Source organism: Diadema antillarum, unplaced genomic scaffold (genome assembly GCF_040938485.1).
Source record: "Diadema antillarum isolate AM-2024a unplaced genomic scaffold, OU_Dant_1.0 seq00001879_RagTag, whole genome shotgun sequence".
NCBI lineage: Eukaryota > Metazoa > Echinodermata > Echinoidea > Diadematoida > Diadematidae > Diadema > Diadema antillarum.
Window position 1 is genome coordinate 713 of NW_027272547.1, and position 128,687 is coordinate 129,399.

The window sequence follows — 128,687 nt, forward strand, 5'->3', positions numbered from 1 at the left end:
TTCCGAAAGAATTATTCTACAGATTTGACCAGTTGTATGATCAAATTACAAACGCAATGGCAAATAGAAAACATGTCAATAGGAGTTTTTATGGATTTATCTAAGGCTTTTGATACGTTACAACCTGATATTTTATTTAAAAAGTAACAGTTTTATGGTGTTCGCGGTGTTGCACTCTCGTGGTTTAGGGATTATCATGTAGACAGCAATACGTTGTACATAATGACATGTCGTCAAATCTTTTATAGATAAGATGTGGTGTGCCCCAGGGCTCAATATTAGGTCCCCTTCTCTTTTTGTTATATATATCAATGATATTGTTAATTCGTCGTCTATATTATCATTTATATTATATGCCGATGACACGAATATTTTTTACTCCCACGATAATATAGAAACGTTCGTATCCACGCTTAATGCAGAGTTACCAAATGTATCAAACTGGTTTAAGAATAATAAATTATCACTTAATATTGATAAAACAAATTATATTTATTTCAAGCATATGAAAACTCACACAGATGATTTCGTAAATAATATCAGGATTGATAATGTATACTTCTTGAACGTAAAAGTTCTACTAAGTTTTTAGGCATTTTTGTTGATGAAAACCTAACCTGGAATGATCATATACGTCAGGTTACAACCTGCATTTTTAAGAAATATAGGTGTTCTTTCAAAGATGAAAAGTTATCTTCCTGAACATACTCTTTTTATGCTTTACAATTCTTTAATCCTACCATATATTATGTATTGTAAACTAGTGTGGGCTACAAGTTCAAAAACTAAACTCAACTCTATTCATTTATTACAAAAGAAAGCCATTCGCATCTGTACTGGATCACAATACTTCGCCCACACCAGTCCACTTTTTTATCAGTTAAAAACACTGAATATGTTTTATATAAATACCTTTCATTCTTTGCTTTTTATGTTTAAGCATTTGAACAACTTACTTCCAAATATTTTTCACGATTTCTTTAAACTGAGTTATACTGTTCATTCATATCCCACTCGCAATTCGCAAAATTTTCATTTAGTAAATCCCAAATTATTCATTGCACAAAAATCTATAAGACATAATGGACCAAATCTTTGGAACACACTCCCAGATTATGTTAAATCATGTAAAACTTTATATTCTTTCAAGGCCAGATTGAAAACTACATTACTGTCCGATTACAATCTATGAACATAGCATCTGAATATAGATTTTGTTTTGTTTGATCACATTTCTTTTCCTGTAAATTGGAATTAAAACTATAACAAATACACGCAATGTTTCTGTCTATCATTTCATTTCATTCCCATTATATTCAGCATCACCACCATCACTTTCACCTTCATTATCACATTTTCCCTCTTCATTACCCTGTCATCATCATCATACATCATCATCATCATATTTCACTTTACTCTTATTCGTATCTATGCACTAGAATATAAAAACATAATGCATTTACAGTGTATTGTATTTTGTAGTATTTGCCCATTCCGCAAACAATATAATTTTTTTTTGTGTGTGTGTGTATTATGTAGATAGGTCCCTGGGCTGCCACGTGTTCAAGCTTTTGCTTATAGTGGCAGTCCTTCTTCCGCATAATTTCTAAGATAAGATTATTATTTGGAAATTTGGTAGGACGAGTTATATTTTGTTAATGAAATTAATTTACACATCGATTTTCCTTCTTTGAATCATGTGCAATGTAATCTGCTTACTGATATTCTATGTGATATTACTGAAAAGAATCTTGATTTATGTATGAAGTTGTGTTGGAAGAAAAATAAATCAAACAAACAAACAAACAAACAAACTTACCTGACATATTAACGCATATGTTTCAGAAAAACTATGCAATTTATTCTTATCCCACAAAGCAAAAAAAAAAAAAAAAAAATATGTAGGCCTACTCGCACACTTTTATCACAGAAAACAATTGCTTTCACCGGACCCAAATTTTAAAATGATTTTTCCAAATATATAGTACACTAATAAATTATTCTTTGCTCGTTTTCAGACAAAAACTCAAATTTATGCTATACTCATTGAATATAGATTGCCTGACTGTTAGTGTGGTGAATTGCATGGGCGTCACCAGGGGGGGTGCGTTGGGTGCGAACGCACCCCCCTTCAGATCCTTAAAAAAATAAAAAAAATAAAAAAAAATCAGTCTGCGAGCGACTATAACGCCGGACGCTAAGTAATTATTCTTTTCCATTTTTTTTTTATTTTGCACAAGGGACACACACACACACACACACACACACACACACACACACACACACAAATCGTCGGCAAAAACAATTCGCACCCCTGGTTCTGGCAGCACTGATTGCTGTATCTACTAGTATTCTACAGTGTTTACTATTTATCGACCGTACTGTACATCCGTACGATACGGAGCACTTATACACGTTTGCATGTACGTGTGCTACTTCGTAGGGTCTATGTACGTTACTTCTGACCAATCCATATTGCCAGCCCAAGAGCGAGCCTTACAGCCTCATTAAAAGAAAAGAAAAAAAAATGGAGGGGCAAGCATATTTTAGTTTTGCCCCCCCCCCCCCATAATTAGTAATTCCCGAAATGAGAAGATTTTCTTGCTTTTGAAAGAAAAGAAAAATAATGCCCCCATAAAAATATTGGAAGGCAATCGCACCATTTGCCCCACCCCACATAGGCCTAATCATAATTCCCGTGATGAAAAGATTTTCTTGCTTTTTTGTTAGAATTCAAGATATCTGTCCAATTATTTCACCCAAAAGCAGTGGCGTAACTCCGGAGGGGGGGGGGGGGGGGTGCGCCCCCTCCCAATCCGCTGGTAAAAAAAAAAAAAGATTTACCGAAATAGTAGCCGGGTTCACACGTACACCAATTAGCTGGATACAAATCTCGAGATTTGCATCGCGATCGTCATCCCGAGTTTTTTGTACGTGTGAACCCGGCTAGTAGTTCAAGTGTTAGTAGACTGCTTTTGAATTAAAGGGTGATCCAGAAATAAGATATTTTTCTATGATTTCTTTTAACCATAATTAAATAGGTATATAGTGTGAAACATTGTTCAAAAAGCCCGGACCCGACAAAAGATTGTGATTCCTGGTTGGCATTCTGCATATAAGCAGGATGTGCGCAATCTACTCAGTACATCCGAACGAAGAGTCGCTACAATGTTGCGCAATGTGATGTAGAATGTACACCTTTGTACTATCCGCTTCGTTATATCAAAGCTAGATCATTGATTTTGCGGTGTTGCTTTACATATTAGTCTATATAAAAATGTCTTGCATTGCCGAGAAAAAAGACTTGACCTGGGCTAATTCCTAACTTTTCCACAAACAAACACGCACAATTAGTTTAGGGGATGCTCGAAAGTGCAGATTTTGGACATCCTTTCCCCGCTTGGTCACTTCGACGCCACCTCGCTGGTCATACCTCCCCCAGTCCAATATAAACCCACACCCTTGACTACAGTGGCGGATCCAGGGGGAGGGGCGCAACGGGCGTCCCCCCCCCCCTTTAATTTCCAAAGTGAAAAAAAAAAATTAAATAGCTGCAAACGGCAGTTTTTGGACAGTAAAATGTCAAAATTTTCAAGCTCGCTCTCTCCTCTCGCTCGCATGTAATCGTAATACCATTCTCCTGAAGTTGCTGCCAGTAATTGCCGGCAGTTGCGCATGGTGCGCCCCCTTAATTTCCAAAGCGAAAAAATATAGCTACAAACGGCAGTTCGCTCGCATTTAATCTTTATGTCATTCTTCTGATGTTGCTGCCAGTAATTGCCTGCAGTTGCGCCCGGTGCGCGCCCCCTTAATTTCCAAAGCGAAAAAAATATGGCTAAGAACGGCAGTTTTTGGACTGTAAAATGTAAGATTTTCAAGCTCGCTCTCTTCGCTCGCTCGCATTTAATTGTTATGTAATTCACCTGATGTTGGTGCCAGTAATTGCCAGCAGTTCCGCCCGGTGACCCTCCCCCCTTAATTTCCAAAGCGAAAAAATATGGCTAAGAACGGCAGTTTTTTGACTGTAAAATGAAAAAATTTCAAACTCGCTCGTTCCGCTCGCTCGAATGTAATCATTATGCTCTCCTGATATTGCTGCCAGTATTTACCAGCAGTTGCGCCCGATGCGCCCCGTTAAATTCTAAAGCGAAGAAATACAGCTACAAACGGCAGTTTGTTTGTTTTTTACTGTAAAATGTCAAAATTTTCAAGCTCGCTCGCTCGCTCGCTCGCATTTAATTGTTACGCAATTTTCCTGATGTTGCTGCCAGTAATTGCCGGCAGTTGCGCCCGGTGCGCCCCACCCCCTTAATTTCCTAGGCTAAAAAAGTACAGCTACAAACGGCAGTTTTTGAACTGTAAAATGTCAAAATTTTCAAGCTCGCTCGCTTCGCTCGCTCGCATTTAATCGTCATGCCATTCTCCTGATGTTGCTGCCGGGTAATTACCAGCAATTGCGCCAGGTGCGCCCCCTTATTTTTCAAAGCGAAAAAGATATAGCTACAAACGGCAGTTTTGGACTGTAAAATGTTAAAATTTTCAAGCTCGCTCGCTCGCTCGCTCGCTCGCATTTAATTGTTATGCAATTCTCCTGATGTTGCTGCCAGTAATTACTGGCAGTTGCGCCCATTGCGCCCCACCCCTTCTTTATTTCCAAAGCGAAAAAATATGGCTCCAAATGGCAGTTTTTGCACTGTAAAATGTCAAAATTTTCAAGCTCGCTCGTTCCGCTGGCTCGAACGTAATCATTATGCTCTCCTGATATTGCTGCCAGTATTTACCAGCAGTTGCGCCCGATGCGCCCCTTAAATTCTAAAGCGAAGAAATATAGCTACAAACGGCAGTTTCTTTGTTTTTTACTGTAAAATGTCAAAATTTTCAAGCTCGCTCGCTCGCATTTAATTGTTACGCAATTCTCCTGATGTTGCTGCCAGCAATTGCCGGCTGTTGCGCCCGGTGCGCCCCCCCCCCCCCCCCCCCCCCGCCCTCCTTTATTTCCAAAGCGAAAAAGTATGGCTCCAAATGGCAGTTTTTGGACTGCAAAATGTCAAAATTTTCAAGCTCGCTCTCTTCGCTCGCTCGCATTTAATTGCTATGCCATTCACCTGATGTTGCTGCTAGTAATTGCCAGCAGTTGCGCCCCCCTCAATTTCCAAAGTAAATAAATATGGCTACAAACGGCTGTTTTTGGACTGCAAAATGTCAAATTTTTCAAGCTCGCTCGCTCGCATTGAATTGTTATACAATTCTCCTGATCTTGCTACCAGTAATTAGCAGTTGCGCCCGTTGCACAACCCACCCCTCCTTTATTTCCAAAGCGAAAAAATATGGCTCCAAATGGCAGTTTTGGGACTGTAAAATGTCAAAATTTTCAAGCTCTCTCGCTCCTCTCGCTCGCATGTAGTCGTTATGCCATTCTCCTGATATCGCTGCCAGTAATTTGTCGTTTCACACCGCATTCCATAATCCATTTAAAGGGGTACAATCCCCTCCGGCACTTCCACACCCTCCCCCCACCCTTGCTCGCTCCCTCGCATACTACCCCCCCCCCCCCCCCCAAGATGAAATCCTAGCTACGCCGGTGCCCTTTCCCCGCTTGGTTTCCCTATAAAAAAAAAACAGTAAAAGTCTAGGGATTGAGAGCTTCCTATATTCCAAATGTCTGTCCAAAAAATCTCGTAAACATTTAGTGTCAAAACGCACCCCCCTTGAAAAAAAGCTGGTGACGCCCCTGAATTGTTATCTATTTTGTCCTCTAAAAAGCTTCTCCTCTTCACCTCGCTCTCCTTCTCTATCGTTCATTTCTTTTTCTCTCTGTACCTTGCTATTCTAACTTCCAGAAATGTCCCCAGTTCTTTCTTTAAGTTCCATCTTTATGCATTACAAAACGTATTCACATTGCTATTTCTTCTCTGGAACCCGCAGATACAAGCTCTGCAATTTCTTCATATTCCACATCTTGTTAAAGTCAGCTTTTAGTATAGATCTCGTAAACAGACACAATTTCTAATTATAATCCACTGTACATTTTGTCTTTTCTATATTTTTTTCATTAGTTTGATATATGTTACCTCAATGCCAGGTGAAAAAGAAAAATAAATGCGCTAGAACTATCCACTGAGTCACGAGTGTTAAAGACCAATGCAGTTTCATTTATCAGCTGCAGTGTGACAGCACGTGGGGATGTACATTTTAGAGTGTGGGTGGGGCTTTTTTTCTTCCAAAACACTTCCATATTATCAGTTTTATCTATTTCTTTCATTTCATTCCAATCAATTTTCATATTCTTGTGAAGATGTTGACCATCGCGGTGAATACTATAACGATTGGGGAACAAATTAATCTTTTCTAATCTAATCGAAGAAAATCGTAGTAAGGTGTACGACATTTCGCTCGCTACTGCTGAGCTTCGTCGTATTTTCATATTTCTTAATAATTAGATATACACAATAGAATGATGCATGATATTCAACTTTGATCCACAATAAAACATTTCAAATGTTACAAACATACAGGACATTTTCTGCCTGTTTATCACGGTCATATGACATAGCGAAAATAAACAAATAGATATAGACTAACAGAAACAGACACGCACAACTGAAGGTAAATGGAAAACAAAACAGAATACAAAATGATCACATTATTTGGCCGTAAATAAAGAAAGCTTTTCCCCGGGAATTGAATGAAACCGCTACTTCCTGAGGCAATTGTTGCTGTTGTCATAATCGCTAAATAAAAGGTACCTTTTGTGAAGGACAGAACTCTTCCATATTAACAAGATAAATGACGCGCATGTTACTGGCCAAACTTTTACCGTTTGTATTTTTAGATTTGACCTAAACAAAGTAATGCGAATGCGTTTGTCGATTAAAGGTCTGTGTAATGCTTGTCAGAAGCAAGCTACTTTAACCAGCGCACAGTACGTCACATAGACTAAGTTGTAATCTGCGTATAAACCAGCTGAACACGTACGGTGGAGGCATTTAAGTGGTGGATCTCCGTTTAAGGGTCGTCACTTTCGAAAGCTGAGAGTTTCCACCTCTGATATCGTGGTTTCCAGCTACCAATGGGCATGGTGGGAGCTGAAGGATTTGGGCATCGGCCTGTCCGGCTGCTCGCGGTGCTGGTGGTGGTTGCTTGCCTGTTGGGTGCTTGTCACGGGGCACGAGGCGAGTCGTGGAGGAGGGAAGCGCTGAAGGGGAGCAATGGTCCTTCGAACCCACGGCCTCTAGGAAAGGGTGTCAATGGGGGTACCCCGTGTGCAGGTAATTCCCAGAAATCCATTCACTCTTATCCCTCGATCAACTGAAAAGAAAAGAAAGTTGGCAGATGGAAAATGGTACAGCTGCGGTATATTAGCACCTTATTATATACATGTAATTTACAGATATTCCGAGCGCTTTACACAAAATAATGATATCCTATATACAAGATCACTTTATGTGGGTGTATGTATCATAATGTATATAATTACTTACAGTCAATAGTAAGGAATGCATTAAGACAGATCAATATATAATATTATATCAATATATATGTACATGTATATAGCCGCAATGATTAGGCCTGCGGTATCATAAATAACACTGTCAATGACTATTATAACTTCATTCGAGATGACTCTGAGTCTTCATATTGATGTGCGTTTATTTGTGTGTAAAGTGAGTGCATTCGTGTGTCTGTCTGTCTGTCTGTTATTCTAGAAGAATGGCGGGCTGGCATGTAGGCTGTCATTGCGATGGTGTATGTATGTATAAATCCTTCGGTTCCTGTACTGATATATTGATGCTGGCAGAAAGCACATTTATACGCATTCAACAGTGCATTTCATACCGGATATTTTATATGCAATACTTCCTCTTAGAGACACAATGAAATGATTACGAGTTGCGATTATATTCCACCGTTATGACAGAAGTATTATTGATTGTATACGTGTATGTTACATAAATTTGTTTTCTGAATGTGCAACGCGATTTGATTTTAGCATTATCTCATGGTGAAAAAAAATGGCGAATTGGAACCCGTGTCTCTGTTGATTTTCATATTAGTACACTGTTTTCGTTCATGAACGGCTTGGCTTAAAATGCTGGACATAATGATGGTTTGGCTATAAAAACTCATGCAGTATTACAACCATTGAAGCCTACTCTGCCTTGTCCGAGGCATACTGGGTAGTTATTATTTGTTCAGCACATCTAGAATCACTACTCTGTGTTTGTTAAAGTAGATTAGCTTCACTTGAAGAGCCGATTTAACTGCTCAAAATGTCAACGGAGATAAAAGCTACAAGGTACTTTGGCCTCGAGTCATAGTTCGACAGAATTATTGCAGCTACGTTATGTTTACAATTTTCATTGTGACTATACAATATCAATTTGATTGTAGCTCGCTGTACTATAGTTCATAGCAACAAAATTGTATACCCATAGTTACTTAATTAGTATATTCTCACCGTGACCATAACATAATATGCCAATAAGTGCACCTAGAAATAGTTTTGGCTGTCATGCCCGCTATTGCTGATTATAGCTACAGTTTTTTGATGGAGATGGACCACAGTGGGCAAAGTTTGTAAACAGAAATTGGGTGCACGTCGCAAGTCCGACACCCAAGAGTCATACAACCCACGATTCATGCAGCCCACGAGACACACCCCACGAGCTATATAGACACTAAGGCCCGAATTCACGAAGGTGGTATCAATGAAACCATGGTTTAAACCATGGACAAAAACCACGGAGCGCCAAGTGTCGCATGGAATATTTCGTTACGAAATCAGTCATTTCGTCGATGAAATGATGATTTTGTAATGAAAATGATTACATTTTGTAACTAAACGAACAGTTCGTCCAAGAAATGATAATTTCGTTAACGAAATGGTCATTTTGTCGACGAAATGACCAATCATTTCGTAGCGAAATATTCCGTGCGACACTTGGCGCTCCATGGTTTTTGTCCATGGTTTAAACCATGGTTTCATTTGTACCACCTTCGTGAATTCGGGCCTAAATGAGCAAGGTCCCACGAGCTGCTCGGTCCACCAGCTCGACACTAAAGGCAAATAAGGCCCATGAGTCCGACACTGAGCAAACAATTCCAAGGCCAACAAGTCCGACAGTTGGCAAGGCCCACGAGACCGACACTGCGTACATTCAGTCCCTTGTGCTAATGTTGGTCTCATGGGCTTCTTTAGCCTGGTTTCAGATCGTGGGCCTTGTTCGCCTAGTGTCGAGCTGGTGGGCCTTTGTTTGCCTATTGTCGAGCTCATGAGCTGTATGACTCGTGGGCTGCATGACCCGGGAACCTTTTTATTTCTTAATGTCGGGCTCGTGGGCATTATGACTCGTGAGTGTCGGACTCGTGCAATGACCTCACAGACATCACCTGTTTGGGACCATTCTTTAACTTTACTTGCAGACAACCATGTGAAGACTAGTCTGCATAATGTAAATGGAGTATGATAGAAACTGGGGCCGCTTTATTGGCAAAGTTTTACTTTCCCTCTCCATAAAACTGACAGAGTCGAGACTATCAGAATGCTGTTTGTGTGTTGATAAATCGAATGGATGGCAGGGGGGGGGGCGTCCTATTTCTGAAGACTTTCAACAGCTCACTAGAGGAAAGGATGAACAATGTCTTCATATTGGTATACAAAAAAAAAACAACAACAACCTAATGGAGTGCACTCTCGTTTACGGAGATCGTAATGGAATCATTTCCAGGCTCATGCCAGACCCTATAAGAAGGCCTCACGAAATTTTCAGATTATCTCTTCCAGAGATTATTATTATCATCAGCTAAAAACTAATGACACCAAGCCTCACGAGACTTTGCCCTATACACGAGTGATAATTAGAGAGAGAGAGAACTGCGTAATCTTACAATTTATACTCAAAGAGTGACCTACATCTACTATGAATACTGATGAGGCACAATGAAACAGTACGTATAAACACTGACACGCACAAACACACAAACACATAAAATACACAGAGATGTATACAGGTATACATACAGTTATATATCATACACCGTATGTATATATATACGTTTGTGTGTGTGTGTATGTGTGCGTGTATGTGTGTTTGTGCGTGTGTGCATGTGTGTGTGTGTGTATGTGTGTGTGTGTGTGTGTGTGTGTGTGTGTGTATGTGTGCGTGTGTGCGTCTGAGTATTATCAGCTGATTTTATGTAACTAATTTCCCAGGCGTTATAAATTATGATAATGGGATGCTGAGAAGATCTTTACAGTGATAAAAATAAACGGCACATCATCGACAATTATGATATGGCAGCTTCCTGCTTTCACGAATTGCTCTTCAAACGAAGCTTATCCTACATAATGGTGAGTGCTTGAAGTGGTTAGTGAATAACAAATCTTTCTAATTTTAAGTCACTCTTGTTACCTATGACAAAATGTAGAAACGTAAGTGGTTATACACTTTAGAATATTATCTAATATATTCATATCTCATTCTCCAGAAAGAAAAGTACTTCGATATAACAAACTAAAGACATGGAGTTTACGTTAATTTACCAAAGGAAAAAAAAGGTAAGCCTATGCTCTGTAATGGGCCCAATGAAATAATGTTCAGATTAATGGAGAGCAAACGTATATGTATGCAACACAAACGATAAACAAGGAAAGTTAGATTATCTCTGAATACAATGTAAGACTGCTGCAGTACGCATACACAGGAAGACACACATGCAGTTTCAAACTATAGTTGAGCAACACGAGATATGCCATTAAAGATAAACTAACGGCTTGACCAACATGTACGTAACGTGACGTGTACATGCTTGATGTGTAGCCATTTTGTGTGTGAGTGGTATTCACATCCTTGTCAGGTAATAACTCTTTATAGTCAATAGTGCACCAGAGTACATCACGACATGTGATCACCAGAAATAATGTTTTGATTGCTTTCAATTTCGATTGTTGTTGGCGGACAATCACTAGATAAAGGAAATGGTGCTTTAATGAGCTGTTGCGTTATAGGGAGACACTACATGTTGCTATGGCAGAGACGCAAATTTATTACTACTTATGTAGGGCTTGCGAATGTCTTGTCATCAGGTCTGGATGCATGTTTATTTCCCTATAATTTGCATGAAAAGGGGCTTGATGGGTTTCCATCAAGCCCTTCGCAGAATTTGACGTTTGCATCATGATTCTACCTTTCTCTAATTCACTATACAAAGTTCGCGTCAACTGACACGGGGAAAACCCGGTTTTAAGACTTTGCCACTATCAGACTATACCTTAAAGTTCCTGAATCAAAGTTTGATAGGAGAGAAGAAAGAAAATTTGAGGGGGTGTGGAGTGTCAAAGTGATGACGTAGAAATGTTTGGGTGAGTTTTTTCCCCTCAATTGCGTGCCTAAGCAGACTAAGGGATATACTGTTTTGTCAAATTCTTCTGCATGTTTTACTACCCAGAAGTTCCCCCAACGAATGGCATTGCATGCACGAGAAGTACGCTGTCTTTATGATTTTAATGTTTTTTTTAAGTTGCATTTGATATTTTCCAGTTTATCTATTTCTATTTCAAGTATCCCATTGACCATCCCCTCTCCTTTAGCTGTACTATAAGCAAGTGGACAGATAGATTAGTTCGATGTAAAACGTCATGATTCAGGCCATTATTTGGATCATAAAGACATGGAGACATTTTGTGCTATTCAAAAAGTGTTTTGTGTTTGTTTGTTTGTTTGTTTGTTTGTTTTTTTATAACCGAGAGAATTGTATGAAGGAGCTACTTCCTTCTGCTCTCTTCGTGCAACTTACTGAACTCAGTATCTTTAATATCAGAAATGAGACGTTTGTTTGTTTGTTTGCTTGCTTTTATTTCTGCATTCAATCAGATGCAATTTGAATGCAAACTTCAAAAAGTACAAAGACAAAGAATAACAAGTGCAGTGAAATAAATCGATAACAGTACATAAATAGATACACATAGGTGATTGCATTGAGCGATGTAGATACACAGAAACAGAAAATAAAATATACAGTATTTTTCAGTAAACAACAGAGATAATTGAATGCAGGAGACCACCATCATAAGCGATTAAGCTTGAAATGGATGGAGGCCTCATAAAATGACTATCCAACGACATAACTCTCTTGGAGGAAGGTGATCAGGTGAGTGCAGTGCAGTTGCAGGTGAGAGTGCAAGATGCAGTTGAAGGAAGAAAATAGAAATTGACAATAAGATGACAATCTATACTATAAATATTTGTTAGCTCAATTGGTTTGGAGAATATAATTGTATCAAATATCGTTTAAGTGAAGCTTTCAAAGAATAAATACTTAAACAAGACTTTATGTTATCCGGGAGATTATTCCAAATATCCGGACCCGAATGTCTTATAGATTTATGTGTCACTAATAATTTAGGATTCAAAAGGTGGAAATTTCTACATATACGAGTAGGGTACGAATGGACAGAAGTATTAAACCTAAACATGTTATCAAACGATGATGGAAGTTGATGATGTATATATTTAAACATAATTACTGCTACTTGAATAATATTCAAATCAAAAACCTTCAATGTTTTAAGCTCATGAAATAAAGAATCAGTATGAGCCAGAAAATGCGATCCTGTACAAATACGTATAACTTTCTTTTGTAATTTAAATATAGAATTTATTTTGGTAGAGCCGCAAGTACCCCATACAACATTGCAATAACTTATATATGGGAGAATGACTTAGTTTGTAAAGGGTTTACTAATACAATCCCTAGATACCGAATTGTTTTTCTAGAGTATACAGTATCGCTGGGTACTGGTATGCAATCAAGAAAACTTCTTACCCACTCTTTGCTGAGGCCCAATTTTAATGACTTTTATTTTGTTCACACAGTTCTGTTTTATTTGCTTTGATGCAAACACATTTTATCAATTCATCGGAGGCCATAATGTCGATTTGACTGTGAGAATAACACTATAAACCTCAATCAGTGCTAAAAACGCTATAGCAGTGGCAAGAATATCAACTCTCTCTAAAAGTTGTAGTATGTAGCATGAAGCGGTATATACTTTGGGTTTTTTTGTTTTCCTATCCACGTTACTTCGCATTATTGTGCCTGTAAAACAGAGACCAACAGAAACTTTGTATGGTTCCCGTACATGCATATCTGCCCATTCCTGTGTGGTTTGCTCATTTTATACAAACCCTGAAAGAAAATCCTCCGACAACTATGTTTATTTAAACTTTCATCTCTCCTCTTTCATCTCGACTCCTCTTCTCAATCCAGTGTGCACTCTTCTCGTGTCTTTGGCCGAGCAGAAGGCAGAAATACACAACGAGTCGATTGCCCAAGGATTGGAAAGGATTTGCTCCTATCTCCCAGGTAACCATGGAAACGGTAGAGTTGATGCTGTCATCTGCGACGGGCAAAGATGGGGAAGATTGGCGAAAGAGATTTCATTTAGGGCGAAGGAGAGTAAATTATTTCGTACTATTTGAGAAAGCGAAACTCTAATGCTAAAGATAATCATTTAAAGACAACACTGATTTATGCTGTTGAACGCAACCATGTCTTTTTTTGAAAGTATATTAACGATCAACCTCAGATCCCAATATTATACCCCCTCACAAAACATGTGTTCCATAATAGATGATTTGCGCGTAGATTATGACTCTTATCTTCAGTATAACAGTTGTATAGTGACTTACAAAGTTTAGTCATGCAATGTAATATCTAAGCTTTGTACTCAGTTTCTCAGTGCCTGATTACATAAACATGATTACATTTTTATTCGTGCATATACTACACTTTGAGCACTTTTGTAATGTTGCATAATATTTTCTCCACAGATATACTTAGGCCAACATGCAAAACCTTCGTCGATCTGGCTGTCCCCGTGTTGATACAGATGTAAGTTCTGGGACAGCAAAAGAAATATGAATTATATGTATTCTCGTATGTTATAGAGAGAAGTCATACATCTGAAGATGGAGGGTGCTATATCTGGTGTCATGGAGCTATACAATTCCATACTTGTATATGAAGGAGAAATGCTCCTCGAAAGCTTGTACAGAGAAAGAGAAGGGCATACCGAGAATGAAAGTACATGATTGTATCCTTTTCAACGGGAAAAAAATCCTTTATACATTGGACAATAAAATGTAATCTGCATCTGCATCTGAATGACTGTGTACCATATTATATACACCTATTATATGAAAAAGAATATGAAAATAATCATACATGCTACATAACTTGATAAAGGCGGATCCGGTGATTCTTTTGATATACTTTAATAATCATAGCGACAAGATCCTTTCGTCTCCTTGAACATAACAATACAATATATGAAACTAGCATAAAGGCCAATGACAACTAGGTGTATTGCACGTACAATCGTACATCGTGTATCGTGATCACATGAAACTGCTCATCAGAATACTATACGGCGGCAACAATGCATCCTGCACTCACTTTCGTATAATCTTCAAAGGAACAATGACTCTACAAAGTGTCAGTGCACGTCAAATTAATTTTCTCTCTAAGTTAATAAATCCCGCATCTTGTAAAGAGACCTCTGACATAAGCATGCCACTTTATTCAAACCGTCCTTTGTTTTATGCCTTTCTCGGTAGAATCGATATAGATAAATTCCAGTGTAAGTGCGGAGCATGTGATTTAGAATGAAGAATGTCATCAATTAATGTCAAGATGTAATACTAATTGCAAAGAGTTTATAGTAGTCTGTTACTAGTATGTAACATTGTATTAATCAATACCTCTGCTCTCTCGAATCCAAGGCCCAAATATTCATGTGAATTAAGTGAAACAATCTATAGTAGTAGTTGATAAATCCTGCCACTTGTAAAGACACCTCTGACATAAATGCATGCCACTTTATTCAAGCCGTCCTTTGTTTTATGCCTTTCTCGGTAGAATCGATATAGATAAATTCCAGTACAAGTGCGGGGCATGTGATGTAGAATGAAGACTGTCATCAATTAGCATCAAGATGTTATACTAATTGCAAAATAGTTTGCTACTATATAGCATTGTATTAATCAATTCATCTGGTCTCTCGAATCCAAGGCCCAAATATCAATGTGGATTGACTGAAGCCAGCAATATTATAAGTACATATCATTAAAGGACAAGTTCACCTTCATATACATGTCGATTGAGTGAAGGCAACAACATTAGTAGAACACATCAGTGAAAGTTTGGGGAAAACCCGACAATCTGTTCAAAAGTTATGAATTTTTAAAATATCTGTGCAATCACTGCTGGAGGAGAAGACTACTACAGTGTATGATGTCACATGCGTACAACGATATAAGGAAAATAAAAAGAGAATTTCACAAAACTTGACTTTTTGAATAAAGTGCACATTTCTTCGACTTGTTACTGACTTATGTTAGGGGTAATATTATACCCCCTGACTTCTGAAGGAGAGAAGTCAAGTGTTCTTTTATTATGTGAGAAAAGTGAGAATATCTTGAATTTTCTTTATACTTTCTTTATATAGTTGTACTCATATGACATCACAAGCTATAGTAGTCTTCTCATCCAGCCGTGACTGGGCAGAAACTTTAAAAATTCATAACTTTTGAACGGATTGTCCGATTTTCCTCAAACTCTCAATGATGTGTTCTATTAATATTGCTGCATTCACTCAACCCACATGTCTATGAAGGTGCACTTGTCCTTTAAGAATTTGAGGAAAATCAGACAATCCGTTCAAAAGTTATGAATTCATGACATCTCGGTGCCATCATTGCTGGATATAAGAAGACTTCTACACTTCAAGACGTCATAATGGACAACAATATAAAGAAAATACAAAGAATTTTCAACATTTTTCACTTTTTCTAGCATAATGAAAGAGCACTTGACTAGAATTACTTGTAATTTCAGAGAGCAGGAGAAACAAGTTATATTTTGCTTTTATACTTTTGAATTGGTTGTCCGATTTCCCGAAAACTTTCACAGATTTGTTCTACTAATATTGCTCTTTTCACTAAATCTACATGTATTTGGGTTTGGTTTCCTTTAATGATATAGAGATGCATTGATAATGTCCTCATAAACAGAGTTTTGATGTCGGAGGTTAAACGAAACTAGCTTGATATAAAGTGCATACCTAACGATCCTGATTTCATCTAACAATGTTCATGCTGAAAAAGAGAAACCAAAAGAGAACACTATAGCAAGACTACACCTAAAATACATGACAACTTTTCGTTGTCTTTAAAATTATAAGGTTTGGGAAATTAGGTGATTTGTTGAAGTAGTGGTGTGGATAGCTGAGTAACGAACCCCAATTTTTAGAGTTACCTTCCCCTTCCAAGTTAATGAAATATTATTCTACAAACTTTGATAATCTGACTCTGATAGACATATCTAGTGTGGCTCATCTTTGCTGTCGAGATTATATACATGTCTGCATGTTCCATGATGTCTTTTGGTAATTTTGCGAAACTTACACCGCATATCATAATGATAATGGTATAGTAATAATAACAGTCATGTAAATGTCAGTAATAGAAGTAGTTATAGTACTAGTAGTTATAGTAGCAGCAACAGTAGTAGTATTAGTAGTAATGATAATGATAATAATGTAATAAACGTAACAATTTTTAACAATAATGATTATAATAATGGTCGAGTCTTCGTGAAGACACATCCAAGCAAAGAATCATTTACACTTATGTTACAATTTTTTCATTGCATTTCAGGGCATTCGATGATTACATCACACCTGACGTTGCCTGTAATCTCCTTGGTTTCTGCTTTACTGACCCCGATTGGCCTTCTTGTCATTTGTATCCTCTGCCGAGAGCTGGCTTGTCTATGGAGAGCATACTTCGAAAGGTCCGTCGGAGTCTACCGCCCTCACTGCTGCAGGTGAACAAGATAATATATGCGTGTAATGTATAGTGGAGTTGAAGGCTGTTGAGACAATATTGTATCTACAATATATTTCACCGGCGTAACAAGAACTTTGCATAGTGCGATGATATATTGACCTCACGTACAGAAACCGAACAGTTAATAGCCCTTTAGCACAGTCCTTCCTGCTTTTTATGAGCTTAGTTTGCTTCAAACTAATTTTGATCTTTTTGAGTAAAGAGACAATCGAAACAAAAGATGATAAAGATGTTACATCATTATTTACTTATATCGTAAATGTCAATGTTTTATAAATCGATAATTACTTGTGACCGAGAAATCTTTTATACGTCAAGCTTAATCACACCAGAAATTACATTTTGATTTGTTGTTCATAAATTTTCTCACAAAAATGGAATGAGATAATGAAGTAACTTCTTTTACTTTAGTCTATTAACATGTTTATTTATTGGAAAATTAACACCATTCTCTCACTTTCACATATTGATCATTTTATCTTTACTTTTGGTTGTAATTTTTGATGTTATTTTGATGTTATGTTTTTGATATTATTTTGTTTTAAACAGAGAGAGCATCTTGGGATAGATGTTGACTGCGCTAAACTTCCCGTTTTTAAGGAGTATTGTGAAATCATCAAAAAGTAAGAGTTGACATAAATCTTCATAAACATGTATTATGGCTTTGTGCTTCAAAGAAGTGTTTTGAGACTTTGATCATCTGATAATCAGAAAGTTGAAAATTATTTTTGTAAATTAATAAATTGTAACTTTATAGTAGATGTGTGTGTATTCATAAATAATCATATACTCTCTCTCTCTCTCTCTCTATAATATATATATATATATGTATATATATATATATATATATATATATATATATATAACGAAGAATAAACCAGTAATGCAATATTTCGCCAATATAGAGTTTATTGAGCAACTCAAAATTTTCGGTGGCTTCCATCCACCTTCTTCAGGAGTAATGTTCTTCGTTACATTGGAGCCAATACGTGAATTCGCAACATGTTTGGACCTAGACTATGTATATATATATATATATATATATATATATATATATATATATATATATAAACAATACGGTTATCGTCAGATTCATACACACCACCCTGCAATCTTTGCTATATCGACATTGGAAACACAGCAAAAAGCACTCAAAATCGGGGGGGGGGGGCATTACAAGTCCACAGAGATATACTAGTAACCAACCAAACCTTTTTAATCTGATGTACAGATATACTTTTCAGTAAAGCCCAAGGAGACCGATCTATGCTGAAATAACAATTTCAAATGAAACTATAAGGTTCTTGTGTTAAAAGGCAGCCTTTCACAAAAAAGAGGAAAAATCCATGAGTGATCATTGAACGGAGTAGATTCTTGTTGGAATTAGTCATGTGAGGTGGGGGCACGCATGAAGTAAGCAATATTTCCGTAAGAAAATTGGTTTTAGATCCACAAGGGTCATAAATCATCTCTCATACAGTGCTTGCAGAAAATGTTCGTCTGATTTGAAATGAAAAGTAACAAAAACGATATTTGCGTCTGAAGAAAGGTATGCTCCTCCGTCCTGCAGTCAATCTATGATTAATCCATTTCTTTATTATATGACAATCTGTTATTTTTTTTCTGTAAATAGGAAATTCGGTGATGAGCATTTGCCGTTACTTGACATCGATGCAGATTACTTCAGTGCCATGAAGGTAAAGCGATCGTTATCACTGTTGGCCGTTACAGTAAACGATATTCGCTAGCAAACAATGAGTTATTATACTGGCCTATACTCGCCTCCGCGCTTTGCAGAATATAACAATTTAGTTAGTGCACTCATTCCTTATATTTTGGGCTCATTAAGTTTTTTGGTAAACTTCTAGTGTGATCGAGAAACTATTGTCTTCATCACAAAATGATTTTTTTTTTCTGAAGGATTTTACTACTTTGTTTCTCTATGTGTCTGGATCCCGTTTTTTCAAACATGATAGCAGCAAGTGCCGCCAGATGAAGAAGAAAAAAAAAGAAATGAAGTGAAATTAAATCTCAGAGCAAATCGAGGGCAGCATTCATTTTATCTTATCAATTTCTCGTCCTTCTTTGATGTCCTATTACATTTCCATTTGCATTTCCATCTTTCAATAAATCGTCTAGACGTTACGTGGTTCATACTGGAGGGGCAAAGACTGTGACGATCTGCGATCGAACTTTCACCCAGGAACGAGGTGGATCTTAACAATAACTATAAAGAAGAGGATGATGATGACGATGATGACGATGATGATGATGATGATGACGATAATGATGGTGATGATGATGATGATGATGACGATAATGATGATGATGATGATGATGATGACGATAATGATGATGATGATGGTGATGACGATAATGATGGTGATGGTGATGGTGATGACGATAATGTTGATGATGATGATGATGATGACGATGATGATGATGATGGTGATGGTGATGCGGATGATGGCGGTGGTGGTGGGGGTAGTGGTGGTAGAGAATTCGAAACAAATTGATCACTCTGATTATGGCAGTGAAATTATTAGAATTTTTTCATAATATACATAATATAAGGGTAATAAACAGAAGACAAGGTAAAAGTGATAGTAGAGGCAGTAGTGACAGAGGTAGCCAATGCCATTTAGTCGACATGAATAGTCTATTCATGTGACAGCAATGGTGTAATAAGTTTTGATGTGATAACAAAGAATATCTGTTATGATAAATCGTTTAGAGAAGTGATGAAAGTGTGTTTCCTATATACGATAGGATACTCTTGTATTCTACAATATGGCAGAACAAAATCCAAATGACTGCAGTAATGACAATCACATAAAACAAGCTAATCAAGCTACATTAATGTGTAACAAAAATAAGCTAGTATCATCATGTCATATGGTATTTCGCAGGCCAGTTGAAAATGACGGGAGCCAGGATTCGAACTGTAATGGCATCTACGTAAGTTGGTTGACAGTTTTATGATACAAGAGATTTAAGAACACTATAGAAACACCAATATCTGTGATAATGTATACATATTCATAATACGTACATATAGACCCACATTTTGTGTTTGTATTAGTGCTCATGAAAATATTCGTATGATACAAAGTAACGAAAGTCAGGCCGCAGCATGAGGTAGCAAGCCTTAATTTTTTTTTTTGAAGGAAAAGTTCATCCAAGGAAAAGTCCTTGAAGAAAATGTCCATCATCTGTGTAGATTGAGTGAATGCAGCACTATTCGTAGAACACATTGGTAAAAGTTTGAGAAAAATCAGTTAGTCCGTTTAAAATTTATAAATTTTCAAACTTTTGTGCAACCATAACTGGATGAGATGATACTACAGTTTTTAGTGTCACATACGAAAAATTATATCTAAGAATATGTAAAAAAACAACAACATAATTTCACTTTTTACACATGGCTCTCCACTCAGAGAGCCATGTAACACATCGATGACTCTGATCAGGGAGTCACCTGCCTGCTCTGACTCTAAGCAGGCAATAGCGCCATCACGTGGGGATACTCGTTGATTGACTGGCAAACGATCGGAGTGCAGTGCTTATCCACTTTCTTTCACTCTTGGAATGAGATGCCAGCTTTAGTCTGTTTAGCATTCCTATTGATAGAAATATCTTGTCTTCACTTAATGTGATCTACTAGTTATCGTAGGTAGTCATCCCCCTCTTTTTTTCGTTTTTTTTTAAATTCCTCTATCTTTTGGCGTTAAAACCAGTAACACACACCACAAGGATGTACAATGCCTGTTGGAACTGACTATTGGTATCGAAATCTGTTTAGGGACAAAATACAAATTGAATTCAAATAAACTGGCATGAACTGTTCATCTGCAAGATATAAATTCACATTGGCTCTGCTGGAAGACACTATACCTTACTTTGATGCATTAGACCCATGTCAAATTATTTGGTGTCATAGCTAAATTTAATTAAACGATTAAGCTCAAACTGGGGGGAGCTCAGTAAGTGACATGCCATTTTGTGTTCCAGAGACGATTTTATTTCTTGCGGAAGCATAAGTTACATATAAACTATCTTGTATATAAGAATATTAACTTACATTAATATTCAGTAGTAACATTGCTTTATCCTTCCCCTCCCCTCCCCACCCCACACATGCAGGGCACGGATCCCAAATCCAACAAAACTTACGAAGAGACGCTCTGCTCCCAGACACCGCACATGGGAACCATTCTACTCGGCGACTCGGCGGGGGCGCACTTTCACATACCCAAAGAATGGGTGACAGCCACGGAATTTAACGCTGTAAGGCTTAAAAGGATTGTTATAGTTTTGATTGAGACCTAATTTCAGGTTTCTAACATTTTTTCTTTTTTGGTGAGACAATAAGAAACCTCTCATGAAATATGAAAGAGCATGTAATTCTATGAGGAATTCAACGTTTATTTGATAAAAATTGGGTTTGAAATGGCTGAGATATACAAAACCGAGCGATTCTAAGAAAGTGTAGGACCCACACTTTATTACGATCGCTTTGTTTACTATGTTTTTGGATGTTTCAGTCATTCCAAACCCAATTTTCATCAAATAAACTTTGAATTCCTCTTAAAATGGTATACTCTGTACTATTTCATAAGTGTTTTCTTGGTATCTGGCAAAAAGTTAAAAGTTAAAAGCCCAATTCTCATCTGCACCAATACTGTACTACACTGCCCTTTAATGAATGAAAACCTTTTTTCCTTCTGTTACTTTCTTTGAGTACTAAGATGTTTTTTAACATCTTGATAAACACTCCCTGTATCTAATCAGATATTGCTTAATTGGCAGCAAGATTATAGACGTGTATGATATTTGCTATTTTCAGCTGCACAGTGAGCAGACTGCCCCTCCGGCCATCGCCATTCTTCCCGCGGCCTCCTTGAGGTCCCAGGAATGTCGACTTTGTCGTACTTTATGAGACGTATACAGGACGGACTTTGTAAAAAAGAAAAAAGAAAAGAAAAATAAAAATAAAGAAAAAGAGGAGAAAATAATAATGATAACAATATAATGAACAAGAAGGTGAGATTGAATGTTTGTGTTGACACTATAATTCATTTAATAATCCATGATCAATTTATTTGTAATGGTGTGATTTTGCTGCCTGTAATAATATACTGCGTTATCCAACTCTCATTGTTGTTGTCATTTTGCTATTCTGTCCATTGCTCTTTAAGGAGGCTTTAAAAGACATCCTTATGATTGTAGAGAATGAAATTGACTGGCCAATGACATCAGCTGTTACGGGTAAGTGTGAGAAGGAGGAGAATTTGCATACTGGGAAAAGTCCATTCATGACAGGGGTGATCAGAATGTAACAAGTCCACACCGGAACCTAGTAGTTGGCAGATAATTTTGTCGACTGCAAATTGAGTTTGATATCGCAGACAAAAATTCAGCGACAAAGAGTGTATTCAGCACTTTTCACCACATATCAACCATTACTCAGAACGAAAGAATCATGTAAACTTTTATCTTTTTATAAGCTTGATATTATGTATTGTGGCCACTAACAAAGTCGTTTACGGATTTCTGATGTAATATACTGGTAGTAGAAGACCCGCAGGAATAAATCTAAATGGATTCATTGATACCCAGCTCTCGAGAAGGATTAAACTCAGTCCTAAATCATTAGACTACTCCTTCCACTGAATGAGGATTACGACGTGTCGGGACAATATCATGGCAAAGCACGTGTTCACTGAGGCAAGAATGTAATCCTCTCGTCAGCACAATAATCCCTGCTTCTTCTTGAATAAAACCGCCAAGCGTTTTGTGTAAAATAGAGGTGAGAGCACGTCTCCGCCCAGAAAGTGATCTGATGGGATACTGAAAATGTTACAACACGAAAGGAGACGTATCACAGACCCTTACGATGGAAAGAGGGGGATACTCTCCCCCCACCCCCATACTGCCACCCCTCACCCTTGTGTGTTCCCCCAAACGTTGAAAGCATACTGTACTTGCAGCAATGATTTAACCTTTCTATGTATATAGGGCCAACGGCCTTGAACTCGGTTAACGTATCCTCCACACCTTTACGTTCATTGCCAAGAAGTGTTCAACCCGAAAGAGGTGGCTGACATCTTCAACGATTAATTTTACTTACACCAGGGAGGTGGTCTCCCTACTTACACTCAGCGGGGTTCGGTCTGGAAGGGGTATACTGTATAAAGGTCCACTTTTTCCAATATTGAACCCCTCCCCTCCCCCATAAAAATCCTAGCCTGTATGTATCAAGGGCGGAGAGGATAGCGAAAGCCGCCAACCATGATCAAGCTTTCTTGATTAACCCTATATAGTTGAGACGGTAACAAAATAAGAGCAACAAAAACGCATGGGCAGGGAGGTGAGGTCACCTCCCTGGAATGGGTTGCAGAAGGAAGTGATGCGCTTTCTCGTTTTACACAATAGTTGGGGGACTCATCGCTTTTATGCAAAGTCGTAAACAATCTAAGGACGGTGTGAAGGGGTGCGTGGCCTGTTGTTATTTGATAGGCTCTTGACTAGCCTAAATTGGTACCTCTAGAACGTCAAGATATGCTTTTTAAAAAAAAGAAAAAAAGCTGTCTTTATTATCATTAGTTGTCAGGTACTTTAATCTGCTTTACAAGTTCATTAGTTTCCTCCTATCGTAAAAAGTGAACTTTCAAAAAATACTCTGTTCTCTTGGCATAAGACATGGAGAAGGCGAAGCAATATTGCTAATTTCGGTAAAACAGTAATATAGCGATCATTTTGAAAAAAAAAAATTGTTATGGTTTCACATATTTGAAATTCCCGATATTCTACATGTCAACGCTATACCAGTCAGAAATGTGAAAAGGTTTTTTTTTTTTTTTTTTTTTTTTTTTTGGATACCCACCATTTTAATTTGATCAAAGTCCTACCTTTGTAAACGTATATATTTTTGAAATATTTCTGTACTTCTCCCTGTAAGAACACAACAGGATAAAGTCATGTCGTAGTTTATGATATAGTCACCCAAAATGTGTGGTTTTTTTTTTTATTTTGTCTGTTCGTTTGATTTTCCTCGAATGAATAGGGACCTTATGTATACGATGTCACCGGCAATGATATCACCGGCAATGATTTAACGTTGTCTGTTCTTTGTCGCGAAAGCAGTATATGAATAAAAAAGAATAAAAAAGAAAGTTTTAAAGCTTTTTAAGCAGTCAGCGAAGCATTTAATATGAAATACAGGTTTATCATATTACGTAAATAAAAAAGTAGGCCCACATAATATATGTGAAGAGTTCATTTACAAAAGGTGTTAAATCCATTTTATTTGATGGAAGGAGAAAAACCTGTAGTTTATTTTTTAATTTCACATGCTTTCAAGTGTTTTCATGCAATGACTTTATGTCCCATAATTTTACATCAAAATGGCTTTAAGAAAATGTGCTTCGGAAATATCTATGTGACTGCACAGATCTCTCTATATTCTTTGGATTTTGTGGATATAGCACATTTTGGAACAAAAACAAAACAGCAGCTTGGTGATTTACAACGCGTAAATGTTGTTTTAGTGACTCTTTTCTGCGACTTAATGTATTTTTAGGGGATGATATAATGTTGTTATCTGTTCACATCTTCCTCCTGTTTCCTCCATCCCCCGTTAAAAAAAGTTTGTTTTGTTTGTTTGTGTTTCTTTAACAGGATACATGAACTCAACGTGGTCTGTTCTAACGTAAGTATTATGTGGTCGGATCAATGTTGTATCTCTCTTGCCTTTAACATTGAAGTTCTTCTTATTTTTTAACCATTAAAAACCCCACCTCTGATTAAAGAGGGACGTGGGACCCCTTTCTACACTTAACGTTACCCAAGGTCGCTTTCACCATTTCCATTTGGAGTATTTTCCCTGTCATTCTTTTTTCCTTTTCCTGGTTCCACTTCAAAGATTGTCAGAAAACAAGCGGCTATACGCATAGTGACCATTTTGAAAGAGTCATGTTTCTATTTAACCCTTTCTTTGCCAATGAGTGAAAATGTGTACAAATTTCTCACGCATACATATGGACAGTTAATCAATGTGGCATGTCAAGGGTTCGACAGAGCTTTGCATGTTATACGCTCGGATGCCCTGAGTGTCCGCCTCCAAAAGTCCTCCGCCAATGCTTACAAGAATCTAACAAAAAAGCTGTTCTGTTATGCATCTCGCTAAAGGCCAAATTTCATTGTGAAGCAATTCTACACCTTGTTGCAGAGGTAATCACCACTGTACATGCCTAGACAAACTGGTTACAGTTTCGATATTAATTGAGTCTTCTCATTTTAAATCCTTAGGGGGAAAAAATCCTTTATGCGAAAAGAGAAGATGTCAGCTTCTAGTATACTACCAGTCATGCGCCAGTATTAGAAGCAACGAACCCATGATATTATGGGTGATGTTCTTTATTGGGAAGGTTCATTAATTTGAAAATGCAATAATGGTTCATTATTTCAAAAGTTTGTTAATCCGCAAATGGAATAAGGTTCGTTAATCTGAAGGTTCGTTCATCCGAAAGTGGCATAAAAGGTGCGCACAAACAAACCTTTGAAATTACGAATACTATTTCATTATCAGATTAATGAGTCTTTCATCTAAAGGAAACAAATCCAGTCATACCCTCTACCCAACGAAAAAAAAAATCAGTCGACAATTTAAACTTTTCATAAAATGACATCTTTATACAAATATAACCACATTGTTGTTTTCACACCGTCATGACCTTTTTGAATTATTTGATTTACCGACAGAGGACCAACTGATTCATTGTACCTGCGTCTTCGTGAATTGAACCACTGCAACCATCGGGACTATCAAAACATCGGCGTGAATGGTAAGCGCAGGATTTCAGAAATAACCGGTATATTATTTATATAATAATATGCAAAAGTTTGTATAGGACCTATAGTATAGTACAAAATGCTTATAAGAGATGTGCAGATATCTCCAGCCAATGAACTTTGACAATAATTAACAAAAGAAACAAACATGCGATTTTTATACAAGTTTTAATCTATTGGTGTTGTTCTTCAAATAAGTGGACCTTGAGTTTCTTTTTCTGTTCCTTTTTTTTGTGGCTTCAATAGAAGTAGAATCCTGAATATATGGGTAGGGAGGTATTCCGTTAAGCAGAGAAGGGGCACAAAATTAACCTGCGATTACCATTAACCGTTGTGGGTATGAAAACCAAGTGCGAAGCTGTAATGCTCTGGGGACACTTGACAATCTGAGATTCAAAGGTTGTACCAGGTTTGGGGTTAGATATTCAGTTTAGTAGACCTACAAGGGTGCACGTATGAATGATGTTGTTAGTGATAAGAAGGATCTTTTTTTTAAAAAAAAGGTTTTCCCGAATTTGGCAATAAAATAGGGTAGGTAGTGAAAACAAGCGGCGATCTTGCAACCCTGCCGGTTGCGGCAGCTGGTATAGTTGAATGGCCACCATGGAAGACCAGCAGGCGCAGCTGAATATGGGCCATCAAGCTATCTTCTCAGTTGGGAAAATAACAATTAAACATTTAAACAAACAAACAAACAAATAAACAAACAAATGCGCACAGTGTTATCAAGCTCTGTCGAGCCTTGTTTACAGGTAAGAGACAAGGGGAACGACGGCTCTCCGAAGAACTAAGAAATGAGGATATAAAGTGCCTTTTCGAGTGAAACAACCGCTGCGGAATGTTATTGATATTCTGTGGTCTTATTCAACCCTTCCTATGCCAATAGTCAAATGTGTACAAATTTCACACACATTCCTAAGCACAGGAAATTGATGTGGCATGCAGCGAATTAAAGGAATATCCATCGCCATAGGATTTCGTACATTATCGCTGTGTTAAATGCATCACATGGCCATGACGTCATCCCAAGACGCCAGTATGGGCCGCAGTTCCCAAGATGATTAAAGGGATGGTATAGTTCTGGTTAAGACCTAACTTTCTTACATATGCAGTACACATACCAAATTTCTGACATATTTTGGTGAAATAATGAGAAACCTTTGATAAAATATGAAAGAGAATGTCATTCCAAGAGGGATTCAGCGTTCTTTATTTGATGGAAATTGGTTTTGAAGTGGCTGAAATATCCAAAACAGAGCAATCCTAATCAAAGGTGGGACTCACCTTTTATCTGGATAGCCTTGTTTTACTTAATTGGATGCCTCAGCTATTCCAAAACCGATTTTCATCCAAAGGCTTTGAATTCCTCTTAGAATAGTATGCTCTGTATCATTTCAGTTCAAATTCAGTTCAAATTTATTTCATATTTCCATTTTCTCAATGATGACATTACAAAATTATTGACAACAAAACAAGAGTACAAAATACATACAATCATGTCTTTTGATTGTAGAAGAAAAAGAAAAAAGAAAATATACTTGACACAAATGTACATGGTCACATCGTATGAAAATGTCACTAGTAAGTGTAAGAAATATGATGGGGCCTACATAAAAGCTTTAAAGCTTGTAAAACTGTTGGTTCCCGAGTTCATAGGCATATAATTTTACACGGAGAACGGATATGTTTGTCTTGACCAACTAAAATTACATCAGTACAAAAAAATCGATGAGTAATAACTAATGAACCACATAGACATCGCACAAACCAGACTGCATACAAATCTCGCAGTGTTTGAATAACAAAAATGCTATATTATTAAAAGATGTATCGGTACCATGAAATCACTTGAATAACTTGGTGCTGCGGACAAGGACAAAAGACTGGGAGCATAAAAAGGTTGCTAAAAGCTTGGTAGTGTATATCCACTAAGTAATAACTGTTTTAATTTGCGTTTGAAGATGAATAAAGATAAGGAAGAAGTGATATCTAGAGGGAGATCATTCCAATATCTGGGTCTAGTAAATATAATTGTCTTCTTTGCAAAAATAGTGCGAGTACGGGGAAGGTGATAGGCGTCACTCTGGCGAGTGGGATAACAGTGGATAGAACGATTCCTTTTGAACATGTGGATAAAAACAGATGGTAATTCATTAGTTGTTAGTTTATACATGAAAATTCCGAGATTACAATAAAATAAGTCTGAAATTTTCAGAATTCTGTTTTGATGGAAAAAACAATTGGTATGGGCAAAATATCCGGCGTGGTTTATGATTCTTATTGCACGCTTTTGAATACGGAGAAGGGAATCTAGTAATGAGTGAATTGCATTTCCCCACGCCAAAATTCCATGATTGAAGTGTGGAGATATTAAACAAGAATATATACTCTGCAAAATATGAACAGGAAAGAAATGTTTGAGCTTATTCAAAATCCCAATATTTCTAGACAAAATTTTACTTACAAAATTAACATGAGTTTTCCAGGATAATTCTTGGTCAATCCAAAGCCCTAAAAACTTTGTGTTATTAACCTACTTTAAACATAAATCATTTATTTTGATATCATATGGAACAACATTCAAAGAATTATTAAATACCATATAATGAGTTTTTTCTATGTTCAAGGATAATTTGTTCGCATAAATCCAGGATTGCATAGACCTGAGCTCAGTATTCATCATATTTATTAATGCATTAGGGTCTCGATGTGAAAAAAAACAAGCTTGTGTCATCGGCGAAACAAATGAATGACAAAATTTGCGATGATTTTGGAAGATCGTTTATGTATACGATAAATAAAAGTGGGCCCAAGAGGGAGCCCTGCGGGACTCCACATGAAATAGGCTTTAATTGCGAATCATGGCTATTGATATTAACAAATTGCTTTCTTTCTGTTAAATAACTCTTAAACCATTCTAAGGGGGTACCGCGGATTCCATAGTGACACAATTTATAAAACAAGATTTCATGATCTATCGTGTCGAAAGCTTTAGAAAAATCAAGAAAAACTCCAATTGTATGTTCAAAACTATCTATAGCATGAGCTACCTTGTCTATAAAAGTAAGTAAAGCATGGGTTGTGTTGTAATGTTTTCTAAAACCAAACTGAGAATCCGACAGAATGTTATGATTTGTGAGAAATTTTAATAATCGCGTGTAAACCACCCTTTCAAGAATTTTAGAGATTGAAGTCAACAAAGAAATTGGTCGGTAATTATTCACCAAATCTTTCTGTCCCTTCTTAAAGATAGGGACAACTTTTGCGACCTTCATCGTATTGGGGACTTTGCCATTAAATAAGGATTGATTGAAAATGTATGTAAGAGGAGTAATGATTTCGTTTAAAACATTTTTTAAAAGAAAATTTGTAATTCCATCATATCCTGAACTTTTTTTATCGTTCAAATTCTTAATAATATCTATAATTTCTACTTCAGCAATAGGTTAAAAAAATATTGATTGAGAATTCCTATTACCTAAGTATCTATAGAATTCAGTTAATGATTTCGGGATTTTACTGGCAAGATGTGGACCAAGAGTTGCAAAATAATCATTGAAAGATTCCGCCATATTGACCGGGTCGTTAATCTGGCGGCCGTCCACTGAAATATATTTAGGAGGATCAGTATCATTTTTATGTTTGAGCGCCTCATTAATCACCTTCCACGTACTTCATTTCATAAGTAGTTTCTTGATATCTTGCAAAAAGTTAAAAACCAATTCCTCATCTCCAACAATATTATACCATCCTTCTTTTTTTTTTATATAGAAAACAAACATCCAGTTGAAATAATTTTGTTTACATGTGAAATGCAGATTTTATACAATGATCCATATAAAAAAAAAAAAATCATGATTACATCCAAACTCGGAGATATTTGGATTCTGATGAAGAGAAAATCCCTTATATGCTCTTATATGCTCATTTTTGTAACTTTTGTAGGGGCTGATGCAAGCAGCATGAACCGATCTGTGCAACAAGGGTGAGATTCACAGATAATGTTTGTTATGTCTCTTTTGTACTTGCCTCACACGCGCATTCCGACATTTCTTTTCTTTCTTTCTTTCTTTCTTTCTTTCTTTCTTTTTAAATTCTTGGTGAAACCAGCTTAGCTTATATAGTGGAAGCGGTTAAGGGCAAAGACGGCAAGAACTCGTAAATAAAGTTGCAATTCTATATAATTTGATATCATTTTTTTTAAACAAAGGTTTATAGAAATCAAGAAATTTGGTGGAAATAATTAAGTCCGTATCTTGCGCTGACAGCGCTTGACCAGGATTACCTATTCAACTCAATAGTTTGCTCTGCTGATTTTGCTCCTTTTTTTTTTGAAGACGGCAAGACCTCGTGAATAAAGTTGCAAGTAGGAATAGATCAGACGAGTTTTATATCATCTTTTTTTAATCAAATGTTGATAAAAATCAATGATTTGGTGGAAACACGTCCGTATCTTGCGTTGACAGCGCTTTACAAGTTGTTACATTCCCAGACGAGCTATTCAACTCAATAGTTTGCTTTGCTGATTTTGCTCCTTTTTTGACCCAATTTTTCGAAGTTTTTCTCTTATTGCCTAATTGAAAAGTATCGCTTCATTAAGAATTGAGAAATCACATGATTAATCATGCCACAGTCATTTCAGTTTGATTCATTGCTGGTCAATAAAGGATGACGGTTAACGTGCACATCCACCCATCGATAGTGAAGTCTTCTGGAGCTACTAAAGGTCCATGGAAGTTCACCGCATTTTTTTTTTTTTGGGGGGGGGGTTAACTCTTTCTGTTTTGACAATGTTGGTTCTGTCATACAGTGCGTATCAAAAGAAAAAAAGGTAATCCAACTTTGGAGGACTATCATTTCATACTTGTCACCTATGGAGAGCACTACGTTGGTTGTGAGGAAAGAAGAACTATTCCTCTTCCATTGATACCTATGGGGGAGTTATGTTGACAAAATAATGCCATGCATGACTGAGCACATGAACTCTTAAGACAACTGCACTTCTTCCAATTTTGAGTGTCACATGCAGGAAAAATGAAGTCTGACCGAATGGATGAGATCTGTCAACGAAAATAACCAAATAAATAGCCTGTACAAATACAGGTTTGTGTTAGGGCTTGTGTTTAGGGTTTCTTCTAACAGTTTATAGTCTATAACCTTTAACCAGGGAGGTATCTTGCATCTCCCTGCTTTAACATGGCCACCTGTGTGATAACGTGGTCACTTCCACCAAGGCCAACCCATACAGTCCATTTTTCTCTGTTCATATTTAACACAGCAGGCAGCGACAAACCATGTCTTGAATATGTAAGAGAAAATGGATAATGGGTTAGCCTTTGTGGGAGTGACCAGTTAGTTATCAACGACGGTGGCAATATTGAAGGTTATTGAACTTGAAAGGTTAGAAGAAACCCTAAACACAAACCTGCAGGCATGCAGGCTGGTCTGTTAATTTGACCACTTTCATTGACAGATCCCATCCATCCAGGGAGAGATATATAGCTCCTTCATGTGATACTCAGACTTGGAAAAAGTGCAATTTGTCGTTGTTGTCTTTAAAGTTGATGTGCTCAGTCATGCATAACATTTGTCAACATAATCAGGTATCGATGAAAAGAGGAAGAGTTCTTCTTTCCTCAAACCAACATTGTGCGCTCCATATAGCTGACAATGAAATGGTAGCCCTCCAAAGTTGGATTACTTGTTTGTTTGTTTTTTTTAAATACGCTCTAAATCTGATGTACTAGTATGATACGGTTTCATGTTACAGAATGTCACGGAACCAACTTCGCGACTATCCAGCTCTTGTGATTTACAGCCTCATCGGCAATGACGTGTGCAATGGGTGAGATTCCGGATTCACAAACAACAACTACAACCAAACAATGATAGAAACAGAGTTTATATATATATATATATATGTATATATATATATGTATATATATATATATATATATATATATATATATATATATATATGTATATACACTTGGTGATTCTATCCTTCTATGAAGAGTGCTCGATATCCTCAAAGGAAGAGCTTTAGACAGAAGTATATATATATATATATATATATATATATATATATATACATACACTCTTCAAAAATCCGGGTCAGAACTGACCCGGAACTGGGTCCGTTGGAATCACACCCCGTTCCGGGTAAAAATGACTTGGAATTTGATCATGAAGACCCGGAATGGGGTCACCCTGACCCAATTCATGACTCTGGATGGGGTCATATCTGACCCCATTCCTTGTCATTTCTGACCCGGAACGGTGTGTGACCCCAACGGACCCTTTCCGGGTCAGTTCTGACCCGGATGTTTTAAGAGTGTATATATTCATACATACATAATGTATGTATCGTTGTGGCGGAGGAAGAATGGCTGCTGGCAGACGTTGCAGTATATTATAATATTGTTCACTTAGCCTTTTTATTCTCCCAATCTTTCGACCTTGTTACAAGTCTTTTCCAAGGGCTTGAGACGTAAATAAAAAAGCAACCAATTTGCTTTGTACAACTTCTTCAGTTCATAGTATTTTCCCTTGTTACCATTTGTTTTCCGTTGTTGGAAATATAATAATGAAAATATGAAATGGAATGAAATAGAATGGATTGAACGCTTTTCTACAATAATCCACAGGCACAACGACACGATCGCACACATGACAACTCCTGACGAAATGAAAACCAACTTTCTCGCAACATTGTCATACCTGGTAAGAGTTATTTTCCTCTTATAAAGTTATAGGACTCATTCGCCCCCACAACATTAAATAATGATAATGATGATAATAATGATAATGATGATAATAATGATAATAATAAGAATAATGATAAAGATTGTTGATAGATTAAATAACAAAAAAAGTTCGGGATACGATGGAATCACAAATTTTTTGGTAAAAAACGTGATTCATGAAATAATTTCACCCCTTACTTTTATTTTGAATCAATCCTTATCTAGTGGTAAAGTTCCTTGTAAAATGAAAGTAGCCAGAGTTGTTCCCATTTTTAAAAAAGGGCGAAAAGATTTTGTTAATAATTATCGTCCTATTTCCCTTTTAACTTCCTTTTCAAAGATACTCGAAAGACTTGTGTATAAACGTACCCTTAATTTTCTTCTTCAGTCAAAAATATTTACTGATTCTCAATTTGGATTTCGCAAAAAACATAGTACAACTCACGCATTACTCAAGTTTATTGATAAGACAGCTCAAATTTGTTCTTTTCTCATCCAAATCCTGATGAGCTTATAAACATAATAAATGAAGAACTTGTTTCTGTTCAATCTTGGATTTTTGCAAACAAACTTTCCTTAAACATTGAAAAAACTCATTATATTTTGTTTAGTAATTCCCCACCTGTACTACCTATTTCTGTCAAGATCGACAACATTGATTTGTCACAGGTCAACAGTACAAAATTTTTGGATCTTTACATTGATAGTGATTTATCTTGGAGAACCCATGTTGGTTATGTAAGTAGAATTATTGCTAGAAATACAGGGGTTCTAAACAAACTTAGTTATTATTTTCCATGTAATATTCTACAGAGTATATATTCAACTTTGATATCTCCCTATCTTAATTATGGGATTCTGGCGTGGGGAAATGCTTCTAAAAATCTTATCGATTTGTTATTTATTGTGCAAAAACGCGCTATTAGAATTGTAAACCACGCTGGATATTTATCGCATACGAATGAACTTTTTATGAGCAATAAAATTTTGAAAATTCCTGAGTTATTTTCTTACAACGTTTGCCTGTTTATGTTTCAATTCTCAACTGGCCAATTACCAGATGCATTTTCCAAAATGTTCACAAGAAACTATACAGTTCATGATTATCCAACCCGCCAACGTTATGCGTATCACCTTCCACGTACCCGAACAATTTTTGCGAAAAAAACTATCATGTTCACTGGACCTAAGTACTGGAATGAACTCCCCACGGAACTTACAAGCTGCACCACTTTAACCTCATTCAAACGAAAATTAAAACAATATCTTTTGAGCAGCTACGGCATGCATATTGTATAGTACTTGTTGCTCAGTATTTCCTCCCTTGTCTATCTTATTTATCTTCTAGGTCTAGTAGTAGTCCGACGGGATCCTAACCATGTACATTATTATTCTTCGATCAGTCTGCCTGTTGCGCTCTCTAAGTTTTTATTGTTACACTCGATTGTTGGAATTCTTGCGCGTGGCAGCTGTCTGTTACCATGGTCACACGGCCTGCATGGTTTAGGACCCCCTGGAATTTGACACCTGAGCTCCATTGTCCTTGTGTGTATATTTTATACTCACGACAAAATTCTTTTAGCCCACCTTCCATTTATGTATTTATGCCAAACTGTTACGTCATCATCTATACCTCCACACCCACTTAAATCCTCACAATCTCAGTCGTTGTTCTCTCAATGTCCTTACTTGTAGTAGGTTATAGTTGCAACATGTGACCTTTCAGTGTTTTATTCTGTATTTTATATAGCAACATTTGATTTGATCTTGTTCGTTTTAATCGGATCCCCCAATTATAGTATGGTCTAAAAATATCTGTACTTATGCTTCCCCTAATCTGATTTTACCACGGGATCTGCGGCTCTATACAAGCTTGCTTTTACGCAGGCCCCATCATATTTTTTCGCATTATGATCTCAGTTTAACTCGCATGTATACAGACCTTGTGTATACCAAGACAAACTTTTGAACATTCCGGTGAAGTTCTATTTTGAATTATGTTCCGTATAGATTTCGTATCAATTTACTTTATATTGTGATATATGTGAGAAATATGAAAATAAATTGAAATGAAATGAAATGAAATAATAATAATAATAATAATAATAATAATAATAATATTGATAATAATAATAATTATAGTAACAATAATAATAAAAATAACAATAACAATAATAATGATAATAATAATATTGATTATAGTAGTAGTAGTAGTAGTAATAATAATAATAATGATAATAATAATTATAATAATATTAAAAAGAAGAAGAAGAAGAAGAAGGAAAAGGAAAAGAAGAAATTGATGATGGTAAAACCGACAGGAAATTTATCGGGAAGAAATGGGCTAAATATGAATAAAAATCATGGCGATCCCATCAGTTTTTGATGGAATGTATATTTTGAAAGAGAATTTCATTTGTAGTATAGGCTCACTTTTTGTATCTGTTTAATGGGAATAATTATTGTATTGTTTCGTTTCGTTTGAACAGTTATATCAAGGACTGCAATTCAGCCTCTTGGCTGCTATGTGCTTTCTTTTTGATGAAATAAACTAATATCTATCTATCTATCTATCTATCTATCTATCTATCTATCTATCTCTCTATCAACTGTCTCTCTATCTATGACATAATGGATGTCATTACGATATAGCCATCCTGGGAACGTAACTGGGAAGCGTTTTCTTTCTTTCTTTCTTTCTTTCGTTCTTTCTTTCTTTCTCTTTGTCATCAGAAAATGAATGGATAAAAGCTTGTTTGTATGCAAACAATACGTCTCCGCGTGTGCGCAGTGTATCTCTTCAAACTGGCAGTTGCAATCACTTTTATTATAAAAAAAAAACAAGCAAGAAGTTAGAGGTTATGTAAAAGTACTGATATTCAAATAAAATATTATTATAGCACCGCAAATACCACACTTCGGACAATCTTCAACTATTGTAAGAGTGTGGAAATATTGAGAGACACTATACAAAACATTTACAAACGACAGAGGTTGGTCTTGCGACTTAAATTTCGATTATCTGAAGCAATCCCACCTCAAACATCACTGCGCTACTTGAAAAGCGCCGGACTGGCGATATCCTCCTTAGACGCCATTGGACGAAAGCGTATACGATTGTTCACTTACAGTGTTCTGATTGGCTTGTTTGTTCTCATCCAAGGATTCTGTATTGCCCAATGGGAGCCAGGTGGTGGCTACTGGTCTTGCAGACGGTCGCATATTGTACGACACACTCAAGAACAGAATCCATCCAATCGGCGAGTGGCGCCAAGACGTAACATACCCGGATGTTTATAACTACCTGACCTGTCTGCAAATCTCACCTTGTAATGGATGGATGTCAGATAACGAGACTCTCCGAAACTTCACGTCAGAGGTAAACATGCACTGTTACAGTAGCGATTATGATGGCAATTATAGCTGTTCTTATATAATTATAATACAAGGCACATTATACAATGTACCTTAAAACTTGGTCTCTGTATTCACTTGTATAATGATATAAAACAATATGATTGAAAAGTATGTGAGTCCAAATGCTGAAATACTTCTGTAATTACGAGGTGGTAGCACAAATGTTTCATTTCAGAAAGTGACTTCCCCTATCAAATACCTAACTATTATAACCCTTTCTGTGCAAGGGACTTTTGACTGTGTGTAGTACAACGCTTCATGGTTTTCTGTGCCAATGTCGGCACTCAAAAGCCCACAAAGAGTTAACGAGCTCCATCATACCCAAGTATTGAAATGTGAAGGTTGACTCGTTTAATCACGATATACTACAGTGTACTTGCCTAGAGCAAGTACAGTTGAGGTGAGGATTTAACTTTTAATGTTTTCGCGAGGATATTCAGAAACCACTCTATGAGATGTCAAAGAACATACAATTCTATAAGGGGAATCAAAAGTTTATTTGATGACAATCGATTTTGAAATGACTAAGATATCCAAAAACAAGGTGAAACAAAGAGATCCTAATAACAGACGTAGTCTGTCGCCTTTTATCATTGTTGTGTGTTTTTTTTATATCTCAGCCATTTGAAAACCGATTTTCATCAAATAAACGTTAATTTCTTCTTCAAATTGCATGCTCTTTCATATTTCATAAGAGGTTTTTCATTATCTCACTTAGGAATGTAATTTCCCTGAATCGTCACCTCAACCAGCACTATACTGTCCCTTTAACAGCAAGTCAGCTTGGTGGCATGTCATGTTCACCCTTCCCCCAACACCCCTGCCTTTTTGACCTACTACGTACGTGACCTGACCTGCTTTGAGCACTTAGGAAATTTATTTACACGTCTTTTCATATCTTTTCGCAAATCATCGCATGAGTATTTTCCTTTGATTGATTTTTTTATTTGTTTGACAGGATCGGGTTCATTGAGGAATCAAAAGCATCGGGCGCTTTATGCTTAGAAGATTTTGTTAGGGAAATATGGCTGTGTACGGCATACGCCGTGATCACACACAGAAAATGACAGAATACACGCATGCTTGCACAATGTTGAGAAAATTGTTTTGCGGTTTCATAACGGAATGTGTATTCTGGAGAGAACTGGTGCATGCAAAGTACGTGGTCACATGCGTATAGAACAAAATCATTTAATGGTGAGAGATGTTTTAAAGGGGCATTCCGGACGATTTTCATAATTTCACATCATGAAGTACATGAATCAACAGCTCCATGTATAGATTCGTGGAATATATTGTGGTCCTTGAGCAGAGAAACCAATAAATTGAAAATCTTAAACAAATTACACTGAACAGTGTTGATGACATCAGAGCCTCATATATTTCATAAATGTAGCAGTGTAATTCCATTACAATACCACTTGCTTTACAAGTTCACCTGTGAAAAATCTATGCATGCCTTCTTCTTTTGTTCTGCTTCCTTGAGCCCCAACTCATGCATTCTTATCACGCTTATGGTGAGGCTGGCATGTCATCATCCTTGTTCATTGCAATTTGTTATAAATTTTGAAAACATTCTCATTCCTTATCCCAATCACTATAAATTCTGAAACTCTGTACTCAGTTTAACTGATTTATAGCTGTTCAAATGTAAAAGTCTGAAAATCATCCGGAGGTCCCCTTTAAGCTTATCTCATGCAGGTGGTAAAGACCAATGCGTCGCACCTGTATCAGTGTATGGAGCTGAAACAGCCAAAATGAAAACATGAAATAAAAAAAGGAATATGAATGTCTGCCCAGAATTTTCGATTGATCAGAAAACTCCTCACACTGACACACACACACACACACACACACACACACACACACACACGTGAAGGAATATACGGAAAACCACCAAATAACAAGTAGAAGTGAGTACATTGTATACTATAAAACCGATTAGGCTCGTTAATTATAACCGTGAGTGACAATAAATTGGGTAGTAATAAGATATTGAGTGATTCCATCTATCAAGCAGTTAAGTTAAAAACATGTTTAAGAAAAAACACCAACATACAGAGTGATATTGAAAACTAATTCTGCATTCGTCTAGATGAATACGTGCTGTACAAGCGGGTATGCTTTTGTGCTCGCGATGTACATGACGAGACTTGATATCTCAGTAATTCTTAGACAATTCTCTTATGTACAAAGGGCATCCCTATATAAAATTATGCTTTGATTCTACATATCATCGAGTTTTTTAAATATCTTTGTTCTTTGAAAGTGATGTTACGCACACTCAATATTCCTAATTGTATTCCTCATTTGAATAATATTGCATGAAACTACTTGTCAATATTATCCTTCTAGGTATCTATTTTTTAGAGAGATGGGTCAAGAATGAAAAAAGAAGACCCAAAGGGGTAAAAATTGTTAGATAGATAGGTAGCTGTTAGGTAGATGTATAGTTGGAAAGAAGAAAAAGAAAGATAGATAGATAGATAGATAGATAGATAGATAGATAGATAGATGGATAGATAGAAATGGATTGACGAATGATTTATCTGTGATACGTGTATACAGCAAGTCACTGTATTCAATTGACGTCTCATTTTGAAACTCAAAACAGAGAGCTGCACAACTGAGTGCGGTCTTGAAAGATGTGGCGACCACGTACAAAGCGAAGAACTTCGGGCTGCATTACATCAAATACGACTTCCAAGCAGGTAAAACAACTTCTTTCCGAAGGTGAACCTTTTCTGTGCCAATGAGTAAAATGTGCACAAATGTCACACACAAATCTATGGACAGGTAACTAATGTGACGTGCAGAGGGTTAATCCGAAAATGAAATGAGCTTCATAGTTCCGACGATTCTTTAGTATAATACACCGTTGTAGTTGTTGTTGTTTGTTTGTTTGTTTGTTTGTTTCCGTTGCCTACTGAACAAATTTTATTTCCATTGCCTACTGAACAAATCTTATTTCATTTTCGGATCAACAAACCTTCGGAATAACGAACCTTCGGAAATAACCTTCGGATGAACGAACGTTTACGTACACATATAAGGGAATTTGTGTTTCGGAATATAATGAACCATCGGAATGACGAACTTATTTTGTCCTGTTTGCTTCTTGTTTTTTATTTTTAAAGAACCTTCGGATAACAAACATCACCCGTAAAACGTGTATACTGTAAAAGCTTCGTTAAAAACTTCAGCAATTAACGAAAAAAAGAATCTGTTAAGTCTCTCAATTTGACGAAACAGTGGTAACTGTCGCAACTACCACATCATAATCATAATATATATGAGATAAATACAATGAAGTAATAATTGGTTCTTCCTCAGAATCCTGAGAATTCTAATCTCTACATTTTATCGTTGTAAAGTTGTAGTAGTCCGATAATAATGAGAATTAAATCTCCTGAGTTCGACTAAGATATGATTCTAATTCTACTTTTACACACATAAAATAGGTGAACAGTGAGGTGATGACATTAACATTAAAGGACAAGTCCACCTTCATATACATAAGGATTGAGAGAATGCAGCAATATTAGTAGAACACATCAGTGAAAGTTTGAGGAAAATTGGACAATCCGTTCAAAAGTTACGAATATTTTAAGTGTCTGCGCAGTCACTGCTGGAAGAGAAGACTACTACAGTGTATGATGTCACATGCGTACAACTATATAAGGAAAATAAAAAGAGAATTTCACAAAACTTTACTTTTTGAATGAAGTGCAAATTTCTTCGACTTGCTACTGACGTATGTTAAGGGTAATATTATTCCCCCTGCCTTCTGAAAGAGAGAAGTCAAGTGTTCTTTTGTTATGCGAGAAAAATGGAAATATGTGGAATTTTCTTTATTCTTTCTTTATATCGTTGTACTCGTGTGACATCACAAGCTATGGTAGTCTTTTCATCCAGCCGTGACTGAGCAGAAACTTCAAAAAATCATAACTTTTTAACGGATTGTCTGATTTTGCTCAAACTCTCACTGATGTGTTCTACTAATATTGCTGCATTCACTCAACCCACATGTCTATGAAGGTGAACTTGTCCTTTAACTTAACATCTGATTTGCAAGCCTGATTTGGTAAATTTGTGTAAAACTTTAAAATTATATAACGTTAAAGTCCGATTACAATGAAATTTCCACCACTGATTTTGCCTTTGGAGTGGATTTTCAATTTAACGTCATGAACACCTGTCCGATTCCTTCTGTCCACACATGTGTCTTGTCCACTGTGTGTGATGTGGTGTGGATGTTCTGACCTCCCAACTGCGTCCACTGCAGTGGTCGACAAGTGGAAGAAAATGGGCGGCGAGACGTGGCAACTAATTGAGCCAGTTGATGGTTTCCATCCTAGCCAGGTAAGCATATACACGATTCTTCTCTAATGTGCTTTCTTCTATTTAGGAAGAAATAGTCGCTATGAATTACTGAGAAATACCGATGTGTATATTGCAGCGTATATACATTGTATATCTATACAGGGTGGCCCAAAAGAACGGAACACAATATAAGATCTTTAATTTCAGCAATATCATTGCAAATATATTGTTATTTTACATACTATTTGAAAGGTCACTCTTTTTCCAATAGAATGACACCAAGTTCTTTAATTTTGGTTAATGCGTTATGATTTTAGGACCATTTTGTCAACCCTTTGCAATTTTCAAAATGTGATCATTTTGCACTCCAAGCGATATCAAAAACCAGCGAGAATTCGGAGTGCCATAGAACCAGTAGCGTTCACAATGTGTGGAATGTGGGGCCGACGGTATGATTCACTCATTGTCCGTTATCATTGTGAATGAGACGACCTGTTGGGCTCATTGAGATGCTAAATTTATAGCTGGAAAATAGCGAGGTTTATTCGAAGGCATTATTGGCACTGACTTGAGTTCATGAGTGGTTTAGGAATAAAGCCCGTACTTTTAATTAAGTAAACATTGATAAATACAATCCGAAATTTTCACGAAAACAGTGATATGAGCATCACCGTCACATGCAAAATGAATGCTTGGATGCTATGAAATAATCTATGATGTCACATTCATGGCCATACAAATCTCCCATCCACTACTAATTTAATACTTACTCTATACGGTGAATTTGTTTTTCGACTTGAAAACAAACTAAAACCAGTAACACTACAAAATTTGTAAACAGATTGTGAAAATTTTCTGAAAGGGATCGTATCGTTTTGGTTGATACCTAATTTCAGGTTTCTAACATTTTTGGTGAGATAATAAGAAACCTCTTATGAAATATGAAAGAGCATGTAACTCCATGAGGAATTTAATGTTTATTTCATGAAAATTGGTTTTGAAATGGCCGAGATATCCAAAACAGAGCGATTCTAATAAAGTGTGGGACCCATCACACTTTATAACGATCGCTTTGGTTTACTTTGTTTTTGGATGTTTCAGTCATTCCAAACCTGATTTTCATCAAATAAACTTTGAATTCCTCTTAAAATGGCATGCTCTGTACTATTTCATTAGTGTTTTCTTGGTAGCCCAATTCTCATCTCCACCAATACTCAAGTGCCATTCCTTTGAACTTTCTCCCAGTCTTTCACTAATATTTCTGCAGTCACCAACAATGTAATATGATACGTAATGTGCAGCGTTTAGGAACAGGGCCTGTAGAGCAACTTTGGTACAGAGGCGAGAATTTAGAGAGAGAGAGAAAAAAAAGAACAGAGAGTCTGGAAAGATGCAACCTTTAAACCACTGAAAACTACTCGCTATTGACTATTAGTAATGTTATTAACTTCTTGCCTTTTTTCCCCCTGTAGAATGCAATGTACATGGCATCGGAGTTGCTGTGGCAGGAGATCTCTGACAGTATTCCTGACGTCATAAAGACTTGGACCAATCCCAACAATGCTCGCATCAAAGCAATATTCGGCGATCAAGGCGGTTATTAGCATAGGTTTCATCCATATACGCAGGCTCGCACGTCTATACAATCACGCTCTAAATTAAGGCGGAATTAAAGTCAGTCACAAAACCAGTATAGTACTTATTCTGAAATAAAAAGAATTTAGACCAACAGTAGCTCCATCAGGGTTTAGCGATGATAAACAGATCAAACTGGGTTTGAAACTTTTCTTCTTAATTCGCTTCTCTTTCTACCTTCCCCCTCCTCTCTCCCCTTCTATTTCTCTCTCTTTCTCACTCTCTCTCTCTTTCTTGGACACACACGCACACACACACACACACACACACATGCGCATTCTCCGGCAAAGACATGAACACCAATGTACTGTACACTCATGGACAGGTCTATACACATGCATACAAACTTGAACATCATACATTTTGTATGCACTTTTATAACATAATCTTTATATGGAGTGCATACTTATTCGAATTAAGGAATTAATTGCCGTTCTTCTGCTTTCATTTTTGTCCCTTCCATTGCTTATGTTGTGCAATTTGCTATACATCTAATAAAGATATTAATATTATAGTGTGTTGTGTTACATTTTTGTGAGAAATTTTCGAGAGAATATTACTCTAATCGATATAGAACCATGACCAGTCAGTGTAAAGACTGTTTTATGACTGAAAGGAGAAATTTGAATACTGTGTCTACCCAGGTAATAATTAAAGCAATTAGGTTATTATTATTATTAGTAGTAGTAGTAGTATTAGTATTATTATCATTATTATTACTATTATTATTATCATTATTATTATTATTATTATTATTATTTTTATTATTGTTATCGTCATTATTATCGTTCTTATATAGCGCGTAATACCTTTGGCAAGGTCTGTATGCGCTTTAGATAGAGGGGAATAATGATAAACAGGAAAAAATAATTACAGAAACAATAAAATGCTGCATAAATCATCATCTAACAATCACTAAGTTACTTTTTGAACAGATAAGTTTTCACGATGTTTTGAACTTAAGATTTCCACATGGTGAAGACAAAACGACTGGATTACCTATATTCACTTTGCACTTTATAGGCCTACCTGCTAGTCTGCCATGGGCACTAGTTATACATTAATGTGTTCAGTGTCATTAGCAATGAATGACTGAAGCGGGATCTTACCATACGTTTGTAGATTGTGACTGCTTCACACACGAAAGCCCCATTACTGTTGTATGTATCCGAGATAAATTTTGCCTCTTCCAAAGGGGTGGGGGAGGCATGATGACACACAGCATTGCTCAGCAAGATTCATCGGGCTTCGAACCCGAGTCATTGTGATGTGATTGCAATGCAGACATGGGACAAACCTTTTGTCAAGACCCTCTCGCTGTAAGATTGTTATAAAAGCGGGCGAGCGAAGCGCGCCCAGCCAAGCGCGATAGTCACATGCAACCACACTCTGCTGGGCTCTCCTCACCATACAGCGAAAGGCCTTGACATAAGGCTAAAAATGCTTCCGACTGAACAACCTCGCCGGCCATGCACTCAAAATAATCAAACGTTTCAAACCTCAGAGTAATACTTTCACATATCATTTGCATTATTTTCACTTATTATTATGCAAAAAACAAAAATTGTTAAGTGATTATTATAGAACATAACTAATTTGTGTAAAAACTATCTTTACTCTCGAGTCTCCTCAGTGTCTTAAGTGTTAACAGTATAATCATTAGTCATGTTGCTAAAATGGCAAAAGGTATACAGTAGATCTTTGACTACGATATAATGAATCTACGCTGCTAGGCACAAAAAAAAAGAGGAAAGTTATGGTCCAACAAAGGGTATTTTGGGTAGGAGAGGTCTAACATACTTGTGGAAAAAAAAAAACAGACAAGCGTAGGTGATGCAGTTGATGACTGGATTCGACTGAGTTGGGATATTGCCGCATAGAGAAGACCAAGGAAATTAGTTTTGCATAACCAGAAAAAAGACTCGGTCTTCCTTTTGTTGCTATACAATGGCACACGTCTCCATCATCTATTATGTCTCTACTGATTATTGGTAAAGCCCTAAAACCCTAAAACCCTAAATGGTAAGCACAGTATTGGTGGAGACGAAAATGGGCTTTTCACTTTTTGCGAGATACCAAGAAAACACTTATGAAATAGTACAGAGCATACCATTTTAAGAGGGATTCAAAGTTTATTTGATGAAAAATCGGGTTTGGAATGACTGAAACATCCAATAACAAAGTAAAACAAAGCGATCATAATAAAAGGTGGTTCCCACGCTTTATTAGAATCGTGCTGTTTTGGATATCTCAGCCATTTCAAAACCAATTTTCATCAATTAATAAACATTGAATTCCTCATGGAATTACATGTTCTTTCATATTTCATAAGAGGTTTCTCATTATCTCACCAAAAAATGTTAGAAACTATTGAAATTAGGTCTCAACCAAAACTATACGATCCCATAAATAATATCTTTTAAGCGTTTCTTACGATCACGGCAGTCTATTGAGAACGTTTTCGAAATTACATGGATTGATTAGTGGTCAAGGGAATCACTGAGGCTAAAGCCAATGTTATAGCGTCAATAACTGAATTATGTCTTCCACATTGAGTTATTAAATGCTTGAATTTGCCATCGTATCTGATGTTATTGAAAAATGTTATTACTATATAGAAAGTTGTCTTGTGCGAGATTTTGCATTGTGATGTTTCTCTGTCATTGTGATGGTGAGTTGCTCAGTTGGGTTTGATTTTTCTCACGTAGAGGGTTTCATATACAGTGCGTGATAATATGTCTGTCGTTTCAATGTGTCGTTATTTTAGCACAAAATAAACAATAGAACAATATTCATACCTTTTTATTATTATGATTGATTCTAGTTCACTTATCCGAAATTCTTTGATTCTTTCTCTCTCTCTATTCACACACACACTTCCTTTGTTATCTAATCATTGTGTGCAAGAAGACCGTGTGTGTGGAATATCACACTGGTAACAATGGACCGTCTAACAGTACATTTCAAACTTATTCCATTGGCAGGAATGTCCTTTTTATTGACAATGATGGAAGACGCTTGTATAGAACTGCTGATAGCGCCTACTCATAATTCTGATATAATACAGGGAGTAAGAGGTCATGGGTCTTTGGTGCTGGCGCAAAATTTACGTCATTTACACACACAAAGAGTAGCCCTCTCATGCAGTAATCCCGAGTCGCATTTAGCGTTTGAAGTACAATGTGTATACATAATTATGTATTATGAGAAGACAAATAACGGTCAAAAAAACATTATTTTTCAATTCAAATGGCGAAACCGTTCAGATATACTTGCATCTTGTCATTCATTGTCTCATAATAGACAAACTGCTCATCAATGCCGGGGTCACCATCTGCAGATTGAACTATAAAGGCCGTGTCACACCTTTCCGGGAAAGCTACGCGGGTTTGTTGCGTGTAGGGATTTTCCAACACGCAGGAGAATTTTCCGCAAGCGGACAAGAATGTTTGCGAGTTTCGCACTTGTGTCTTACCTGCATGCTAGACGCGTGCTACTTACCTTCTCCTCGCGTGTATTCCGTGTGACCCGCGTCAGGACTTTGAAACCAATCCGTTTTCTGTTAAGAGCGACTTGCGGGTACTGCGAAGTACCTGCGTTGAAGTTGCCTGCGAGATGCTGCCGGTAAGGGCTATACTATAGTGGTGTTCTGCGTGAACCTCTGCGAGCGAACCCCCACACGACTCACTCGTAACAAGTTTTGAACATGCTCACGGCCTTGTCATACCGTACATGGGCGTCACCAGGGGGGGGGGGGGGGGGGGGGGTGCGTTGGGTGCGGACGCACCCCCCCCCCCCCAACTTCAGACCAAAGGAGAAAAGAAATACTCTTCAGTCTGCGGGAGACCTCAAAGCCGGACGCTAAATAATTATTATCATTATTATTTTTGTACTATTATTTTCCAACAGGGACAACAAAATCGTGGGCAAAAACAATTCTCATCCTGGGCTCTGTCAACACTGATTTTATGCATATTATACGAGTATTCTACAGTGTTTACTATTTATCGACCGTACTGTACATCCGTACGGTACGGAGCACGTACACGTTTGCATGTAGGCTACGTGTGCTATACTTACAAGTATGTAGGGTCTATGTACAGCTCGTTACTTCTGACCAATCCATATTGATAATGCGAGCCCAAGTGCGAGCCTTAGCCTCATTAAAAAAGTGGAGAGGCAAGTATATAATTTTTGCCCACCCCCACCCCCATAATCCATAGAATATTCGAGGGGCAAGCCACCATATCTTCCCCACCACCCCACATAATTGTAATTCCCTAAATGAAAAGATTTTCTTGCTTTTTTAATAGAAATCTGTCCAATTATTTCACCCAAAGTGTGCACCAGATGGCAGGTTGCTGAATTTCAATTCCAAAAAAAAAAAAGCAAAGTCGCCCCCCCCCCCCCCCCCCCCAGATTTTGACCGGGGATTTGGAAGGCGGAAAAAATATAATCGAATATGGGAGAGGTATCTTACCACCCTCCCATTGCCTTGTCCCTTCTATAGACTTAGTACACTATGGCGTATATGGGGAATTACAATTTCCGGATTTTCCACAAAAAGTGTGCTTCAGATCGTTGTTTCAATTCTAAAAACTAAAAAGCTCCGTCGAGCGGGAGGGGGTATCCTCCTCCCAACCTCCCAAATCCTCCCCCTAGCACCTTACTATACTTTGTACTTATACAGAGATGATGCACACTCGGAATAAGAGCCATTAACATTTCAACGGGGGAAAAAAGTATTTGTTCAAATTATTATTTTGGGGAGAGGGCTGCAACAAATTCAAGTACAGTTGTATTTGACCAAAAGTTTGCACCAGATCGCTGAATTTCAGGTCTGAAAATACAAAATCATCTTCGTTTGGGAGGAGAAAATAATGTGTAATGACCCTTTTGTACATCCTCGTGTGCATGCTTTTTTTTCTGTTTGATTGCTTAACAAACAGCGTTCATAATATTCAGTGTAAGAATTAAGTTTATTTAAATTACACCATTTTATAGGCAAATTGTTTAATAATGATTTACATCAAATAGTACTGCTACCTTATTGGGACTGTTTCAAGTTGATTAAACACGCGAAAACCTGCATCAAATAGCACCATTTAAAACATCAAAATTCAAAAAGTTCTCACCATGGGAGGGGGACAACCCGCTCCCATACCCTCCCCCTCGCTCGCTCCGCTTGCTCGGGCTCGGTCGCGTTCATGACATCAGTGTAAGAATTAATATTTATTTGAATTATATCATTTTATAGGTAAATTGTTCATTAACAATTAACATCAAAATGTACTGCTACCTTAAACAAGTGGGACTGTTTCAAGTCGATAAAACACGCAAAAACCTGCATCAAATTGCACCATTTACAACATCAAAATGCAAAAAGTTCTCACCGTGGGAGGGGGAAACCCCCTCTCACACCCTCCCCTTCGCTCGATCCGCTCGCTCTTGTTTCGTCGCGTTTATGATATTCAGTGTAAATATTAAAACAGGAAATTTATTTGGATGGTACTATTTTATAGGCAAATAATTGTTCAACCACAATCTACATCAAAATATACTGCTACTTAAAAAAAGGGACCGTTTCCAGTCGATAAAACAAGCAAAAACATGCATCAAATTGCACCATTTACAACATCAATATGTAAAAATTTCTCACCGTGGGAGGAGGATACCCCTCCCACACCCTTCCCCCTTGCTCACTCCACTCGCTCTTTTTTGGTCGCGGCCATGATATTTAGTGTAAATATTAAAACAGGAAGTTTATTTGGATGATACTATTCTATAGGCAAATTGTTCATTAACAATTTATATCAAAATGTACTGCTACCTTAAACAAGTAGGACTGTTTCAAGTCGTTGGATGATACTATTTTATAGGCAAATAATTGTTCAACCACAATCTACATCAAAATATACTGCTACTTTAAAAAAAAATGCACCATTTACAACATCAATATGCAAAAATTTCTCACCGTGGGAGAGGGATACCCCTCCCACACCCTTCCCCCTTGCTCACTCCGCTCGCTCTTTTTTGGTCGCGGCCATCAGTGTAAATATTAAAACAGGAAGTTTATTTGGATGATACTATTCTATAGGCAAATTGTTCATTAACAATTTATATCAAAATGTACTGCTACCTTAAACAAGTAAGACTGTTTCAAGTCGGGAAAACACGCAAAAACTTGCATCAAATTGCACCATTTACAACATCAAAATGCAAAAAGTTTTCACCGTGGGAGGGGGAAAACCCCCTCCCACACCCTCCCCCTCGCTCACTCCGCTCACTCTTGTTTTGTCGCGTTAATGATATTCAGTGTAAATATTGAACACAGGAAATTTATTTTGATGGTACTCAGGCCCGTAGCCAGGGGGGGGGGGGGGGGGGTGCGTCGGGTGCGTACGCACCCCCCCCCCCCAAATTCTGAAAGGTCCACTTTTTCATAATAACGGTTTTTAGCAATTCTCAAGATAACAATCCAAATAAATATAAAGACACATTATATGCTACGCAAATGTGGAAGAGTACGTTTAACAATGTTAAAAATAATTGTACGAAACCCTTTTGTTGTATGAACCATCGGATCGTCCCCATGCACATAAACACAAATGTTATGTATCAATTTGTGCGAGCTATTATTATATTGGCACTGCATGCCATGGCCCTTGGCGCGTGTGACCGGTGTTTTTTTTTCCCACTGGCCGCCCGAGTACGTGCGATTCGTGGATGACATTGAGGTTGACACTTGCATTTTTTCACAGGAACAGAGGTAAGTGGATGAAAATCTAATAGCCTCAAGTTTACATATATGATAAAAATTAAAGAAATTTCCTCGAAATTATAAATCAAAAACCTGAGACATTTTATATCTACGTCTCACAAAGATATAGTAAATGTATATATAAGTACATGTTGGCATGATAATGCCTGGGGATAGATTATTATGTCAACTATTTTCCATTATGAATGCATGCTCCAATCAAATTGTGAAAAGGTGGTCATGAATTAGCATTTCTTACGAACGATCAGGAGAGACAAAACAAAATGAAAGGCCTGTCTTACTCCAGTTCTCTTGTAACACTCATTGGGCCATTATGCATGCCTAACGAATTATAACAGCTGCTTTTTCTAGCCCTTTTGCTAGTACCAACATTCGAGAAAAGATCATCTATCAAGTAACTGTACGATCTCCGTGCATAATCTAATGCTTTTGAACACACTTATTCATATTTTTCATAAAAAACACAGGTAATGAGCCGGATTGGGTTAAAATTCTCACTTACAGCTTTGTAGAAGTCTGAGTCAACAGTATCACACAGTACTTCAAGACGTATTAGTACAAACGATTTCTTGAGCCTGCACCGTTTCAGACTCTGTTCTGGATATAGACGGCGGTAGAAACTCATTCTTTTTTGTTGTTTATTTTATCATTATTTACTAATCTCTGTTCTAACTTACAGGTAGCGGATTTCTTTGCAGGCCAAATTCGGAAATGTGGTGTTGATTATTACTTATACATTTTCTCATGTTGTGACAGTTCTATTGGTTCTCATTTTAAAGTGAGCCAAAACCTAAGAACATTTTCACTTATAATTTCCAAAGAGTATTATGCAGGCACGCAAACTCATTTTAGTTGTATTTCATTTAAATGTAATGGGTAAGAGGGTATGAGAGAGAATGGAAAGTGCTGAGCTATGAAGTAAAATGGTAAAGTAAAAAGTTTGTCAGATAATATTACAAAAGAAACTCATTCTTTTTTGTTTGTTTATTTTATCATTATTTACTTATCTCTCTTCTAACTTAAAGGTAGTGGATCTCTTTGCAGCCCAAATTCGAAAATGCCTAGAGACAGCTAGTAACCAAATATGCTACTATAATTTAACAAATAAGAAATAACCATTCCAGTATGTATATCTTAGTGTGCACAGTAAGACAGATCAAATCAAATAGGAAAACATCTGAGCACTAAGCCTGAGGTCTGAATTTGCACTCAACTTCTTCCAATGGCTAACGGATGTTTAATTTTTGAATTTCACTGACCTCCAAATTTCACAAAGAAAACCTTCTTAGCATGATGGTTAATATGACATTTGACTGATATTGGAGATGTTTGCGAATCGGATCTACTACCTTTAATATTATTAAATCTAAAATGATTATTTGAAAGTTCGGAAATGCTGGAAATATCCTACCACAAGGAGGCAAAATATAAATGGTTCACATTTGCAATTCATTTTGTTTTAAAAATTTTCTTATTTATTTTCGTTTTTGACAAACTCGCAAACCAACGGCTGATATACTGCATAGTAAAGTGAATGTTTCATCTTCCAAACAGCATCCAAAGGGATGGAAAACTCCAACTGAAAGGTGGACACCGTGACCATACTCGCTAAAGAAAACGCGTAATAGGGGTCGTTTTTTCTCACGGATTATAGATGGAAAGTGTGGTGTACGAGCGTATATAATCAAAGGGTATCAAAAAGGCCGAAATTTGGGAAAATGGTATATTGTTCAATCATGATGAAGTACTTCTTTAGGGTGCAGGAAACATTTAAGGAATACTTGTTTTTAAGGCCCGAAAAAATCATATGATCATTACTCGTTTAGGGGCCATTTTGAAAGTCCATGTGTGAGCATGGTGTCCACCTTTTAATTGTCGCTACCCCTCCCGGGACAGTATCAAAGGACCGTTTTGTTAATTAACGCAATCCCCCCTTCCTTTAAAAATCCTGGCTTCAGGCTTGCTAACGGGGGTATACAATAGAAAAAATAAAAGTTAAAACAACACCAGGAAAATCACTATTCTCAATTTTGCGGCGCGCTACGCGCGCAGAGTCTCGAACACAATTAAACTTTGCAACTTCCTGGCAAAATGAGTTTTCACTATTTCCTATAACGCGATTGCATGCAACAGACAAAAATACAAATTTCCTCGAGACTTTAAAACGTCATTAAAACAGTCAAAATTCACAATTTGCGGCGAGCTTCGCGCGCAAATTCTTATACAACTTTTGTAGTTCGGTCGTTCAAAGAATATATATATATATATATATATATATATATATATATATATATATATATATAATTGTGTGTGTGTGTGTGTGTGTGTGTGTGTGTCATCATTGGTATTGGTACCGAAGGTCCGTTTTTTTTTTTTAGAGACCGCACCCCCCCCCCCCCCCCCCCCCCCCCCCCTTGAAAAATCCTGGCTACGGGCCTGGTACTATTTTATAGGCAAATTGTTCAACCATAATCTACATCAAAATATACTGCGACCTAAACAAGTGGGACTGTTTCAAGTCGATAAAAACAAGCAAAAACATGCATCAAATTGCACCATTAACAACATCAAAATGCAAAAATGTCTCACCGTGGGAGGGGGACACCCCCTCCCACATACACACCCTCCCCCCCCCCCCCAGTACCTAGCGCGTATCTCGCCCGTAGTTGCCCGGAGGTGCGCACGCAAGTCCGATTTACGCGCAATCAAGTTTGAGCATGACCAAAAGTTTTTCCGGGTGAGTCGCGGGGATTGCCCGCAGAGGTCCACGCAGAACGCCAGTAGGAGGCCCTTACCGGCAGCACCTCGCAGGCAACTCCCACGCAGTCCCCGTATGCGGCCAAGATAATGACATTCCTTCAGAGGAATTCTTTCACTGAGTTGTCAGTCCCCACGCGCCTAGCACACAGGTCACATAATAATAATAATAATAATAATAATAGTGGCTACTTGTATAGCGCACAGGTCCATTTTTCAGTGCTCATGGTGCTTCAAAAATAAAGAGATATCATATATACCCGCAAATATAATTTAAGTAGAACGCATCCAGCAAGTAAGACACATGCACTGACTCCCGAAATCCTTGTCCGCCCTCAGAAATTATCCGGTATGCTGGAAAATCCCCACACGCAACCATCCGGCGCAGCTTGCCCGGAAAGGTGCGACAGGGCCTAAACATGGTTGCGGGTAAAAAGATTTGCGTGTGCACCTCCAGGCGACTACGGGTGAGGTACGAGCTAGGTACTGTCAAGTGCGGGTCATCTGCGGGAACCTCCGGGTGGTTAGAATTGTTCTTCGCAAGTCGCACGCAAGACTTGCCCGGAAAGGTGTGACACGGCCTTAACATTGGGCTCTAAAAGTTTGTTGACCAATGCTTGTGACCTTTGACCTTGTGGTGATCATCCACTCCCCAAGGGACATCTACCATCCAAGTTTAGTCACAAATTGAGTTATGGATCAAAAGTTATGACCCATAATAGAAACGCGCCATAAAAACTTAACATTGGGCCCTAAAGTTCATTGACCGCTGCCTGTGAGCTTTGACCTTGAGGTGACCTTCATATATGGTAAAATGTGAAACTTTGTATGACCCCTCTTCCCTCGAAGTTTGTTTGCAATTGAAGCCCAGAGTAAAGAGTTATTGAAGTTTTTGTAGCGTTACGGACAGACGACGCACGGACGACGGACGGACAGACGCCGCAGGCGATCCCTTAGTCTCCCCTCACCTCAGACGGGCTTGACAAAAAAAAAACAAACAAAAAAAAACTATTAAATTGACAAAACCTCAAGGCACTAAGTTCGTGGCGGGGCGGGGTGTGGCAATGTTACGTTTTATATACCTCGTTTATATAGATTCCTCTCGTCTGATTGGTTAAAAGTGGAGTCATGAAAATAGCTGTGCCCCATTTTTGATCAAAATGACGTCATGATTGTAACGTGCCCGGGGCATAGAATCAACTGTGCCCTGTAAATAGGTTTGGAGACAGTCGCAACCCCGTACACATAGATCGCTCATAATTATGTACGCACCAATGATACGACCGCCGCGCTGTCGATCAGCCTAATTTTAAATAGCTTCTTTATGTTCTTTATGATTGATCTTTGACCTCATGACCCTACATGTAATTGTTTCTTTCTTACTGGTCTTTGATAAAACACGTCCTGCAAGTTTGGTGAAAATTCGATCATCCGTTCTTGAGTTATTGAGAGTTTAAGCTTAGTTTTCATGTCTTTCATGACGTTTATGACCTTTGACCTCATGACCCTAAATAATTTTTGTTGCTCATTATGAACACACGCTGCAAGTTTGGTGAAAATGCTATTCATTCATGAGCTATTCCTTTATGACCATATGACATTTGATCTTTAACCTCACGACCCCAAATCAAATATCTACACCTTACCTCATTATGAACACACCCTGCAAGTTTTTTTTTTTAAAGAGTTTTGAAATTACATGTATTTAGCCCCTACCCCCATCCTCTCCAGCGACATGAGTCAAATTCTTACATAGAAATTTCTTTTCAAATTATTACCTTATTAGAAAACACAGAAATCAGATTTTCTTGTACACATGGAAATTCCGTTATTACGAACTCGTCGAGTCTGGCTCATTTACCTCGCTACATCCAGACACTCTTTGTATCCGAACACTGGGAACAATGAATGTACATTGGATTACCATATTCTGCCATGACAGGGTAACGTATAGATAATACTTATAATACCAGTAGTATATGGACATAATAAGTACACAACGCAATGTTGATTGACAGGAGAACCGAAAATAAGAAATAAGAAATGATACAAACAAGCATTCTGAGAAAACTAGAAATGTCACAATGGCGACTGGTATGCCTCCGCCATAATGCATGGTCCTCCTATAAAAGTTGTATAGTACAATGTATCCACAGTGTGTGATGACATTTTTACATAACCGGCAAAATATTGAAATGACAGGTTTGTCACAAATGTGTTGAATGTTCACTTTCCTTGAACTAGGTTTAATTGAATGAATGGCTATATTGCATAAGAGAGCAGGTATTTTCGGATTTGAGAATTTTTACTTGACTTTTGGCCCTTTTATAAGTCTATGCATTGAGTACTTTTCAAGGTATGGGGAAAAAGTATAAATTAAGTACAGTATCAAATAGTGAAATGTTAGTATTTCAATCTAGCCTTTGACCCTGGACCTTTCACCCTATGACCCTAAAATTCCCAAGAGAATCACTGCATGGTAGAACATTCAAAAGTTTCATGATGATACCTTGAGTCACTTTCCAGGTATGGAGGAAAAAGTCAAATTTATCACTTTCACTTGACCTTTGCCCTTAAAAAAAAAAAAAAATCCTGAGAATCTCTATAGTCGGTAATACATGTACACGTATATATCAAGTTTCAAGAAAAATCCTGAAGGTATTGCATAAATATGACGGAATAGTGAAATTTTGAGGAGTTGACACCCACATTCCCTACATAATCACTGCCAATCAGTACACTGTACATGCATATGAACAAAGTTCCATGAAGTTACCTTGAACCATTTCCTAGATATGGAGTAAAAGGTGAAATTTTAAGTTTCACTTGACCTTATGACCCAAAACTCTCTCTGTGGAATCTTTATTTGGTAGTACATGTATACATCAAGTTTCAAGAAAAAAAAAAAAAACTTCAGGCACTGCATGGATATGGGGAAATAGTACATGACTTTGACCTTATGACCTTGAGCATGTACACTAAAAAGTTGATCTATAGGCACAAGTTTACGCACTCATACATATACATGCCAAGTTCCATTAGGAAATCTCAAATGGTTTTTTAGGTAAGCTGTCCACAAAATTGATTACAGACGGGAGGACAGACAGATGGACAAGCCGAAAACATAATGCCTCTGGCGGCACTTTATGGCGGAGGCATAAAAAATAGTGAACACATTGGCGCGATCCACGGCCGAAATCTCAAGGGTTGCCAAATAAGCCCTCCCCAACACATAGGTTAAAAGAATGCAATTTTTGACAAACCACACGAATGTTCAACCAAATAGCTTTTCATTAAAAACATTTATTATACTCAGCCTCATTTTTCTCTTGTACGGTTGATATACACATGATTGAATTCACATATCAAGCGAGGTCTTAACAACACACATCCTAACCTAGAATTAGCTACAATCGAAAAAAAAGAAAGAAAAAGAATGAGATATACATGTATCTCAAGAGTGTTTCAGGGGCTATAAACTCATGAAGTGTCAGAATCCACATTTCTGTGGCTTGGTGCTGTATTGTTTGTTCATTTTATTCCTTTTGTCAATTTTAAATCATGCTACAGTACAAAAACTCCTCAACTGTATTCTATCGCCAAGAACACAATTGAAGGGATGATATAGTTTTGGTAAATTTCTCTTGGAATCAATAGATTTAACCTGTTCCACCTAACATTTCAGAGTCAAAATTTGTAGGAAACGCAGTTAAGTTCAGACTTTGCCAAATTCAGTGGGGAAAAGGTGATTCCATACATGTACTTGATTTCATTTGATTATATAATTAAACAAAAAAATATCCTAACTTCAAGCATTTCATTTACAATATCACATGACATTTCCATATGGGGAAAAAGCCTCAGGTCCTCACAGATTATTTGATAGTGCTCTGGTTGATTCTAGCTGGAAAAAAAAATTAATAAAGAATAACATAATAATAACTAACTAATTAAGAAATTCTGTTCATCACATCATGCCAGTACACAAAATATAAACATTGTCATTGCAAAAGTCTGCAGTCAAGGTTTTAGGGATGAATAATGCAGTTTGAAATTGCTAAAATATAAGTAACAAGGTACACATACTTACCACCATATTTCTCATTACATATTGTGCTAACTGTATACAATGTGCGAGAGTACAAAAATAGAAACTAATTGGCATAATTAAAAAAAGAAATAGAACTAAATACCAAATACACAAATACACAAATACACAGAAACCTTGAATGACCACGACATGGTACAGTGCACTCCAATTACAATGAACATGGATTTAACAAAATTCTCACTACAATGAAGAAAAAATTTGGGCCCCCAAATTACCATATACCACATCTTTATATACTTAACTGTTTGTTTATAACACAAGAAAATTGCTAGTCCTGAGGACTTCATTATAATGGGAGTGCACTGTATTTAAAATGCACACACTATTTCCAGCCAAATAAATGTGTTTTATATATTTCACATGGAAGCATGGAACAAACAAATACATGAATAAATACCACCCATCTCTCCAATAAGTCTACATGTACATGACAGCAATGCACAGCAATAAGAAGTACTTGACAAATTTAAAACAAGTACTGCTGCCTTACTAAGTTCATCTGTCATTTTTCATTGTATAATATGAGAAACAATTCAGGTAGTGCACCATTCACTCATTTCTTCCTTGCATTCATTAATCTACAAGTAGCTAACATTCATGTTGAAAGGACCATACAAAGCTCAATAGTTTTTATAACCATTTACCCACTGTAGTATATGTATGAGACGAAGAGATCTCTCAACAAATACTGTACATGTCATTTTATCTGCTGTTTGCTTCTGAAGGGACAATAGTGGTTGCATTCAAAATGCTTCAATAAACAGTTTTTTATGTGAGATACTGCAGACTGAATGAGTAAAATACACAACTGTCATGAAATAGCATTCCATCATGATGTCTGCATATTAAAAGTTCTCCTGATGGGTTGATATGTGAGTGCATTAAAGTGATTGATGGTATAATAGTGGTTGAGGCGAGGATTGAACTCTCAACTTTTTGTGAGATACTAAGAAAGCACTTACGAAATGATACAGAGCTTAAAGTTCTAAGAGGAATTCAAAGTTTATTTGATGAAACTCTGTTCTGAAAAGGCCGAGATATCAAAAAACAACAAAGTAAAACAAAGGGATCCTTAAAAAAAGGGGGGTCTCACCTTTTGTTCGGATATTTCAGCGATTTCAAAATCAATTTTCATCATATAAACTTTGAGTCCGCCTTACAATTACATGCTTTTTCATATTTCATGAGAGGTTTTTTGTTATCTCACACAAAAAAAGTTGGAAACCTGAAAAACCTGAAAAATTGACATACCAACTCTAACACTCGAGATGAATAGTGCTGTCTCGATCAATAGTGTTACCCAAGCATGCAAAATGACTGCATTCTGACCTTTCATACATATCAATCAAGTTCTTCCACATGACAAGTTTTGCAAGTCATCTTGCCCCTTAAATGGTCTGAAATATTTTTTTCATTTTAACAGAGAGGACTTTCTTTTACTTTGTTTTAAGCTGAGGAATATCAACAAGATTTTCAATTGTGCATGTGTACAAAACCTAGTTAACCATGTGACTTTCACAAGGAATGCCAACCTTTTGACTCTTTATCACACGCTTGACATAGTTGATGGCTTACCAAGTTTACATATTTTGCTCACATGCATAACCCCCACCCAAACCGATCAATAAATTGCCAAATGTAACAATACAACCAAAGTTTCACTTGTGATTTCATACAATGCATGTTTCCTATACTAGGTCTAATATCAAATTCATTTAGAATTCAATTGACTGCACACTCACTTACCTCGTATTGACAGCAATCTTTGCCTGAGGTAGTGCAAACTTACTGGCAACCGTGGAAAATGAAAGGGTATTTGCCTTTTAAATCTACAGGGCCCTTGCCCAAATTCCCATTTAGATAGGTGGGGGGAAAAAAATCTTTCTTTGTGCCAGACATGGTTATTCAGAAACAAGTGAAAAAGATTTGTGCTGGACACCTACAAACATAAGTTTTAATCACCTTCAAGAGCCTCAGTTTTGCAGTCCCTCTTTTTTATTTTCTATAAAGTGCATCTTCCTTGAAGATATCACTGTGTGTGAATTGTTGCATCACATGTATGACTTTGGAAAAGAGAGTATGTCCCTCTTAGCTTCATGTTCACACTGCACAGGATAGAAATCAACTCGCAAAACTTTCAAAGCACATCACCAAATATGTCTTCACAAGTACTTGATATTGTGATAACATGGAATCACAGGTATCTTTGGTGACTGCAAACACTACAGGCACTTAACGAAAATTACCTTCACAGAATTATCATGGACTTTCAAACAAGGACACTATACATTGTATTTCGCTCTCAGCTACAGTGTAGCACACAAGTTCACCAAAACAAAGATCATTACAAAGGAAAAAAATTAGGAACCCCCCACAACAACAACATGAGAGCTTGGAAATATGGGATTGTATTCTTCACACATAAAAGATGGTGAAGTGGCCGGGGTCACATGAAAGCTACCTGTTAATGTCTAAGCATAAAAATTACTGTGCACCTTGTGAATTCAATATCACACATTCTTACACAGAGGAAAAAGCAAAACATACATACTAAGCATATCTCTCTCATGAAAATGTATTTGGTGTTTAACACTCCAATAGCAATTTTTTTTTTTTTTTTTACAATTTCTAAATGGGAATTACACTATTAGACATGTCCATGGAATTCTCTCTGTATTCTATTATTGGAAGTGTAATTCTTGCAGGAATACTACAAATCACTGATATGCATTAAACATTGCGAGCAACACGAATTTCATTCTCCGTCATGTATGGAACCACCTTGAGCAACTCTTGCACACCCTCCTTGACTGTAAGCGTTGGCTTAAAGCCAAGTTTTCGCAGTTTTGCATAGGAAACTTCATAGTCTCTCTTATCCTTGTCTTCGCCGCTGCTGGACGTGGTGATCTTGCACTCTGGAACCAGCTCCTGTATGGTGTCAGCCACCTCACGCTTTGTCATGTTCATGGACTCATGGCCAACGTTGTACGCCTTGCCACTCATGGTTTTGTAGTTGTCGACAGCCAGAAGAAAAGCCCGGGCGGCATCTTTCACATGGAGGAAAGTCCTGCGGAAGCCTCCCTGGTAGAGGTCAAAGTGCTTCAAGGTGACTGCTTTGTGGGTCAGGTCGTTGACAAGGAGGTCAAGTCGGACCCTCGGTGACATGCCGAACACTGTTGCCAGACGGAGACCGACCCCTCCAACTGACCGGACCAGTTCCTCCCCTTTGGCTTTGGTGCTCCCGTATAGCGTCAGGGGGCTGATTGGGGTTTCTTCGGTGCACGTTCCCTCGACAGCGCCGTAGCATGAACCAGTGGAGGCATAGATGAGTCTCTGGTCGGGACGGAGATTCTTCACGATATTCGCCGTGCCCTCCTCGTTGACCTGCTTAGCCTCGTCCGGGTCTCTCTCACATGCGGGATAGCCAACTATGGCTGCCAGGTGGATGATGACATCGCAGTCCTGCATCTCCCCAGCAAGTTGATCAGCATCACACACATCACCCTTGATGATGGAGAGGTTTGGAGAGCCCACAAATGATAGCATGGGTAACACCCCCCAGCTCAGCCTGTCGAAGATCTTTACTTGGTGGCCTCTCTGCAGCAGCATCGGTACAATAGTTGTCCCGAGGTAGCCTGCACCACCCGTCACGAGCACCTTAAAAATCTCACCAACATTATTGTTGTTCTGGGTAGTGCCATTGGTACTTGATCCGTTCAGGTCCATACTGTCTTCCTGCATATGTCAAACAAAAGATTGTTGCACGATGAGATTAAAATGAGGTGATAAGCAATTGATTGTCAGGTATTTTATTTTCTATTATTACCAATAAAGGTTGCTTTAGGGTGAGTTAGAGGAGACATAAAGCAGCAAAAAGAGAATAAAGAATTTCAAGTGAAACAAGAGACCCGCGGGTCTAGCGCTCACCTGAGTATCGCAAGTTCACCTTTCACGCAGTCACTAATCTAAAATTATTCACAGCTCTACCAAAATTTGACCAGGCATTCTCAAGTAGAAGATGAAAATGTACAATAAGGGCCCAGATTTTTTAAGATTCCTTAATTTGGGGGGATTGGGGCCCCCTGGGGCCCTCTGGGTGGGGCATGGTGCCCATCTTTATAAATTGAGATCCTGACCCCCTAGGGATGCTACCTGCCAAGTTTGACGAAAATACATCGTGAGGTTTTCAGGAAGAAGATGAAAATGTACAATTCAGGCCCCCATTTGGACCTTCCCAACCAAACCCCCCCCCCCCCCCCCGCCCCCATGAGGTTCACCCCTGGATCTCCTATGAACAAACTTGAAACTACGTACTCACTCATAGTATTATCTTAGCTCTATTACTTCTGATTCTAGAGAAGATTTTTAAAGATTCTTTCATTATGGGGGTTTGGCCCCCCCCCCCCCTGGGGGCCCCCTGGGTGGGGAATGGTGCCCATTTTAACAACTTGAGATTCTAACCCCCTGGGGATGCTACCTGCCAAGTTTGGTGAAAATGGGTCGTGGGGTTCTCAAGAAGAAGATAAAAATGTACAATTTAGGCCCCATTAGGACCCAACCTCACCCCCCCCCCCCTCCCCTGGGTCCCAAGGGGGGCACCCCTGATTCTGCCATGAACAAACTTGAAACTACAGTCGTCAATGTACAAACTCATAGTATTAACTTAGCTCTATCACTTCTGGTTCTAGAGAAGAAGATTTTTACAGATTCCTTAAATTGGGGGCGTTTAGGCCCCCTGGGGGCCCCCTGGGTGGGGCATGGTGCCCATTTTAATAAATTGAGTTCCTAACCCCCTAGGGATGCTACCTGCCAAGTTTGGTGAAAATGGGTCATGGGGTCTCTCAAGATTAGACCCCCCTCCCCTGGGTGGGTGGGGCAGCCCATTTTAATAAATTGAGTTCCTAACCCCCTAGGGATGCTACCTGCCAAGTTTGGTGAAAATGGGTCATGGGGTTCTCAAGAAGAAGATGAAAATGTACAATTTAGGCCCCATTAGAACCCCTCCCCACCCCCCTCCCCTGGGTCCCAAGGGGGGCATCCCTGATTCTGCCATGAACAAACTTAAAACTATAGTCATCAATGTACTAACTCATAGTATTAACTTAGCTCTATCACTTCTGGTTCTAGAGAAGAAGATTTTTACAGATTCCTTAATTTTGGGGGGTTTGGGCCCCCCTGGGGACCCCTTGGGTGGGGCATGGTGCCCATTTTAACAAATTGAGTTCCTAACCCCCTAGGGACGCTACCTGCCAAGTTTGATGAAAATCGGTCTTGGGGATTTCAAGAAGAAGATGAAAATGTAAAAAGTTTACGCACGACGCACGACGCACGACGGACGCCGGACGAAGGGCGATCGCAATAGCTCACTTGAGCCTTTGGCTCAGGTGAGCTAATAAAATATTAAAATGAAACCCATATGAAAGCAAGTTTATCATCTAACCTGGTGTTGTGCATGGAAAAAAAATCGACTTTCTGATGTGACCACATTGTATGTCATTGTGATGTTCTTCAAACAGTTTCAGGAATTTCTCACTTGTTCTGGGTTTACAAAAACCTAGACTCAGACACTCTCTCTTTGACCCCGTTTACAGAGAGAGGCTCGGCTGCGGCAAGACCCGCCTTCATTTCAGTGTAAACGCGCAAAAGGCCAAATGCGGGGCCAAAATTGGCCGCGCATTTGGCCATGCTCTGGAGGTGGTCTCGACCTCTTCTTAGTGTAAATGCAAACTGGGCCAAATGCGCGGCCAATTTTAGTCTGGCTTCCAGACCCTCTGCCCGTACTATTTCGCTATTCACGATATTAACCCCCTCAACGTCGAAAACTAGTATAGTTAAAGGTGGTTTTGTCCTGCAAAGGCCTTTGCCCGAACGGCGACTTTGTCGCCACGGAATCCAGTTGGCAAAGGGTCTGAAAATCAGACTATTACCAAATTGCGTTTGTTTACAAGCAGAGCCCCACTACGACAAAATATTGAAAGGTTTGAATTAAAAGCGCGGCTGAGCCCAGCAGTGTAAACGGATAAAATTGCAGGGCTCGGCCGCGGCTCGGCCCAGCCCCGCATAAAAAGTTATGAGCCACAATCAAAACGCGCCATAAAAACTTAGCATTAGGCCCTAAATGTTTGTTGACCCCTGTCTGTGACCTTTGCGCCTTTGCGGTAACTTTCAACTTCCCAAGGGACATCTACCACCTAGACAGACAGATACATCAAAAGTTACGAGCCATAAACGAAACGCGCCTTAAAAACTTAACATTGGGCCCTAAAGTTCATTGACCTCTGCCTGTAACCATTGACCTTGAGGTGCCCTTCATGTTTGGTAAAATGTGTGACTTTGCATACATGTAACCACTCTTCCTTCCAAGTTTGATTGAAATTGAAATCCGTTAGAGAGTTATTCAAGTTTTTGTAGCGTTACGGAGAGACGCCGCAGGCGATCCCTTAGTCTCCTCACACCTCCGGTGGGCTCGACAAAAACCATTATCAGTGATAGCACACACACATAATCATTTGTTACAGACATTAGAAACATTTCATCGAAATGCATGGGTATCTAGGGACAATTTCCATTTTTATCATCTTCATTCTTCAACTTATGTAAGATCAACTTACAGAAGTGCATAGCCTCTTAACAAGGCAATAAGATTTTTGAGCATCATTCCACCAGAAGTCAACAATATCACTCTCACTTCTCAAACAGTACCATAAATCAGATTCCCAAATGAATAATGCATACACTGACAAAAATGCCAAATGAAGTCATCTTCCACCCCCCCCCCCCATATGCACATGGGGCAAACGAAACTCCACTCCGAAACACAGAAATCTCTCACATTTCTATGGTGAAAACAAACAAACAAACAAAAACTAATTGGTCGATGTTCTGTCGCTGGTCTTCTGCCATCCATGTCGCGCAATGAGTTTCTTCACACTTTTTCACAATCAAGTTCGAAGAAGGTTAAGAAAGTTAACTCTTGTGTGTGTGTGTGTGTGTGTGTGTGTGTGTGTGTGTGTGTGTGTGTTTGTGTGCAGCTCACATGCATCTCTCTTCTTTCCATCAATGTTCATAAGGCTGCTGCCCTCTGATGTTTTCCATTCCATAAACAGTAAAAATCCAGACAGCTTCATTTAGAGCAGCCTTGTCTGTTATGTAAAAAAAAGTTCTGAATCAGTGAGGAGACGTAAGAGATTACACTAATCCTGGACTCAAACAGAGCAGAAAGCTACTGGTTTTCTGGCATTAGAAAGGACTACATTTCCTCTTGCATAGCAAATATGTAGTCTCAATTCTTTTCTGACACGGAAGGGGGGGGGGGGGGGGAACCAAGCGCCAAGCAAACAACAAAGAAGGGAACAAAAGCCAAAAGGCTTTAGTTTGCAATCACAAGCTGTTTGTGGGTGGGAAAGTGAATGGCAAAAACTCTCCACCTCCATCACTTGTTACTGGAACTTCAGTATTTGGTATATGTATACACAAGCTTATACATTGTCAAAACACTCAAAGTTCAATGAAAAGGACAAATATTTCTTCCTGAAGTCTTTTTCTTTGAAAACTAGACTTGGTCCACCAGCCCTGATATTCGTTTTCTGGATTTTTTTTTTTCAGAAGAAAACACAACACATTAAAATGGCAGTTTCTTTATTGAAGGGGAGGGGGAGTACTAAAATGTGAGAAACTTAGAATAATATTAAAGGAAACTAACAGAACTCAAAGCCCTTTCACAATCGCGGACTGTCAGTGGCCTGGATTGACTCCCTCTCTAGGTTTTTTTCTTTTTTCTTTTTTCTCCAGAAACCCAGCCTCTGGTTCCTCATCAGTGAGGGACAATAATTCAGCATTCAACGACTGAAATTGGATATATCCCTGTTGGAATCAGGAGCTCTTCCATGATAGAAGCACCACCCTTGACTTTGTGCATGATGAAATGTCTCAAGGTACTTTGGTGTGTCAGCAAACTAAAAACGTGCTGTTGACATTTAATGATAGAGTCATGAGAGTACCGCCAGGTGACATTGGCAAATCATCTTTAGAGGATATTGAATTTATTAACAGGCTCAAGTATGCTTCACTCTAATCAATAGCTTGAAAAATCAATTGGAATGAACATTTATTCCTGTTGACTCTCAAGGACTTATGCCAGAAACTTAGTCCTTACATACTGATCTTTTCATTTTTCATATAAAATTTTTGAAAAAGTACAAATGTGTACCAGTTCACTAAATTTCAGTTCTAAAATGCAAAAACTCCCAAGTTGGAGGGGATATCATATACATCGTAAAGGGGTGGTGCCTTTACAAAAGTAAAGGGGGCACACTTGCCCCCCTTTTTTCTCATTTCTTTTGTTTTAACAAAAAAAATAAAGAGGGAGTGTGCGCCGATGTGCCCCCTCTGGATCCGTCACTGATATACCCCCTCATATGACACATTCATAGACTTACATGTATTTAATCATGCAGATGCTGACACATGTAATAATAGTAACATTAGTCATTATAATAATGAGAATAATAATAATAATAATAACAATAATCAAACTTCTATGGCACATAGAACATGTTCCCTATGTGCTTTACAATATAAAATCTGATGCAGAAAAAGATATAATTTAGCCATTCACATTGTCCTTGAATATCAATATTTAAAAGAATTTTTCAAACATTCCATCAAAAAGTGTGCGCCACATCGTTGGATTTCCATTCTAAAATTGCAATAGCCTCCTCGTGTGGGAAGCCAGTGGCAGTGGCAGTGGCAGGGGGATACCCCCTGTTAAACCTGGCCTCAGATCACACACACGGCCACGGGTCACTGGATTGGTACACTGGTTGATGCACCTCCTTTTAGAGTGTTCCCCAAATTATTGACTCTATTCTTGATCCCTAGAAAAACATTTGGCTGCAATGCAATAAAAAAAATCTAAAACAGGGTCGTATTAAAACTAAAAGTGCATGATTTATAAAAAGTTTATTCTTGTGCACGGTCATCTGGTTATGATCGTCACGGTCGTCAGTTCACAAAATTTATCACTGTAAATCTATGTTAAAAAAAAAATTTTAGGGCCTACTGAAGTAAATGTAAATCTGATGAATTGCCAATTGAATTACAAAAAAACAGTATGAAGTATTAAACTCTATTGTTAATGCAAATCTTGATTGTAGGTCTCTAAATAGCACGAACTCACTGTCAGTATTTTCATTGTAAAACTGGACTCGAGCTTGCGCCCGGCCCGAAATATCAAGATTTATGATCTAGTGTTTACCGGTTTATCATTGGAAATCCAAACAATAGTTCTAGCCTTTTTCTACACCTCGTTCTTCAATATTCACTGCTAAACTGCTAAGTGCTATACCTGTACAGGCAGCTCATCTCTTCGAAATTGCTTGCCAGTGATGAGGCGTTGTACATGTACATCCACGCCATTCACGGCATGGCCATCGCCATTCGTCAGACAACGTCCGGGTCCCCGAGCTCGTTTCATCATCGGCAAACACCTCCAACCACTCCTCACGCAGTGAAAGGGCCCGCTGAACTGCAGGCGCTTGCAAGTCTAGACGCGATGTGGGCTGATGTAACGTCTACGACCTGTACTTGGTCGTAGTCGGGAGTCTTGAGATGAAATTCGTTGAGATTGCTTTTTTGTGTTTTTCCAGATACTGGTAGTCTGCCTCGTTACAAGAACATCACCAAATAGATACTATAGTCTCCAGATCTAGGTGGCTTTTCGCTGAGTACTACTTGGTCTGCGTGATTTTATAAAAGTGCTTCTGAGCATACTAGCGGCATGCATTTCGTAAGGCAAAGGTCGCGCTGTCTGTTTTGCTTTTCACGCAGCCCGTACTCACCCACATGTGTAGTGCACGCATCGGAGAAAAAGAGCATTCATTCATTCTGCCCGGGCGCCCGCTGCTTTGCTAAATCACGTGTATAATACATGTATTATGTTACGTGAAATGCTCAGGACAGTATTGTGCATGGGGATGGGGTTGGTGGGATTGGTGTCCCCTAGGGAAAGTTTGCATCAAACCAGGGAAGCCACCTAGTACTCGCTGATCATTATGACCGAAAGATTGGTCATCGTCGGGGATATGTTCCGCGGAGATCCGGGGACCGTTTCATGAAACTTTTTGTCGGTGATTAACACTGACAACTGTTAAAAGCTACTGAAATCCTTGCGACTGATTGGCTGATAGCAAATTTGTCGGTAAAAAACCTCCTACAAACTCGTTGATGAAACGCCCCCCTGGCTTCACGTATCCCTTCCTGTACAGGCCAGCGGTAACGTCAAATGAATAAACGAATGAATAAAAAATGATGAAAATAATGATAATAATAAAAATAATAAAATAAAAGACTCCTCCGGACAGACGAATCTTTCTGTCTACGGAGGAGAGGGATGGCGTTAAAATAAATAAATAAATAAATAAACTAGAAAAGCACTTCGACAGCGCAGACCTCCGCCAAGCAGTTATACTTTCCACCGTTTATCATCTTGCTCTTCCATTTGCAGCTATATATTCTTTGATTTGCAGTAGAGATCAGTGATTTCCACCCACTGAAAAATCGCCTTTTTTTCCAGTATTGAAGCCTTTGTTACGTCATAAACCCTCAAATGCGCGGCGCGCCTATCTCTCGCAATGACAATGGTTTGACAATAACAATGACATTTTTCTTTTATCTTCTTTGTCACCCAAAGTCTGGGTATGAAAGAAAATTTGAACAAACATCGTAAAACAGATAAAAATCAATTAATACATTATTATATATCAGCTATACCGATAATTGCATGTTTTTTACAAAATATACAGAATTCATAGAATGGCAGAGGATCCAGATGAGAAAAAGAGAGTGAGAGAGAGAGGGAGAGAGAGAAGCAAGACAAACAAAACAGTTAAAAGAAAGCAGGGCAACAATAACGCAGATGTAAGCAATTTCAATAGCATACAGCAAAACATTGTAAATACCTATTACCATAAAGAGGAAAAAATGGCATTAACATTTAGCAGAAAGTGGAGCACGCACTTTGAAATAGTGCGCGTATGAAAACCTTAAAAATGCGCAGCTTGAACTCCCAAGTTCGTTGACCCTACCTCCCAAAACACTAGTATAAAAAATTATTGGATCACTGATAAAATTCAATCATCTATTACTTGTGCCATTCTCAACCTTTCCTGTAAGTTTCATACAAATCTGTTCACTACTTTTTGAGTTATACTTTGGACACGAACAAACAAACAAACAAACCATCGGTAACGAAAACAATAACCTCCTCCCTTGGCGGAGGTAGTGGCAGTAATCAAAATAAAAGACTCCTCCGGACAGACGGATCCTTCTGTCTACCCTGATCATACCCAGCGACCGCCGTTTTACGTGACCAACTTACGTATACTTTACTTACTATATTAGTACTGTACTTTTCCGACGATCAGGATTGTAATAATAATAATAATAATAATAATAGTGAGACTCTTATAAAGCGCACATTTCTACCTAAAAAAAGATACTCAAGGCGCTATAGAACAGAGTACATATTGTGTCACGTTACAACAGTATCACAGAAAATAATAAGACAATAAACCAACAAACAATAGTCCTATATACGTACACATACTATACATACAGGTATACAATATTTTCAATTCAAATTAAAAATATATGTCTTGAGATTCTTTTTGAAACTATCAATGGAAGATGCTTCTCTAAGAGATTTTGGTAGGCCATTCCATAGTTTTGGGCCCATATATGAAAAAGCCCGATCCCCCCAATTATTATGCTTGATTCGAGGTACCTGTAATTTTAGCGAGTTTGATGAACGGAGATTACGTGGTGGTTGGTGAAGATAAAGAGTATTTTGAAGGTAGACAGGGGCAAATTTACGCAATGTACGGATATATCCTCGGCTGCTCTCGATCCTTCCAATTATGAGCCAGTCTCATTCAAACATATCGTCTTAGATAATAATAATTAAACTCAAAATCCATGGAACCTACACATGACAGGGAGGGGAGAAAACTGCTTGAGACCAAGACGTAAAACGTAGCACTTTTATATATAATCTCGTTCTGGACAGTGCTCTCAAAAGCATTAACAATGCAGTTCGAATTAATTACTGTTGTGTTTGGAATGCATGCGTACACTTGAGTTTGTACGTGAGCTTACGTGCATGGGGTCCGAGACTAGTCCTAATCGTAGAACATGTAATTATGCAGTGGCGGATCCAGGCGGGGTCGAATCGCCCCCCCCCCCCCCTCATTTTTTGTGAATACAAAAGAAATAAAAAAGAACAAAATTGGGGTGGGGTGCGTGAGCCCCCTTAGCCCCCCCCCCCCCTTTAATTTTGTAAAGGCGCCCCCTCATTACGGAATTCCTGGATCCGCCCTTGTTATACACGCGCCTAGATGTTTCATGGGGTAAACTCGTGCTAAGTACTGTATACGGCCCACTAGAGTGGAATATAACTTTGTCGTATTAAATACAATACATGATACACCCATTGGCTTTGGAGTGGAATGTTCCCCTCAGTAAACTTGGACGGATTTATCGACTTTTGGTGTTTTTTTCAATATGCCGTACCCCGCCAGGGTCGAAGAAAAAAAGTCCAAAAAAGAAAATCCCTTTCAAGAACCAACAAGTGTACGTGAAACCAGGTAACTCAAAGAGGGTGTTCCTTTAGCAAGTCGGATTTTGTGTGTGTGTGTGTGTGTGTGTGTGTGTGTGTAATGAGAAACGAGTGCACCCGTGCCCCGTTCCGTCACCCTTGATTAGTTTTTTTTTTTTCATTAGACCTTCGTCATTGCCTCAATGAGACCAGCGCCTATGTTCTGTATGTGAGTTGACGTCGTAAGCACACAATGTCATGTAATGTATAATACAATGTATTTGGGATCCATTGAATTAGCGGAAATGGAAGAAGAATAACTACAGTACCTCATTGCAAGCCATAGCACGAGACTGCAACAATGCAGGGATTGTTCGTCGATTTTTTTAAACGAAAATATTTGGATTATAGTTCAGAAGGCTGGATATACAAATCAGATTACTTAAAAGCTTTTATAAGGGCAAGTATTTGCCAAGAGAAAGGCTACTTGTATAACTCACAGGTGCCATAATGTGATCGAGATATATTTCTACTATAACCTGTACGTTTAGCCCGGTCACCCACCTTTATCATTATTTATTTATTTATTTATTCATGTATTAATCAATTAATTGATTAATTAATTAATTAATTTATTTATTTATTTATTCATTTACTATACTTCATTCATTCATTCATTCATTCATTCATTCATTCATATCTTATTTGCGTATTATACTTTATGATCGTCTTTTCAAACCAACGAGGGTATAAAATTTCCTTGGTCACACATAGACGCGAAACTGCACATTTTTCACACGCTAAGTTTCACCTGGTACATGTATTCCGCTTCGCTTAGTTTGGGCAGACGGACCGCAAACTTCTCTAGAAAATACCCTTTTTTTACTTTTAACTTCCCCTTTAACTTGAAGCATATTTATGAATGCAACTACGTGCTAACTTGCACCTTTAAAGGACAAGCGCACCTCCATACACAATGTGGTTGAATGCAGCAATATTAATAGAACACAATCCAGTGGCGGATCCATCCAGGCAATCGAGGCGCACTCGGCGCCCCATTAATTTCTGTTAAAACAAAATAAATAAAAAGAAAAATATAGGGGCGTGCGCCCCATTAATTTTGTAGAGGCTTCCCCTCTTTACGGAATTCCTGGATCCGCCCCAATTCGGACAATTCGTTTCTATAGTTATATTATTTGACGTTTCTGCAATGCTCACGTCACTGCTGGATGAGAAGACTATACAGCTTGTGATGTCACAATATGTATATTATATATATATATATATATATACAATATGTAAATATTCTAAAGAGAATGAAAAAACGCCACTGAACACAAAACAACAACAACAACAACATCACATGAGTGTAGAACGATATTCAACATATCATTTTCACGTTTCTCGCATGATAAACAATATCAAGTTTGACTTGCTTCTTTCAGAAGGCAGGGGGATTACCCTTAACATAAGTCAGTGACCAATGTGCACTCTTTTCAACAAAATAAATTTTTTTGAAATTCTCAGTATATCTTCCTAATGTCGTTCTACGCATGTGACGTCATGACGTCACACTGTGTAGAATTGTCTTCTCATCCAGTAGTGCCTGCGCATATACTTTAAACATGTGTAACTTTTAAACGAATTGTCCGAATTTCTCCATGCAAACTTTCACTGATAATTGTATAGTCCAAATAAAATATGCTGCGTTCAGCTCAATCCACATTGATATGAAGGTGGACCTGTCCTTTAAAAGGTGTTCCCATGGTGACTCTGGTCTAAAAGGTACTACGTGTCACCGGTCTGTAAATGTGCTCCCATAACTGACATTGACAAAGGTGCTAAATTTAGCCATTTTTCTTGGAATAAAAAAAAAACATTATGACAGAGCTTGGAATAAACAATGATAATTACGGCTCTCTTGCGTGAGAAGCTTCACATGGAATTCCAACGTCATTGATAGACCATCCATGCATAACGATAGCGTGCCATCGCCTCGGAGTCGCTGCATCCGCAGGGGATTTTCATTACCAAAATAATGAGCGATTTGACTTTCAAAGTTTCTTTGATACAGGACCGCCTTAAGGTGGAGCAAAAGTTTTCTTAACTGAACACTTCATAGCAAGAAAAAATGGAGACAACGCCCAATCAGCATGCAACAAGCCCAATCCGAATGTCAATCTTCGGATCCCAAAGACAACACAGGCTCTTTATAAGGTGCTGAATCCATATTTACGTCAGCAAGTCAATCTGGTTATCGTGGTTATGAAAAGCGAAATATCTTGCACTGAACTGAGCCCTTATACATGCATGTTATTATATAGGCACAGCGTCACAGGGACCCACCATCAATGTCTGGAGTTTATAGCATTCTTAGAAGTTGTTCTTTAGTCATTCACTGTTTTGAAAATCTTGATCACATCATGGCGGAGACGATAATGATTCGTGGTAAGTGAATCCGATGTTTGTCTTTAAAGCATCAATTTAATAATTTCAATGAATATGACGTATACTAGCTATCTTTGTTCGCTTTTATATTGCGTGATGATGGGTGTTGTCCAGTGGGTTAAAAAAAAGGGGGTGGAGAGAAACGAAATCTTCTCCATGAAGATGTCTGCATCGAGAGCGGGATTGTTACTTTCACAGTTCTCCACCCAAATGTCTATGTCTCAATGCAGTGACCTATACTTGATGTGAAGGATACATCGACTAATACAATGTTTATAAAACAATAAAACATCATGGTTTCATTTACTCAGCTCTGTTTCACTTGGGAAGGTGCAGAAAAACGATGTAAAACGAAACTTGCGATGTGGTGCAACTGCGATGTAATTCTTCTGGGATGACGTGCGAGAACCTCCTTTCATGCACGTCGAGTGAGGGTTTACAAGGCACATTGGATGGTCGCAGCAAAAGGTGTGACGCAGTCCAATGTCCACCAGAGAGGTACAAATCGATGAGTTCTTTTGTAGCCGAGTGGAAACCTCAAGATAACAAGGGGGTCTTGTCATTGTCCCCTTACGTAACGACTTTCGAAGTGTCTTCCTAGAGGACTTAAACTAAAGAAGAGGCCAGTGGGGTATTGTATGTGACCGTTCAACTGATGACTCGATCACCCGAATAGTCAAAGCTGCAGTGCATCCTTGTGTAGATAAAAGGACGAGAACAATCCCACGGTTTGCTTTCTTGAACCACATTAGGTATCATCCACGTATAGAGGAATTCGTTGGGTGTGGTCAAATGGTCCAAAAATATACCAAAGTTACCTTCATAGCATGGTAGTTGAAGCTGAGGTGTGTGGAACAGGACTTGTTACTGTGTTTGCGAATAAATCACATATGACTTTGCCCTAATAGATCACTGCATGGTTCTCATCCATCAGGAAGATAGACGTAATCAGAACGAGTGCAGCGTCGTGAAATATTGACGAAACCACGCAGAGCTAAATTAGGTCAATTTTGTATTAATTTTAATCTAGAATTTACGAGTTTTCATGTAGTGGCTCATTCGTGACAAGTATTACATTTGGTTCAAGTCAGTTCTCAAATTTATATCGACCGTTTAGTGATAGTAAACATAACCAGGTGACACAGAGACCCATGGTCGAACTGTAAGCACTCTCCTCGAAGAAGCAATGATGATTTGCAATCTTGGGTCCACAGACAAAAAAAGATTAAATGCGATAAATTATGTTCAAGACACACATTCACGTCCAGCTATCTGAGTCATCTTTCTTTAACTCAACCACAGGGCACCGTTTTTATCAAAAGATATAATCGATTATAAATTTCCTCAACACACAGGCTGCCATAGACTTATGATAGAAATCAACTAATACAATTAATCGTAACTCTTCATAAAACACGACCCAGATGAGCAAAAACAAAAGTAAATAAAATAAGCACAGAGCAGGCACGAGAGTTTATGTGCTATGATGCAAATGATGATTATGATAATTATAGTAGACACGAGTAAAAGAGGTTCAATAGTAAGTTGAATTGTTATTTTTATATATTATTTGAATGGTAGTTTTGGGGAATCGGAGAGCGGGTACAATCAGGGGTCACCTTGGTTGAGGCATGGAGCTTCAGCTCCGTGGTTCAGGTGATTGCAATACTCCCATTGGTTTGCATGCAAAAACGTATCAAAATAAAATGAAAGGATCACTGCCATGTTATTGACATAAACTGAAAAAAAAAAATCAATTTATGAAATTCAGGTTCGGATTTTTATTGGTCCACATACCTTGAAAATCTAGTTTTGGGCTTTGGTAACTACCATTTTCTCTTTTTTTTTTCAAGTTCAATTCGTAAGGATGACAGGAACAAGCGCTCATCATTATTTTGACATCGCATCAGACGTTATCAGCGTGCATCAACTCCCAACCCATTACCCTAAAGAAGAAGAAGAAGAAGAAGAAGAAGAAGAAAGCTTATTTGCATCACACTTGCGTCTTGCAACGTCTTGTTTCTATCGGGGCTAGATGTTGGCGGTGATAATGAGATCAAAGCAGGAAAACATGTGCTTAAAATGTTTTGTGACGCTTTAGACAGAAACATGTGCATGAATCAATGGATAATCGATGAATGTCCAATTTAGAGTAGGTCCATACCTCACCGTCTGGGGTAATCTTCTCTGTTAAACTGTCGTATATATTATTAGCATCAATGGGATTCACGAAATCTCTCGCTCTTTTTCCGGAATCTGGCATTGTCATTGATCACAAGGCTTCCCACATTGGCTTCCTATATACAACCCGGAAATCTTCTCTTTCTGTTACAGGGCCTCCTTCTTAAGCTTCCTGATTAGAGACAAATCATTAGACTGATTGATTTTGGCTTTGTGCATTTTTCACCATGTGCACAATGCACGCTGCTTGAAGTTCAGACAATTTTCATAATTTCACATCATGTACATACTAGGTATTACAAAACATGTTTCCCACTTTTGATCCTTGATAGTTCTGGAAACTTTATATCATATAACACTGTTATTGATATGAGTAATAGCTAAATAGCGTAAACTTTGTTTGGTGGTGGTTTGAATATGAAGGCATGAATCAGTTTCAATAAATCAATGATTAATATCAAAGTTAGGTTTCAGATTTCGTCAAATTTGAGCCCACTGTGTAAGACACACCAATTAAGGTTCCGATTTCTACAAACTTTTTGTTGTCGCAGTGAAATCTTAGAGTTGCACAAACAACTATATTCTTGTAACAAGGGATGGGTGATATACTCTGTATTATATCTTCTTAAAGCTGCTATAATTTATTAGTACCGATGATAAACGATGGCCTGCAAGTATCAAGAAATGATACATATTTCGTTTCATATGCTATGACCCGTAAGTTTTCCTGTAAATATCGTGACATCGTATAGGCTTCTCTTCTTAGTTACAAGGCCGATACACCATTTCCGTGTTTGTCGGCATGATCAACTTAAACTCATAGACGGACAATAATTTGATATTTACAGCAAAAGATAAGAATTTGTCAACCCATTTACTTCCTGGTGAACGAACATCAATTCATCATCCATCAAAACGCTGTAAAGAAGTTTGTACCAAGATACAAAAATACCATTGTCAGATTTTTTTTTCTTTTTTTTTTTAATAGGCAGGTGCAAGTATCGGAGAAATCGATACAGGGAACCGATGGTGCTGCCGATCCAATTTCTCGCGTAGATTTTAATCTAGAATTTACGAGTTTTCATGTAGTGGCTCATTCGTGACAAGTATTACATTTGGTTCAAGTCAGTTCAAATTTATATCGACCGTTTAGTGATAGTAAACATAACCAGGTGCACAGAGACCCATGGTCGAACTGTAAGCACTCCTCGAAGCAATGATGATTTGCAATCTTGGGTCCACAGACAAAAAAATTAAATGGATAAATTATGTTCAAGACACACATTCACGTCCAGCTATCTGAGTCATCTTCCTTTAACTCAACCACAGGGCACCGTTTTATCAAAAGATATAATCGATTATAAATTTCCTCAACACACAGGCTGCCATAGACTTATGATAGAAATCAACTAATACAATTAATCGTAACTCTTCATAAAACACGACCCAGATGAGCAAAACAAAAGTAAATAAAATAAGCACAGAGCAGGCACGAGAGTTTATGTGCTATGATGCAAATGATGATTATGATAATTATAGTAGACACGAGTAAAAGAGGTTCAATAGTAAGTTGAATTGTTATTTTTATATATTATTTGAATGGTAGTTTTGGGGAATCGGAGAGCGGGTACAATCAGGGGTCACCTTGGTTGAGGCATGGAGCTTCAGCTCCGTGGTTCAGGTGATTGCAATACTCCCATTGGTTTGCATGCAAAAACGTATCAAAATAAAATGAAAGGATCACTGCCATGTTATTGACATAAACTAAAAAAAAATCAATTTATGAAATTCAGGTTCGGATTTTTATTGGTCCACATACCTTGAAAATCTAGTTTTGGGCTTTGGTAACTACCATTTTCTCTTTTTTTTTCAAGTTCAATTCGTAAGGATGACAGGAACAAGCGCTCATCATTATTTTGACATCGCATCAGACGTTATCAGCGTGCATCAACTCCCAACCCATTACCCTAAAGAAGAAGAAGAAGAAGAAGAAGAAGAAGAAGAAGAAGAAGAAGAAGAAGAAGAAGAAGGCTTATTTGCATCACACTTGCGTCTTGCAACGTCTTGTTTCTATCGGGGCTAGATGTTGGCGGTGATAATGAGATCAAAGCAGGAAAACATGTGCTTAAAATGTTTTGTGACGCTTTAGACAGAAACATGTGCATGAATCAATGGATAATCGATGAATGTCCAATTTAGAGTAGGTCCATACCTCACCGTCTGGGGTAATCTTCTCTGTTAAACTGTCGTATATATTATTAGCATCAATGGGATTCACGAAATCTCTCGCTCTTTTTCCGGAATCTGGCATTGTCATTGATCACAAGGCTTCCCACATTGGCTTCCTATATACAACCCGGAAATCTTCTCTTTCTGTTACAGGGCCTCCTTCTTAAGCTTCCTGATTAGAGACAAATCATTAGACTGATTGATTTTGGCTTTGTGCATTTTTCACCATGTGCACAATGCACGCTGCTTGAAGTTCAGACAATTTTCATAATTTCACATCATGTACATACTAGGTATTACAAAACATGTTTCCCACTTTTGATCCTTGATAGTTCTGGAAACTTTATATCATATAACACTGTTATTGATATGAGTAATAGCTAAATAGCGTAAACTTTGTGTGGTGGTGGTTTGAATATGAAGGCATGAATCAGTTTCAATAAATCAATGATTAATATCAAAGTTAGGTTTCAGATTTCGTCAAATTTGAGCCCTCTGTGTAAGACACACCAATTAAGGTTCCGATTTCTACAAACTTTTTGTTGTCGCAGTGAAATCTTAGAGTTGCACAAACAACTATATTCTTGTAACAAGGGATGGGTGATATACTCTGTATTATATCTTCTTAAAGCTGCTATAATTTATTAGTACCGATGATAAACGATGGCCTGCAAGTATCAAGAAATGATACATATTTCGTTTCATATGCTATGACCCGTAAGTTTTCCTGTAAATATCGTGACATCGTATAGGCTTCTCTTCTTAGTTACAAGGCCGATACACCATTTCCGTGTTTGTCGGCATGATCAACTTAAACTCATAGACGGACAATAATTTGATATTTACAGCAAAAGATAAGAATTTGTCAACCCATTTACTTCCTGGTGAACGAACATCAATTCATCATCCATCAAAACGCTGTAAAGAAGTTTGTACCAAGATACAAAAATAACATTGTCAGATTTTTTTTTCTTTTTTTTTAATAGGCAGGTGCAAGTATCGGAGAAATCGATACAGGGAACCGATGGTGCTGCCGATCCAATTTCTCGCGTAGATTTTAATCTAGAATTTACGAGTTTTCATGTAGTGGCTCATTCGTGACAAGTATTACATTTGGTTCAAGTCAGTTCAAATTTATATCGACCGTTTAGTGATAGTAAACATAACCAGGTGCACAGAGACCCATGGTCGAACTGTAAGCACTCCTCGAAAGCAATGATGATTTGCAATCTTGGGTCCACAGACAAAAAAATTAAATGGATAAATTATGTTCAAGACACACATTCACGTCCAGCTATCTGAGTCATCTTCCTTTAACTCAACCACAGGGCACCGTTTTATCAAAAGATATAATCGATTATAAATTTCCTCAACACACAGGCTGCCATAGACTTATGATAGAAATCAACTAATACAATTAATCGTAACTCTTCATAAAACACGACCCAGATGAGCAAAACAAAAGTAAATAAAATAAGCACAGAGCAGGCACGAGAGTTTATGTGCTATGATGCAAATGATGATTATGATAATTATAGTAGACACGAGTAAAAGAGGTTCAATAGTAAGTTGAATTGTTATTTTTATATATTATTTGAATGGTAGTTTTGGGGAATCGGAGAGCGGGTACAATCAGGGGTCACCTTGGTTGAGGCATGGAGCTTCAGCTCCGTGGTTCAGGTGATTGCAATACTCCCATTGGTTTGCATGCAAAAACGTATCAAAATAAAATGAAAGGATCACTGCCATGTTATTGACATAAACTGAAAAAAAATCAATTTATGAAATTCAGGTTCGGATTTTTATTGGTCCACATACCTTGAAAATCTAGTTTTGGGCTTTGGTAACTACCATTTTCTCTTTTTTTTTTTTCAAGTTCAATTCGTAAGGATGACAGGAACAAGCGCTCATCATTATTTTGACATCGCATCAGACATTATCAGCGTGCATCAACTCCCAACCCATTACCCTAAAGAAGAAGAAGAAGAAGAAGAAGAAGAAGAAGAAGAAGAAGAAGAAGAAGAAGAAGAAGAAGAAGAAGGCTTATTTGCATCACACTTGCGTCTTGCAACGTCTTGTTTCTATCGGGGCTAGATGTTGGCGGTGATAATGAGATCAAAGCAGGAAAACATGTGCTTAAAATGTTTTGTGACGCTTTAGACAGAAACATGTGCATGAATCAATGGATAATCGATGAATGTCCAATTTAGAGTAGGTCCATACCTCACCGTCTGGGGTAATCTTCTCTGTTAAACTGTCGTATATATTATTAGCATCAATGGGATTCACGAAATCTCTCGCTCTTTTTCCGGAATCTGGCATTGTCATTGATCACAAGGCTTCCCACATTGGCTTCCTATATACAACCCGGAAATCTTCTCTTTCTGTTACAGGGCCTCCTTCTTAAGCTTCCTGATTAGAGACAAATCATTAGACTGATTGATTTTGGCTTTGTGCATTTTTCACCATGTGCACAATGCACGCTGCTTGAAGTTCAGACAATTTTCATAATTTCACATCATGTACATACTAGGTATTACAAAACATGTTTCCCACTTTTGATCCTTGATAGTTCTGGAAACTTTATATCATATAACACTGTTATTGATATGAGTAATAGCTAAATAGCGTAAACTTTGTTTGGTGGTGGTTTGAATATGAAGACATGAATCAGTTTCAATAAATCAATGATTAATATCAAAGTTAGGTTTCAGATTTCGTCAAATTTGAGCCCTCTGTGTAAGACACACCAATTAAGGTTCCGATTTCTACAAACTTTTTGTTGTCGCAGTGAAATCTTAGAGTTGCACAAACAACTATATTCTTGTAACAAGGGATGGGTGATATACTCTGTATTATATCTTCTTAAAGCTGCTATAATTTATTAGTACCGATGATAAACGATGGCCTGCAAGTATCAAGAAATGATACATATTTCGTTTCATATGCTATGACCCGTAAGTTTTCCTGTAAATATCGTGACATCGTATAGGCTTCTCTTCTTAGTTACAAGGCCGATACACCATTTCCGTGTTTGTCGGCATGATCAACTTAAACTCATAGACGGACAATAATTTGATATTTACAGCAAAAGATAAGAATTTGTCAACCCATTTACTTCCTGGTGAACGAACATCAATTCATCATCCATCAAAACGCTGTAAAGAAGTTTGTACCAAGATACAAAAACAACATTGTCAGATTTTTTTTCTTTTTTTTTTAATAGGCAGGTGCACGTGACGCTTTTGATGCGGCGCCAGCCTTCTGTCGGCGCAGACAACAATTAAATCTCGCGTATGGTCTCTGTCTCTCTTCTTCTCCATTTAGTAACATATCTGTTACCTATAAATTATTATTTTTTTTTTGCATCCATAATCTGCCTTTCTTTCTTCTCCAGCAACCACGGGCCTCTTCATTATGGATTGTGTTCTCTTCATGTTTAGTTATTCATCCTTTCGATTTGCTTGAACCAATTCGGGTTTCATTTCTGTGCATATAAACACCCATGTCATTTTATTTTTGTTTGTTCAACCCGTTCTGATCAATACCAATGTCAATATACACCGCTAACATACAAAAGAGATGACTGGAGAAATGACAGATATAATGACATTGTGTTTACTAATATAACTCACTGCCACTAAAAAGTCACTAAAATTTTGTGGCAAGAAGAAAATGCTCCCCTCTGCATCACCAAAGTGGGGGAACATATTCCTATTACTCCGCTCAACAGTGTCCTTTTCCCTTTACATTATTATTAGGTTTACATTATGCTTTTACATTATTGACCCAGCATGCCAATCGATAAGTGATGCAAAGATTGTTAAAGGGATGGTATACTATAGTAGTTTTCGTAGACATGGGGATTCAGGTTTTAACTTTTTACGAGATGAGTAAAAACAACTAGAACTAAAACTAGAACCAGAAATATACAATCCCTTCAATTCCTGCAACATCCCTTTTCCAGTTAACAGGAATGATATTGTTAATAGAAGAGGATCACGTGATATCAGATGACATGACGTCAGCGCAGCTGATTATGACGACAAGATTTCAAAGATTTACAGAAAAAAAAGGGAGCCTATATCAGGTATAGGATTCTATATTATGAACAAATCATCATCGCGCATCAAGCTATATGTGCAGGGTGGTTCATTCTGCATTTAATGCCCATACCTTTGATTAATAAGTTGGTCTTGCTTGATTACAGCTGAGTTGGTTTGAATTCCAGATTAGCGCCCTGAAAAATGATTTGTCTCATTTTCAATATTGCTTGTTTTTGTTGCGAGCAAAATTAATGTCAACTTCCGATCGACTAAGCCTGGATGCATCAGTCACGTACTCGTTAAGGAAACAAAGCTGAAAATAATCACTGAATGGGCAAAAGAGCAAAATATTTACCCCCACTTAGCCTATCAATATGTATTGCCCACTCATTTCCTTCTTTCACAATCGAATAATCTGCTAATTTTAGCTCAAGTTTTTCTTCAATCTGCAACGTGTTTATACGGAATGATTTTATTCCAAAATGTAAAGAGCAAGTCAACGAAGCCTGAAGGGCATCATGGCACAGGAATGCGCAAATAATGGTTAGTCTCATCCCACGACTTTACATAGACTGGCAAATCTGGTGTTTTTGACACAAACAACGTTTTGATGAATAGATTTGTCAAACAATCATTTGTCGACTCAGTATGGCAGAGTATAATAATGACACCAACTCCCCCCCCCCCCCCCCCCCCCGGCGCAACCCAAAACTCTCATAAAGTACTATAGGCCAAACAGATTTCGTTTTATACTAATATTGGTGGCACGATTTTGGGATATGCAATATTATGTTTGTTTCTCAAAGAAAAGGTCTGTTAGTCACTATGTTGTTGTTTATCACCGTAGAAATTACTTATGGGATCTTATACGCAAATAAAAAAAAGCGATATTCTCATTGGCACATTCATCGCTGTGACCGTTTTCCAACTAGAATTAGCCTAACGCTTTAAGAAAAAAATGTCTAAACTGGGTATTCTTTGATGTGAATAATTATGTAGGAACGAGAGACCTGTATTATACCACTATTCTCATTGCATTCATAAAGTTTGACACACACACACACAAACGCACACATATGCCTTGGTTTATATATAAATGTGTGTGTATGTGTGTGTGTGTGTGTGTGCGTGCTTGTGTGTTTCAAATGTAAGGTTTTGTGGGTGCTTGAGCTCAAGCTGTTTCTGTCTGTGAACCGATTCCTACGATGAGGTTCTATGTCTTCTAAAACTGAAGGTTAGCTTCAATACTTTTTTTTTTCTTCAAGTCTTTTTAAAATCACAACTTCTACTTGTTACAGGTGGTATTTTTTTTCTCGCGCTACCAGCGGCCATAGCTCAAGGCCAGTCTATAGGAATAGCCGAAAGGGACCTACAAGGGGAAGAAGTGGTAGGAATAAACAACATGCTAGAAATTCGATAGCGGTTATAGAAGCGTGTTGGCTTTCCTTGAAGCCGATTCTTCGCAGCAAGTTCATCCTGGTATGGGACCAGCAAATCTAACGCGGAGCAGCACGAGCACTGCGCATGATCAGTCTATACATCCGTGCTAGCAATCAGTCGTGGCGCATTGACAGCTGATGTCTTTGTAATGTATAGGCCTATACCCTCGATCTCCTTCTTGTACATTTTGATCGCACTGCGGGAAAACATAACTGAATATTTTCATGTTTCATGGAACACGCCATAAAAATCCACACCACATGTTTATTGTTGTCTTCTATATACACTGTACCAAAAGGAACAATATTTTATGATGAGGGTACACGTAATAATATAGAATGATACTTTTGCTCGTAATCATTATCTGACCTATTTTAAAATCTATCATCACATGGTATCTGAGCGGACAATTTTCATGAGCTCAAGAGGGAAAAAGGTGTCAGTAATGTGGGCTTACATGTTTTCTTCGTCAATGCAGTGCAATCTTACAAATTATTCTGTGATTGGCAAATTGGCCACGCGACATTTATTTCTTGCGTAATACTTATTGTGATACTAGGGCACGGTTGGCGCTGTAACTATATGCATTCGTGTATTTGGAATAAGTTCGATGATCACTTACCCGGGCACCCCTGTTTCATTTTTTTCTTTGGGGGGGGGGGGGGAAGAAGAAGAAGAAGAAAACTGAAGAAAAAGAAGAAGAAGGAGAAAAAGAGGAAGAAGAAGAAAAAGAAGAAGACATACCCTTTAGCAGCTCACGCAGGATGATGCTGGGATGATGGTTGACGCAGGTATTGTTAAAGAGTGCATGAAGCACGAAACAATAATCATGGCAAGAACAACAGTCGGCCGGTGGATGCGGTTATTATTGTGACATAAAGGAGAACTGGCAGATTTTCAGACTTTTGCATTTAACATCTACAAATTGGTTATACTGTGTACAGGGTAATAAATGTATAGTGAGTGAGATAAGGAATAAAAATACTTTCAAAATTTATTACTAATCATTGTAAACAAGGATTATGACCTAGTAAAGAATGCAAAATTGGGTGCTCATGAAGCAGAACAAAAGAAAGAAACATGCAAAAATTCTACACAGGTGAAGTTCTTACAAGTGGTATTGTAATGGAATTACATTGTTTCGTTACTGGAATATGTGAATCTTTATTATGTCATCATCCTTATTAAGTGTGATTTGTTTTAGGGTTTTCAGAGTATTTGGTTAATCTGCTCAAGGACCAAAATAAACGTCACACATCTACATGTATTATTATGTGGCACTATCGATTTATGTATGTGTACTATTTGATTTGAAATTATGAAAATCGTCTGGAATTCCCCTTTAAGTAGGTGATGAATTTTGTTGAAGAGGGTTATTGGTCTAGGATTTACCTCGTAATCTTTTATGCATCTTAGAACAAAATGATATGCAATTATGTATACTATAGACCATATTATAATATGAAAAATATCGCCTTGTCTTTAATCGTTGTAATATTACACTAATTGACAGTCCCTTTGGAATGATACACTATATTCCCCTCGAGAAAATACTATGGAGTCAGGAGACCTCTATTACACCTCTAAAAAGAAAATATCTGTATGATAGCACAATAAAACACCATTGCATTGTTGTGTATCAAAGTGTATTATGTATCTCACTGTGCTCTAGATAACTTGTCTGATAGAGCGGCGCTGTGAATAATCGAAAGATATATTAGGTATAGCTTTACCTGGACTGAAAAATTATATGATTTTGATGTATAGATGTGATGTTATACAGAGGCAACCTCTCATAATCATACGGCTTCACATCAAGAAACGACACAAGCAAGTATATCATAGACGTCTTTGCAATACGTATACAAACTCCTCTCTGATATTGTATGCACACGTTTATCACGTATAAGCAGCGACAAAGACACACAATAATTCAATGCATTACTCCTCCACTCGTACTCAATGTGAGAGTTGAGCAACAACTCTCAAGCCCAGATACAGACACTAATTATAACTCATAACAACCCACTTAAGGTCTTTGATTATTGCAATAAACGTCACTTACAATAGTTTACTCCATCTTTAACGCTATATAGTTCGTCTTTACAGACACTGCCCCCCCACAAAAAAAATAAAAAATATATACATATACGTACATATTATGTGAGTGTGTGTGTGTGTGTATAAGACCCTGAAACGTCATTTCCATCTAAACTTGAACCATTTCATTTAATGCGTTATTTCATAAATTAATCTTTAATTTTTTTGAGTGTCACTATTATTATAGTTGAAGCACAAGGTGTGAAGACGCAATAGATTGTAAACGAGAGAATCGATAAACAGAACGAAACACAGACATATTACGACGTAAGAACTTTTCTCTATGATCATTCAACAGAATTAATTTACGATCTGTACAAGGCACAATGTGAAACAGTTAATTGAAAAAAAAAAGAAGAGAAAAATACATACAACGGTGGCTTCAAAAAGCAATAAAGTGCTTAATATCACTTTCAACAAGCTCTTTTCTTAGTACAGATCTCTGTAAAGTACGAAATACAATGTACACACTTTGAATTGAAATTGAAGAGCGTTTCGCTCGTTGCATCCACTTAATTCGTGAACAGTAACAATCCCATTGAACTCGATGAATGACGTCACAAGTGGAATCCCTAAACATCGACTACAGCAAGAACAGTGCTCGCGCGTCTTAGGCAAGAAATATGACCGAAATGTTATATATTATACGCGCCAGGTATTTCAGACTTTATGGAAATAGTGTGTGTTTCATGCCTATATACGTGAAGGTCGACGAACTTTCGAAGCCAACCTGTTTCCGCCGATAGCCTAGAGCGAGCGCACCGGCGAACCAAAGTTCTTGGGCAACGAAGACGACTGTTTTGAGCGTGGAGAGTGCCGCGCGGCTCGTTGCGTGACGAGATATCACTCTGGATGTGATGGTCATTCTACGTCAGGCAACGCACGCATTTTCAATGCAAAACAGAGAATCAATTTCGATCAAAGCGAAATAAAAGGTATGTCCGACCAAACTATGTCACATGCCTCTGTTTTCACTCGATCGCCGGCACATTAGAACGATAGAAGCCAGATATAGAACATACACGTCAAAATAATGTTCGGGGCTCCGTTTTCTACGTCTTTTCTCAATAAATATTTGTTTTATCATTACTGTTTTATCATTACAAATAAATAAATAAATAAATGGAATGGTTTCAGTAACACAGAAGTCGGCAATGTGGTGCACAGAGGGACGAGACATTGCACACACACTATATCATGCTCTATGAAGGATAGAATTATTCACAACTAATCCTTGTCGGAACAGCTCTAACAACAACACATTTTCAACATTAAAATCTGAAAAGAAACGACCATTTTATAGAGCTGGAATTTGTACTTACTTAGTATATGACAAAGAATGAATTGGTGGAAAATTACTATTCTTGAGGAGGAAATTATCATTCTTTTTTTAAAATTATATCTTCAACATGGAACTGCTTTTTTTTTCAATATAGAACAAGAAAAAGTGAGACTCGTCCTTACAAACGATATGAAATTGCAGTGAGTTTCCTCAACACCAACATCAATGCGAATAGTATTGTGCAGCAGAAGAGTCGCACCACGAATGACACAAAACAAAATCGCGTGCTGTTTAAATGTCTAAAATTCAACACTGCCATGTGAACTCAGATATATCAGAAGATTGTGGAATGTGATACAAATGCTAACCGTACAACGTTCCAACAACGAAGAGGAAACGGGGGGGGGGGGGAGGGGTTACCACCCTGTTCAAATTTTTGAAATAGCGCTCTCTTTGTTCGGCTTATGCTCACTGCCACGCCTCTTTCCTCAAATTCATCGAGCAACGAAAAAAAAAAGAAATTTTATCTGTTGAGGTAGGCCTGACATTAGCGAGGCTTATATCTGCGACATACATCTGGTTATGACGCGCCTCTTCCCAGGTTGCACAATTTGAATATCTGTCTCGCGCATGCGCAGAACATTCTTTAGCCCGATACCCGCGTCGTAGAATTAGCGTCGCAGATCTATCTAAAACTCGCTAATGAAAAATGTGAAGGGACTCGACCCATTTAATTATTTTCATGTGTTAGGAATGTATTGATGGTTGCAATGCTCGTTTGGGACCCCATGCCATGATAGCATTTCTACTTTACTCCTAACTATGAGAACAGTATTTCAAGAACTGCTGTAAATATTGCAATATTTAAAAACCAGATCTAGCAGCGAACAACAATAAATGCAGCTCGATGACAATGAAATCTTCTTTCTAAAGGTACTGTTGTCTCTCATACCATAGAGGTAAACTAACGCCAATCAACATCACAATTTTCGTTTGTTTGCTATTTAAAACAAAGAACCAAACAAGAAACTGGCAAGATGAATCTGTTTCAATAAATTATCTGATTAAATAGCGAATAATAACTGTAATTAAACAAGTAGTTGTTATTATTTCAATGTCTGAAACTTGGGAGTGTTTCCAAAGTTTCCAGATTTCACATTCTGTGACTTCACGAGTTCAAGAGGCACAGTGTCAGTCTCAGTCGCTGTTTGAAATGACGCAACCAGATTCCTCATGCTTGTTCAGAAGCGACATCCTGGAAAAGGTCTTTCCGCACGCCTTGCAGCTGTATTTCTTCACTTCTGAGTGGGTCTGCAGGTGCGCGCGGAGGTTGGAGCGGTCGGCGAATGCCCGCTGGCAGTGCTGGCACCGGAACGGCTTCTCACCTGTGTGCGTGCGGATATGTCCCTGGAGGCGTGTTTTTTTTAGACGGCACAGATTGGGGAAACTAAAAATCTATCGGGGACCCTATCCCTAAACCTAACCCTAATCCTAATCCTAACCCTAACCATCAAACCCTAACCCTAACCCTAACCCTAACCCTAACCCCAACCCTAACCCTAACCCTAACCATAACCATAACCAAAAACCCTAACCCAACGTTTTTCCCATAGGTTTAACACGCGCCATGCCCCAATCTGTGCCGTCTTTAAAAAAAACGCTCCCTGGAGCAGCCAGGGTCGCGAGAAAGCCTTCCCGCAGAACTTGCACTTGCATGGTGTTTACAAGGTGTGTGTCCAGATGGTGCATTGCTTAAACGGAGTACCCGTTTAAGCGATACCCGATTATGCGGAGAGTACTGTATTACGGTGCTGTGACCTTTGACACAGTCACCGGATGTGAGGTGTTCGAAAAATTGTAAACATTCTGGACGACGAGAGTGTGACGTCACAACAAAATCACCGAAATCAGGGACAGGGTTATGCTGTGAGACTCATCGGATATCCTCATTTTTTCGTACTGGTTCCTACTGCTTCACAGGCAAGAATATTGGGGTGACCCGAATAATGTTTAAAGACACTTCTACTTGTATTACAATAATCAAGAAAAACAGAGCAGCCGCTGAGCTGTAATGGGCGCGAGCGGAGCTGATCATTAGCCGAGCCGAGCTCGCGTTCGCTTGTTGTGAGGTCAGTGTATCAGCCCTGCCGTATGTAGCGTGTGCATAATGTACAGACCACTGGCACTGCACTAGGTCGGTAGCCGTTCGCGTTCTGTCAGATCCACATGAATTGTTCATTTGATAATGCAATTTAGTATCTTTAATTTTCAGTAGATCTAGGGCACTGGCACGAGGCTGCTACTGTAGCACTTGTACAAATGATGGCTGCCTAAGGGACTGGGTCTCTATCATGCTATAGAACTATAAAGGGCTATAGCTTAGTCGTATTTGACCGAAAGATCGGTCTGTATCTGTCCGTCGGGGAATGTTCCGCGGAGACTGCGTCTGGCTTCACGGATGACGGCGTTAATGGCAAAATACAAAAGAGTCCTCCGGACAGACGGATCTTTCTGTCTAAGTCGTATAGACTCTGGCTCTCTGGTCTGGTCTGTCTGTCTGGGAGGCTGCCTGCACTGTGTTGCACTCCTGCTCCTATTTAAAACTAAAAGCAGTGAAAGAACATTGTTAGCATGTTAAGAAAGAAAACCATGCGAATAAGATTGCAAGCTTCAAGTTCAATGCTCAGCAAGCCGCCCATAATTCGACCATAGTAAATGCCATCCAGAATTAATCTGCCAACAACTACAAAAGAGTAAGAGTAAAACAAAATTAATAAGTTGAAATGGCCCAGCCTATCTTCACGACGTACTGTGAGCAGATTAACTATGGTGTACAGAATCATGAACGACTCTGTTGCAATTCATCCAGATACATTCTTCACAATCAACTCGTCCACAACCAGGAAAAATCACGACATGTGCTTCCAAACATACCGCCCCAGGGGCAACATCGACAAATTTGCATTTGCCCAGAGATCCATACCTGAGTGGAACAAACTTCCAAGCTCTGTACTGTAGTTTGTGCAGTCTCACCTGAGCAGTTCAAGGAGCTCTTAATGACCCACCTCAAAATCACATCCTGTGATTACAGTTCGGGAAACCCACTCAGTACATAAGTACTCAGTCGCCACGTCTGCACTCAAGCATTGCCGCGCCGCCGCGCCTGGCGACACTCGCGCCAGTAATCGCTCGCATTACAGCATTCGCATGGGTCGTTTGACATCGCATTTAAATCCATGATTTTAGATATGATGCCTCAAACCGATTTTGCTCAAATTTTGTGAGTAACTAGGAAACTTGTGAAGCTTTATGGACATAATCAAGCGAATTGCCGCAGTCCTTTCATTTTCGCGTTGCATTGCAAAAAAGCGTGGAGACTCCTTATAAGGGGTGCCCGGGGGTTACTTATAAGGGGGACGGGGTTACTTATAAGGGGGACGGGTTACTTATAAGGAGGGGCCCCCCTTGTGAGTGGGTTTCCCGAACTGATTAAGCCCACACCCCTCCTCTCATCGTGCACACAAGTTGTATTCATCTTCGTGATAGGCTGCATTTCATAGCCCTTTGAAGATTATAGAAGAAGAAGAAGAAGAAGAAGAAGAAGAAGAAGAAAAGCTATGCTTAAAAAACGTTACAGCTTTGCATGTACAGGTAGTGGTCAAATTTTGGCACGGGAGGACAGGTCAAAGAAAGACTTCCATACATTGTATGTACCCCCCACTATTATAGTGCCACACTTTGTACATTGAACATTGTATGAGTTTCCTGTGAAGTCCGCATTTCCCTAGGACACCGAGATCAATGTTACCCTAACTCTAACCCTAACCCTAATCCTAAACTGAGTAAACTCTAATCCTAATCCCAAAGGCAAAGCCAGCTAAATTTATTCATGTGAATATACATAAGTCATAACATACATGTATGGAAGTCTTGCTGCCAGTTGAACAGTAGCAGCCTATCCACACTCACATTGTATTCTGGTTGTAAACAACGTTGTTGATTTTATGACATCCGTAAGAAGCAAAAAGAAGAATAAATGAATACAAATAAAAATGTGATGTATATCTATATAATGCATTGATGATACAGACCGTACTCATTTTCTATCGATCAGTTGAACAACCAGGATGGCTGATATCATCATTTACAGCTGAAAATACACAGTGCATGTGCGATCATGCATTGTGCCTGATACATGCATTCTTTGTATGATGACTTGGCTGCTGAATTAAGTGTGCAGCTCGGACAAAACCTTTCTCTGGACTCATTTTAGCAAATTATATTTTAGTAATTTAAATCAATTCCTCCAGTGATGATTGCAAGTATCTAATCTTACAGATATGTAAATAAAAAATTAAAAACTCCCACATTTTGTCTCTGGTCCCCATGCCATGATGATACTAAGCCATATATCGAGAGATCTACATCAGGAGGGATAGGGTTGCCCTGCGACCCCAACATGAACGTGTTCAGGTTGCCAGTTTGGTTAGGTGAAATCCAGCGGAAGTGATCAAACACTGACTGATATTTGCAAGAATCCTTTATAAAAGATTGCAGGAGACAGATTAACATGAAGAAGAAGTTGATGGGCAATTCTGCAGTTAGGAGGACATGACATCGATAAAAGAAATGTGCCTCTTTAATCTTAATATTTGAATTCTAAATGTATTAACTAATGCAATGGATGTTCAGAAATCATAAAGGTCTTTCAAATTCACTAGATTTTAGTTGTTCTTGTCATTTATTTTGCGAGATCTCAAATCATCATTTAAAATGTACATGTGGGACTGGGGACAATTAGATGCACTTTTGAAAATGCAAATTACAGTGGGTTCCTTTGATATTTTTCCTCCAACTTTTGCTTTAAAGGGAAAAGATAAATACATCTTAATATTCCAGAGGTCATGCGATACATCAATTACAGGGTTAAATGACCTGCAGAATTACTCTGGACAAATTTAACATTAACCAAAGAGATAATACCTAAAGAGTAAGTAGTCACCATGCGCGTGCATACAAATGGCATGTCCAAAATTGAAGAGGGAGCGCACCCTCACATCCAGGCATATTGTAAATCTGTCTACGTTTAAGTCATATCTTCTCATATCATATCTGGAGTGATATGTTATTCTTCATTTTCAGAATCATAATGTGGTTAATTGTTTTAGATATTAGTTTCTGCGATGACATCATATCATTTGAACCATTTAGTAGAGTCCAGACCGTTTTGTTATTCGCAAAATAAACGACGGGAACTTGAGTGTAGACTAGACAGTAGTTTGAGCATTATGACGTTGGTTTCGCGTACATACCCACTCACGCCATAAAATCAAACAACATCAGCCCCATTATGATGCTTAAACATGACCATTGTGACGTCACAATAAAACGGTGCAAGGTCACTGCGTTGAATATGCAAGTCGAGCGCATTAAAACAGTGCGCTGCCATCTACTGATCAATTACCGTACAGGATCCGTGTAATGGCGGCTCCCACAACGCGAAATGGCAGCTCCCTTGCGCGGCTGCCTCCTCCACTGGACTACGCCCTCTTGTGGTATAATCTCTTTGCATTAACCATACTTTTTGGGGTCTAGCTAAAATTTCAGTCGAAATGCTAAAAATGTTTATGGAACATTTCGTCATGATGCATATATTGAAATTAATGCAACAGTTTGTGTGTTTTAACTTATTTTTTTTTTGCGTACTTTTTGTAACAAGACATTGATTTTTTTTTGTCATGTCCTTTTTTATGCCTCCGCCGCGAAGTGGTGCCGGAGTCATTACGTTTTCGGGTTGTCCGTCCGTCCGTCCGTCCGTCCGTCCTTCCGTCCGTCCTTCCGTCCGTCCGTAATTAATTTTGTGGACAGGGTAACTATCAAAACCTTTTGAGGTATCCTAATGAAACTTGGCATGTATGCGTATTAGGGGGTGAAGTTGTGCCTATCAACTTTCAGGTGCACATGCTCAAGGTCAAAGGTCAAAAGGTCAAGGTCAAATACATAAAATTTCACTATTTCCACCATATCCATGCAATGCCTGAAGATATTTTCTTGAAACTTAGTGTATTCATGTATTACCCAATTAAGATTCTCTGGTGGAAGTTTGGGTCATGAGGTCAAAGGTCAAAAGGTCAAGTGAAAATATTAAAACTTCACCTTTTTTCTTCGTACCTTGGAATTGTTCAAGGTATCTTCATGGAACATAATATACTGACTGGCAGTGATTATCTAGAAAATTTAGGGTTCATGGGGTCAAAGGTCAAGGGAAACACTTCAAAATTTTACTATTTCCGTCATGTTTATGCAATGCTGGCAGGATTATTATATTTTTTACACTTGGTGTATATCATGCATTATAACCCAATGGAGATTCTTTTGAAAGTTTTTTTTTCTTTTGTTTTTGCCTCAAAGGTCAAAAGGTCAAAGATCAAGTGAAAATGCTGAACTTAGCTTTTCCCCCATATCTTGGAAGTGGCTCAAGTTATCTTGAAACGTACTACATATTTATGCATGTTTTGCCTGACAGTGATTATTTTATGAATTTTAGGGTCAAAGGCCAGATGAAAATGGTAACAATTTACTATTCAATACAGAAATTTAACTTTTGCTCCGTACCTTGAAAATAACTCAATGCATAAACATATGAATGGGTCAAAGTCAAGCTAAAGTCCGTAACTCCCAAATACATGCTCTCCTATTCATCCAATTAAACCTAGGTCAAGGAAGGTGAACATTTAATACATTTGTGACAAACTTGTCGTTTTAATATTTTGCCAATTTTGTGAAAATATAATCACACATTGTCCACATGTACTATCTGGACCTATTAGGAGAATCATGCATTATGGCGGAGGCATGCCAGTCGCCATAGCGACATTTCTAGTTTGTAATGTTACTAACCAACTCTTAAAGTACACATGGCTGTATTCATTCTTTTATATATTATTAACCTCGGAAGGGTGAACATATTTTTAACATTTTTGACGTGAAAGAAATAAATGGTGATTTAGTAGCAAAATGTGAATTTGCTTAAATGTAGCGTTACATAAAACTGCGGAATTGCTCGATGGAGATAATTTTGGTCATGGAAGTTCTTCTAGGTTTATCTATACTTGATTACTTGGTGAGTCAGACATACAACGTGTATGAATGTCATGAACACATTGATGTGTATACATTGTACCTCTGTTGGTCACAATCATGACAAGTCACTTTACTTGATTCAATGACTGACCAAGGAGGTTCAAGAGAATGTAGTCACAACTGTCTCATTTCCTTTGCTAGATGTTCGATGCCGCCACTCAAAAATATTTCAAGCATGTGCCAAATAGGACCTGCCATGCAGATAGGAAGACAATAGACTCGTGTCTCATTGCATAATCACCAGCCACTTTCTAAGAAGATATTTCTTTGTGATGGTAATTACTTTTCGCTATCCCGTCGTATAAAAGGTAGGTTGTGCTGACACGAGGACGGCGAATAGAAATTGGGCAAAAAATACTGAAATAAAGATGAAAATTACTCAACTGGGCATACCCGGGAACTAAGCTGACATGTCTATCAGTAAAGAATTATACTTCGAGGTTATTCCGTATTAGTTTCATTTGTGGAAATTAAGGGGAAAAGTGATAAAATCAGCTTTGAAGGATGGTACAGTTTTAAACATTTTCACATGATACAGCTCTGATTTACACTTTGGCACAACTTTCTGGGCGGGATTGACTTTTGTTTTACATGCTTTAAAGTGAAATTTCATTTCATTTAATAAATAGATAAGTGAAATATGGCCAACATTATAATAATGTTCAAAATGAATCTTCAGATTGCTCAACAAGACGGCGGCGTCGAACATCGATCATCAAAGGCACAAGTGCACCTGTGGAATTCTTTTGTACATCAATAAAAATCTGACAACTGTTTGAGTAATTACAGCCAGTTGGAACTCTAGCTCTTAACCTCCTTGGACTGACCGACAAGTGTGTGCTAAGTATAGCCACTGTGGGGAACATGCAGACTTATAAAGTAGGGTAGCCTTATCCTGTTGATTAGCTGAAGAAGGACTCTCTAAATAATGCATTTGACATGCTGGTTTGTAAATTTGACCATATACAGTCAAACCTGCCTTAGCGGCCACCTGTCTATAGCGGCCACCTCTCTATAGCGGCCACTGAAAAATCCCCCTACGAGAAAAGCCCTGTTAAAGACCCTGTGTATAGCGGCCACCTGTCTAACGCAGCCAGCGGCCACAAATTTTGTTTCCCCGCGGTAGATTTTAACCTGTCTATAGCGGCCACAGAGGCATGATAGAGCTAGTAATTCAGCATGTTTTTCTGATTTGTGGCCGTTCCAGTTTTTCACGGGCAACGTTAAATGATCGCCACCGCTGCATTCATCCCTTATTCAGTCATAATAATGTGCTAGTGTTAAGCTTTCTTCGCGACTGTACAATATGCTACTGTGCAACAATAGCTTCATAAACACGGGCATTGTTCAATGCATGAAATACACGTGTACATACGCACGCATGTAGCCTACATGTACACTAAGTACTTATAGATGTATACAATGATAATACATGTACGTGCACATGTATAGGCAATTCACACATTTGGATAACCTGTCTATAGCGGCCACCTGTCTATAACGGCCACTTTTTTCGTTTCCCTTGGGTGGCCGCTATAGACAGGTTTGACTGTACTTCACAAGCCTGCACAATAGTCTTTTTTTTTTTTTAAGGGGGGAGGGGGTGCCATACTGACAACGAGACTGAAATTTTCAAACTATATTCTGCTATATGTCTGGGGATAGTTGTCATGTTACTGATGTTAGTTTGTTATTTAACTTTAATTTGTCTTGAGAGAAAAAGTTGCACTTCTCATTAAAAAAAAACCAACTTTTTGGTTTGTTATATTTGCAGACCTTACATTTTCTTTTTACATTCATGACTGTAATGTGTTGTAATGTGCTATTTTTTTTTCCATTTTTTTAAAATGTTGCCAGCATCGATTATTAACAACAGAAAATTCATAATATCATAGACCTACATGAATATGATGGAAGCTAGTGAGATTACGTTGTCCATCATTTCTTAGATTGCTATGTTCTTTGCTTTAATATGTGTTTCTGAATTCACTCAGTCCACATAATGTACTGTATTTGGGTTTCATTTCCCTTTAGTGACCTGCTTACTGATGTGTGACAAATTTTAGTTTCTATGACAATGGCAGCCATTTCTGCCCATTCTGACAACTTAGTGCAGGCTCTTTTGACAAAAAAAAAAAAAATTACCCAAAGTAACATCTGTTTTCAGTTGTCAATTTTCATGTAGAAATCTCTTTGTGATTTTTGCAATCTTTGTACTTTCTTTTTGTTTGTCATCTGTTGTGCTCTTATATATTTTGCTGTGTATCCCGTAGAATATTCCTGTGGTGGTCTGCATCCAGTCACAATGCTTGATGTGGAGGTGGTACCGGGACGTTCTCTGGGCAGTGAACAATGGGAATTTGTGCTTGGTAAGTAATTGCTCTGCCTACTGTAGGTACAGGGGCGGATCCAGGAATTCCGTAAAGAGGGGGCGCCTTTACAAAATCAAGGGGGGGGGGGGGTTCACGCACCCCTCCTCCCATTTTTGTTTCTTTTTATTTCTTTTGTTTTGACACAAAATAAAGGGGAGGGGCGAGCGCCCAGTGCGCTCCCCCCTGGATCCACCACTGTAGGTATAACCCAGTTCACAGAACATTTTCCAACCTGAGCATAATGTGCAGATCAAGGTCATTTGGGACCTTTTCTTGAAATGGATTTGCAACTGAGGTACATGTATTCAAAACCTAGATAGGGCTTCATGACAACTGTGTTTAATGAACCAGGTGCAGAATGGTATTTACAGGTGAATGTGCATTCTTTTCAGCAACATTTAACAAAAGCCATTCACCCCAAATGACTTCCTGCATGGCTGTTTACAACTGCTCTTCTTGAAGGCTATTCTACATTTTACAAAGTCTGTGGTTGGAGAGGTTATTTGAGACTAACTAGCGCTAACTGTGAACTCGCTTATTAGCACCTGTGGGTAATCCAGCTCACTCCCACCATAACAAACACAGTTAGAACAAAATTTTCGTAACAACAAAGTCAAAATCCAGTTCGCAAAGTTATCATCTGGTATATATCTTTACATATCACCGGTTCTGAGGACTTCATTTTAATGGGAGTACACTGTACAATTAGAAATATGATGTGCGGTAGATATGACATGCAGTCAATCCTGTCAGAGATTCAGCCTGTCTAGAGCACCCTCGTAATCTAAGGTGGCTACTATCAACTCTGCCAAAGACAAGTACTGGTAATGTGAAATGTGCCACATTCAGTCTCAAATAAAGGGAACTGTGCAAGAGTGTACTTTATACAATTGGTTCAGAATGTAATCAGTAAGAAGTGCTGAAATGAGTGTATTGAGTGTGTGTTGTTGTTGTTGTTGTTGTTTTTTTGTTTGCTAAGGAGCAGTTGTATGCCAAAAAAGTGTGTAACAAGAAAAAAAGAAAAAAAAAGCATACCGATATTTGCCTTGCATGTTTCCCGGTGGCAGATTTCTTATTGCTCTTTGTATGTGACACAACCCCCCAAAGTTGCTTTGTTTTGTCAACTTATCAAGGAGTGGCCATATTGTAATGCAGTTCACAAAATAAAAAGAAGGGAAAAATGGTTCACAGACCCATTTTGTGAAACAAACAAGTCATGCGACTGTTTAATTTGGGCGTTAGTGGAGATTCCAGTGCACTAATGGGCACTCACAGCTGTCTGAAGAAAATACATAATGTGTCTCTTAGATAGTTATAACGTACTGATACATGTATGTCAATATTCTGTCAGTCACTCAAACATTTCAATGATCTGGGTTTTTCTTTCTATAGCCAAATTGTTTCTTTATGACATGCAATCTGCAATCTGATCTGTAATGGCATTAAAGGTGGAAAAGTTTAGTTTGAAATCTCTGCCTGGCTTAGAGGAAGTAATTCAGTGTTAGTCAGTTTGGTTCCCTAGAATGAGTGATGTTTTTATAGGACGAGTATGACTCATTATGCAAATACTGTAGATGGGGTATTTACGTAATTTTTTGTTTGATTTTTTTTTTCTTTTTTTAAGGAGTATATATGTGTGATACAGAACATTTGTACTCTCTAAGAGCATGCGTAATTATGCGAGTTTGTGAAACCATGTGTCAGAGTGTATTCAATGTCTTGCTATCCAGGTATGACATTTACCCAAGCTGTCAACATCCTGAGACGCCAGTATCGCCTCATCAAGGATGTTCAGGTCATATACTGTGAATCGGTGAGGGAAATTCGAATCAATCTTGCGTGTGAAGTGGAGTGTATGTTGTACAATACATCAAAAGTGTCATCAGAAAAAGAAATAACAAGAGCATCATGACAATATAGATTACTGAAATTTCAAGAAAAAGTAAAGAATGTACAAATGTATATTAGGGAAGATCATTAGGAATTAAGCATTAGGAATTCATCAAAAAAAAAAGTATAATGCCTGCAACATGGAAAAAGCCCCACAAAAACCTTTGATATAGGCAATAGTAATTCTATCTTACCTTTGTCTGTAAAGACCTTTGCTTCATTTATATGAAGGAAATTTGAGTGTCTGGAATCCTATTGTATGCCCAAGGAAAGAAAAAAAAGCGCCTCACAAAAACCTTCATGTGTAAATATTAGGCACTAGTAACTCTCTCTTACCTTTGTCTGTAAAGATCTTTGCTTCTTAAATATGAAGGAAATTTGAGTGTTTAAAACTCCTATTGTATGCCCAAGGATAGAAAACAAAATGTAGCAGTTGGATTTATTCTTCTTGCTTTCCACAGCTACAAAATCTTACTCTTTGCATTACCCCCGCTTGACAAAAATGAAGAAAGGGAAAACTTTTGTGAAAGTTAGTGTAGAAACAACCAGATTCTCTGCCATTGTTTTACTATACATGGACCATGTGACACGAAATTGAGTACCATGTATTAAAGTGATTGTTGAATATGGAAAGTAATCAGCTTCAACATCCATATCAACTAGAGTTTATTGTGAGGAAAATGTAACATCCCATTCAGTTTTGAGCATGAATCTACAACCTGTAGGTCTAATTCATACCCTAGCAAGGTAGAGAATTGTTGAGCAGGAAGGTTTCGTTTATTGTACTTTGTTTTGTGTATATCATCTCCTCCAGTCCGACTTACAGATTAACCTTTCCAGGACCGCCATCTAAAAATGCCCATTAAATGTACATGCAAGCATGGTGCCAGTGGTGATGAAAGAGTTAAACACTACAGGCAGGATAGGATATGCCATGGGCTGGTGGGCTGGCTAGCCATCCATCCAGAATAAACAGTGTACTCTCAGTATCTATCTCGCTTGGAATAGAAACCAGAAGAAACTCTTACCTTATGCAAAACTATGTCCTTGGTAGGTAGATTTTACACTTTATTCTAATGTCCAATCTTGTCTTGTAACAGCACAGACTTTCCGACATGTGACACCAAGCATGTGATGGTGCTGAAGACCTTGCCAGTATAATAAACACACCGAGATATTGCTTGTTTATAATGTCCTTTTGTTCTCTGGTTTTTCTTTTGTTTGTCTCTGTTATCCGTAGATGCCCCTCAGCATGGACTTGGTCCTGAATCTGACCCAGGATGGCATCAAACTGATCTTCGACACATTCAACCATAGACTGAAGGTAACGTGGCACAGGTGTTAGGTGCCATGTGGGTCTCCCAATATAACCACACACAGTCTCGTACCTTATGGTTAGAATGTCAACCCAAAACTGAGACCGTAAACTGTTTTATGTCGCGGGCAGATCTGTTGTTTGCCATGTTTAACCAGAACATAAAACACAATCCAGTGGAGATATTTGATGTTATTTCTTTCTCATCCTTGACATCAAAAGTATTTCTCTGCATGAATGTCGTGTAGACCTTTTCCTCTGATTGTTCATATGAATTCACAATCCTTTGTGTCTCCTAAAATTTACAAGGCAATATTTATGGTCATAGTGTAACCAACATGCTAATGTTAGCACTCTCAAGAGGTAAGTATGGAAGTTAACAACCTTTTTGAAAGGCAGAAAAAGCCTCCATCATATCACTCGCTGAATATAAAGAGGGAAAAAAAAAGAGATAAAAGAGATTATGACAGCAGAGTTTTTATGTCATGTCATGCAAGACATTAGAGAGATTGAAGGGAACCCAAACTCAAAGAGAATTGTGGATTGAGTGAAAGCAGCAACATTAGTAGAACACATCAGTGAAAGTTTGGGGAAAATCGGACAATTGATGCAAAAGTTTAAATGAATTTTTAAAGTTTTGCCATTGGAACCGCTGGATGAGGAGACTACAAGAGGTTGTGACATATGTGGACAACAAAAGAAAATATGAAGGAAATTTCACAAAAATTTGTTTGTCATGAAAATTACGCATTTCATCAACTTGATACTGACATATGTTAAAGGTAGCAAGTACTCCCCCTGATTTCTGAAAGTGGTTAGTCAATGCTCTTTCATAATGCTAGAAAAGTACATTTTTGTGGAACTTTCTTTATATTATTGTCCACTCATATGTCATAACCTCTAGTAGTCTTCCCATCTAATGGTTCCAACACCAAAACTTTAAAAATTCATAACTTTTGCATCAATTGTCCGCTTTTCCTCAAACTTTCACTGATGTGTTCTAGTAATGTTGCTGCTTTCACTCAATCCACATTGCTTTTTGGGTTTGGGTTCCCTTTAATGAAGAGAAACCACAAAGTCATGTGCTCAACCTCACATTCAGTGTCACATGGGGAAGATGTCGGAGTTTGTTACACAACAGCGTTTACTTTCAAGGCACAGTACCCTCATGATGCATGATGACTGGATCACAGTAAACTGTGACTGCGAGCATCATGAATAACAGTTCAGCATCTTAAAAAGTTTGCTGTAACATGTGTTGGTCCGTTTGTCACCACCGTGTACAGACATCCTGAAAAGTAAGATCGATTCTTGCCCAATCCTATCAATCTCACAATGCAGTGACTATAACTGGCAGTGGATGGTTTGATTGTTACCTTCTAGATGCCATTGCCAAACTTACATCACAGCTTTGGGGTAGTTTACACACAAAAAAATTGTATGTGTCTGTTTGTGTGTGGATAGGACTAAAGTCAATCATACATGTATGTCGATGATGTCATTGAGGGAAGTAGAGTAAAGTAATTGTTCCACATTGATACAAAATGACAGACTGAAAGTGAGGCAAGCAATGCATGCACTAAAAAAAAAAAAAAAATTGATTGCCATACAAATCTTTCAGAAACATGTGGGATGGTGTACTCTAATACCACCCTAGCTAGTTTTTGCTGATTGTGTGTGTGTGTGTGTGTGTGTGTGTGAGTGTGTGTGGCCTTGCATCGGGTTTCGTAAGGCATCTCTTTCGTAACTATCAGAGTTCAAGTTGAGTCGGCTCAAATAACACAGTTGCTAGAAGTGATAGGATGAGGAAGTTTGGTAATATAGAGCTCATATTTGAAGTGGTTGTGAAGTGTTCAAAACAGATTTATGTAATACCCCATTCATACTGGGAGTTATCTCTGACGTGAAGCGAGCTAACTCTCATTATAAATGGTCAGAAATATTTAGCCCGAGCTAAAGTTAGCCTGCTCTCGGTTGGTCAAGAATGGCAGTGTAAAATTTCTTTTAATAATAGCCCAAGCTGAAGTGTCTGAAAGGGGTATGCAGTGAATTCCACGCCAGAAAAATCACAGGCTATGAATGTATATTTGTCACCTTTCTATCTTTCAGATCATTGAAATTTATGACCTGCGTAAAGTGAAATTAAAATACTGGTGAGTGAGTTTTTCTTTTCCATTCCATTTCAGTCATGCAGTCATAAAGTGCTAGTTCTCTTTACATGAGTCTTCAGGTATTCAGCAAATGGCTAATTTCCAGCATTGCTCGAGAGTGCAAGGGGTGTTATGTAGAATAACAGTGGGTATGATCTGGTTGAGTTTTATGCAGTTTTTCCATGATGTTGGCCTGTTGAGAATATCTCCTTCCAGCTCAGCTACATTTTGTCTACATATTTATATCACATATGAAGCGGAGGGGAAAAAATGTAGTAATTGGTCATGCACCTGGTCTGACATACCAACAGGTTTGGAGATATCACCAAGGGGCATGGAAATGGTGGATGGCAATTATATATTTGACTTCCTCACAACAACAACAACAAAAACCCACAAAAAACAGCAGATAAAAAGTTAGGTCTTTTGAGAAAATTCATCAGAGCATTAGCAGTTACTGCCAGGCAAAGATTATATATATGGAACATGATATAATCATGGAGGTTCTCTTTTCTACCTCCATGATATAATGTTCTCTTCAAACGTTGAATAACATAGACCTGTGTGTGTTACATCACAGGTATGATCTGGGCAGGGAATCTTATATATCAAAGGGGGGAAAAAAAAACCCTCATAAAAACACACACATGCTACACAAGGACACACACAATGTATTTCTTGGTCACTTGTGAAGAGGTGATAAACTCTTTTGTAAGAGGGTCTTAGTATATCAATCATTTGTCATTTTGTTCCGATGTTTGCTGGTAGTCATGTGACCTTGGTTATGTATACTACATAACAGAAAGGGGGGGGGGGGGGGGGTAGGGAATCAGTGATACTCTGGGTAAAGGTGGTGGAGGCAAAGTTGAAGCCAGTATATATACGTATATATATATATATATATATATATATATATATATATATATATATATATATATATATATATACATACATTTGTGTACATGCTTATGAGCTTGTTTATCTACAGTGTACTTATTCATTCATTCATTCATTCATCCATTCATTCAAGGCTATGTGACTGAAGAAGTCAACAATCTTCTTTTTTTAAAGTTCTCTCCCTTCTTGCACAATCATGCCATCCCGCCAATCATGATACTGTAGACTTTGAGATCATAAAACTACGCAACATGCATTCTTTCAAATACTAAGGTCTCCTGTATGAATGCACTGCACATTTTCATCCTGTGGATAAGTGAAAAGAAACTGAAAACTCACAATGTTATTGTTTTGAATCCTGCCAGATGCTGCTTAATGTAAGTTGTGACAAGAAATAGTCTACCAGCTCCAAAACCTTGCTGGCTACTTTTTTCGGATGGGACAATGAAAGAGGTTTACTTGAACTTTGCACGATAGTGTACCTCAAGAGATAAGTAATGAAAAGTGACGAAAGGCAGACGAGATGTGGCAGCCATCTTTGTGTAATGAGTCAACTACGTAGAGTGGTCACTAAAAATTCTACCTGTTATGTAATCTGACCAGACTGCTGTGTACAGTTGATTTGCCACTATTTATCAGAAACAAACAATGGTCACCCTCTGACAGTGGCTGATCTTGCAATTTCTCTTAAGTAGCCGTGATATTTCCTCCTCTCTGTATAGCAAGTTTGTCACTTTGCTCTCCTCTAATGGCCCTCAAAATCGTTCCCCTCCCCCCTCTTCTAGCGGCAAGCACTTCAATTCCCCACTGGTGCTGCCCACCATAGAGCAAATTGACAGTTCTTTTGGTGCCACCAAGCCGGCCGTGTATGACGCAGCCCAGCAGCTCTTCACCATCAACTTCCGAGGGCTCTCTTTCCTGTTCCCCATCCCAGCTGATGCCAAGTTTGAGGTGAGGGCTTGAATAGGATGGTGCCAAACATAGCAACCCTAGGGCGCGGCTTGTAAGGAATCTCCAATGTGTGGTTGTAACGTGGGCTTTCACTTTTTGCTGAACCTCCCTGTGTCATTAGCACTTTACCCAAATGTGTGAAATAGTGCTTGGATGAAACTGAGAATATCAAGCACTGCCAGGTTTGAAAAAAAGAAGAAGAAAATCCATTGAAAAGGACATGAATCTCCATGTTAGAACATACAAGACTTTTTTTTCCATCAGTCAAAATTGGTTCAAGAAGAAAAAAATGTCTGTAATTACTTCAAAACACAAGATCAACTTTGCTTTTCCACAGATAACCAGCAACTCCACTGGCTACACCATAATACATCAAGTTTTGCTGTAATTTCAGCAAAATGGCTAATCATACCAACACTTGACCAGTGTTTAATTTAAAAAAAAAATTCAAATGGTACTTTTTTCACCATGGTATATCACTTTTGCTGTAATTGCACTGAAAGTCATGAATCCAGTTTTGCTCATTTTCATTTTGCTCTGATCATGAATCTACTGTAATTCATTGAAAACTTCATGAGCCTTTCTAGAAGGATACTTTAAAGGGACTGCACGGTACTGGTTGAGGTGGGGATTCACGTTTTGAACATTCCTAAGTGAGATAATGAGAAACCTCTTATGAAATATGAAAGAGCATGTAATTTCAAGAAGAATTCAACATTTATTTGATGAAAATTGGTTTTCAAATGGCTGAGATATCCAAAAAAGCGATAATAATAAAAGGCGACAGGCCACGCCTTTTATTAGGATCTCTTTGTTTCACCTTGTTTTTGGATATCTCAGCCATTTCAAAACCGATTTTCATCAAATAAACTTTTGATACCCCTTAGAATTGCATGCTCATTGACGTCTCATAGAGTGGTTTCTGAATATCTCGCAAAACGTTAAAAGCTAAATCCTCACCTCAATCAGAACTGTACACACCCTTTAAGAGGTAAGGAGTGCTGATGTTGAAAGACCAAGTTTTTGCTGTAGCATCATCAGCATATTTTTCCAGACCATCACATTTGCATGTTGAGCTCAAGGTGCAGGTCTTTCACTGCAGACCAAATTTTGCTGTAATTTCACCAAATTACGTGGTCCTTTGGATATTTGCAGAACTTTGTTAACACTGACTTATTGATGATCAGCAGTTACTGCCATTTCTCAAAATAATGGCATCAATTATGGCAATAATTGCCGAACTTTACAGTTTTGGTATATGGAGGCTGTAGCATGACCAAATGATTTTTGCTGAAATTATAGCAAAAGCTGGTCTGCAAGGGAAGACCCGCAGCTGGTGCTCAATATGCATTGTTATGGTCTGAGAGATGGAGTCCTTGATGCTCTCATCTCCTAGAGTAATTCACAAAATTTACAAGCTATGCTTCTCTTGTGAATTCCTCTTTTCCATATAGATTTACAAAATAAGATTGTATTGCTTACTTGTTTATCTATCTGAAATACAAAAGTTGATATTATTATAATGTTGTATCCATGTTTTGTTTGAAACTTATGTTATTCAAAGTTCCTTAAAATATTATGTACTCATGTAAGCATTATGTATATTCTGTTTTGTATTACTTTATATGGAAATAAAATCATTTGAATAAAAAAAAAAAAGAAATTCGCCACACAGCAAAACTGGATCTGTCAATATCAGCACTCCTTCCTTGTCAAGAAAAGCTCACCAAGTTTTGATGAAATCACAGCAGACTCGTCCAAAAAGAAATGAAATGAGCAAACTGGGTTAATGAATTCCAGTGCCAACAAGTTTTTGCTGAAATTAAAGCAAATCTTTGATATCACATGTATGATGATGCTAGTAGAGTTGTTGATATGCTGTGTATAAAAGTGATGGGTATCTCATGCTTTGCTGTATGTATGGCAAGTTTTATCTCCTTGTTAAGTCTGAATGACAAAAAATCTGGTTGGACTCTGCTGACTGCTACAAAGAGTGTTCATGGCCTTTTCAAGGGAATTTTTGAAAAACTTGAGAAATTTGACACTGCTTGAAATTTCCAACCAGGCAGTTACTGATCTACTGCTTTCGCTGTATTAAAATGTGTGTGCCTAACTATTTCGCTTTCTTGGTGTTGCTATATTTTGCCACCATTGTTTATGGAGATTTCTTAACCACATTCCAACCAAAAAGGTGAAAGCACTGCACCATGATATTGGTGTTACTGACCGTCTGCCTCTCAACCTCATGAGATCCGCTCTTTTTACCGCAGCCACCCAGTGTGCACGGGCTAGGCTCCATACCGCTGCCGAGCAAGACGTCAGTCCAAGTCAGCAAGATCTACATCTACGGTGGCAGTCATCCCACGGAATCAAAGTAAGGAGGGCTGTTGTTGTTGCTGCTGTTGCTGCTGTTGTTGTTGCTGCTGTTGCTGCTGTTGTTGTTGCTGCTGCTGTTGCTGCTGCTGCTGTTGTTGTTGCTGCTGTTGTTGTTGCTGCTGCTGCTTTTGCTGCTGTTGTTGTTGCTGCTGCTGCTGCTGTTGTTGCTGTTGCTGCTGCTGTTGTTGTTGTTGCTGCTGCTGTTGCTGCTGCTGCTGTTGTTGTTGTTGCTGCTGCTACTGCTGTTGCTGCTGTTGTTGCTGCTGCTGTTATTGTTGTTGCTGCTGTTGTGTTGCTGCTGTTGTTGCTGCTGCTGTTGTTGCTGCTGCTGTTGTTGCTGCTGCTGTTGTTGTTGCTGGTGTTGCTGCTGCTGCTGCTGCTGCTGCTGCTGTTGTTGTTGTTGCTGCTGTTGTTGTTGTTGTTGTTGTTTAGCCATGGTTTTAGTTTATGAGCAGCTGATCTCTGCCTGGCTCTCTCTTTAACTTTGATTGTAAGGTTGTTTCGAATACAAATTTTGTTACTTTTAAATGTGCAAATGTTTTCAGACGTACACAAATTGTATCCCAAGAGTTGTCCTTTGTGTGACGTGGGGGAATTTCCCTTTGGCAACATGATATTTTTTTGCAGATGCACATATTCCATGTACCAGATATGAGAGCAGTATTTGAAGGAAGAAAGGGAACTTTTCTGCATGAGGTCCTGGTGTGTTTGACAACTTTTGCATATAACATTAAGACTTTAGATACATTATTAATATAAGAATTTGAATATTAAGTATTATAATGTGAATATTTCTTGGATGTCATCAGTGTGACATACACATATATTGATATTTTTTCAGTTCTATTGTGGGGTGGGGGCATTATAAGCTAGAGTTTCATTGATATGTTACCTTCATGTCACATATATCCCAAAGGACCAAAAAGATTTTATCTTTAGTAAGGTGTGGTAGAGTTGCAAAGCTATCTTTAGTATGTATGCTAACTGGATGGATCAAGTCGGCAGAGGATACACATTAGGCGCGGTCAGACTGGCAAAAGATCGAGAAGTTTAAGATCGCGAAGTTTGGGCCATTGGTACGCGCGCAAGCAAGAGTGCGCCGTCCGACGGCTAGGGATTGTGACGTAACAATGCACATCTGTACATGACAATAGCCTCGCGCTTCGGAGGCACTGCCCGCAAACAGATCGAGAAGTTTCGCGGGAAGTTTTGCGGGAAGTTTGCGGTCACACTGGCAAAACTTCGAGATCTTAAAGATGGCGATCTTAAACTTCTCGATCTTTTGCCAGTCTGACCGCGCCTATTGTTTCATCTCCTTCTGTGGATGCAGGGCCCCACCAATTCCCAGCAGCTGTTTTTGTGGCAACGTCTTTTGCGAGAATGTGGAGACCATTGAGCAAGATGGCGTGCCGATGGGACTTACGTTTCATCTGCTTGTTGATGGTAAGAACAGGACACAGGTTACCAATCATTGGCACGGAGCACTTACGGAAAATATTGTCTCGCAAGGAAAATATAACTCCAAAGGGACACTGTCAAGTATTATATTACAACAAATGACGAGACAATATAAATGTCGTATCGTAAGGGTTTATGGTGTACATAAATACACATCATTCAATTTTAGCACTGTCTGCAGCCAGTCAAAGTCTGAAATTACATCACCTGACTCGACTTCACTGCTCACAAAATAGCAATTTCGATCTTCGCTGCATCAGTCATGTGATTGCATTCTGACCAATCTTGGACCACTGTATACCAGTATGTAGACCATTATATATATATCTATGGTATTAGAAAGAGAGAGAGATAGATATCTGACCCTCTGCCCTTTCATATATTTCGTAATTGGAATGAAAGTGCATAAAAGTGTTTCTTTAGTTATATGTAGACCATCAATCTTAGTATATTTGTGCAGTGCCATTTCTTAAGTGTGACATGTCCCATTTTTACAACTGTAGAGACAAGGAGTGAACCAGTGATTTGCCACAATGGAGTAGCATCATTCATTGAAATTCAATAGATCAGTAAAGTTGTACTGGCATTTGTGGAAAAAAATCATAATGTTCTATCAGAAGCATATTCATTGCAAGTGTGAACTTTATCTAACCTCTTGTGAAAAGTATTTCAGACCCTGAAGTGAGATCATTCTGTGTAATCCTGTCAACAGAAGTCGGTATTTGTGCATTTAATATATTTATAAGTCAAAATACTTTGAGAAAGCATATATATGTTCACCTTGAGTATTCCATGGTTACCATGTTTGTGGCATCTTCACCAAACCTTCAGCATGCACAGTGCAGCACAGCCCTTCTCGCCTTTGGACTGAACCCAATCTTATTACTGTCTGCTCCCCTGCTGTACGTTCCTCATACTTCACGAATTACCAACCGGTCAGTTTTTAATTGTATCGAATGCTACCGTTCATGTTTCTTGTGATCAGCGTCTGGTCAGAGTCGTTCGCCTGATGCCAAGCGTCAGGCCGTGGTGAGGACGGTGACCTTTGGCGACTCGTGCCAAGATGTCATGGGCAGCCTGGGGGCGCCAAACAAGATTTTCTTCAAGTCGGAGGACAAGGTGAGAGACTGAGAGGGAAAGACTACCGTTGGCCTAAATTGATTTGAAACTACATGTGTATGAATGGTTGCTGAGATAGCCTCTGAAGCCATATGATATGAGTTGATTTCCGAATTTCGTATGTTAACTCACTCATCCTTCCTTGGGATTATGCCTGTATTATTTGTTGATTTACAGGAAGGACGTTGTTGTTAGCTGAGTTTGAGATACTTGTCAGTGGAAGCTACAATGTATTTGCATTAGTTTTTAATTTAGGGAGGCATTTTGTGAGGAATGACATGCAGACATTCTCATCTACATCAAGGCATGATTTCACAATGGACATCTTACTGTACCTGCCATCACAACACTTGGGCACACCTTGTCACCCCAAAACATAAGCTCGAGATCCTAAAATGTACATAAGTCTCAGAGTCAGTGATATAGCAGGCAGTGAAATCAAGCTGTCATGAGCAGTTTTGAAAGTGTAAATTTGTTTCCCATTTTCGAACGATAAATCTCAGTAAACAGAGAAGGGAAACATTCCCAATTTGCAATTGGTTCTGTAAGGCTTGTCATTTTGAAGAGTGCAGATTTTCCTAAAGCTTACAGATCAGGAAACATTTTTCTTTTTTTCTTCTCTTCAAACCGTGGCTGGATTCTGTCCTGTGATGCAGATGAGGATCCATTCCAGGTCCTTCCACAAAGACCAGCCTCGGACTTCTGATTACTTCTACAACTACTTCACCGTTGGTGTGGTAGGTGCATGTCATTTCATTGACCAGAATGTCACAAACTTTGTGGTAGTCTCCAGTGGGAACCTCATGAGAGAAAGCTCTTTTCATTAGGGCTGCTTGCATCCATGGAATTTGTGAGGATGTGTTAAATGGATGATTTTTGTTTCTCCAATAATTTCATAATTACTTGATTTCCAGCATATATTTGGATGTGCTTTCTTTTCATGAATTCTCATGGATTCTTTCATGTCCTTTTTCATTTTAAGTGCTGTGAGCTTTCGTATCATTAAAATGTATCAAGTGTGAAGTAAACCTTATCAAATTATTTGTTTTCAATCTAAGGAGGATTATGATGACATTGAGTATGTGCAAAAAGAAAAAGACTACAGCCTGTCTTCAAGCAAAATGTATACACTGTAATTATATCAATGTGCATCATTCTGTATTACACTTCTCATACCATATCATTTGCATCATAAGATCTTCTGTTTTACGAGAAATTGTCAGCTATCCACGTAGGTGCATAGCAGCTGAAGGTTTCTATGCATCTTTCATTCCACCAGGATATCTTATTTGATGCATCCACCCACTGTGTGAAGAAATTCATTCTACATGCAAACTACCCAGGGCATTACAACTTTAACATGTGAGTGTCATTGATATTAGTTTAAGCTGTCAGATAATTTCCAGATACAACACTTGTGATCTGATATACTAGGGCAGGTTACTGGAGATGCATGATAATGATTTTCTTTAATATTTGTCAGCGCTTACTGTGACATATCCTTTGATTGTGAGTTGACATACCTCTATCAAGTAATTAGCATTCGGATAATTATCTCTGAGTAATTATCATGTTGATTGCATGTTTGATGAGAACTAGCAGTCATTATGGTGGTGATGATGGTGGTGGTGATGATAAAAACAGTGATGATTGTGCCGGTGATGATAATGGTTATGTAATAGTGACGGTGGTGGTGATAATGAGGGTGATGGTAATAATGAGGGTGATGGTGATGATGATGATATTGATGATGATGATGATGGCAATGATGGTGATAATGATGATGATGGTGATGATGATGATGGTAATGATGGGGATAATGATGATGGTGATGATGATGATGATGATGGTGGTGATGATGATGATGGTGGTGATGATGATGATGGTGGTGATGACGATGATGCTGATGCTGAGATAATGTTGGTGATGATAACGATGATAATAATGATAATGATGATATTGATGATGATGCTGATGGTGATGATGGCAATGATGGCGATGATGATGATGATGATGATGATGATGATGGCAATGATGGTGATGATGGTGATGATGGTGATGATGGTGATGATGGTGATGATGATGGTAATGATGAGGATGATGACAATGATGACCATGATCATGTTGTGATGATGGTTGCAGTGATGGTGGTCGTGGTGTGATGTAATGGTGTTGATTCTACCATTTTTAAACATCTCACAACACTGCGTACTGCTTCCAGATACCATCGGTGCAACTTTGAGATCCTCCTGCCCAACACACGGTTCAACAGGGAGGAGGACGGATACGACCAGCCTCTCTCCATCACCACCTTCACCAAGGTGGGTTGTCATCCTCATTAGTTTGAGCATTCCAAACATTTGAAGCCTTCATTGTGAGGAGTTGCTTCCATTTCCATCATCACTGGGATTTCTCATTGACAGGGAAGAGTATAGTATAAATGCTGCAAGTGAGATGTTTAATGATGTATTTATGATTGCACTGGGTTGAGGATGTAGGAAGCAAGGTTGTCTCACAAAGCAATTTTTGCATGGTTCTATGGATGTTGGACAAGCCAGGCGAATAGATCATTTAACAAGCATTTAGAGATACTGGACATAGCCAGCATACTCAAAGAGTTGTGATGCAGCTTATCTGAGTACAGGATTTTAACATTTGGAGGAGGAGAGAGTTCTTTCATGTGCAGTGGAGGAAGTCTTTCATAAAAGACTCGGATAGAACCAAAAGATATCTTCATTGAAAACAGTCATGTAGAAAGTAGCGTCTATGAGTTATACAAGTTATGATAACTCTAATGATGATGATGATAAATCATGATCCATCGTGTATGTTAGTTTGTTTCCTGTGATTATTTCAGAAAGAATATGAAGCAATTTCCGGAATGGAAGCTTGAAATAAACCCAAGACAAATTCAGTGAAGAATTAACCTCAGTGTTCTTTGTTTGCAGTGGGACTCCGTGAACCACAGGTTGATACGTGCATCCCAGAAGCCAGTGGTGCTGAATAGGGCGTCGGCCATGAACACCACCAACCCCTTTGGCTCCACCTTTTGCTACGGTGTCCTCAACCTCATATTTGAAGTGAGTTACACAACACTTCCTCCTGTTCAGTCATCTTTTTGCCTTCATTTTACATGGGCATGCCATTGTTGTCTTTGATGATTGCATTTGGTTGTTAGTATGGTTGCAAATCTTTAGTCAGGTAAAATAGTTATATTAAAGATAAAACAAACTGTAAAACACGATATATTCGCGTCATGAAAATTCCACGAATTTGAGCCAACGGCCTTTCTCGCAGCATGAAATTTTCGCGACTTGCCACTGGCATCCAATGCATATTGTGTAGGCAAGAACTTTCATGTGCTTTTTAATTTCGTGAATGCTGCCGCTTGCAAATTTTAAATTTTAAATGCATGCTAACATTCCTCTTTTTACAGTAGTGTCAGTACACGTGCAGAAATTGTCAACTTTTGCTGTAAAATTTACATGTATATGCATGCATAAGAAATGTGTGAAATAATGCTGTGATAATATAATTTCAACTGGGTAACACCAAAATGAAAATATTTGCCAAAAATGTATGGCAAGAGTATTGCAATCTGAGAACATATCAGATCGTGTTTGCTACGTAATGTTTTATAATTGATTATCGATAATTGACAAATCAGGCTGTAGCAGTATCCATCAGTCTTCCGCCCCAGAGTGAATCTCATGCAGCTTGTTGGGAGATGCGATAGCTAGAGTGTGATCGATCATCATTAACTTCTATCCACCTACTACTGAATGGGGGAGGGTTCCTCAGGAATAAAATCATATGTGTTCATTCAGAATTATTAAATTTCTTGACCGCCTAATACTCCACAACAACATATCATCCCGGCAAATTGTGTCAACCAGTCAAGTTTCGTGGTATACACTTTCAATGTTTTGCAAGCAAAGTCAAAATGTTGGAAGATGAAAGTTTGAGCCCTTCTGACAACTAAGTTTTACCTTCAACCCTTTCTCTGCCAATGAGTCAAATGTGCACAAATTTCACATAAAACTACATACCTATGGACAGGAAATAATGTGGTACACAAGGGGGTTGATTGTAGTTTTGTTGTCCCTGCCTACAGGTGATGCCTAATAACCACATAGCCTCCGTCACCATGTACGACCCCAACGTTGCTTCTATGGAGACCTTGGATTGAGACGCCCGAGAGCAGACGATACGACGCCTGCAACGGATACAACTCACTCAGTGCCCGAGATCTGAAGCTAAACTGGCGGTTTCAAGCACTCAGAATTCAATGCATGACGCAAACTCGGGGGACTTAATAGATGGTGGATGCAGTCGCAGTGTCTCCTCACTGGCGGGCTTGTGTGGTACTTTACTGCATTGCTGTAGTTTGCTCAACAGTGCTGATGTGTTTGTACATGTCTGTTTTTGAACCTGAACAAAAAGAATCACATATCCATGATTTCGTTTCAGTTCAGTTTCCATAAACAAGATTGCGCCCTTCCACATTGCTCTATCTTATTGCGTAGGTAAAGTTTTATATGATTGGGTTGATGGTGTTAAAGTCGCACAAGTCTCCTAATGTTGTTGTTGTTTGATGCACGCATTCACTTCTCATTCGCTTCATGACATCTATTCTAAAGAGCAAAGATTATAGAGTTTAAAGTAGTGGACCTAGCAGTGCCTTCTCAGTTTATGGCGCGAGTGCCGCACAAATCCAACAAAGGGGGACACCGCTGCTCCTCTGCCAAGACAGATTTGCCCGAATTCACGAAGGTGGTACAAATGAAACCATGGTTTAAACCATGGACAAAAACCATGGAGCGCCAAGTGTCGCATGGAATATTTCGTTACGAAATCAGTCATTTCCTTGATGAAATTATTAATTTGTAACAAAATGACAACATTTTGTAACTAAATGAACATTTCGTCCACGAAATGATGATTTCGTTAACGAAACGGTCATTTTGTCGACGAAATGACCAATTTCGTAACGAAATATTCCGTGCGACACTTGGCGCTCCATGGTTTTTGTCCATGGTTTAAACCATGGTTTCATTTGTACCACCTTCGTGAATTCGGGCCATCATGTCCTACCAGTGAAGACCCAAGGAAAGAGAAAGTGACAGATGGTGTAAGATTTGCTGAGAATTTCTTCTGCCCGCTGATGAAGCCAGCAGGTTTCCACTCACCAACCTGGATCTCAGAAATCTATGAGATATCCAAAAGGGTGGTTTTGGTGTGGTGCTCATGGAAACCAGCATATAGTTTCAGTTTTCAACTTTTTTGTCCAAACTTGCAAACCTGGTCCTTCAAACAATGGATACAGTGATCTCCATGCAACGTTAATGAATTTAACACAACACTATTTCCATTTTGATTTCAGTTGGTATTTTCTGTTTTACTGCAATTGTGTGGTGTGTTGTGTTTTTTTTTTTTGTAACTACGCAATGTATGTTGATGTGATCTCAATTGAAATGTTGAGTGTCAAATACTAGTGTATTGCAATCGTAAAACTACTGTACTTACAAGGTATTTGCCACATTCCGTAGTATATCATAATTACAGTATCACAATTTGTGAAATAGAACTCAAAGCAAGTGCAGCAACAAGTCATCTATGGTTTTATCTTCAGATGTTAAAAAGACATTAGTCTAAAGATAAAGCATTTGAATGTATACCGTATGTATAAAATCTATATGTAAAACACTCTGTGAATTGATCATTCAATAGATTTGTACATGCCATATATAGTAGTACTTGGCACCTGAATGCGTGTGATTTGTTCTCTTTGGGATCTCTGTGACCAGAGTCGGCTGTTGATGTCACACAGTGAAAGCAGTGACACTATATGATGAAGAAAGAGAGGCTTACATGAAGTCGCCTGAACATTATTCAAAGGGAGAGGGCAAAGTTTAGTGATGTTTTTCAGGCCTGTGTATCATGTTGATGTGCGTTTCTCAAGCTGCACATGGATGCCTAGCAGTACATTGTACAAGGCCATGTAAATATCTTCCAGGAGAAAAGTTATGTGTGCTTTATCTCATTCCCCCAAAGTCTATGTAAGACACTTCTTGTTTGATTCAGGCAAGTATCTCGATCACATCTGTATTTTACAGTTTGCTTCTTGTATGAACGCACAAGTAGTCTAAATATAGTAGGCCAGTGTGCTGGTGTATTAAAAGGTATGGACATTTTCCCTCCAGTTGGGACCTAGTGTAGTAACAAGTTGTTTCATCTACATGTACATCTACCCAAAGAGCTACTACCACTCTTTGATCTACCTATGAATACGGGATGCATTTCACTTCCCTGAATGCATTTTGCATGCATTATTTGTTGCCATGTCTTGCAAGCCCCAGTTTTAAAGCCTCAGGGCAAGCTTTGTGATTTTTGGGGGAGGTCTGTGTTGTAGAAGTAAACAAGTTGGTGATAAAATGCAATTGTTTGTGTGTGTGTGTATGTGTGTGTAGGAAGTGGGGGGATGGCGACAGGCACAAGGGAAGGAAAAAAAGACAGTGAAGGGGATAAGACAGATGTTGTGGTACCAGTAGTCCATGGGCCAGTGTAGACCCGTACCCCCCCCCCCCCAAACCCGACCCCCCTTTGGAGACAATTTGAAGTGACGTTTTCAGAATAGGTCTCACAACCAGTAATTAGGATCCACTTGTGTTGTTGCTGTTGTTGTTTTTAACAATGGGTGTGGCCTCTAGAGCCATTTCCATGGCAATGCTCAATGAAAATAGAATCTCATATAATGTAAATGCTTATAGAATTTGATAGAAATGCTCAAATCTCCTGTGTTTGGTATCATATTAAAACATTATCAAGTGTTCATTCAAATCCAGTGGTGGTTACAAGCTTTAGAGCAGTTGCCATGGCAACGGTAAAAAAGTAAATTTTATTTTAAAGCCAGTAACTTATGACAGAACCAGCTAAATATAATTTCTTTGTTATGAAATTGTTATCAAATATTAGAGAGTTTTTTTAATAGTTGGTAAGTGGTAGACAGCTTTTCCAACAGAAAGCAATAATGATAATAATGATGATAATAATAATAATAATAATAATGATGATAATAATAATAATAATAATGATGATAATAATAATAATGATGATAATAATAATAATAATAATAATGATAATAATAATAATTATAATAATAATGATGATAATAATAATCAAAATGATAAGATTTCATAAAAGTTTACTTTCATTTCATTTAATCCAGCAGTTACTGAGAAAGAAAAAAATCCTTCAGTCACCCTACCTAGAGTCTTAATTGAAAAAATGTGGTAGAATTTGTTTGATTTTGTTTGACTTACCGCCACACTTGGAGCACCTTGATGGGATATCTCTTGCTCTGCAGGATCTGGTCATGATCACTTCCTCTGGCGCTGCCACTGCCACTGGATGCGGAATTCTTGCTCTTTGTTGACTTTATCTGCACTCAAATGACCAGTTCTTGCTGAAAGTCAAATTGTTCATTGTTCAATTCATTTCTCTTTACTTCAGGATACTTGATGTTGGACATTTCGACAATGTCTGCACCTTTGTTGCCTCCAAAATCCGCAATGGCAAATTTCTGTGCTTCATTGACTGTATTGTGCATCAATTTTCAATGATCAAGGGGGTGAAGGTGGCAGTTCAACACGTTGAGCGTTTTTTTTTTCCCCACTCGATATTAACAAGCATGATGGCTGCATGATTTGCTGCAATCTGTCATTGTATTTGTTAAGTTGCTGATCATTGCCTTCCTGGTGTTTTTGAAGTTTGCCTCCTTGTGAATAATGATTGTAGGTTTCGCACAAACTGTCAACAGTACTGCAGCTGTGGGAAACATAATCACCAGTAGACCCTCCGGCCAATTCATCAACTGTGGCAGCAAGGCATGAATCTTTGGAAGTGAAGTGTATGCACGGGACGGTTGTTCCAATTCGATGAGTGGGTTCATTGGCAACGGTCTGTACCCGTTTGACAAGTTGGTACTTATTGCTTTTGGGGCAGCTTCAGTGGAACTCATTGGTGGACATTAATTGCTTTAAAGGGTAGTATGTTTCTGTGGTTTCGACTTTTGATGGTTTCGATTGTACAGAACAGAGACTGTGTGTAGCAATCATTCTAAATGTAATGTAGTTGTGCAGGATCAAAGCCTACTGCCTAGGCCTAAGAGCTGTATCCGCATAATATTTTTCTGACCATGGAGCATTACAAAAACAAAAAAACAGAAACACTGCTATGGGTGATCAAGTAACCTTGGTGGTGGCAGCCGCACTCACACCCAAAAACATCTATGATTTTTTTCCCATATTAATCAGTATATCATATATTTCATTTATTATAATCAAAAGTTTGATACCAAAAGAGCTATGTCAAATTATAATAGTCACTATGAAACAGCAAATGGATGTGACAACCATCAAAAAACACAAGCGACATAGTCAATAACTATATACCTAGTTATTGATTAAAACGATCAGTTTGTGAATGGGTCTTTCAATCACAATTCTTTTGTAGAGAGGCTTGCCCTGCTTGGTTAGGTCTGGGGTTGCCATGAGAAGTTTCACCCTGCAAACTAAGCCATCGTCACTGGAGATGGTCTCAACAACCTTGGCAATTCTCCAGTCTGTTCTGCAAAACTCTCCTCTTCCAATTGACCATGTCATTTGCTTTGATGTTTCACTGCGACTTTGACCAAGTCTTTCAGGCTTGCAGGGCATGTAGATACTCCTTCTTCAAATGAACAGTGGTACCCAAAAGAGATTGGCCAAGTATTGCGCACGCCTCCATCTCTTTTTCAGATTTAGATCTTCTCTCTCAAATTGTCCTGGTGGGGGCATCTGAAGACCTTCATGGTCAGAACATGATTTGACATTCCAGATCTTCAACTATCAGGGGTCTACTATTAACAATGGCCATGGCTTCATACATGAATATTTGAAGAGAAGACGTGTTGAGTCAGAGTTCCCGGCTGATCTAGTATCCCAGTTGGGACATTTCTGATGTTCCTGATCTACCTTTCCCAGACTCCTCCCATGTGGCTTGACGATGGAGGGTTCATCTTGAACTCACAGTCAAGTTTCAGTAGCTGGGTAGCAATTTGACATCCATCAAGTTCACTGAGGCCTTCCTTCAATTCATGCTTGGCGCCAATGAAGTTTGATCCTTGGTCAACACAAGGAATTGCAACCATCTCTACTGGTCAGCCGCCAGTAGGTCTCTGCACAGACAAATATCACCCATCTCCTTGCAATTTCTTAGCATACTTGTTGGTTTCAAATGCAATTATCCAAAGAAAAAAAAAATAGTTATTCATTTATTCCCATATGTGTATGAGTATATATGCATATTCACACCTGTATCAATATATTCCAAGTGTTGTGGTTATAGAAGGTTATTTTGATATATATACCAAGATCATCATTTGGCTTTCCTGCATTTCTCAGATTTATATTTTTGAACATGTTGATTTTGCTTACTAAAATACTCTAAATTGGTAGCTACTTTTTTGAGAATTAGAAAAATGTGCAATCAAAATGAAATTTCAAATGAAATCTCAAATGAAATCTCAAATTGACAATGTGAAAAATAATTACAAAAATTAAAACCACATAATCAACGACCCCTAGAGAGTGACGGCAATGCTGTTGCCCTCTTGTACCAAGTTCACGCTTCTCACTCTCTTCGATTTGTACGTCCGAGTTCAAACTTACTTGCGACACTATGCCTTCGACAGTAAGTCTCCTTTTTTTTTTTAGACTTCTTTGCTTCTTCAACGGACACCGTCTCTGGATGATAGAAGTTATCCACGACATCCTTGTCAAAAGCAAATTTTGTGGCTACCGTGTAGAGCTACAAGTGAAATAAACAAGAACAACACTTATGATAAGCAACATTGCAACAATTTAGTGTCATTCACAGTTCTTTATCCTGATCTTTGTTACTTAATAGATATTCACAAATATACTTCCTATATCTTATGCACTAATATCTATAAACATACATATCAACTAAACAATAAATTTGCGTGCATATGCATCATCACTTATACTAACATCTCAAGACCTAAGATCTAACTTATCTCATCTATAGCATTTACGAATATAACTATAAAACACAAACTATAAACACCATTTATATTGTTTTGTATTGCTATTTCCAGCTTAAAGGGGAAATACGGATAATAATAATTATAGAGAAATTTGATGAAAATTGATTATTTTTCAAGTTAACGACTTCTTAATAACAATTCTGTAGTATCGTTAGTCCGAGTCCCTTTGACTTGTGCTTTTTGTGGCGTATCACCTAACTCGTCCCAATGATGAGTTCAAGTCTAGTTTTGTTTGTTCTGGCTGAAGAAGAGGGTGCACATCTCTTGCAGACATTGGATGTGGAGTATGAGATCATTGGTCTTAGTTGCATTGAGAAATAGCATCAGAAGCCAAATTTTGTCCTCGAACCAAACCCAGAATCGAACAGTTTTCCCACTTTTCTCCTCTTCTCGTCTCAAGACTTGTATTCTTTGTACTTTTCCATCCAGCTTTTCCACTTTGGGGCTTCCTTCATAGCTGCCAGGGCTTCGTTGGTAGGATTGTGTGCAATATTGGAAATCAAGTGGATTTCATCTTCATTTGAGACGTTCATCGTCTTCATCTGGGAATGATGACAGCAAGGGCCTCTTCAGAGCTTAATTTCGACAGCTGTTCTGAGAACGTATCTGGCTCTTAGGCCTAGGCTCTGTTGTAGTGTTCACCAGAAAGCACTTTCTCAGTTGATCCGCTAGCACATAACTGGATTCCACCATGACATAAATCTTCAATTCCGCTGTCCCTAATGAGTTTTCCCAGAGCACCTCTGCATTAAAGTGCATGCTGTGTGAAAGGTCCGTATAGACAGATGATCACTTTGTTGTACCTTTCTGGATCCGACCAGATCCGACCAGATCCAAGGTCATTATTGTGTATGGCTGTCCAATAGTGGCTGTTACTTCTTGTGATGTGTGTATGATATGCTTCACAGTGGCATTATCTGTGATGGGGGCATTGACAGGTGGCATATACTCAATTGTGGTCTTCCTTTCCTCTCCCGTCTCTCCTTGACTTACTTGACTTAAAGGCGTATACATGTAGTAGGACGGTGTGTCCCTTTGCACTCCTCTGGATGAGCTCACTCCAACCTCTCCTGTCCTTTGCCTGGTTTTCAAGGCTCAGTAGAGTTGATCCTGTATCACAGCAAAGTTGGTCTTTCCATCTCTCCAGTGAGTGATATCCATCTGCCCGAGATAGGTACTGTCTGCTCACCTAGGTGGAGATGTCTGGCTAAATACCCAGAGCGCTTCTGGTACCATACTCTATGGCAACCATGTTCATGATTTGGGAATGATGTCATAATTAAATTGGTTTGACCTAGTCCGTGCAAGAAGGTGACATGTCTCCTTTATCTTTCTGAAACTTGTGTCTGCCAACGGTGTGACTTTTGATGTTGCTTTAGCACTGCAGCAATGTATAATACAGCTAAGGTTAACATCGCTTTTGTTCCTTGAATTTCTCTTCTTAGTAAGTTGTAGAAGTATTTTGTCATCCATTTTCTGTATTGCTAATCTTACAACACAATAGTACAAGATTAACTGAAATGTGTACAGCTATCTGATATGCTTACATAATACATCATTAAAAAAAATAAACAAAACTTTTGACCAACCAAAGGCTTGATTTTGTCAATGATCTCTCTAGAAAGTACTGTAACTATAGAGATCAGTGAGTATTGTGCAGAACTCTTCACCTGAAGGTGCATTTCGTATTGTGCAATTACTCAGCAGGCTGCATTATTTGTGTCATACATGTATTTAGGAGGACCATAGCTGTGTGATTAAAGTTACGATCAAAATGATTTTTTTTTTTCAGAGGCTACTGAACATATATTCAGGTTTTTTTTTTTTTCTGAAGAGTGTCAGTCCAATTCCTACCATTTTCTGTAATCTATAAATTAAACAAAAAATGTGTTTCGTTCATTAAAAAAAAAGAAGTTAAAAAGAAACATTTTGACCCCTATAGATGACCTGTAATCTTTAAGAAGCACAAAGAATGTGATATCACAATGTAGAAAATTGTGTATATTGATGTTTTAATATGATACCAGATACTTGAGATTTGAGCATTTCTATCAAATGCTACAAGCTTGTAAACAAGATTCCAGGATTTTTATTGAGCATTACCATTGGAATGGCTCTGGAGACCACACCACAAAGATAAAAATAGCAAGTAGATTCTCATTTAAATACTAGTTGTCAAAGCTATTCAGAAAACATAACTTGAAGTTGTGGGGAGGGGGGGTTACTATGGTGGCTCATGGACTACAGGGTTAGGAGCTAGTAGGGCAGCTGTGGAGAGTTCCTGGGGAAATGTGTTTGTTTGATCCACATGTAGCACAATTCCATTCTATTTTGCTGTACAATTGTATCTTCATTTCTACAGTAATCAATTACAAAATGAGATGCTAAGTCTTATCAACTTTTAATATTTACTTTCACTGTGGAAAGAAAAAAGTACACAGGAAAAGAAGTACTTTATTGTGTCAAAATTATGAACATACTCTGTTAAATGTAATACAAGTTAAATTACTGTCCTTGTATTATATGAATGGAACTGAATAAATATTGGGGGGGGGGGGGGAATGTGTGTGTGTGTGTGTGTGTTTGTGTGATCATAGAGACAGACTCTTTTATGTGGGGCCAAACAAAATTTGTACATGGCACCAAGAAATTGTGAAAGAAATGGAACAAATCAAAGTCATCATTTGTTGTCACCAGGCATGCATGTATATATTAAATCATCGTCTCGTATACGAGTGTGTGCAAGTTTTGAATGTTGAGTGTAATTATTGTAACTATTTAGATAATTTCTCTGTATACATAACATAGTAAATAATATGAAATTCATGCCTCTAGATTGTACAAATGCCATTAAGTATCAATGACTCTGGAACCCTTTGTAGATTTGAATTAATGAGTCATACAAGTATGTTGTGCAAGGCATGGTACTATGGTGTCTTCATGTGGAAGTGTGTCCTACAATGTCCAGATTAAAAGTGCAACAGAAGATTAAATGGTCTCATTATCAGAGTATGCCACCAGCCATTATCTACATGTATTACTGTACAGGTATTTATATTAAACCCTGTATCCATACTGTACAATGTCATTATCACACATGATGTGTACATTGTGTATACTATATAAAGAACAAAACAAAAATGAACGCTGTTATGTGCAAATGTTGCTTCACTTTTGCAGTGGATGCGTGTGTGTGTGAAAGTGTGTTGAGCCCAGAGTGAACACATGCATACAATGTAGGTTCACATACTCTCTGACCACCCCCATAGTGGGGGGAGAATTTTATTAAGTAGCTACTATACAGTTTGACATTTCACAGTAGATTTCTCAGGTGTACAAATGTACATGAATTTAAGTATAAAAAAAAAAAAGAAATGATAATAAATGAATGAATAAATACCCCAAGAAAAGAATTGTACATGTATTAAAATTCCAGACCAGTTGAAAGGTAGTGTGAAAAGAGAGGAGGAGAATTTCAAAAGCTCAAGAGTAAAAAATCAAATAAAAAAATTTTAAGGAATTTATGAAATTTTGAAGTTTCACTAACTTTCACAGCACAGTTCTTGAACAGTCGACATGAATATGCAAATGTTGAGCTATGTCGGTGCCTCAAAACTTGCCATGAATATTGAACATAGAATCTAGGAACTTCTTTTTTTTTTTAATGTTCTAATGCCACTATATCCCAGTCTCGAATCCTAATTCAATTATATATCTCACTGATCAGTACTTTGAAGTTATTCAGTGAAAAATAATATCATTAACACTTGTATAGATTGAAGAAAAATTCCAATTTTGTCAATATTTTGTACATGATCAATTGGAAATTGTGAGGTGATGACATCAAATCATTCATTTGCATACATGTATATATGTATTAACTGTTCCAGAATTGTTTTCCAGAAATTAGTAAAACTTGGCAATTTCATAACTTCCTCAATTCTAACTGAATTTGATCAATATTTTTTACTGTTGGGCTAATCAAATCTAACTCTGGCTTTTCAAACTAAATCTTAACTGGTGTGAAATTTCCCCTTAAACCTGATCAGCCAGCGACATGCACACCGCTTCAACAACATACTATCCCTGGATATTACAGATACACACACACACACACGCACTCTCTTTTTTTGTGTTGTTTTTCAATAATCTTTATTGGATTTCTATGATTTCATATGACAAACATTCATCTTGAATGTATACACACAATATACTAGTATATACAATCAGCAATGTTTGATCACTGTTTGCACATGCGCGCGCACACACACACACACAACACAAACCAGTGGAAATCCATGAAATCTATAGTGTTACTGTTGTTAATTAGTCTCCGTTTGTCATGATTTTCAGTGTTTAATGCAAAGATGTGGAATGTCTTCTTTCAATATACCGAGACAGACCATTCCGTATTTTCCCCATGCAGCACAAATACACACACACACAGACACTCACACACACAAACACCCAATGGCTTTACCCACACATTCCTGACATTATATATTGTACATTCTATAAAGACATGTACTGGTACTAGTATTCCACTACATTGGAGTACTGGAGAATGTGGCCACAGCTCCTCCTTACACACAAGGCTTCGAACAAGTTGCCATTTACCAGTCATTTCATTCAAATCAAGCATTCACGGTTCCATTCACTAATTTTCCATATATGCGTTTTACCTCCACTTGTTTCGTCAATGCCTGTTGGCTTCAAGACGAGTGGAAAAAGCAAACAACCCCAAAATGTGGATTGATTAAACATAAATGTGAATTAATTAATACATAGAATGTTGTGAAAACACACCGGTACTTGTCTCCTGTGTGCACTTGGCCCCTGACTTTGGTTAACAAGATTTCATGAGGATAAGGCATACATCAACAGTGCACTGTTCTCAAGAGAAAACAAAACAAAACAAAACAAAAACGTTGAAACCGGCACTCTACTGGAGTGGGGCATATGCAGCATTCTCTACACATGACAATAATAACGATAAGGTCTTCTTTATCCAGGGTAGCCTCTTCAGAGCTGCCACCACTCTTCTAGAGGGAACTGCCATCATTATTACCCTGGAATTGCCAGGTACCCATGTATACACCAAGGTGGAGAGGAACATTGTGGGTAAAGACATCTTGTCCAAGGACGTAAGCACTGGGCGGGATTCGAACTCGGGGTCCTCCAAATGGGAGTCGGGAGTCTTATCCACTATGCCACAGTGCTCCCACCACACATGAGCTTGACCTAAGCAAGCACACTGGCACAACCCCTTTAATACTTGTTTAAAAACAGACTGAAGGCTGTGGACGCCTGCTATAACACCCCCTCCTCTCCACCCCCCCCCCCCCTAAAAAAAAAGAAAAAAAAAAGAACTAGAAATGTCGCTATGGCGACTGGTATGCCTCCGCCGTAATGCATGATTCTCCTAATAGGTCTATAGTACATGTGGTCATTGTGTGATTACATTTTCACAAAATTGGCAAAATATTAAAATGACATATTTGTCACAAATGTATCGAATGTTCACCTTCCTTGACCTATGTTTAATTGGATGAATAGGAGAGCATGTATTTGGGGATTTAAGAACTTTAACTTCGACTTTGACCCTTTCATAAGTTTACACACTTGAGTAATTTTCAAGGTATGGAGAAAAAGTGCAATTTCTGTATTGAACAGTAAATTGTTATCATTTTCATCTGGCCTTTGATTCATAAGAGAATCACTGTCAGGCAGAACACACATAAATATATACTAAGTTTAAAGATAACTTGAGCCACTTCCGAGATATGGAAAAAAAGTAAGTTCAGCACTTTCACTTGCTCTTTGACCTTTTGACCTTTGACCGTCTTGGCAAAAAAAAAAAATCCCTGAGAATCTCTAGTGGGTTATACATGCATACATCAAGTTTTAAAAAAATAATCCTGCTGGCATTGCATAAATATAAGGAAAATAGTAACATTTTGAAGTATTGCCCTTGACCTTTGACCCCTGACCTTTGACCCCATGAACCCCAAATTCCCTAGATAACCACTGCCAGTCAGTACATGCATATATACTTTGTTCCATAAAGATACCTTGAACAATTTCCAAGATACAGAGAAAAAAGTGAAATTTTAACATTTTACTTGACCTTTTGACCTTTGACCTTTTGACCTCATGACCCCAAACTTTCACCAGAGAATCTTAATCGGGTAATACATGTATACACTAAGTTTCAAGAAAATATCTTCAGGCATTCAATAGATATGGTGGAAATAGTGAAATTTTATGTATTTGACCTTGACCTTTTGACCTTTGACCTTGAGCATGTGCACCCAAAAGTTGATAGGCACAACTTCACCCCCTAATACACATACATGCCAAGTTTCATTAGGATACCTCAAAAGGTTTTGATAGTTACCCTGTCCACAAAATTCATTACGGACGGACGGAAGGACGGACGGAAGGACGGACGGAAGGACGGACGGACGGACGGACGGAAGGACGGACGGAAGGACGGACGGACGGACAACCCGAAAACATAATGCCTCCGGCACCACTTCGTGGCGGAGGCATAAAAAGGGGCCAATTTCAACATTCGGCATTTCACTGTCTAGAGACCCATGTCATCAAACAATTTGCAAACGATTGCAATGTACCATGAAATTATTGATAACCACTCTGGCAGCTTAGCACCGACAAATTGATGCAAGTATTTTAGCTTTTGCCGAGGTAATTGCAGGGAGGTCACCTCCCTGGTAACTGCAACTTACATTTATTACGACTTGCAAAATAGTTTCACAAATTGGACCTCAGAAAATGACTCTTGCAGTGTGGTTAGACATTGTGGGTATAAAAACAGAAGCATCATCATCTATTTTTAGTATGAACATAGATATAATGGTCGCTGAAAATCTCTCACTTTCAGAATGGGTGAAAAAGAAACGCTCCTCGGTGAAAACCGATTCAAATCACAAAATAGAAATTAAACATCATTTTCTGGGGGCTGTTCACCACAAAACAAATTTTGTTTCCCATTAAAATTCACTGCAATAGATACTGGTGAACTCTCATAAGAATTACAATCTATGTAAAATGGAATTCAATTCATTCATGTGTATCTTTTTGCCATTTATCTGCATTTTGCACAAATCTTTTGAGAAAATTTAACCAAAAAAGTTATCATGCCTCTCTCATGCCTTGCATCACGATCATTATCAAATCGCCGCCATTTCGACACGCAAACCAAACAATAACCATTCATGTAACATCCTACACTAAATTGCTCTGATCAACATACTCTTCAGTATATTCCTACCATTATTGCACGGGTGGAAACATACATGTACAATGGTATATCAAAATAAAAGAAACTTAATGAGCTGACAGCAAGATAACTATAACAAAAATTGATTAAAAATAAAAAAAGAATTTCAATGGAAGTCATATTTTACACTCTAAATTCATGTACTGTACTATGAAAACATGTGGGCATTAATGCTTCTCCATACAAACCATGGATAATTTGGCATAATTTCGAAGTGGGCCCTGCAACGATAGACAATATAATTGGGTCCCGCTGGATTCACAGTGGCCTGTGCTTCCCTGCGAAAAATTGTTCATGCCAGAGTACACAGACATTGCCAATTAAACTAAATCAGCCCGTCCTCGACAAGTTAAAGATCAGAACACATACCATGGGTGGTGCAAATGAATGCTTGTGGACAGGACCCACACCACAGACCAGAAATGAAAGGTATATTTGACCAGGGTAGGGTTAGAATACACTTTTATGACATAGTCAAGTGTGGTTAGATAGCTGGGAGGGTTAAAAAGGGGCTCAAAGATCTCGGCATACACACCCAATCTCTGCACGATTCAGAATTATTGAATCGTCGCAATCCTAATCACTGCTCATGGATCTATAGATTAGAAAGAGGATATGGTCAGAGCTGTTCTTCCTATCTTGTTACTGCCCTCATCTTCATAAATGAATACATGTACCTTGAACTTACAATTTTGTTTTGCAAAGTGTGAATTTTCAACAGTGACAGTAATACAATAGCACTTCCATGTTTTAATGCATACTACCCCCGATCATATCTATTCACTTTTCTAAAAATTGTATACATTTTACGTCACAAGATGGCAACAGACTCCCTGTCAATTAGCGATTCTACTTCTCTGACCTTTGCTACCTTGCTGGTTCTAAACTCTTCGGGTTTGATGACCACTTCCCACAAACTACTTGGTACATGAGGCATAAATGAAATCTGAATACTACAATTATTAGATTAAAAAAAGAAAAGAAAATGGGAGTAAGAATCTGATAACCGGGCATTAACATGAGCATGAATAATGAGATGATTACTAAATTAGTATTACAGTTCTTTTGGGCAACAGCACTTAACATTGTGACCATACTGAGTTACACAAAACTTATTTATCACCATCAATTTTAGAACGTACGTCGTAAATAAAATCATTGCAAAGTAAACATCATAGCGGTACAAAACCACAAAATTAAAGATTACATAATGTTGCGATGCATCACATAAAATACATGTACATCTGATGCAAGCATGAGCAAATCTAAACCGTGAGGCAGTAACCGATCAATAAGTAGCCTGAAAAATGCCAGGGTTGAGTGTTGAGTGTTGAGTGTTGAGGAACTCTGTTGTCTCATCAGATAATCTCATATATTTTCTCGCCAGGGCTATGAAAAAGGTATCTCTCGTTTTCAGGGAGCCTACTGTTTGTACTACATCGGGTATAGACTTGGCAGCTCTGTATCACATCATAAGACAGAAGTTTTGTGGGCGATAGTTGGCACAAGAGCAATGTCTCACAGGGAACATAAAATCCCTGTTCCTTGACAATGCTCTGTTTAATGTATACCTGCAAAAAGGTGATGGTAATAAATCATTCCTTTTTCATAAGTCACCTTGAAACAACATGAAACAGGGACCATATCTGAAATAATCCAGGAATTATGTAATCTCTACATCATATGACTTTGGAGACAAAAGAAAACATCATACACAACAGCAAATTTGGCACATTTGTCCTAGGTAGCACTTTCCGCTGACACTACTTGGTTTCACAAACAAAGACAAAAATATGGTCCAGTTTTTGAACTGGAAAGCGTCAGGAATTTGTATCAACCAAATCCTGACATTTTAATGTGAATATCTTTGAGTAAACAAGATTCAATTCTTGTTTACATTAAGCGATAGCAACTGAGGAAGGTCTTAAAATTTTAGCTGCTCCCTGAATTTGAGTGTAAACCCTCACTGCAATGTACACATAAAAGAACTCCATTCCACACCTGTTTTCACTCAAGTAACACCTGTTTTCATTCAAGTAACACCTGTTACACCTCAAGCAGAACAATTCTGGTATCCATCATGTAAATGTCACAGTGAAGCCAAAAACAAACACCTTGCTAGTCAACCTGCTACCATGGAAACCACCAAAAGGTTAATGTAAGGAAATCTGCTCTGTTGAAACATACATGTATGACCAATGCCTTTGACAAACAGTAGAATGGCTCACAGGCAGTCACATGGCATACATTTTCTGAGATGAGAACATATAAAAATAAAACAACAAAGAAATATAATAAACTAAAGAGTTTTCTCTCATATGTGGCTGGACAACCACTAAAATAGACCTTCCACACTGTGACGGCACAGTAATGCACTGTAAATTCATACATAAAGCTTTGTTCTCGTGGGGAAAGACGACATTTCTTGCACATTGTACACTTCTTCAATCAAACAAAATTTACAGATAGAGCTCACTATAAATGTGCATATACATGTATATTCGGAACAAAATGATAAAGGAAATTTGCGACATCATCAAAACTGCTGGCAATGACACTAGGCTATACCACAGAATACAGGTTTGTACAAAATACACATAGCATTCAGTCAAAATTATGACTAACATACAATTCACATTTCCCCCTTTTCCTGGCTTAATCATAGAGGCGTTAGCAAAAGTACTGTTAAGCCCGCCGCACACTACACGATTTTGCTCCGATTCACCGGTCTTAAGACCTTAAGACTAGAAGTGTGACGTCACAGTCTTGCCATTTTCTAGTCGTACGACTGGGTCTTAGCGCCAGTCGTAGAGATTTGACATGTTGAATTTCTACGACCAGTCGTGAGCTTCCAGCCATTCACAATGCAGTAAAATGCAAGCGCACGCAGTGCGCACTACGCGCGCTTTACAGTCGGGTCGTATAGTGTGCGGTGTCCGGTCGTACGACTGGTCTTAAGACCCAGCTTGGCTTAAGACTTTAAGACCAGTCTGATCATGTAGTGTGCGGTGGCAGTATAATTGTGCACATTTATTTCACGAAATATGACAGATTGAGTAGCCTGGTAAACTTATCAGCAGGCATTTCCTTTCTTAGGACGACATTCGACACTGAGGGTGCACTTATCTTCAGTACAGCAAACTGCGCCAAAATTTACTGTGCTATTCGTGCACATGTAAGAGAGGGATCTGTCTCCGTGTTTGGAGCATGCCTTGATGGGAACCCTTTCATCCCGCCCTACTCGTGCTAAGTTATGCAAAATATGAGATTATTGAGCGTTTATCAGCAAAGAGGCAAAAACTAGTATAAACGTTGAATTCCTTTATATGATTGCTACTCTGTACTTTCTGATTCCTGTTTATATGAGATTCTTCTGTCAATGTAGGTACTAAAATAAGAAATTAAATTGTAGTTATTAGACAGTATGCTATCATACCTTGATGTAAAAGCATATTTCAGTGTCAACTCTCGAGAAATTTTGAAGGAATATTTCTGGAGGTACGAAAATCTATTTTCTCGGCTACAAGGATTTGGTCGTCAAAAGAGGGCAAATTTTGTCATGATAATGTCAGTAGTGTTCTGGCAATGTCAGACATATCATAGCATAATTTGACACTGAAAAATGCTTCCAAACTTGTTCTCTACATTAAAAAAATAAATAAATAAAAAGATTTCGATAGTCCTCCCTTCTCGCAAGGCATGCAATATACCTTGGTGTAAAGATGTAAATTTGCATTTGTGAAAAAAAGACACACACATCCATACTAAATGGGATGTGCTTTTATACATACGTACACACATCTCCACAGTGTTAGCAGCAAGGGGAAGGGGAGGGGGGGGGGGGGGTACAGTTTTTGTGAGTGTAAAACATCTGTCCCAGTACGCAGTCCCTTTGGATCTCAATGCCTTGGGGGACCAGTTGACACCAAAATTATTGTAAATTGCTCCAAACTAATGGCAGCCATTTCAGGCAAAAGAGAGCAAACTGCAGCATAGTTGGCTCTGCCTAACATCTCATCATCCAAACTCTTGGAAACAAGACTATCAGTACATCGTCTCAGATGGTGTGGGCATTCATTCTTGTGTTTGTGCACTACATTGAGAGGATTACAGAATCACCACACCAAATTGAAAATATGAGAGAGAACAATTTTGTAATACTTCAAAGAGCAGCGCAAAATGTCTAATGTAAACTAACGGCTCTTTTGAATCTTCTTACAAGGACGAGTAAAAAAGAAGACATTTCAAAAGGTCTACTCAAATTCCATAGATGTTCACAATCTTCTAATACTTTTGCAAGCCACTGGCTGGTTGGCAAGTATTGATTATTACAGCAAAATGAACTGTTTATCTCCACAACTTTTCTGCTTAACACCAACAATCCCACTGAAACAATGAGGTAATATCAGAAGGGGTAAATTCCCTCCACTGCTAGCTGCAAAGGGGAATTCCCTCGTTCTTTGCCTAGTTATCGTCCTTCTGCTGCTGACGGTCTGAAATGGCAGTGGACATTGGTAGACACGGCGCATCCACGCCTCTTTTGTACTGACGAGTTAACAAGTATAATACATGGATGGACTAAACACCTTGTACACAAACCAACTGGAATAATTAGGAAAAAATAGTACATAATCTGTTTCACTGTTGTAAGTAGTACACTTATGGGCATATTTAGGCATATGGGAATGTGATGATATGGCTATATACAACCGGTACATATGATAACATCATACACAATTCAATATTTCATAATGATTCATTGTGACTACTGGACATACAAATTGTATTTCAAAATATATCTTAAGGTATGAAAGTAATGGAAATATGTTTATCATTTTTCAGGTATTTCTACATTATTCTTTTACATCTGCAGTACTTTGCTATACAGTGACATTTAAATCTTTATATGGTAACAATAATACAAACATTCGAATATACAAGCTTTGATATGCAAAAAATTCTGTAATCTATAAACCTACTCGGGGAGCACTTTCTTCTAGCTTTTGCAATATATCTCACAATCTATAAAGTCTGCTGCAAAACAGAGATATGTCCTTGCAAATATATAATGCTGTTTAATAATACATGTCGCTCATTACATTGAGCTGATAGCAGGCAAAAAGCCTCAAAGAATTACACACACAGGGAACATATATCTTCATATGTTGGCTTTACCATGATGTTTCATGGAGGGATCGGTTTTCACACAAATTCACTGTTCTCAGGCCAGAGCTAGCCATGTGATGCGTTCTCATCTACAGACAGAATCAATATAAAGACATCTCTGTGCAGAAGACTCTTCATTATAACAAGCTCTTGGGACCACTAAATTTCCTTATTATATCAGGAATCTCGTTTACGTCAGGTATAAACAGAAGAATATTAAAGGAATGGGGCGCCCATAAAATTACCGTGTAATATCAGACATCTCGCTATAATCATACGACCGCGAAATAATGAGGTTCCACTGTAATCTGTTCATTAACTTTGTACACAAGGCTCCTTAGCCAAATTGTGTTGTCATTCGTAAATCTGAAACATGACCCTCGCTTGCATTAAAGGTGCTGTGCAAAGCCTGCGCAGCTATCGAGAAAGTGTGTGACTCTTTTGTACAAATGTTGAATGTGACTCGGTATTCCCCAATTCATGCCTTGAAAACTCCGCTTCTCAGACTTTCTCCCATCCAAAAACATCTTATCACTTTTGGATCAACGTTGATGGTTTCTCATTGCAATTTTCACGTAGACTGAAAGC

General features: G+C 38.2%; 3 protein-coding genes across 3 annotated transcripts; 2 read left to right on the top strand and 1 right to left on the bottom strand.

The window, feature by feature from the left end:
• The first annotated feature begins 7,069 nt into the window (after positions 1-7,069).
• On the top strand, positions 7,070-29,729 carry LOC139712945 (acyloxyacyl hydrolase-like). The gene is made up of 8 exons (XM_071624725.1): positions 7,070-7,268; positions 13,270-13,365; positions 13,833-13,893; positions 16,719-16,887; positions 17,460-17,533; positions 18,544-18,607; positions 21,054-21,197; positions 29,709-29,729. Exons 1-8 carry the CDS (start codon positions 7,070-7,072, stop codon positions 29,727-29,729), a joined length of 828 nt encoding a protein of 275 aa, XP_071480826.1.
• A 6,082-nt stretch (positions 29,730-35,811) lies between these two features.
• On the top strand, positions 35,812-110,136 carry LOC139712948 (phagosome assembly factor 1-like). Its single transcript, XM_071624729.1, has 17 exons — positions 35,812-35,888; positions 38,541-38,637; positions 40,212-40,288; positions 41,722-41,845; positions 93,268-93,363; positions 95,097-95,179; positions 96,497-96,580; positions 98,681-98,724; positions 100,404-100,569; positions 102,840-102,943; positions 104,276-104,388; positions 105,389-105,522; positions 106,179-106,259; positions 106,802-106,884; positions 107,744-107,843; positions 108,471-108,602; positions 109,637-110,136. The coding sequence occupies exons 1-17, from the start codon at positions 35,850-35,852 to the stop codon at positions 109,709-109,711; spliced, it is 1,632 nt and encodes a 543-aa protein (XP_071480830.1). The 5' UTR covers positions 35,812-35,849; the 3' UTR covers positions 109,712-110,136.
• Positions 58,148-65,259, bottom strand: LOC139712946 (GDP-D-glycero-alpha-D-manno-heptose dehydrogenase-like). The gene is made up of 2 exons (XM_071624726.1): positions 64,880-65,259; positions 58,148-59,268 (listed from the first exon to the last, which is right to left on the bottom strand). Exons 1-2 carry the CDS (start codon positions 65,009-65,011, stop codon positions 58,264-58,266), a joined length of 1,137 nt encoding a protein of 378 aa, XP_071480827.1. The 5' UTR covers positions 65,012-65,259; the 3' UTR covers positions 58,148-58,263.
• Positions 110,137-128,687: the final 18,551 nt, after the last annotated feature.

Bases quoted from the DNA above. Each gene is read 5' to 3' on its own strand.
- LOC139712945 (XM_071624725.1), top strand. From the start codon at position 7,070: ATGGGCATGGTGGGAGCTGAAGGATTTGGGCATCGGCCTGTCCGGCTG. The intron at 17,534-18,543 runs GTAAGAGTTGAC...TTCTGTAAATAG, and splicing joins TATTGTGAAATCATCAAAAA to GAAATTCGGTGATGAGCATT. The intron at 21,198-29,708 runs GTAAGGCTTAAA...TAACTTTTGTAG, and splicing joins CAGCCACGGAATTTAACGCT to GGGCTGATGCAAGCAGCATG.
- LOC139712948 (XM_071624729.1), top strand. From the start codon at position 35,850: ATGTCAGATAACGAGACTCTCCGAAACTTCACGTCAGAG. The intron at 106,260-106,801 runs GTAGGTGCATGT...TCATTCCACCAG, and splicing joins ACTACTTCACCGTTGGTGTG to GATATCTTATTTGATGCATC. The intron at 106,885-107,743 runs GTGAGTGTCATT...TACTGCTTCCAG, and splicing joins GGGCATTACAACTTTAACAT to ATACCATCGGTGCAACTTTG.
- LOC139712946 (XM_071624726.1), bottom strand. From the start codon at position 65,011: ATGATGAAACGAGCTCGGGGACCCGGACGTTGTCTGACGAATGGCGAT. The intron at 59,269-64,879 runs GTATAGCACTTA...TGACATATGCAG, and splicing joins GAGATGAGCTGCCTGTACAG to GAAGACAGTATGGACCTGAA.